General features: G+C 33.9%; 1 protein-coding gene across 1 annotated transcript; it reads right to left on the bottom strand.

Moving 5' to 3' along the window:
- Window positions 1-28,731: 28,731 nt before the first annotated feature.
- On the bottom strand, window positions 28,732-107,276 carry LOC128205394 (uncharacterized). Its single transcript, XM_052906977.1, has 2 exons — window positions 107,093-107,276; window positions 28,732-30,747 (listed from the first exon to the last, which is right to left on the bottom strand). The coding sequence occupies exon 2, from the start codon at window positions 30,734-30,736 to the stop codon at window positions 30,014-30,016; it is 723 nt and encodes a 240-aa protein (XP_052762937.1). The 5' UTR covers window positions 30,737-30,747; window positions 107,093-107,276; the 3' UTR covers window positions 28,732-30,013.
- Between the last annotated feature and the right edge of the window lie 36,903 nt (window positions 107,277-144,179).

Consider the following 144,179-nt stretch of genomic DNA (forward strand, 5'->3'; position numbering starts at 1 on the left):
CTTCAAAATATGATATTATCCGCCATTAACGTGTCAATCCCAATTTCACATTTCATTCATAATTAGTGTCTTAATTTCAGGTTTGTTCATGGAAATTGCACACCCCTATTTAGAGGTAGCAATTCACATCTGGACATTTCCGTACATAATTATGAGTTTTTTCAACTCTTTGCTTGATATATGTAGTTCAGCCTATGCCTAAGGTGTGTTATTGGTTCAATTTTATGGTTTTTGTTCCATTTTCCTATTAGGCTAACGTCTAATAGCCTTCGGGAATTTGGTATTGGACAAACCAACCACACTTATCATATTCTTTGCCCATGTGTTGGTGCGGTTTTGTATTTAAGAATAAGCCATAGCTTTTCAATAATACCATGAAAACTACAGAGACAAGCCCAGTAGTCGAACATTCACAAATTAGCCTTGCTTAGAGGCACAAGGCAAGGGGTCCAATCGACAATGGACAAAAGACACAAACATATAAACACCACATACACAAAAACAAACATCACAGACAGACAACTAACTCATTAAAATAAATTTACCAATAAATGATGGGATAACCGCCTTGGATCGTCAAGGAAACACGAGCTCACTGGAATGCAAGTCTACTGGGACCTTAAACAAGATTCTAAGGCCATATTCATACATTTGTACCAACAGTTATTACCCTAACCCTGACCCAAGCCAAGTAACAAGTTCTTTACAGCAGTCTCGCTATTAATGATACGTATTACAAAAGGCGAGGAACATGGACAACCATAAAATGTTAAACGACATAAATATAAACAAACATGACATAAACAAAACGCAAACAAACAGCATAAATGCATGCAAAACACTAAAGTACATCAATAAATCAAAACCATCGAAATCGACATGCACGATTGGAAATAGGGTCTGTTTTAAATAAAATGGTTTAAAACTATATAGACACTGAACGTGAAACATACATATAAATTTAAAAAGTAGCAAATGACATACATATACACATATATTGTTATTTTCAAATGTTTATGTAACCGCCTTGATATGGTCAATGTGCTGGTAACTACCTTTTTAGGGTTAACGTTGAGGTGACTGCTTAGGTAGGGTCAGTTGTGGTAAACGCTTTGGAACGGTTTATGTGAGGGTAACCGCCAATGTACAGTCCGAAGGGGTAACCACATTGGTACGGTCAATTGGAGTTAAGCGCATTTGTTTGGTCAACGTTGGAATTGCCTCCTTGGTACAGACCATTTTGGGGTAGCCTCGTACGTATGGTGAGTTAGGGTAACCGACTAGGTACGGTCAGTGTTTGGTAAACATCATTCGTACGGTCAATGGTGTGGTAGCCGCCTCAGCACAGTCATTGTTTGAGTTACCGCCTTGGTATTGTCGATGCTTAGTTAATCACTTTGGCTCGGTCAAACAAGTTTTTGTTGCCTGTATACGTTCGATGTTGGGTTATCCCCCTCGGTGCGGTCAATGTTTAGGAGGCCGCATCGGTACGGTCAACCTTGGTGTAACAGTAAGTGAAAACGTGGTAATAAATCAATGATGATTTTAAACGATTGAACATTGCTTTCACTTGTTCGCCATGTATCCCCAGTAGCAAAATTAAACAAAAAGAGCCACATAAATTTCGAAAAGACCAGCACTCGTTCATTAATAACATAATTAATGTTTGGGTTTAAACCTAAGAACAAAATCAAAGGTCATCCTTCCATATTCACCATAATTTCTCCTACCACTAGTTTCAGACCTTTTCATTGAATCAGAGAAGTCACATGGTTACCCACTATTTTTCTATAGTGGGTCAGTAAAGTCAATAGTCGAAAAAAAGACCGCCATTCATCGTTTTTTCCTTCAAACCCACTTTTTGTATCACGAAAATTACTACAAATATAATAACTATAAAATTTGTAAGTTGCCCTGACTGCATTGACACGACCGGTTTCGAAAAGACGAATTAGTCAAGTACAACGCGAGACGAGTGCATTCCCCTGCCGACCTTGACCTGTCAAATATTGTCGTCAGGCAAAAACCGATAAAATGGCTTCCGGGTTAAGATTTGGAGAAACATCAGCATTAGAACAAGAAGAGAGACGTTTGAATTTAAACGCGGGGAAGACTTTAAAGGCAACTTTGCGGCTAAACTTCTGAAGGATTATTTGTCAGAGAAGTTGGGGGGGGGGGGTTAGGGTAAGGATCAAGATTTTGAAAAATTACCTGAGGTCGAGTGGGACGAAAATTTGGGGGTCGATTTTGGATGGGCCTTCATCATATTTATTGACTGCGATAAATATATGTGATCCAATGAGACAAGTTTGCAATGGTTAAAGTTGTAATGATTGACAGTTAAGTTTACATTGGTTTAAGCTGTGTTGATTGACTGTTACATTGAATAAGTTAAAACTGTGATACTGTGTAATTTAATGTCATTTCTTTCTTTCTTTATTTATTTTTTGTTTATTTTATATTTATATTACGTTAAGTTTTCATTGATATTTTGTTTAGTTTAAATTTTTTAAACGTTAGAATTGTTAAAAATTGTGAGTTACGCTTATTTTGAAATGAGACAATATCTTTAAAAAAAGATATTTTAAAAATAATTATTTATTACAACTATATTACATTAATTAAACATTTTTGTTCATGAGAAGTGGTCAATGAAATAAATCAGTTATTTGGTCTGTGACTGAAGCCTATAGGGAGACTCGGCTAACGCCTCGCTCCCTTTAAATTTTACAGACCCCCCATTGTTCCGTAGTGGGTCAATAACAGACCAAATAACTAATATTAGATCGCTCATTTGCACGAATCGTTGGCCAGAAAGATCTACACGCTGACAGTTACCACATAAATTCATTCATTTGTTCATTCATTTTTTATCCGTTATTTCATGGGAAATTTAAATAAGGTCATGCTTTAAAAAGCAATCACTTGTGTATAAAGGTACTTTCGGTTCTCAACCTCACACTTCATCTAAATGTACATAAATGACTCTTTCGACCCATGAAATTTGTTGTCATATCGTTGTGTTAAATATCAGCAGGATAAGCGATACTCAGCGAAACACGGACAGCTGTCATCTTGTAAGGTAACGCGATGACTTATAGAGTTTGGATTTTACACAGACGATCGCAGGAGACCTCTAAAATCTTAACAGTCCCGTTGTATAAATAATTTATGTATAACCGTGTGTTGCTCGAATGAGATAACAATAAAATCTTGATCCAGACAGCAATCGAAGAATAAGAAAGCATAATGCACAAATTAAGAAAGCAGATGTCGATTGATTAAATAACGCAGTTTAATCATGGTAATGGCAAAATAATAACATTAAAAATATCTATCATTGCGGTGCATTCGTACGGTTTGATAACTGGTCTGCGAATTTAATTACCACAAAGGGACACGTGTTGGCAATGTGTTGCGATTCACTAAGAAACATGTAGAATAGCAAAATGTTTGCATTCTTCATTGTTTACTTAGTAATGATGCATTTTTTTCTGCCTTTATAAATAACATTATTTCGACCTGCTGTCGAATAGCCATCAAGAAACATTTTAAAATGAATTATGATTTCATTTATAAATTTTGTTTTGGAATTAAATGCATTTTACAGCCAAACTATAACTATCTTGTCTCCTAATTGAAGCCTTCAAAAATTAGGTTTTCATAGTTATAATTTATTATCTCGAACGATTTCAATGGCTTTTCCGCAGTTCATTTTCTCTGTTTAAGTGTCTTGTGACTGAAAGCTAATCACTTTTAAGTGATTTAATCGTTTGTTTACTGTATGTTACTACAATTTATTGATGCAGCGAAATTGAAACATTGTGCATTTAAACGATTTGAACGGTTATTTGAATGGTTTTAAAGTGGAAACCCCGATTTATATAACTAAAACACCCACTAATGAGCAATAAAACGACAGTTATGGAAACACTAATCAATTAAATGGTCCAAATGAGTAGGATCTAATGTCTCAATATGGTGTTCAGGCATCAAAACACATTGACGCTTGGTCTCAAATAACAATAAGCTGTCCGCGTTCAGTTTGTCCGAAGGACAAGTGTAACGTTGTATTTAAGGCAAAACAAAGACATTGGAAATAAAATAGAAAGTTCTTTGTGTTATTGTGATTCTGACTCAAAGCTAGTAAAAAATCTTTATATATGTATATAAATTTAACTGTGTTCGGTATCATTATATAAATATTGCATGGCTTCGCCTCGGGTAACAGTATTTCCCTCATGTTGACAATATGTACTGTCACACTGGAAGCCATGCAATATTTATAAAATGTTTCCCTTATATTGATGACCCCAGAGGTCTGACAAATTTACTATCTAGTCTTTACACAACACTAGTCAACACTTCACTTTAAGCCATAAAACTGTCAAACAACGAACCCTTCTTAAAAGATTTATATTGCCATCCAATGAACGTTTTATGTCTTTATATCTGCGCTATTTTTCGTGGCACACTAAAGTAACTACTTAATCTATTTTGTTCCTGGATAATGAGAACCCGGCAGTGGTGAAATACAGACAGTGATCGACAACACATCGCAATTTGATCAGATGCTTTTTTAAATTTGACTTACCATTTGACTTAGCATTTTCGATGAAAATTAATCCTTCGTCTATATCTCAGACATTACTTCAGTCAAACAAAGATGCACTGTGCTGTTTGCAGAGTTTTGGGCTGTTTCTTGTATGTGATGTTTTGTGTTTGTGTTTTATGTCTTTGGCATTTACCCTGTGTAATTAAACGGGGTTTATATTTAAACGTTTGGCTACTGAGCTTGTTTCTGTAGTTTTTCACATAACTAAAGTATTCATTATAGAAACGATGAATGATGTTGATTTGTTCAAAGAGTATCTATCTCTACAATTAATTGACATGAAGCACCTCAACTTTAACAGTATTTGTTAATAATTTGCACTTTGCACGTGGTGCGTTTTCATTTACTGCATGCATAATAATAATAATAATAATAATAATAATAATAATAATAATAATAATAATAATAATAATAATAATAATAGCTCTAAGTTAGTCAATCACTAAAAAGTCTATTTCGCCCATTTTAAAAGTCTGTCAACTGACATTTATGGCTCATAAGCACGGGCATAAGAAAAGGGAATGAAAAGCAAACACATTTTATTCACATATGTCGCAAATCATTTCAGAATTTTATTTCTCTCTTAAGATTTGTCATTATTTCAAGATTGATTAGTTCGATATTTTATGTTTCAAAATATGTTTGCATTTCTCAGATTTCCTTTTTTAAAAATCACACAAATACCAGCCTTTATTGGATGTAGAATATATAATGAACCATGTCTAGATGTTCCGCCTTTTCGTTAAAATGTTCTATATAAAATTATGAGTGTAAGATGTCTGACTTAATTAACGTTAATTCAAATGTATACTCAGTATTCACACCTTATCACCACATAACCTTCAAAACCATGTTGAGGGATGTTCAATACATTACATTAAAAGTCATAATCTACATACTAGGCTGGTATTTCATCTTGATCGTAATTGGAATCAAGGACGTTAAAAACTAATAAGATTACTAGTTATAAATAGCTTACAAATAGAGGGAATGAAGTCAATGATATATGACTAAAAGATTGACATAAGTCGCATATATAATACTACCCCAGGGTCCATGAATCCTCAAAAATAAATGATGGCTTATGCACCCACATCTTGTCTGATCTTTAAGGAGGTCTTGACGTCATACTGTATTTGCTAAGATTAACACTGGGTTTATTAGGTTGTATTGGTCGTGTGAATCTTTTAGATATCTGTTAACAATATATAGAGATTGAAAAAGGCGAACGTTGATTTTGAATGTTTGCTGTTGGTGTAATAAGCTGAAATATACCCCTTTGTTATCCGTTTTCATGTGTATTCGATCCGCAATCGGGTTGTACGTGGTTAACAAACTCTCCGAATAGGCAGTACACGCAGCATTTAAGCTTCTTTTATTATATGTAACGCAAGATTCGGATAGGAAATATATAATATAGTACATGCATGGTAATTACTGAGTTTAGGTAATAACAGATGGTCATTAAAAGTCACTTCTGTGGTCCATTACTTTCTGTTGTCAAGCCACAATAGTTTTTTATTTCAAATTAAATTTGCATATATGCATATGAATACATTTTTAACATATGTATTGGTATATTTGAATATCACATTAACTGTTATATGTTATAAGGTTTGTATAATATACACTGGAATATAGTTAAACTAAACATTACATATTGGTTCGTCAGTAGAAAGCTTATTAAGTGTGTGCTGTTGCCATAATAGATGATGAACAGGAACAATAATTGTGCTTTACTCTCAGTAGTAAATAGACAGTATACATGTAATTAACCTATCTATCTTGAACAGAATTGACCCAAACTCATTGAAAAACACATACTCCCTTGCAATGTTCATATAGAACTTTAAAACCTGTCCTCTAATGTCCTCTAAGCCTGAGCTTCTGTTATCTCTATCACTGTATGGCTTCTGTTCCATTTCCCCTTAATAAGCTAACTTCCTTTTTGGTATATATGCATTGCGATAGCTTAAAGGTTTTGATCACAGTAATATAACTTAAATCGCATCGTTTTAAAACAGTCAAATACTATTATGATATCACTCATTTTTGTAAACTGAGTCGTTTTCTGTTGTCGAAATCTCGAGCGTCAGCTCGCACAAAGCTTGAACAAAATATAAATGACGTTATTTCCGGAGTGGCTTGACGTCATGAAGAATAAAGCGCGCACTTGCAGTTAAATACAATAGAACGTTATTTTTAGAGATTGTTATGTAAACAATAAAAAGGCAAACTGTTTACTTCAGTGAAATATCAATTTTATTTTATCTCGTCAATACCGAAAGTGGTTGCTCCAATTATACAAAATATCCGTATCACTGCTAAGCCGATGAAATAAAATGGACAGCCCACCGGAAAAAAAACATTTTGCCTCAACAACATATAACACCATTGATCAATTCATTATAGTTCCAATATTTTTATTGCATGACTCAGCGATTATTAGTTTTGCTGCCCGGGGCGATTATCCCTTATCGTTTTGTGGCCTGCCTGTGGAATGTTTGCACGTGAATTCAATTTTCTTTTTAAAATCAAATTTGGCTGCTTAGAAGTCATATATTATCTACGTAATCAAAAACAATTGATCTGTTTGAACATTAACAATATTAAAATCTTAAAGGAAGGCAAACGCGAAAGCAGTTTTGTAAATTATACTAACGATCGATAACCAGTGTAGACTCTTAAGTGTGGTGTGTTTTTATTCAGCGTTGATATTTAGAGAACAAAACAAACGAAGCGCCAAAAATGTATTAAATTTCTTTGAATAAAAATACGCTGTAGGCAAATATGCATGTTGAAATCAATCAATAATACGAGGAATTTGTTTATTTTAAAACAAAAATTTTTTTTTTTACTTCCTAAGAGCAGGAGTGGGAATTCTGGAGGGTAATTCCAAAACTCGGCGAAGCGTTACTGAGCCTTTCTAGCATTCCTGAACTTTGTAGATCGATGAAATTGATCTCACAAAAGGTGTAAGGCTCACATTCAATCTCGTCCGCCGGCTTGTGACATCATTTGAAGGCAACTTTCCTAACACGAACAATATATCCCACCTCGATCTTATTTTCACACTCAGGTCTTCTTGTTATCGTCTTACATCTTGGTAGCTTTCTAAACCTCAACAGGGGCAAGCGCTAAAAATATCAGCCTCACTTTTGCATGCCCTTCTAAGCCGTTCAACATAGTTTATGTTCATAATGTTCTCATCCAGGATGGGATCAGTACCAAGTTATACATCAATAGTGAATATAGGATTAGTGTGGAGATAAATAAGTAGAATCATGCCTAGCAGTGTTGAAGGCTGGGATAAGAGGATCAAGGCTTCCTCTTTGTTTTATGCGTGAACAACATCACTATGGACTCCAGTGAAACAAATACTCTGATAATCGATAGGCAGGACAGGTTGACGAATATGTTGATCATTATTTATGGTGGTCCGATAGAGAACTCAATTATCAATGTTCAAACCTTTGGGTGCCGATTTCTTTTGATTGTCTGTAAATGATTTTAAGCTCTACATCTTCGTCCACAATATAGGATACATTACTTCCCGAAAACATTTCCACAGAGAGTACAGATGCAGTTGCAATGGCACATATTGTGTTGATTGGGTCGGAGAAGAGTTGGGGACTGAGCTTACCTGCATATGTGTTGGCACCCGCTTTTTACCCAATAGAAAAGTTGTTCGTAGCAAAGTAAGTCACCCAACTGAGCTTCTGAAGCATTGAGCTTTGAATACTTATCACCTTTTAAGCGGTGGCAGTGTTGTAAGTTTTCACAACGAATTCACTCTCATATCAGAATTTTTAAAACTACTTTAATAGACCATCTGAAACAAAGACAAGCAAGCTTGTGAATAGTAATGTGCTTTCATCCATCACTCTACTGGCTTAGGTGATAACCATTTTATACACCATATTGAGTTTGAGTAAGAGCGGCAACGAGATATAGAGTACTTACATAAAACTCATGTCGAAAAGAGGAAATAAATCAGCACTTGCCAGGACAGGGGATTCAGTTATCTTCCAGAAAAGTAGAATAATTGTTTTTTGACTTACTGCCAGGAAACTGGATTTTTGAGCTTTGACATTTTGGATGTATGATGATCTTTGAGAAGACGATTCAAGGCTACAAATATACAGATACTACAAATATGGGATGATGACTCGACTTGCGTAATAAATATAAAGCAAACTTACAAATAAGTTACTCTTTATATTAGTAATATTGAATTGGTTGGACTTTACCATCATGTTTTCGATAAAGTTGCGAAAACCCGCGGAAGATTGCGAACAATATCGTGAAAATTTAAACAAAAAGTAGTAGGTCCAGAATGTTCAGCAAGTTTTTAAACTACCCACCATTCAGCTTCAAAACCTACAAAAGCAGCATATGGTCTGATATGGTGTGAACACATTTGTATCAATGTCGTTAGTTATTTAAAACAATACCTGTAACGCATATTAGTTTCTTCCAAATGGGTGTGATTTATGAGTTGATATGCGCGCTTTGCTTGTTGATTCTAAATAACGATTAAAAGGCACTCTGTAGATTTTGAGCTCTGCCGCTAGTAAAACACCTTACCTCATTATCAAGAAAATACTTGTGGTATTCTGTCCTAAATTTAAACCAATACAAAAACCTTAAAATTGTAACGATTAAATTGTAAAAAAAATGAACAGCTAAAGTGTGATAGAGTCTGGATTAATCCGAAATGTCAAAGTCCTCAAGTTTAATAAAGGCAATGAAATACTAGGATTACCTCCTAGAATCCACTAAGCCTGTATGCTTTATATTGTCAAAGAGTCAAATAGCTTCAAAAGAAAAACTCCACAATCTTTTTCGGCAAAAGGCTTAGAGATGTGCTGTTTTTTTGTATAGTTTGTCTCATGAGTGCAAATGTTCTGTCCTAGGCGAACAATATTCAATGATGTAAAAGAATAATAACGAACGAATATAACGAATATAGAAAATAGGGGAAAGCATACATTAATTTGTATACTTGTGGAATTATACTTTTAATACGTAACGAGAATATGTAGCTTCAAGAGCAATATATATTTTTAGCATATGTTGTCGACTTTTTTTAAACAGTTTCTCAAGTAGAGCCTTGATACAGTAAAAAAACGAATCAGTAGAAATGATATCTTCAAGTACAACTAAATTTCATCTAAATCATGTAATGAGAAGAAGGCTAAAATGATTATTAACTATAATAACCACATAAAACTTAATATAGTTCACTGTTATATAAATAACAGATTTATATAAAATCGATGATCATCCTAAAAACTGGCATCGGTGTTAAATAATAAACAGCCGCCGTAATTTATGTAACAAACCAATACACTAATTGGCTTTTAATGAAAACATGATCAAAATACCTTCGCCCTTAGCCAGATAAAGCACTTTAATCTATAATCTCCCTAATCCGTCCAAATGCAGATAAGGCTTCAATAACCTAGATAAATGTTGACAGTTGTCCCCAGGTTTATTGGGGAATAAAATACGGACCAATTTGTCACATTGTTTAAATCTTGTTTGACAACGATATTGACTTACACTATATAAGATTGATATGCATTTATTAATTATTCGTATTATACAACATGAATATACAGTATATGTTTTGTAACCAGGTTGATACAGATTGTCCTAGTTCGCCGATTCTGCAATATGACAAGGTTGAATAAGGTTGAATAATACGATCACAATTTGCATCAAGCACGTCATTTAATGAGACATGTACATGGTGAATAAGGAAATGTCTTAGACTGCCGTACTCAAAATGCAGCCGACTTGAAGCATAACAAAGGTTCTAACATCTTATTTTGATAATTTTCGGCAGATATAATTATATGTATACGAAAAAGTCAGGCAAAAAAATCTTAAAAAAATTAAGCCAATTTGAAGCAAAACCTAACTACGAAGACACTATTGTGACAAACTTTAATACAAATACAATTATAAACGCAGAAAATCCTTAGATACAACATGTACATAGTGTATACGAAAACATCAGGCAAAAAAAACCTAAAACCTGCAGCCGATTTGAAGTACTACAAATGTTCCAATATCTAATCATGAAGACATTATTAATTCATCCTGACTTGTCTCCAATCCTTACTGGAAAGATGATTTAATTGGAGGAATTTCATTGCTGGTACTCATAGGGACATGTAAGTGTTCCCAATGGAAAGCTGCAATGTTATGGCTGTGTTGACGTTCGGTCTTAATTCTCGTTTAATTGTGTTCCAACATATCATAATTTAGGAGGATTTACAAAATAACCAGTCTAAGTTGGCATAATTTCGCTACATTGCTTCATCAATTGCAACAATGTTATTACATTGTGTTATGATGGTTTTTATGACATGAACAATTTATCATTCAATTGTCTTGTGTATACAAGTCAATAACTCAAATTAGCATTTTTATTTAAAAACACACGCACTAACACCAATGACAATATGAGAAAATGACAAAGCTATTTTACTAAAGCCAATCAATAGATCCCACGTGCCTTTTGAGTATTTTGATAAAACCTTTGTTATCATAGTTTAGCAAAACGTTAAAAGGCTTTTTGAATACGCTATATAATTTATTTTAATGTCTAGGGGTTTATAATGCATGAACAGAATTTAGCATATTATTTTTTGTCTTTAATAATTAACCCTTTTATTTTTATCGCCCCCCGCATCGGTCCTCGATATTTAGAGTGCACTTGTTGGTCGTTTCGTGGCCACCTCAACCTGGATTACTGCTGTCATTGCCAGTAGACGGTCGCTGGTATTCAAACAGCAAGAGTCCATGTACATTCCTACATACCCGGAGTGTTCAGGCAAACTAATATTTGTTTAACATCATATATCGTCCGAGTCCTGAAGTCAGAGATACCCTTAATCCAAGTATAATCATCCATAATCGATTATAATGATTATTTGATAATGCGGTTTTAGATTATTGGGAAAGAATGAAAGTGAGATACATAAGATTCAGAAGTCATATTTCGTAAGTTGATGGACTATTGTTTCATTTAATTTCATATGTAACATTTCGTTACGAAAAGACGATAAAACACGCACAAAAAACATACACGCGAACAACACAACAACTTAAGGTTGCTTTGTTCTACTTCAGATATGATGAGAAAAGCTCGATTTGGAATGACAACCGCATTTTATGAGAATACATTTATTTCATTCCAAATATTCTATCTGTGACGATGCAATGAACACCGACGCCAAAGAATAAATTACTCAGCACCACAAATTCAGGATAGTCGTGTATTAGTTAAAACGAGTGTGTGTGTAGTTCCAAAATAGAAAATAATAACTAGACCGTATGCCACCAACGGTCGGGACAACAAACCGTCTCACAAGTGACTCCAAGGGCGATATGTCGGGGACAAACAAGGGTTTTGTTGACCTCATTGGTCATCAGAGCATGCTCATATACATTGTAGCAGCCATTGCGGGACTAATAGTGATTCTAGTTATTGTGTTTGCGGTCTGTAAAATAAAAAAGGAGCGACTAAGACGCCAACTGCAGGACAAGCGAAAGGCTCATCGGGGAAAGAGTCCTTCTAGAAACACCGTTACGCCGACCAAGCAATCAGTATCAGAGGCGCAGACAAAAGGTAAAGCTAACGAGCGAGCTAGAAAGAAATCTAGAGACATGAAGAATAATCCAAAGGAATCTGGATCAGCAGGTGGTGCCACGGGAAACGACATTATAATGGTTGATAGCAAAAAAGAGTGAACAAAACATAGGTTATCGATGTGAGTCTGTAAACTATAATTGTTACGTTGTTTACGCGTCCGTTAACGTCTTCAGACTGTTTCAAATAGTGTGTACATAGCAACGCTGGACGTTAATAAATGTGTCAATATGTATGCACGGTGAATTTTGTTTTTACGACAGTGGATTCACATAATGTTTTGTTCTATTTCGCATTGTTTAAAATGCCTTCTTTATTATCGTTGATATCAATATTAATATTTATTTAAACACGTATGTATATGTAGTTTGTGTCGCTGTAGATGTACTTGTTAGATATTTATATATTTGTTTCTTTTTTGTGTGACAATCTTTGTATATAATTTAATGTTTTGTTTGGCCAAAGGCATATATTTGCTGATATTGCCTACAATCTGAAGCTGAAACTGAGACTGATTATACTACAGTCGAACCCCGTTGGCTCGAACTAGATGTAAAGGACCGATATATTTAAAATGAAGGTAAACAATCCCGCTTGGCTCGAATTTTTCGAGGCTCGAGGTATTTTCGCCGGTCCCTCGAAGTTCGAGCCATCGGGGATCGACTGTACATGCTGGATGCAAGAAAAAATGTGCTTTTAAAAAGTGTATTGTCTTGTTTTGTGAAGCAAACGGAAAACCCAATGAATGTGCCAGAACTTTTACATCGGAATATGTGAATGCTATCGAGCATATTTGCACAGAATTCTTAAACAATGAATTATTTTAAAATTACCCACATAAATATTACCTTGGAATATTATTTGTTACTTCAACTGTACTTAGTAATTCATTTGCAAATGATGTCTGTATCTGGCCGTTGATAATTAAAGTTGATTTAAAATGTGATACACATGTGTAATTTGTGTCATTCTATATTTTTTTCTTTTATACTATATCGCTCTGTACTATGATATTGCATCATTCGGTGTTTTAATCAAACATGACCTTTAGGGAAGAATCATGGCTTACAGTTAAAAATTAATATCGCTTTTACATTCCTCTTGCAACTAGTTTCCAAACAATGGTATAGTTTGCGTAATGTCCTTTTGGATAACAATCAAACGGACTGAAGCGCTCATCAGTTACCATTTCAGGTCGCTCGGACCGTAGGGTGACAAGAAATCTGTAAGGCATACATGACATTAGATAGACTTACATCATTCACACAATGTATCGTGTATTCACTAATGAAGTACGACCTTACATGTTGATCTTATGTAGTTGTGTGTCTTTTCGGGTAATGACTTTGGAGTTAAACAAATACAAAAGTATCGTCATAGCCTTTGTTTCGTCGGTGTTGTCGTAGTTAAAACACCTTCCCTTTGGTTACAACAAAAACACGTTGAACTTATAAGAAGATATTCAAACACAATTTCGTACACACAATGTTGCCAGATACAATTCGTTCATGAATAGCAAGGATATAACTATGAATTTATAAATTGTCAATTTTTGCCTCATTTTAACGACAATAAAAGGCACGACGCTCATTTATAATGTTATTTTCGAGTACCAATTCGGTTATAGGTTATGACAGAGCAGTTTGTATACATCTTTGATTCTTCGGATTGCTTTTTGTTATATTTTGATTATTTTTATTCTCATCCGTACCCTTTGAATTGCTTCTTTTGCCAATATTGTTTGTTTTTGTATATATATATATCCTGTATTTCAATTATTGATTTTAACATGTTCTTTTTTGTTAAATAAAGAATCCTCTGATAAATGATATTTAACTCTGTGATAAATAAAGCATTACGTCGTATTTATTGTTCTCGTCAAATGTAACCTTAATAATGCAGAAAATAGCAAACAAGCTTTCTATATCCAAGATCATGGTCTTTTTATCACGAAGAAAAGAACAACTTAAAGGCCTTGTTTGACCAGTCTTAAAGAGATCCAGAACCCCTTACCCTAGACACAGCGAACCCCCTCACCCCAGAGTCCCCTCCCCAAGAGACCGCGAACCCCCTCACTTAGACACCAGGAACCTCAACTATCCTAGAGACCCCTATCCCCCAGACACCCCTCACCCCCTTATCCTAAGGAGAGTCCCCAAACATCCTCCCCCAAGAAGAGACCCCTCCCTCCGAACATCCGAACACCGACCCCCACCCCCTTTACCCTCCCCCTATAATATTGTGTATTGGTCCTTATCTTTATAGACCCCTGGTTTCTGTTATCATCGGTCAGATCTATGATCTCAGATCAGATCGCACTAAGAAATATTAATCAGTCAAACCATAACCGTTTCAGCCCTTTTTCCTTTAAACACAGCCTTAAATAGAAGTTAGCCAATAAACTATGCACAACTACTCTGGCATCCTTTTGTGCCACAAGGGTAATACACGGGGGTACTTAGCTTTGGGTTAGTTCACCAGACATTCCTTTAACCAGGGGCGGTCCAGCAATAAAACTTATAGGGGGCATGACTTTGGGGCGCAACCTTTCGACAAGCGCCCCTGCCACAGAACCGAAAGTTTATTGCAGAAACTATGTGCATGGGGGTTTAAAACAATTTGTAGTATTTTATTACTTTTTTACTTCCATATTGAAATAAAAAAGTAAACTTGGACGATTCTGGAGGGGTGCACTCTAAACCGCTAGTATTAACCAGGTTTGTATGCCGAATAAAACACTTGGGACGAAGTTAGAATCCATAATCCAGGCACAAACTTAGCAGATACGTTTCGGCCACCTTTTTGGAATGTTCTTTTATATGTCTGTATATAGGATTTCAGGCCACTGGTCCTGATTTAAAATACTAATGGCGCATAATTTCTACCCTTTATAGTGTTAGTTTCCAGTTATATATTCCCTCAAATACCTGGTTTGACCACAAATGTTATACAGTTAAAAATGCGTATTCAGAGGCACTCAATAATTTTAACGTATATAAATCAGAAATTAATAGATCAGGTGTGTGTGACAAAAGGCGTGCATTTAAAACTCTTGTTAAAAGAAAGAGAGCGCGTAGGACGCGTAAAGCAATAGAATTGTATGAGTTGCGATACAAAAAATCTCAAATTACTTTAAGGTATTGATGACTTCCTACAGCATTTCTGTAACAATAGCCGGGTTTAACGTTTTTCTTTTCAGTGAAAGATAAATTATGCATGGTGATTAAATCCCTGTTTAGGGTGTATATACATTTCTTCTCGACTTCAAGAAACCTTTGGAAACAGCATTACCTACTTCATTAACCGTCAAACAAAGAAAAATGTACTGCAGTATGTCTAATTCTTTAGAATGTTCCAATAATATTATTCGTACTTTCGTTCATATTTGATATTTGTTAGTATAATAAGGGTGGTTCAAAAAAGCATTGACGGTTAAATAAAAAAGTTTAGTATTTCTTAGTAAGTTTTGCAAAAACATTAAATTATTTACAGTAAACACTTCGCAATTTCCATATTCTGACGCCTGTGAAAACTGTTACGCGGTCAAGACTGCGTTTAAAGGAATCAATACGAGTTTGTACTTTTAAATGCTAAATGATTGTTATAGGTGATTAAGATAAAGGTTCAGAAACAAAACTGATTCCTTCTTTCAATCCATCTGACACGCCTATAAACAACCTTATGGTTAAACTGGTAATTATTTCATTATAAGTGAACATTTACCAGATATTATCAGGAACTGCTTATATTTCTGGTCTTCGTCAGGATGCCACACAACACCAATAATTAATCATCAGACCCAAGACTGCCGTGACAAACCATAAACAGCGCGGACATGGTAATTTTGTGCTTGGTGCGATATTGTACCTCTAGGTCAGTCCTAATAAACACTCTAACGGCGATATTATTAATCACCAATCATCGATAACTGGTTCGCGATGTTAATTTCAAAGCGAGAAATGCAAGACCGTCATTTATCGTAGTCATCAATGGAGCCCTTATGAATGGGTTTCATTTGGTGCCAGATCAGCGCTTATTTTACACACATGCGACTCGTCTTTACATCGTAACTATTTATTAGAACATTTATTTAGAAACAAGCATATCGGGCTTATGATTATCAAAACAAACATCATAGCATGCAGAGCAGGATAAATAAAATAACACGATTACAAACAAATAAAAACACGAAAAGAGCAATAACATCCAGTTGAAGTTGGACTGTAATGTTCACTAAATAGTCTCTGATCTGATTTGCCTTTATAATAAATAAATGTGGCCAGTTTGTGTAAAAACGATTTCTTTTTAGAGTTTAAAAGAGTAATAAATTTTAACATACTTGGTCAGGTTCGATAATATATAGGAATATACTGATCTCTTAAGTGTTTACATCTTATCGTGGCTGTAACTGAAGCCTGTGAGTAGGAACATGTTATACTGAACGAGTGTATTATATTCAGCATACAATGTATGATTATAGAACATTTCATTTAAAATTCTTCTTTTCTATTTGTTAGCAACCACACTTACTAGCACAAAACAATTTCACATCGTTGTGGCGTCATGGAATACAATGTTACTTATTGAAAGGTGCTGATATATATATGTGTTTAACCACATGTTTTATGTATTTTTTATTCTTTCATATTAATATTGATATTAATACCAGTTCGTAGTCATATAGGTCGTTCATAGTCATATAAATCGTTCCTATTCATATAGAACGACCGTAGTCGTACGGACCGACCGTAGTCATATATTTACACCTCAACTTCCATTCCTTAAATGAACTGTCTTTGGGCAATTGCGTTCATCAACCGATGAACGCATAATTTTCGGAAATGTTCGGATCGCAATTCATCGCATAACAATATACATGAAAACTATTGATCTTGTTATTGTTTGTATTGTGTCAGCAGGTCCCGTAAAATATAAATCAACATTTTAGAAATGGTTTATTAATCGTATTTTAAATGTATTGTTGCCAAAAGTGTTAATTTTTACATTTAAAAGTGATTTCAAGTGGTAGATTTTCCCGCGTTATTGTGACGTCATTTGAAAAGATGTTTCCGGTTACAGTCGCGTCTTTCTATTTACAGAATCGGTAAAAAAGGATTAAAGAATGGTTTTCTTAAATGAAATGATTCAGAAGTATTTTTTAACAATTCTTGAATGAAAAAAGGACCTATTGGTGTAAATATAAGTAATGAATTGCGGGGTTGATGTCGTATCGGGGATATCCCCGATGATGACATCAACCCCGCAATTCATTCCTTAAATATACCGACCATAGTCTTATAGACCGTTCAGAGACATATATACCATTCATAGTCGTACAGACCGACCGTAGTCATATAGACCGACCGTAGACATATAGACAGAACGTAGTCATATAGACCGACCGTCGTCACATAGCCCGTTCATAGTCATATAATATAGACCGTTCATAGTCATGTAGACCGCTCAGAGTCATTAAGACCGACCGTAGTCATACAGGCCACTCGTAGTCATATAGACCGACCATAGTCATATAGACCGACCATAGTCATATAGACCGACCATAGTCATATAGACCGACCGTAGTCATATAGACCGACCATAGTCATATAGACCGACCGTAGTCATACAGGCCACGCATAGTCATATAGACCGACCGTAGTCATATAGACCGACCATAGTCATATAGACCGACCGTAGTCATACAGGCCACGCATAGTCATATAGACCGACCATAGTCATATAGACCGACCATAGTCATATAGACCGACCGTAGTCATACAGGCCACGCATAGTCATATAGACCGACCGTAGTCATATAGACCGACCGTAGTCATACAGACCGACCGTAGTCATATAGACCGACCGTAGACATATAGACCGACCGTAGTCATACAGGCCACGCATAGTCATATAGACCGACCGTAGTCATACAGGCCACGCATAGTCATATAGACCGACCGTAGTCATATAGACCGACCGTAGTCATACAGGCCACGCATAGTCATATAGACCGACCGTAGTCATACAGGCCGCGCATAGTCATATAGACTGACCATAGTCATATAGACCGACCGTAATCATATAGACCGACTATTGTCATACAGGCCGCGTATAGTCATATATACCAACCATAGTCATACAGGCCGTGCATAGTCATATAGACCGACCATTGTCATACAGGCCGTGCATAGTCATATAGACCGACCATTGTCATACAGGCCGTGCATAGTCATATAGACCGACCATTGTCATACAGGCCGTGCATAGTCATATAGACCAACCATTGTCATATAGACCGACCATTGTCATACAGGCCGCGCATAGTCATATAGACAAAACTTAGTCATATAGACCGACCATTGTCATACAGGCCGTGCATAGTCATATATATCAACCATAGTCATATAGACCGACCGTTGTCATACAGGCCGTGCATAGTCATATAGACCAACCATAGTCATATAGACCGACCATTGTCATACAGGCCGCGCATAGTCATATAGACCGACTGTAGTCATACAGGCCGCGCATAGTCATATATACCGCTTATTGTAAAGACTGTTCAAAGTCATATGGATTGTTCATAGTCATATAGAATGCGCATAGTCATATAGACCGCTCATTCTCATATAGACCGACCGTAGTCATACAGACCGCGCATAGTCATATAGACTGACCGTAGACAAACAAGCCGCGCATAGTCATATAGACCGCTTATTGTAATGGCTGTTCAAAGTCATATGGATTGTTCATAGTCATATAGAATGCGCATAGTCATATAGACCGCTCATTCTCATATAGACCGACCGTAGTCATACAGACCGCGCATAGTCATATAGACTGACCGTAGACAAACAAGCCGCGCATAGTCATATAGACCGCTTATTGTAATGACTGTTCAAAGTCATATGGATTGTTCATAGTCATATAGAATGCGCATAGTCATATAGACCACTCATTCTCATATAGACCGACCGTAGTCATACAGACCGCGCATAGTCATATAGACCGCCCGTAGTCATTTAGACCGCTCATAGTCATCCAGACCGACCGTACTTATATAGACCGTTCATAGTCATATAGACCGTTTCAAAGTCATATAGACCTTTTATAGTCATATAGGCCGCTCATAGTGATAAAGAACGCTAATAGTCATATAGGCCGCTCATAGGCATATGGAACGGCCATAGTCATACAGGCCGCTCATAGTGATATAGAACGTTCATAGTCATATCGACCGCTCAAAGTCTAATAGGCCGTTCAAATTCATAAAGGCCGAGCTTACTCATATAGACCTAACGTAGTCATATAGACAGACCGTATTCATTTAGACCGACCGTATTCATATAGACCGACCGCATTCATTTAGACCGACCGTATTCATATAGACCGACCGCAGTCATATAGACCGACCATGGTCATTTAGACCGACCGTATTCATATAACCCGACCGTAGTCATTGAAACCGACCGTATTCATATAGACCGACCGTAGTCATATAGACCGACCGTATTCATTCAGACCGACCGTATTCATATAAACCGACCGTATTCATATAGACCGACAGTATTAATATAGACCGGCCATAGTCAGATAGACCGCATCCTGTCGCGATTTGTTCCTTTGTTTTTCTCATAACTTTGTTCGGTAAATTGTGGTTAAGCACTGCTCATGAAAAACGCTCAGGTGCTATAAAAAAGTTTAAAGGCCAGTAATTTTCGTTAAAGGAATCCGACCCATAACTAAGCTAGTTCTTTGATAGCTTCATTAGTCATTAAGTTACATATTCATGCCTAGTCACAATAAGTAAGTTTGGTATCATTTGAAAGAGTATAGTTTTAGCTCACTACTTTCTAATAATATGTAAAATATATCAGCAAAATAACAGTTTACATAAAGATACTGTAGTTTATATACTTTCCCTTAATTTTTATTTGAAATCAGAGGCATATGACACATTTTGCACTTTTTCGGGCTTTAACTGCTTGATTTTGGGCTTTAGGACATACATTTGATTTTCTTGTTTATCAATGTGTGTATACCACGTGATAAATTGCGTCATGAATGCTACGTCGGAAGGCAAAATTTTGCTTCGAATGAAGACTTTAAACAAAGATAACTTCACTATTTCATCACCATTTTAAATGAACCATAGTGCAGTCTACGCCGCTTACGGAGTCCCGCCTTCGATCATTTACCAGAGTTTGATTGAGAGTTTAGTTTCTTAAAACACTTCGAAAAACCTTTTCACGAAACGGCGGTCTAACGGAGCACTGTTAAAAAATCATTTTGAAAACACGTTTGTCGAAGTGTTTGATGACACTAATCACCTTATCAAACTCCAATAATAAAACGGGGCGGGCATCTTTAAGCGGCATAGACTGCCCTTTGTTTCATTTAAAATGGTGAAGTAAAAGAAAATTTATCTTTTGTTTTAAGTCGTTATTTTAAGCAAAATGTTGCCTTCCGACGTTATTTTTCGCGTGGTATACACACACTGTTTACTGGGCAGTTGCCTAATTCCGGATTTGCCTAAATATTCGGAAATCGTTTAAAAAGCGTTTCGGCGACCGTGATCATTATAGAATGATCACAGTCTACGCAACTGACCTCCATAGCAACAGAAACAACACAAAAGTGCAGCTATTCGAGTATAACCCCAACATAAATACCTCTAAACTTTCGCTTTCCTAAATGTCAATATTAAGTTACGTGGGGTATGACGTCACCCAGCGCGAGCTTTTATATTGAGGTTCGACAGGATTATCTTAGACCTACTATACGATGTTTATGACTTATCGTCAATCACGAAATACAATGCCAATTACATAAAAAGTAAATAAATTGACGATGTCAGTGTTTTGTGTTGTGCAGCATTTGATATGAAAATGAAGCAAAAATGAAGCAGATTCGTACTTTCAAAATTATGCAAATTCGGACAAATTAGTAGTTCGGATACGCCGAAAATACACATACAAATACTTCAGAGAAGTATAAAATTTATATACAGGTTAAACATTTAATACATGATGTTCATTTAAGTAGCATTTAAATATTTGTATTGACTTAATAATGTTTACTTTGTTCTTTGAAAAAATCCGAATATTTAGGCATTGAATGCAGGTTTTTGACGTCGTTTATAAATGCCCTTATTTCGTACTGAATATTATATTATAATTAATTGTTTTTTTCTTTTATTCTTTTTCCATTTTGGTTGATATAGTATTCTCTGTTAAAATTTCATGCACTTATGTTCAGTAATTATGACAATATTTTAAGAAAACTTCAAAATTGATCCGGAATTAGGCAACTGCCCAGTATATGGGGACGTTAAAAAACGTTATTCTAGGAATAATAAGCAATACTTAAAAAATCATAATGTTATGTTTAAAATTAAGTTCGACCATGCACTAGACAAGATTTGACGTCACACATATGACGTCATTACGACCGTACAGTTTTCCACGCATCATTAACGTATCAGTGTTCAAATAAGCTTATAGTTTTGCATGTTTTGGTTAGTATCCTAATACAGATTTTCTATGGAACATAAGTAAAGTAAAGCTTGAGGATTTTTTTTGTATCTCTAAACAATCGGGCCGCTTTAAACGGGTACTAAGAATGCAATAATAACAAGTCATGTGTAAATCAGTGGAATATGAGTACACACATTGCCTGGATTTGTTAAAAATGGCAATCATTTTAATGGAAAAAAAGAGATAAATTTAATTATTTAAACTTATTCATATAAATAATTATTGTAATAATTATGTCCGGAGACCACCAAAAGCACGATTCGGCTCAATATCTCTTCGTCAAATTTCTTATGATGATCTACCATTGTTACATCCACTTCGTCAATGCTAAAAACACTTGTAAGACTGTCAATTTCTGACCAAATAAAACGAAGGAGAATCCTTTCTAACACCTGTCAGGTGTCCAGTGCTCGTCGCTAGATGAATTACTCATTTGTAGTACCTTACTTTCTAGATGTTCTTTTTTTCATTCAGCTTGTCGACCTTTTGAAGTGTTTTAGAACGTTCAACTGTGACGTTCTCTTGTCACCGTTTGCGTGCCAACAAACACGGACATGTCTTGCTGAACTCGTTCATGCGGGATGTAGTAAGCACCATATTTGGTCATAAATCTGTTTTACCACTTTGGCCGTGTTGAAATGGGGAAATGAGTTTAGTTTATATGTTCATAAAACAAGATGTTAAGTCATGATATGCTCTGGGAAACGTTTTAAGAATATATCGGATATATACTGAACGTTTTACTGGACGCCTTCTACGAATGGAAAATCTCGATTTGATCGTAAGATTTCGGTGATTTGTTTATAGTGCATCGTTCCATTTAAAGTACTTTCTCATTTTAGAGCAAATATTAGTGGCACGCAACCTTGAAGAACTTGGTTATCGCTATTTTCAATACATGAATAATTATAAAACTGTAAAATACTTCTAAATAAGCCTTATAAAAATAAAGTCTAACTAGTATCTGCCATTACTTGAATATTGCAGAATATCAAAAAATGTATGTATCGCAATATGCATGTATATCGCGATACGATTCTCTTTTGGCGTTTCGTTACACAGCAGTCACGTGGTAATTATACCGATCAAAGAATATTTAAATAAAACTTTTTCTCTATTTCCTTACGAATTTGTTAACACTACAAACACATTCATGGCGCTATTTAATGCCTTTTTATCAATACTCTTTCATGTTAATGACTATAGTATTGGTCTTCTTACTGCTCAATGTAAATGTGTCGGTAGTATGACTTATGACGCATTCACAAAGTTATATGACTCAATTGTATGGCCTTTGTTGGGGAGTAAGATCGTCTTCATGCATCAACGCCGTTCAGAACAGAGCCATGTGTTTCTATTTCGGGGTCGGGAAATCAACTCCTAATGATGCTGTGTCAGGTGATATGGCATGAGTACCCCCAATTATTCGTTAGTGGAAATCTGTCGCGGGATTCTGGTCTTTGATGTGTATCGTACCTGATTTCTTGTACATAAATGAACAGCTGATGACGATATTTGACTTCCATTTCACCTGTATCGTGATAGATATATTGTTTCTCTTAAGCACACGTCTTGAATTTATGATGCAATACCGGGATAATGCATTTTAGTCTGGAAAATTTCGGTGAAATTTGCGGGTAGTTGGTTCGTCGAGTAACATGTTTAGGAAATTCGGGTTTGAAATTGCATTTGTTTTCGTTAAAACTGTACATTTTCTTAAAGATTGACACTAACTCTACAAGGAAAGTCCAAAAATGTAGAGTTTGGTCAAGATTTGATAAAGTTATGGCCTCTTAAACAGGGTCATGTCGGCAAATACATGGAAATTCAGGGTCAAGTCGTCACCCTTTACAAAGATAATAAAATAAAAAAAATATTTTTTTTGCCAATTTTCACAAGTTACAGTTACCACATCATATTCTTACTAAAATTTGAAAAATAAAAAAAAATAAAACAACAACAACAACAACAAAAATCGGACGGGGGCGTTTTGTGTCAAAACAACGCAACCTGCCCCTGTGGTCAGTGTATGTAAGTGATTGGCATTAAATAGATGTGAAGGAATAGGTAGAATGGGCAGAAATAAGCTAAGAAACTAACTATTGCAGATATAAAATGCACTTTCTGTTAAAAATAATTACAAACTAATAATGGCTCATAGACATAGGTCAGCGTTAAGTTTAGATGTGAAGTAGCTCCAATTCGAATTGAAGCGGGGCGATATGAAAATGTTGTATTGAACGATCGTCTTTGCCCTTTTGTGATAATGTTGAGCCAGAAACTCACGTGTTCTTATATTGTAGACTATACAATACATTTACATGACCACTACACGACAGCTCCATCACTTAACGGTGGTGCAAAGAAAAACTGGTTGTCGACACTTCCGGTGTGCGGCTGTGCCTTGTGTTTACTTCAACAAACGTGAATATGATTCAAATTTGTATTTGATAATTTTATCAAACAGACATATTTCGAAAATCAGAGAATGTGGTACCTTGTAAGAACCATTTTACTGCATGCTGGCTACGAGTTCGTTTTAATAGTGTGCAACCTGTGGTGTGAGGCACTTTTCTCCCGAATCGGACTTGTGCATATTTCGAGATCTGCTAGCATTTCAAGTATACTTCGTTGCTTACAAACACCGTAATACAATTATGACACACGCAAATATAATTTAGTACTTACGCCGGAACACAACAAAACTAATAAGCACTCCTTAAAAAGAAAAATGCACATAATAATAAAGTGATGGAGCTGTTGCTTTGGTGGTGGCGCTGTCGAGTAGTGGTGTCGGTGTCGAGTATGTTTTTTGCCCGAAGTAACATTAAGATTCTGACTGGTAACATGTATCTATTGTGAAAATAGTGTTCATTGGAGCTTTATGTCTTAGTAAAAGCCATTCACCGATAAATGCCCGTAGCATTTAGACCTGCCTCCAAATTCATTAAGAGAAACCATGTTCATTTAAAACAGTTTTGACTAAAGCGGCCCAATGCTGATTAGACTATTGTCTTTAGAAGTTATATTTTCCATAAACTAATTAGATTAATTTTTCAAAGATTGTGTTGACATTGGTACTCTCCCAAGTTCGCCATACAGAGCATTTAGGTTTGTCGATTTTTGTACGCTAAGTTATTTAACACAGAAAGTTTACATGACTCATTTCTATGTCACTGGTTGGATGCATACCCCAAATATCTGAGCAGAAATATAGCACTGAGCTCGCTAAGACGTCAAAACGTTTTATCTTCCGATGAATGGGAAGTTCAGTGTTGTTTAATATATGGTTTAGTTTATTTAATGAGAAGGATGCATGTTGATCGATACGTTTTTGTGATCTATTATAGTTACCTTTCTTGAACAAATTAATTTCCAAACATCTAAACGAGTTTACAACTTCTACTGCCTTGTGGTAAATTGTAACTTTCTTTGATCTTTACTACATTATTTTTAGATCCCATATATTACAATAACTGTCCACGTCTTTTAGCATAAAACTTAATGATTAGGGCGATTTTGCAAAACGTACCATATCATCAGCATAATACAGGAACATATTTGTATCATCTCTAATGATATCATCCCCGGTAAATTTGAATTGATATTATTTATTAAGTCGTTGATACAGAACATCTCCAACATAGGTGAATGAGGTCTGCTGTTTCACCTCAGTGGAAGAAGCGTCGAAAACGTGGACATAGAGGACATGTATCTCGCATACGACTTAACACAGTCATACATCGTTTGAAGCGCATTGACAATCTGGCTACTTCCATAACTTGTGCCATAAATACGAGTGATCAATGCGATCAAAAAATGTTGATAATCTATGAACGAACAGGACAACTTTTCTTTTATACAAAGAGTTTTTTTTTGAAATCGATGATTGTAAAATAAAACAAAAACAGTCCAATATAGATTTCCCTTTTTGAAAACCGATTTGATTTTAAGTAAGCTTCTTATTCTCAGCAGATCACGTTGTCAATCTCTTAATGAGAATTTGTGAATAAACTTGGGCTAGGATGTTAATAAAAGTGATTCCCCTATAATTGTTTGCATCATTCACATTACCCTTCTTAAATATTGGTGCGACATTATGTCTGTTCCCCATTCCTGGGTATACTCGTGGTTAAGCATATTCGATTATAAAGTACTTATACAAATGGAAACATTATTTCCCCTGAGGCTTTAAAATATTCCGCCTGTAATTGATCGATGCCTTGACTTTTGTTAATATTTACAGACGAAATTGCCTGTTTTATTTCCGCTTCATTTATTTCTGAATGGAGTAAATCAACGTTAATTTTCCGGCTTGGTCATAATTTTTTGTGGAATGGCAAAACATATCTTTGAAATGTAAATCATCATTAGTTATAGAATCAGCATATACGTTGTTTTAACGTGATTTAGTTTTATTGAATTCCAAAATTGTCGAGGGTTTGTCTAGGCTAGATTATTTATTCTTATTGCTTCTTGTCTGCGGTATTTAATATAAGTCTTTTTTTTGTTTTATTATATTTAGACCGGGCCCTAATAAAATCATTTCTGTTTTCGAAGGTTTTATCTTTATTGTTTTTATTGCGCAGACGTTTGAATTCTATTTTGTCTTCGTAATATGCTCCAAAATCAAGGCTAACACGAAAAATTTCAAAAGCGTTTCATTGACATCATGTTACAGCAAATGACCACCATAGCATAACCAATACTACATAATAAAATGCAGGATCTTTGTAAAGAAAAAACGGTTACAATAACCTATGGAAGAGGAAACATTTCTAAAGAAGAACAGACATAAGCAATCTTGACTTGAGACTAAACACTTTATTGTATGCCTTGATTTCCTACAGGTTGGGTCATACAAACGGTACATATGGTTTCCAACCTGCCATTAGTTAGTTGTGTAAGATCTTATTACTGTTGACATTTGTGCAACACTTGCTCTGGGAATCGAACTCTCAGCGGTTACACATCTAAACTGATACCCCCACAAAAAAAGAAAAGGAAAAAAAAGAAAAAGAAAATAAAGCGTTTGTAAGGCAAAATATATGTATGATGTATGTAGGTTTTGTATACGTTCCGTTCAGTTGCCTTAATCCAGGTACAGAGATGGTTGCGGGCTGATTAAGAAAATGCTGGCGGGGTGAAATATATTTTCATGACAGGGAAGACGGGAATAGACTACTTTCAGGCTGGGAGAATTGACAACTTAACTAATTTAACGAATGTAGCGGTACCAGTACCATTATATGGCTCACGGGGTAATTGAAATACGGCGAAGTTTTTTTTCTGTACCACACATTAACCTTTCTACATAGAACTTATTAAGAATGCGTGCGTTATTAAATTCTAAGTCAAGTTTCATGAATGCATGTCGATGAAGAGTCTTCCAATGAGTCATTCATTTAGAAAGTACTTTCAACACTTGATGCAAAAGTTAGTAAAGTTTAATAGTAGATCAATGGTGAAAACAGCAACACTGGTATTATATGTGAGATCACATGCTACACGGAATATACAAATACCCTAACAACTAAAGTTACCAAGATGCAATAGCTTGACAGCTTTACGTGCGGACGGGAACCCGGAAAATTAAAAAAAATCAAACCGCTATGTAATCAACGTGACTGGTTCCCGTCCGTGTGTAACGCTGAAGAGCCTTTGTGAATTCACACTGGTTCCCGTCCGTGCGTAACGCTGAAGTCAACGTAACTGGTTTCCGTCCGTGCGTAACGCTGAAGTCAACGTGACTGGTTCCCGTCCGTGCGTAACGCTGAAGAGCCTTTGTGAATTCACACTGGTTCCCGTCCGTGCGTAACGCTGAAGTCAACGTTACTGGTTCCCGTCCGCGCGTAACGCTGAAGAGCCTGTGTGTATTCACAACAGTTCCACCGAAGATCTGTCGGTAAATAAACAGTACCATTGTCAGTGTTGTTGAAGAAACTGCAAAAAATACCACCAGTATTTGCTTGTTGAGCTATTTAATTTTAGAGATACTTTCTTTCTGCACATGGTGTTCGAACATATTTGTGGGCTTATGACAATCGATGATTTACCCTACTTAATGTAGCTCCATAGAATGTAGAGCAGATTCGACGGTGAAAACAAACATTTATTTCGTGGAGAGCATTTGGTCGATCTACATGATTTGGTAAAGTCGTATAATTTTCATAGTTCCCTCTGCCCTCTGCGCATGCGTCATGTAACTATGATTCACAATTAATTAGAGAATTGATACCAAAGAAACAACTTCTACCGTTGTTTTGTCGATATTTAGCTTTAAAGTAAACGCTTCTGTTATAATACAAATCACGAATCACTTTTTTTCAAATCAGTTTCAGTTTCGTTTAGTAGCGCTGTATCGACAGCGTAGAGTAGCGCTATTATTTTTAGGTAGGTGGGCAAGTTTTGTCGATGCGTTCAAATTTTTCGACTCCTGTATTATTCAGATTGGGAAGAAAAATTTCCGGTGACAAGTCTTTCCCATTTTACTACATGAATATTGTTTTCACCAGAAACACAGCAGTTAATATCGCCATACAAATAAATTGTTTATCATGCGTAAATTGTTTTCTTTCAAGCCGGTATTAGATCTATCAGTTAATAAAACACAAAATTATAATCAGTCGTTGCGTTATTTGCCCGTAATCCAGCTTCATTTTCTTGAAGTATAGTATTTCTGTATTCTTAAATGTAGACATATACACAGGACAAAACAGACACGTTTTAACTTTCGTTCTCGCGTGTCAGAACGACATTTTTAATGATTATTGACGAGGTCGACAATTTATACACGTTTCAATAAGGAGGATACCGCATTGTTAATATCTCTTTTTGACAATACGACCAACACGATATTCCAATAGAATATCCAAAACTTGCAATTATTACATAAAATGAAAATCTAAAGGCTCGATTCCGACATATCCGACAATATTGCAAATCCACTTAAGCAACAAAGTGAAATAAATGACAAGAGCACTCAATGCTGTACACTACCTCTTATATTTTAATTTTCAACGAAGCATTCAATGTCAATGTGATAAACACGTCTGTAAGAATGTATTGTCGTTATATTTTTTATTGCTTGTAAGTATCGTCCTTCATGAATATTTGCCATAGAATTTCACCAGCTACTAAGTGGACTGATTTGTGTTGGCATTAACCGTATATATCTACGAAGTTTCAAATCAAGTACTAGTATATTGAACAGAAATCATAAATATATACGACGCTATTCAAAGAAACATTCCTATATTACTTATCTATGGTCCTTAACAAAAGCACTTTTTCAGGGTCCCAAACAAGATTCACCAAAAATAATACAAAATGTTTTATCATACCAAACAGGATGAATAAATGTTGAAAACAATGGTTCTTTTAAGGATAACGAGTTAAATTTGAAATAAAGGTGCAAGAAACACTGTAAAGATGCACTCTTACTACCGCGTAAGATTAACCACAATTATTACTTTTGTTTTAATATTCCAAAAAGGATAAATAAATGTCGAAAACAATGGTTCTTATGAAGGATACCGAGTTTAATTTGAAAGAAATGTGCATAAAACACGGCATTTCAACCTTATGAGACGATAAAAAGACCACAGTAAATATTTTAGCATTCACCAATCATTTAATACTTTTGCGTGTTCAGTTTTTAACTACACGATTAAGATCGTGTTATCAGAAATGAATGTTTTCCAAATACACATTATTTAGTAAGCACTTAAAGGTAAATCACTCGAGATAATTTTTTACACAAGTGTATGTATTGATTTTGAATAAGAGTGCGGCTTTAACAAAAGACACCTAATTGAATCCTGCTTTTTATAAGTTTTAAAACACTTCAATATCAATCATGGGATATTAGTAGAAACTTTCCAAGTTTTACTTGTAACATATATCATTGCTATGTCATTTTGTACCCTTTCATAGATTCAACAGTTTTTGTAGGCTAGATCATTCCATTTCGCTGAAGACTAATTTCACATTGCTCTTTAACTTCATTTTGTTATCGTTTGGTGTAACATGAAGCATTCTAAGCTGTTTAAAGAATAACTTTTTCAAATTGCTTGATAAATGTGTATGCCCTCTTTTACTAATTAAAATAACACCTTTCCTAGCAAAATGTTAAAGGAGGAATGTAACACTTAAAAATCATAGACACAACTTGGTACTTCATTTTCGATTCAGGATAAATCATTTTCCCATCTTCAACAAGTCCGAATGGAATGCATATTGTGGTTTTCTATGGCGACCAGATTCGTGACGTAACATGTCGGCCAGCGATGACAGCGCTCCATTTATAGACAGCCTCGCGCGCTTGTCGTCTATGGGTTTAAAGTTCGCATTAGGGAAGTCCACTTTAACTGTCCCGTCTCCCATATTTTGAAGAATGCGTTTCAATAGCCGTCCAGAATAAGATACTGGTGTACCTTGCAAATTCAATTTTGGTTTGGACTCTCTTTCGTCTTGGGATGGTGCCCCGCCCATCTCACTAAGCCGATCATTTTCCTCTTTCAAATTACGCAGTTGATTCAGTTTGCTTAAACCTTGTAACTGCTCTCTCATGGAATCATCTGGTTGCTCATACCTTGTGCTGTTTAACAAAGCCGGTCTTATGCAAGGTGTCAGGTATTCTTTTTCCCTAGTCATAAAGAACATAATCACATTTCGACGGGGGCACTGTTCGCTCAATCCATTTATCTTTTGGTTAAAGATGTCAATGACAGATATATCGTCAATAGGATCAGTTTTCGGCTCAGGATTTGCACTGTATAATTGTGGGAGCGACGGGGGGTCAAACGCCTGGTAGGGTTGGTGAAGATCGGCCCCAAACGCTGAACTCTGTTCTGCAGCCAGTAACGCCAAGCGAACAATAAGAACGCAGCAGCAGAAAATGTTGTTCCTTGCTGATATCATATTGAGCAAAACTGGAAAATAGAAATGAAAATAAAGGATTGAATATTTGAAAATATTTATATATCAGTTAGGTAATTCACATAGAGTATGCCAAGGCCAATGACACGTTTGTATTAAACAAAACACGCCGCATCCAAAGAAGGCAGGTTTTCGAAATTTGTGCAAAGAGAAGTTCTGGGGATAGTTAATTAGTAATGTACACGAATACAGACGGAAAAGGAAACTGTATAAGGTTAACATGCGAGAATATCTATTTTGGACAAAGGCCCTTATAGTGTGATCTTGACCTTTACATATGGACATGAGTGTTGTTGGAAAAACATAGACTTGTCACGCGTTCGCCATCTAAATTTTGACAAAAAACCCCAAGGAATTTGAGCTTAGGACTTGACGTTTAACTTTCGGACAGGAGTGCATTTATATAAGGAGTATTTGTTTAAGGCATTCTTAAATGTCCCAATAATTTGCCAAGTTTCAAATTTGACAATCAAACATATAAGGATGTCAACTTAACGTTTAATTAACAAATAATGGCTCTTGCTTGCAGGCAACACTTTGCCTAGTCATGGTGAAAATTTAAGCCAGTACAAGAAGCCCTAAGTGAAACATTTTCTAGTCATGGTGAACATTTGTGTAACTTAATTTAAACTCCTCAAAAGCAGGCCGAAGTAACAACCTAGACAAGCCAAAGTCGGTATGTGACACACCGTCTTACAATGGAACATGCTTGTGCCTAAGTATTTTAAAATCCCTCTATTCGTGTCAAAGTTACAGCCCGAATTTGCCAGATAAGAATGAATGCCAAATGACCTTAAAGGATGCACTCTTACTCCCAAATTATTTTTACCACAATTAATATAATTGTTCAAATATATCAAAACGGATGAATAAATGCCGAAAACAATGTTTTATATGAAAGATACCGAGTTAAATTCGAAAGAATGGTGACGAAAACACGGTATGTCTACCTAATGACACTATAGTAGATTATAGTTAATATTTAAGCACTCACCAATCATTCTTTATGAAATATCATTTTGCGTTTTCAGCTATTAAATACATGGTTACAATCTTGATATCTGTTATTAATATTTACCAGAAGTTTATTAGTAAGTAAGTAGTTAAAGGTTTATCACTTAAAATTTATGCTTGTTATACATGCGTATGTATTGATTTTGAATAAGAGTGTCACTTTGTCAGCGACACACTGTCTGGTCATGAACAAAATTTGTGCTGAGTTATTTTAAGGTCCCACTATGCATAGCAAACTTACAGCCTGAACACGAACTGTTGACACCTAACCTGCCCACAAATCACAATCTAATAAACTTATTAAAACCTGGTAAACCTCCCAAAATTATTGTGCATAAGTTTATTATGTTTCATGACACGCAATTAAGTTTAATGATTGTCTGACACGCATGTTTGCAAGTATATATATATATATATATATATATATATATATATATATATATATTTAGACCAATCCAACCTTTGGGTAACTTTGATGCAACCTTTGGGAGACTCGTGTCGCCCATAGGATATATGTTGTGTCGCCCAAAAGTAATTGTGTTTTTTTCTATCAATTTATTTTTTAAAATAATAAAACAATTTTGCAAACGATTTTGAACGCTTTAAAAAAGGTTCAGTCATTAAGCACTAATCAGCAGGAATAGCATTTAAGGAAAAATCATGATTTTCAAAAAAGTGTGTATATTTTGAAAACAACCTTTGGGATACATTTAAATTTTTATCAATAATTTTCTTGTCATAGGTATATGTTTTAGATAAGAATTCATAAATGTAAAGAACATAATATTTTTTAACAGAAAAGTTAATTGTGTTCAACTTTAAAGATTCCGAAATTCCCTCAAAAAAATATTTTCGCAATAAGCGTACTTTCCGTGTTTTCGTGTCGCCCAAAGGTTGATGTATATTCAATGCTTTGCAGACTATAAGAACAACATGTTCTTTTTAGTTGTATTAGTTATTTTATTAAAAAATTAATAAACACAAATGACAAAAGTGCTAATATATAATTTATAATAGTTGTATTTTAAAATGTTTAATTGGACATTCGAACCAAACGTCGAGGAAGTTTCAATTTGGCCTACAGTCACTACCAAGGGTGACGGACCTGACGCAACTATTTGCGAATAACGAATGGCAAATATGGTCGCATGTGCTTCGTCTCTATATTACAGAAAACCGTGTTCTATATTCATATACTGATATAAATGGGAACAGTTCATTTCAAAACCATTTAAGGTACATATACTTACAAATATGTTCGGATATAATACTTCAGATAAAATGAATATGCTCGGAGTTGCAAGCTAAATAAAGCACATATTATATCTTAGTTAGTAATTGAACAATTGTGACTCACAACAGTTATCTGATATTTTTTTTATAATGTGCTATAATAAATGATTTTCACTGCAGTTTTATAGTTTATTCATGTATCATATGTACACAACATGACAAAACATAAACTACAAATATTTAAGAGTTCAGTGCACATCCATTCATAAAATTGAATTACAGGAGACTCAAAATACAACAACATATCTTGACATTGTTAATAAAGGATAAAAAACAATAAAGTTTATTCTAAAAAAGATAATCACTCTTATTTACATGACTCTTTTAAGCTAAGAAACTATGATACATCTAAAAGGATTATCACTTAACAACTTGTACAAAGCATTGAATCGGAATTCAAGTATATTAAAACAGGTTTTGGTGGTTAATTTAACAATATCTGTATTTGAGAGTAAAAATATACACTTATGTACCTGCACGTATTATTTTATCATGCAAACTGATATGCTTGTCTTGAAGCCAACGAAATCTGTGATTTTATATATACAAAAGCTGTCATCTTTTAATGCTACTTAACTGGTCTGGATCTACATAAACATTAATCAAAGGTAAAAGATTTTCTTTATGGAATGCGTAAGGAGTGAATGCTGCTGATATTCATTCCATAAATTGTGTTCAAATCATACAGGCCATTAATAGCCTTTTCTATTTCCGTTGTCAACAAATGTTGCCGAAATCATTAGAAATAAAACAAGTGTAATAGGTTATTTATTTTCAATTTATACTTCTTGTTTATTGGTACAGGTTCAGTTCATATATGCATATTACTTTAGAAAAATAACGGTTTAAAAAAGTAAAACATAAGTTTAATTCTGTTACATTACTGTTTAACGCGTAATGATGCGTTATTAGTGAATAATTAGATGACTGGCTGTTTCCGTGTATTTATATGTGTTAACTATTATCGGCGAAACGAACTGCGAAATTATGCATTTATGGAAAATATTTCTTACTTATAACAAGATTATAAACATGTATTCAGTAGCTAAAACCGTACAAAACATAAATGACTGGTGGGTCCTAAGATAATAATAGTCATCAAGTATTGTCTCATAAAAGAAATACCGTTTTATGTTCCTTTGTTTCATATTAAAGACGGTGTCCTTCATTATATTTTTTAATTATATTTCTTAATTTTGATAAATTGAAACACTTCTTTCAATTGAGGTTACTCTAATTTGGGCATGAGAGTGAATCTAAAATATGATTTTTGCGAACATTCAACAGTCAATCGCTTGAATCCTTAACTGAACGACGTAGAGACAACACTAGTATCCCGTCTGACAATGACTGGCCGCTGACACTTAAACCGAGGAATTCGGACGTCATTGAGTTGTTCCATTGTGTTGTTTGCATTACCACTTCACAAGTAATGCATGAAATATGTCTACCATATGCAAATGAATAGTCTGTAAATGCCAGACCCTTGACTCATATCATGTATGTTTTAGTCGCTGTAAATAACTCATGGATACTTAATTGCCTTTATATAAGCGTAAGTAAGAGTTAACATTTTCAAGAATAGCATAATACTTGTGTCTTAGAGATACTTGTTTTTAAATGTTGACAATTAAATGTGTTGTAGCATGACTTTAAAACCGAGTATATAAGGATATATGTTCATGCAAGTCGTGTTTTATTACTTTGGAATACACAGTAGTTAACTTTTAAATTGAAATGTGAAAAACACCATAAATATCTTGAAATGTCGATAGAATCTCTTAAAATAAAGCAGTGGGCGTGATTGCCGGTCAAGGGGGGTTTGTGCATTGTACAAGTATGTGCTTCTAGCTTCTATACCGATATAATGATATTTTTTTCATAACCTTGATATATGCATTTTCTCAACATTTAGGTTCTCAACTATGTGTAATCTTTATAAGAAAAATAATTTGGGTTTTCTTAATTATTACAGTATAGAATATCGGTCACTTAGTGTGAGGACCTAGACGCGAACGCAAGCAATGACCTTTTTAAGCTTTATTTAACAGCTGAAAGTGATAAGATTAACTTAGTTGCAACCTTCAGACAATATAAGTCAGAAATCGAAAACTGTTAACTCAAAATGGCCCCTAAACGGTGCCAATATTAAGTATCCAGTATACTATGTTTCCTAGATAAGCAATAGTTCCACTCGGGATTAGGATTCGAAGCAGGGTCTCTTGCGAAACAACTATGCCGCACAACCGCATGGTGATAATGACTCATTTTTATATTTTTATGGTAATTGCCCCATTTGCATTATCGTCACTTTCAAGTGTCGTGGCACCAACCTCGCACTCACATCTATGAGTCAATGTCAAAGTTTGTGAACAGATACATTTTCAATACTTATCCTTCCGGCCAGCTCTTCAGTGTAAAGCTTGTTTTAAACCTTTGTGGTACTTCTGTGGGACTGATCAAAACATTTCTTAAGAGCAGAAGGTGATGCGCCGAAATCTCATTCGTTATGATTACATGTAGTTTTGAGCAGACTGCAGAAGCCGCACAATTCATCTCAGGATTTCTCATTTCGACGCAAATAGGTCTAAAACCCATGAGGCAGTGGACATAAATTATGGTTGATCTTCCTATTTTTATCGGTAATGTTTTCTATGAAAACTTATTGAATGAACTTTTTTATTTTATTTTTTACAATTTCAATGCAATAGTTATGATGTTCAAATTGAAATGAATATTTCAAACCACGTTTTTATGAAAGATGAATCCGCCCGAAAAAGAATTTCAAAAGTATACACTGTCGAAGAATTCACTTTTCAAACGTTATTCGTGATATGATTTTCGAATTTTAAACAATACGACGAATAAACAGTTATTGTTGCTAAGACTAAAATGCACATGGGCGATATATAAGTTTCAAAAATAATCAGATCGCGTTGTCAGCCGATTAAATCTTCGATAATAAAAAAGGGTCCAAGATTACTGTGACGTCAGCTTTATCATGTACCATTTACAGACCTCCGGCCCCAATTGCTCAATACATCTTAAGTCCCTTAAAACAGTATTAAGTTCAGCCGATTTTTTTGCTTTGGTTTAATTTGTGCCATTTTACCCTTTTAAGCGTTTTGGGAATTCGAAAGGGAATTATCTGTATGCTTATCACAATGAGCTATTTTTCGTTTAGATAATTGTATAAAAGTTTGCTAAAATAATATCTTCAAAGACCAAAATAATAGTAAAAAAATCCAAATGTTGCGCTTCTTCAAAAGTTGTATTGAAATCCATATATTTCAGTTCCAATGTGACACGCCTTCACTGTTTACTTATTATATTAGCTGCGAAATATCTTAATTAACTAATCAGTAAATTTCACTTTCTTCAATATGGTCATTTTAACACTGGTTCAGCCACACGTCAGAGACTTTCTGAATACATGCAATTGCGTTAATATATCAATGCACAACTTTCGTCAATTTGAATTGAACTTATCAGATGTATTTAACAGGGTATTTATTTTTATTAAATCCATGGCGCGATCATGACTCTAAAAAGCGGCCGTATAAATAACTTTCATGTTGTTTTTTTTAGTTTAGGGTTAAGGTCATCATTGTTCATGTCAAATAGGCACTCAAAAAACACTGGCCCGTTTTAGTAGGGCATGCACATTAGATATAACATTTAAAGTATAAAAAAATATGATTTTTAATGCAACAGTAAACACATCCTCATAAAATTCTGATGAATAAGTGTCCAAAGTGCAATAACGGGGTTATAGCAGGTACAACCCATTATAGTTGTGACCTGCAGAATGTCTTTGTCTCACGAGCTAATTCAAATTTCTCGCATTTTTCAACTTTATTTAGTAGTGGCGAGTTTGAATCAATGCTGAAACAGGACCCAGACTACTACGTTCAGGAATGGGCTGTGAAAATGTGGTGACAAAATTCGCCGTCTGTGATATTGTGCAAACAATGCATTTTGCACTTCTTGTTTTAACAATCAACCCAATAACAACCATTCTTTGCAAAAGTGTATATCGAAACATTGAAGATGACACTTATTATCTGCTTGAATTGGATTCTTACAACCCCGGACCAAGCAATTGGTGTGCATCATAATATTACCTTGTACATACGTTCAAATCCCCATTACACTGCAATGTTCACAGTAGTACTGCAGGTCTATTTGGGCCGTTATACACATATATTTGTCTTCCAGCACCTTGTTCTCGGATACAAGTGTCGGTCGATATCCGTCACAGGTTAGTAAAATTCAGAGTTAAATGGACTATCAGGCGCGTAAATATAGATATACGAGTACTCGGCTGAATCCATATGATATTGACACAAAACAGACAACGTTGCAATACGCATACTTGACTACCTGATGTTTATTTCAAAATACTTAATAAAGCACCTCAGAACGACCAGAATGAACCAGATTGCACCGTGGTTTACAAATGTTCCGAAGGGGGTGCAAGCACATTCATCAATAGAGGGCTAGCTACGCGCCTGACTATGGCTGTAAACCAAACACTAAGATATTCGTATTGACATGCTTTTGAACGTGTGTTTGGTTTAACCTAAGATCAAGGCCTTCCCCTAGAAGACACGTGCAAGTATTGGTGGATGAGTGCGGGAGGCGGTGTTCACTCTTCCGTGCGTCAATTTTTTTTTCAATGCCAATTTAACAACAACATAAAATGATTGCTTTGTTGCCAAAAATTGGCCTGCCCAAGATGTATCTCAATCACAAGGACAAGAATTTTGATAAGTTGTATGTAGCCTCATATTTTTGCTGTTAACTAACAAAAATCAAATAATATTCCTTTGGCCAAAGCATGCCTTGGCCTTAGTAAATAGCGTCTGAAGTAAAAAAAGAAAATAAAGAAAATTTCCTGAAACCGCAAGTCGCAAACCCTTGAAATAAAGTTTTTGAGCATGGTGTAATGGTGCTTTACACAGTTTGTTCAAATTAAGGTTTTTTGCTCTCTAGACTGGCCCTGTGTGGTACAAGGATTTCCATGTTCTTTTTTAGTCTTATTTTAAAAATCTTCTTTAAAATTAGGGCCGAATGAACATGCACTCTCACTCACACTCCAACCACTATCCCGTTAGGGACACTCAAGTGATCACTTGAGTTGAATGAATGGAGTGACACTCAAAAGATCTTTCTGTTTTCAAACGCCTCGCTTACACTCCATCTCATCAAATGACCAATTCAGTACAAATACATGTATGTTTTCATGATCATATCGGATTATCTGTTTCACTATGGTGGTGTTTACAGTATTTAATGTTAACATATGTTTTGGATTGTGAATATTTAAAATAACAGTTCCAAAATTCGTTAAAATTCGTTTTCTGTTGTTGTTGTTGTTGTTGTTTTTAAATAGGTCTTAGAGTTTGAAAATAAATTAAGACTTTATTAAAAAGCACATTATATGGAAATAATAAACGAATGAATCTACTTTTTAATGAAAATTACATCTCGGACTGAAAGCAAATCAAGAAATGTAGGGAGCCTATGATCGGATGATGATGACGGTAACAACAACAACAATAATAATAATAATAATAATAATAATAATAATAATAATAATAATAATAATAATAATAATAATATCATTATATGATGATAATAATAATAATAGAATAAATCCAACTGAATGTAGGCTGGAAAATACATATTATTTCTCTGACCAAGGTCTGAAATGAACATGTTGCGTAAAACCATGTACGCGAAGTTAGCGGCCTAACAGCATGAAGTTTGAGGCCTGGCGGCCCCGCTTCCTAGCGGCCTAACAACGTTCAGTATTTCAAAACTTTTAATATGCGTTCTTTTCAACAATGATAAATTAGATGTTTCTATTCAAAGGTCAATGTTCTTACGAACATATAAGCATTTTTCCTTATTTTTTAGGCTGCTGGATTGAGTGGTATCGGAATTTTAGACCGCTAGGCCATCAGGCCGTTAGGCCCCAAGATTTACGCTGCTATGGCGCCTGGATTGCTCGATCAAGTTTTTGAAAACAAATGTTAATAATCGCTCCAGAGTATTGCATTTCGCATAAAAAAACCAATGGTTTCAGCATTGTTTTAGAAAAAACTAATATAAAAATGTTTTGAATAAGAAATGATATAAGGCCGCAATTATACTATAATTGTGAATAAAACATTGATTTATCATTAGTTTCCAATTAAACACATGCACAATTTCTTTGAGATAGAGAACAAATTGAGGACTTTAGGATGCCAACTTCACGCCGCTTAGGACGCAAGGCCGCTAATTTACGTCGCTTGGCCGCTTACCTCACGCCGCTATGCCGCTTAATTCACGTACATGAAGCTGCCTTTTATTGCAGCCATCGATGAATTGCATCCATCAAGTTTGCTGAGCGTTTGAGATCAGCACAAAAAAAAACAAATATGTGATTTTTGCATCCTTTTGAAAAATTGAATTTTTTTGAAGTCCACGTTATTGAAGTAAAATGTACTTCAATGTATTATCCCGGTCTCTTGAATATTATCTGGGAACGAGCGGCCTTGCGGAGTGAAGTTGGTGGCCTAGCGTCCTACTTCTCTACTTCAATGCAATTGAACATTCGTTTCATTTTATGAAAACAATGATTAATCAAAGCATATGTATTCATAGATTAACACAAATCATTTTTATATGTGTTTGCTTCTTAAACAATACTTGTTTACGAAATAATCAACACTCTAAAGCGAGTATAAAACAAATTTGATCACCAATCCATTTAGGGAAAATGCCGGTATTCGCTTAAGGATATTGATTTGTGAATAGGAACATAAGATTAATTATTGTTTTAGAAGAAAGCGCATATATAATGTTTTGAATTAGGAAGCAATTTTAGGTGGCCGCTAACTTCACGCCGCTTGGCCGACATGCCGATAGGCCGCTAACATCACGTACATTGCAGCTTTGAGGTTTTACGCAAGATTTTTATTACAGAGCGTGGTCAGGGCATTAATATGTCTTTCCCAAAAACCAGTCAGTTGGATTATTATTAGTAGTATTAGTATTAGTAGTAGTAGTAAGTAGTATTGTTATTATTATTATTATTAATATCGCTCTTTTTCTTCTTCTTCTTTTCTCCTTCTTCTTCTTCTTCTTCTTCTTCTTCTTCTTCTTCTTCTTCTTGTTATTATTATTATTATCATTTTTATTATTATAAAAAATATCCTACATCGCTTGAGTTGTTATTCACTATGATGTATTATTTTCACACCCGAAGCCGATTCATTTGCTTATTCTTTCCATGTGTTTTCGACTTAACATTTAGTATTTTTAAACGCTAAAAAACAGTTTTTGCAAACAAACAAAAAATAAATTTATACACGAAAACACATTAATTAACGTGATACATTGCATAACGGCTGCATATTAAAACACACACACACACGTGCATTTCAATGCGTTTTGCATCATTTTGTTTATTTCCAAAATGTTTATTCAAGCGATTGTTTTAAAATATTAATTTCAAATTATAATAGTAATTGTCTTTTATTTGACACCATTTCTAACAATAAGGTACCCAAATCTTATATAAACATATTTTTTATGTTTACTGAAAACACCACCATAATCCGAAATGATCATGAACAAGTACATGTATTTGTTATTGTATTGGTGACTTGATGAAGTGGAGTGTTAGTGAGGCGTGTGATTACGAACATATCTCTTGAGTGTCATCCCCCTTGTACCACTAAAGTTACTTCAGTGTCCCTTGCGGGAATGTGGTTGGAGTGTTAGTGCGAGCGGCTGTTCTGAATGTGTCCCTTAGTTCCCGAATAATGAACATAGCAATACATATAAGATAGTTTGACAAAATATATTTTAGTTTTCCATTGCAAAAAGACAGCAAACATTTGCACACTAAGATATTATAGTTTGTATTTCATTTTCTCAATAAATATTCATGTATTAAGATTGATTAATTTGACCTATGATTAAAGGCTATTCTTTCTGATCAATATACAACTGTCGTACCTGATTGACAATGCGTTTAATATCAGTTGAATTCTCAATTAACTATACTGTTATCATGACGTGATGCTACGTCATGCGTTATCATGTAGATAAACAGCTATTAACTTATTTTTGTGAAATAATATACAGTTGTTGTTAACCTCAAAATCAGTATTCTCTATTCTATCGTCTCGTTCAATAATTTATTTTGGGTCAATATGACCTCATATTTCCCAGCTTAAAAGTAAATAAGTATATTTATTTATTTATTTATTTATTTATTTATTTATTTATTTATTTATTTATTTATTTATTTATTTATTTATTTATTTATTTATTTATTTATTTATTTATATATTTATTTATTTATTTATTTATTTATTCATTTATTTATTTATTTATTTATTTATTTATTTTTTATTCACATGTTACTGTTTTTCCCAGTCGCTCCACTCCGACAATCTGTTTAAGTTTATTTTCTGCAAACATTCAAATTCTTGCTTGTTATACCATCCGCATACAGGATAATCATATTTTGTATTTCAAAGGAAATGCTATTTACATTCATGCATAAGAAACATGATGAGTCCTAGAATGGAGAAATACATAGTTTATTAATCTTCGTGAATATTCATTTCAAGCTTAATAATTTGATGTCTATCGTTCAAATACAAAATTAAATGTTTTAAGGACTTATAGCTAAAAATTCTATATTTTAATTGATGTTTAAGAATTTCGTGATTAACCTATTCAAATACTATGATATTTTCATCCGGATGGGGAAATCAATTGTCTGCATTCGAAAGGATTATTGGAGTTGTTTTGGTCATGTATTTAGACATTGGATTAGTATTCATTCTCATTCATCAGAGGTTTGATAACGGTATTTCTAACGCATAGCATCATCACTTGGGTAAAGAGATTAGGTTGTTTAAGCTGATTAAGTATGGTTCGTTCTCAAATGGTTTGACACGTTCTCAAAGGTAGATAAACAAACACTGTTATTGATATCTACTGTATAAACATACACTTCGCCATTTTCCCCCAATCCTTAAGATGCTGGTACAGATAAGTTGATACATTTAGCAGTTAGTTTCCTGCTTCGAGTTTCCAGCCTAGCTGTTTTACACATAAGCATTACAAATTAAAGTGAAGTCAGCCATCATTAGGGTGTTATTGCATATTAGATATAACAATCGAGAATATTATGTTGTATTTATATTGATTAACTATTATATTAGAAAAAAGTGGTCTAATTGAATGCATTAGAATATTGCTAAAACTAATCGGGTATTGTTTTAATTAAGTGCACAGATCTTTGTTCACAAATCGAATCGTAAAATCAATGTGTTCAAAAATTTTCAAGTTTTGCATGCATATTATATTTTATTTTTTACATACATATATAGTTCATTTATAATGATTTTTCTTGATTTAAGATGTAGAAATGCCCCCTAACAAGTCGTACAGTTGAACAACAAGATTTTCAAAATTACATGCATAGCTTAATTTTAAAGCTGACTTTTGTATCAGAAATTAAATAATCATGCAATTGATTCGATTACATTTTATAACTTAATAAGTTTCTGTTGTTTTTTTTAAAATTAAATTAAACATGCAGTTTAATTGGGCAGCAGCCCCTGCACCTTTTATTTCCCAAGCATAATTTATTGTCTAAAAGGAAGCCAACCGTCTGAATTAATCATTTTGTATTGATTTAACTTAATTATTTCAGGAAAAAACCTTTAAACCTCAAACTGAGCTGAAGGTTTAGGGGGTACAAGCGCCACATGAAACAATAGGCCCCATTTTGATCAAGTGATGATTACTGATACAAATGAAAAAGAGAATAACTACAACCAGAAGCCAATCACTAGATTGGATAAGCCGAAATAAAAAGTATAACCAAGTTATTAGCATATAATATCATCGTAGGAGCCAGTTAGACAAAAATGACTTAGACTGATTAATGGTGAATTGCTAAATAACATGTGAATATTAGATATATATACTAAACTTGTCTACGCCTATACCCTTTTTCAGAAATAGCGATATGGGCAACGGTGTAAATTTATCCTTTACATAATTAAGCGAAATAGGTATATATGCAAATTTTAAGATTGAAACTACTAGATGGAGGTGATGTGACGCACAAAGACCGGGTACTGGTACGTAGGGAACATATAGGGCTACCATCTGATACCAGCCAATAAGGGCCAGCTTTGAGTCAAGTTGACTAGTAATGAGTCTTAATGTCAGGAACCGAGGAATTTGCTATTATACGCGAGTATGTGGACTCTGGGCTGGGAGGATAATAAGTGCGCAATGTGACTTCCGGAAACTGGATACAGGCAGGTAGGTGACATTTAGTTTACCATCCGGACCCGAACCAATAAGGGAGGATCGGGTAGGTCTACTCAAAATGACTTTAAGTGTCAAGGACCACAGAGTTTTCCTTTATAAGCCAGGGTGTGGATTTTTGTTGGGGGTAAATACTACTAGATGGGGTGGTGTGACGCCTAAAGACTGGGTACCGGTACGTATGGGACATCTAGGGCTAATACTTGGTATAAGCGAAAAATTGGCACCCAAAGGCACCGTGTCCTGGCTTATTCGCTCAAAGTATTGGTTAAACATTTACCAGTTGAAACAATCGCATTTGTGCAAATGTGAAGAACTAGAAATGCCTCTTAAACTAGTTAGAAGATGGTTGTTATTAGTATGATAAAATATGGAGGAAACGCCATAATAGTAGTATATTATAACCTGGTGTGATTTTGACGTCCGTATAGGAAGTAATTATTAAACAGCGACCCCTTATGAGTACGCTCTGCTATATTTGGTTACCCACTTCGTTTTAGAAATGTAAACATTGTTATGCGGACGATATAATTTTATTTGATTTAAACAGCATTTTATAGCACCTATAGTGGGTTCAATCTAAATAAGCTTGAAACATTTAAATACAAATAAATAAGCATATATTTGAAGCGTTCATACATTGAAATTCTTATTATTAGGTTAATGATTAAGTCAAATGTATTAGACAAAGAATAGGGAAACCATATCTTTTATTCACAAGAAAAAGCAAAAAAAAAAAAAAAATAAGTTCAAGTTATATTTCAAAATACATATACATTTATAAAGATACATATAACAGCAAATTCACTTTTATTAGCAAAAGAAAAAAATGATTTCGAATGCCATAAAGCATAAAAAGTGAACTTGCATAATATAACTTTCATACTTATCTTCAGTGCATTTTTATGGGGTTGTATATTGATTTATCGGTTAAGACTTTATACCTCTCACGGTGTTTACATAGATTTCTTTATAAGAAGATGCATACCGCATTAGCGGATACGGTTGTTGATTAGTCAGTCCTGTTATCTCGACTCCACCTACCGTCTGGTGATCGGCATTTTCACAATCAGCTGGGTTTAATCGTTTATAACTCAAATATTCCACATTGTTTATAATTTGAAGCCTTGATGAAAGCATAACAGTTAGATGGCAGTATTTTATATTGGTTAATTCATTATTGATTGTGATCGTTTCTGACCGAAAAGGTTTGGGAAGTCAAATTTATATGATTTAAAAAAAAATGCACTGCCTCTTCCTAACAAGATGTCACAGAGAACACTGACTATTATCAAAAAGAACAGAAAACATGAATGTACCAACAACCAGCCATAAAGCATAAGTCTAAGACGGAAAATTACACAAACCTTCAAAGAATTGGCTGGCTCAAGTTGTTTTGCGCAGTCACATAAAATGTTCCTTAAAAAATGTCGGGCAGCAAAAACAAAATAATGGTGGGGAAGGTGTGTGTTTTCATGAATATCTCATAATGAAATAAGAAATTGTCAGTAATGTAATGAAATAAATAAGACTTATTTGTGATACAGGGCAGTATTATTACGTTACTAAACATGCAGATTTTGCCTTGATGTATTTTTAGGCAACATGCAGAAACCCTCCCAAAGCAGGGAATGTAGTTAGTGAGAAGTATGCCACAAAACATGTTTTGCATATTTCTTACTAAGACTTATTGCTATGTTTCTTAAATGTTGTATGAAAAATGATTTTAGCAAGAGATAAATCAGAAGTGATCGTAAAGCTTTAACGTCACTAAAAGCCAGAACACAAGAAGAGACGCCACAAAAAAGGTGGAAATATACGTTTTTTTGTACGCATTTATACTGGACTTACTTGTACTGCTGTAATAAATAACTTGTTGATTAAAGTGTAATTTATCATTTTTAAAAGAATCATATGACTATGGTGTTTAAGCTATTCAAGATCTTTGCATAAATAAACTTATTTCAGCACTTATGTACGTGATAAATAATGAAGACCTTTTATCTAATCGAGCTACTATTTTCTTTCTGTCTTATAATTATGTTAATGTGATGAGATATATATTTCTTGTTAAACCAAAATAATTATCAGTCTTCGCTATTTCCAGAAATGTTCATTATTATAAAGCTAAGACTATAATCTTGACACTCGTTATCCTCCTTGCATGTTCAACTTATAGTGTTAATAAGCCGAACGGACGCACTTACGCAAACACTGACGCACCCACGCACGTACGCATCTACACGGACCCGCCTGTTTGGTTTACTCATATCTTAGGCCAGATTTTTTTTTCGTTTTACGGGAGCGCCGTACCTAAATATTGCAAAACCCAAATAAGAAAAATATTCAAATTCCTAACTTTATTTTTATTTTTTCCGCCGCCCGTTTTTTTTATCTCCAATAGAAAATAAAATTTAGTGTTTTTTTTAACTTATTGCTATTTTCACAACAACAACAAATTATCGCGCACAATTTCCAAGATGGCGGAAGCCGGCGCTTCTTGCTTATGATGTTAACTGAAATGTGTTTCATTGTTTTGTGATATCACATGCATATTATATGTGATGATGAAAATAAAACTTGAAACTTGCTTATTATCATCATCTAAGCGATTGCAAGGAAAGTGGCCGCCTTTACGAAATATTAAAGTGGATTTAGTTTGAAGACTGTTGTTTATAAAAATCAGTGCGTTTGTCATTTTGTGATATTTATACCAAAGCATAAGATCTCTAAAATATTTCTGTGTGTAGACCTGTTTACACGGGGAAACATTGAGAATTGTAATTTGCTGTACATGTTCCGACTACAGAAAAAGACGAGAATGTGACATTGGATTTGGCTTATTTGTCTAAAGACAATTAAGTTATACCAACATATCGCATACCATTTTAATGGGCATTGGCTCCTCTTTTCATGTTACTTATTTTAAAATGGATTGTTTGTATGTTGATTAAGAAACTGAAATAAATGGACTCTACTGTGAAATCTGGTAAGTTTGAGTTACATACCTTGTTTCTTTTCTTGTATATCAAAGACATTAAATTTGTTCAGATGTGTTGTTTATCTCAATATATGTACCCACAATGATATTTATCAACATTTTAGACACAAACAATATGCCAGATGCCTTATGTTTTGCCGGTGCAGTTTCAGTGACTATAAAAAGCACGACAAAAGTATATATGCTCATATTAAAATCATGCATATATAATAATTTGTGTAATTTTACTAATTTTTATTTAAAAGTGCAGTGTTAAATACTGTGGAGTTGCAGTTGAAGAATATATTTACATGTGGTGTGAATCAGTTGACTTGTGGCGTTTAGGAAGTAAAATGAATATCCAAAATTAATGTTGAAATAAGTTCCTTAAACGTGCATTATGAACCAGGTTATGCACCAGTCAATTGTAACCACGGCCCTAGGTCCGGGGGTATAAAGGGGATAACGAGAGAAATGGGCGGTTATTTACCTTCCAGGTGGCCCCGCAGTGCTGAGAGAATGCGGTGGTTTTGATTTTGCGCCGAAAATAGTGGGAGAATGGGCCTTACCTCAGGGTGCAGGGGATTTGGCGTGGATTTGACCAGTAGATTGTCGCCTGTCTCTACGCAGGACAGGGTTTTACCAAGGATTAGCTGGACTGAAAGTCAAAGTCTCCGCAATTCTCAACACCTGGGTTGGGGGAGGGGCTGGTTAAAATTCAATGGTGCATGATTGAGGCTACTTGTGAAAACGACTCTTGTTTTGACATTATTATACAGATCTATTATACAACAGGCAGTATGGAGTGCGAAACAAGAGTGCACAACTTCAAAACATACATTCTTTAAATGTTTCCGAAAAAAAGAAAAAAAATACGAAAAATAAATCTTTTTTTTTATTTATTTTTTCTCGACGCTCATTTTTCGACATCTTTTTCTTAATTTTATTCCCTCCTCATGGCGCTTAACTTTGAAAACTTTCTTTGAATATTTTGAAAAAAAACCAAAAAACTCTGGCCTTATTGCGTATAAAAAGTTTACATAGCACATTTAAATACAAATATTTCAGCACATATTTCATAAAGTACGCATATTACACTTTGTGCACAGTCTTTCTGCTCAATCGATGCCTCTGTATATACCTTCTTTAATGATAAGTTTATGTTTAGAACACCTGAATCGTGGTAATGCTATTCTATACTTCATAATATTAATATAGTTAAGATTGGGTTCATATATATAACTTTTCCTCATAACTGCATACGATTTTAACTTTCTGCTATTATTAGCATCTTCAAACCAACATAATACGCATTGATCATGAGCACGTTGGATTAACATCTCCAATTCAGCTTTCGTGACATTTGCATTATGCTACATATATGTATGTCAAACTCATCTAATAAGCGTTTTACTTGTATGGACAGGTATAAATCTGAAGGTATTTTGATAAGGCGTATTGATGATCACATAAAAATAATGCGCTGAATGTTTCTCCAAATAAAAGAATTAATACAAATGTCAAATGGTGAGCAATCTCGAGAGTACTCGGTACAACCTAAGATATTCGTACTAAATTAGTATCAAGATTGCTTGTTTATTGTTTTCATCTGGATGGGTTTATATTTTTATTACGTGAATATTTTGCATGTATGAGAAACGAAATATCACCCACATGACACTTTCAATAACAGATGTAGAGCCACAGTAAGAAAATACTAAAAATGCTTGTAAATAGTGTCCAAAGTATTTGGTCAAATCCGACCTTTGGGTAACATCTTTGCGACCTTTGGGAGACATTGAAAATTTTCACCAGAAAGTCATATCTTCTTTCGACCAATAGTCATTGTGCGTTATGTGTATGCTTATTCAATATTACTTTACGTCGTAAGTTAATTATTGATTTGCAAAACATTTATTATCTGCACAGTTTCAAAGGTCAAGTGATAATTTCAAAAGTTATTTTTTTTATATAATTACGACTTAATGATTATCGGTAATTGTTAATATAACAAAACATAGCTCCCAATTTAGTAGTACTTGTAATTTGCAGTCGATCGTGAAATATAAATGGACTTTGTAGAAAACTTGGCGATACTAAATTTGTGAACATTATATGTGAATATGATATAGTAATTTTAACAGAGACATGCCTATCAGAAAAACATACTATAAATTTAGACATAGGAAATTTTCATTATGAGCCTTTCTTTGGTACTAAATATAAAAATACAAGAAAATATCGTTATAATGGGAGGTATCTCCAATTATTTTAAGGATAGTTTTAGAGAACATATTACAATTATTGAAATACATAAAAATGTTGTTTTGTAGACTAAAATATGTTTAGGTGTCCTTTCAGCATTCGAAGATTTATATATATGCAGTCTATATTTACCACCAAGTAATTCCACTATTTTAAAACAATTTTAAATATATTTATTCGATCTTATTGAACAGGGAATCGAAATATATAGCACTGCTGGCATAGTTGCATTAAATGGCTATTTTAACGGCCGCATGGCGTATAAAATTGACTTCTTAAATTTTGTTAATTATATAAACAACGAGCAATTTGAACAAATGTTGACAAATATTATTCTTACAACAATCGTGTATAACATGGAATAAACAAAATATTACATGCAATTAAATGAATACAGTTTCGTGAAGTCAAACGGCATTAATCTTAAAAATATATACGAATACTTATGCCTATGGTTTCTTACTAAATGAAGCCAAATGTATAATTACAGGCAATCGCACATTAAGATCAACATCGTATAGAGATATTGGTTTTATTTAACATAATTTCGTATCATGATAGTAAGCACATAATTATATTACATTCAGTAGTCAGTACATCATTTCAAAGTTTTGTAGAAACCATTGGTTACCTGTAAGAAATCTAGGATGAAACTAAATTACTTAATATATGTTTTATCGACAATGGTACCAAACATACTTTTGTGTTAAAGAGATGAGCAGCATTGAACGTTAACGCCTGATCGGATTTCATCAATCACTAGTTGATTGATAGTCAATTATTATTATTATTATTATTATTATTATTATTATTATTATTATTATTATTATTATTATTATACCTGATTTATATAGCACTCTTGTCATATGGCAATATATGTTCAAATGTGTTTTACAATACATATACACAAAATATCAAAACAAACAATTAGGCTACAAATTAAGTTAGCTAAGTCTAGCTAATGCAGAACTAGCTTTAAGACCGACCGCCTGGTAGTGTTCTTGATTTGTATATAAGTTGGCTGAAATTTTATCATCAAAGGAATCAAAATAATGGTAAACAACACAAAATGTTGCGTTTCTTAAAACATTGTTTTGAAATCCGTATATTTCAGTTCCAACGTCACACGCCTTCACTGTTTAATATATGAGTCTTACTTATTTTACAATGATTGCGAAAACTGTTAATTTACTTATCAGTAAACTTTAATTTCTTCACAATGGACCATTCAACACTGGTTCAGCAAAACGTCGAGGACTATATGTTTGGGTATTTCAAGCTCCTTGAATATATCCTAAATATTTCACCAATTAAAGATAGTTTGACAAAATATACTTTAGTTTTCCATTGCAAAAAGACTGCAAACAGTTGCACACAGTGTTTTATTATTCGTTTATCATTATCTCAATCAATATACATTTTTAAAGATTGATTTTTTGTAGTTTTACTATGATTTTAGGCTATTATTTCTGCTCAATATACAACATCCGTTCCTGAATGACAATACGTTTTGTATGAGGAACATTTTAATTAACTTATATTTAATTTTAAGCATCATCTGATACGAGTAGTATATATAAAATTGGTTCTGCCATAGTGAGCTCAACTTGTGCAGTTCTAAAAAATAGATATAACGTCACACTGGTACTTGGATTTGTTGCATATGCAGTCCATTGTGACCGCAAAATCAGAATTATCAATACTATCGGTCAATAACGCAGTTTTCCCGGCTACTTCAATTAAACAAATCAATCATTTATAAGAAATATGAATGCCCGCGTGTATCACACGCTCGCACACGCGCACATGCACACTCACAGATTACACCATTTTGTATCGATACCATCATGTTATCACATAAAATGTTTATAAGCTATTTACAGTAAATTAAGGAACACATACAATGTATTTAAGACAGTATATCGATCAATTAAAACAACTATAATATCGTAAATACAATTAAAGGTTATCTGTTAATATGTATCTAACAGAATTTACACAAAAAATACAATTTTTTATTTGCATCTGATGTTGTAAAGCAATTCTTACATGTTTTTAGATTTATGTTTATCTATTCGTAAAAGTTCTAAACGTTTATTCTACAAGCATGTGTTTCTTCTATCGTTCTGTATGCCTAAAATGAGCGATATCTTCTTCGTTTAGAGACGATGTCCTATGCTGCAGTATAAGATATAGTAATGATTTCTCAAAAATAGCTAGTGTGACGATTTAGTAAGGATTAATATTCAAATGCAGCTGTTTGATACTACCAATGGTTTATATATTGAATCCGTTTTATTTTTTCAAACAATTCTTATTCGCGTTTTAAAGCTGTTATTTCACAGATTGAACGTTGTGACAACTGTTTTAGAACGAGCCAAATTATGTGAAAATGCATGTAAACAAGGCATATAAGAATTCAGACAGAAATTGGTCCCAGATATTTTTTTTTATTTAAGTTCGAAATATGATGTTTTATGCATTTGTTGTAAACAGTTAGTAACACTTTTAGCTTTAAATATAAATTTAAGAACGGAACTATGAAAATCTGCGGTCTTTTATCTGCAGTCTTTTATCGCTGGTTTGCAGATATTTAGTACTACGAAAAATTCTGCTCATTTCTGTACAAAAAATAAAAAAAGGTTGTAAAAAACGTTAAATCTGTGCTGCTAAGCAATATACTTGTTTGGACCTGTTAGTTAAAGTCTAGTTATTTTCTTCACACGTGATAGCTTTTATTTCCGATACGCACTCTGAAATGCTGTGCAAGAATAGTTTCTACGTACATTTATTTTTTGTGCATTTACGTTAATTATTATGATAAGGTAAGACACAATCCATATACAAGACAATCAGATTTTGCATTTCAAAGGGAATGCCTATGATGTATATATATTTATATATATAAAACATGAGGTGTCCCAGAATGGACCCTTGGTCAACTAAAGAGTTTATAAATTTTCCTGAATATGAAATATCAATTTGATGAATGTCGTTCAAAAACAAAATCAATGTTTAAAGGGATTATAGCAAAAATTCTATAATTTTAATTGATGTTTAAGAGTTTCGTGATTAAGAGTTTCAAGAGTTTATTGGCGAATCGGCATGTTTGCCTTTGACCATTTACAAACTATCTAATGATGGCTAAGACACAAAAGTATATTGATTTATAAAGCAATTATGTGATAACAGTACATATATACATGTATTCAGTGTTCAACAAAATCAATTTCTTGGCGTATGATATTTTTTCTGCGATAATTTGAATGGATTATCGGATTTGTTTTGGTCATGTAATTAGAAATATGGGTTGCATTTATTCTCATCCATCAAAGGTTTAACAATTAAAATCTAACGCATAAAACCATCACTCTGTTCTTATAGATAAGGTTGTTTTAAGCTTATTAAGAATAATTCGTTCTCAAGGGGATACACATGTTCTGCAAAGTAGATAAACAAAATCTGCTATCTATATATGCAGTGTAAACAGTAACTTCGCCATATCTCCTCAATCCTTAGATGCTGGTACAAATAGGTTTACATATACCATGTCGTTTCCTGCTTCAAGTTTCCTGCCTATTTATAACTGACCAACATTTAGAATTTAAGAGAAGTCATCTATCATTAGTTGATAGTGAATATCAGATAATGATATAGAATTGTTTTAATGTTTTATTTGTATTGATTAACATTTATATTGATGCATTGATTACATTTTAGAATAACATGAAAATGACGAAGCCACTATGAGTTCATATATTAAAGTAAGGTACATGTTTTCGATAACTACAAGACGTTTTCTTCATGTCTAGATAAAAATGCTCTGGGTTACTACTAGATAATAATTTCAGACGAAACACTTTAAATAAAACATAACCCGAACAAACGTCTTGTAATCAATTATTCCGACATAAAAGCGGAAATCTGTTGAGCAAATATAATCTATTTTTCAAATGGACGGCAAAAATCATAAAATACGTCGAAATGTGTTATCATGTACAGTTTTACTGATAAACCAAAATCAGTTCAGGGTTAAACCTCCTCACCAAAAACAAACATTTTAATCTGATGGTGTATGGTTTACAAGCGGCATATCTAAGTAGTTTTCCCCAAATCCTCAAGATCAAATATTGTATCCCAAAATAATATTTTAACATGTAAATGTTCATTCGAAGACTATAAACGTAGTTACTCATACTTAATACGTAATACACGTACATCTGCAATAACCTGAGTCGACTATACTTAAAAAACAGTTATAATTAATATCTTCTTTCCATCAACTTGAGTGCTTAGTTGCTAAATTCAAATTCATTCTTCGATATCAGTTATGACTAATGTGTATCGCATGACAGTGAGCATCTACAGAAACTTTTAAAAATGCAGTCAACTTATAAATCACTGTAACTGAGGTTCACTCCATGTGTGAGTGACATGAACCTTATATAGGCCCTATTTTAATCAACGAAGGATAACGGATAAAAATGAAAACAATATATAACGCAGCTTAAAACAAATAACTAAGCGGGTTACGTCGAAATATAACATATATCCAAGGTATTAATAAATAATATTACCGTAACAGCAAATTAGGAAATATTTCATGAAGGCTGATGAATGGTGAATTACTTAACATTCGTTATTAATATAATATAATAGTATATGTTATGAATAATATGGTTCATAATACTAGAACGATGTGATTTGACTTTTTAAGACCGGATACTGGTACGAAGGGGACAACTTGAACTACCATCTTATATCAGCAAACAAGGGCCAGCTTAGAGAACCACGTATTTTTCTATTATAAGCCAGTTTGTTGACTCTGGATGGGTTTCATGCTATTATAAAGACGCGATGTGGCACCCGAAGACCGGACAAAGGCACGTAGCGGAAATCTAGTGCTCAAACCTGATCCCAACCAATGAATAAAAATACATAAATGGTCTTGTACCGCAGATGTTTCTATACCAGTGTGGGGAATTTTGTTGGGAGCTTAAACTACTAGATAGAGGTGATGTTGACGCCCGTAAAACGTTAGCTGGTAGTAACATTCGACGGGTAATCAGCTGTCAGATTGTGCTTATATTCCACCACGTGATTCAAAAGATTATGTGCTAGTTACACAAGGTAAACGCTTCATCGAGTGATGTCATTCCAAATTTGATATTTTTGTTATATGTCGACTGCACACCGATCAGGTATGGGCAAATATACATTTTATTTAAAAAGAATCAATCAGGCGTATTGGATTATTAAATACTTCAGCTTCAAAATATATTTTCTGTTTCAGACTTTCAAATACAAGATCCAACCGAATTTTCGAATCAATCATGGATCGTTTTCGCTTGTAACAAGCAGCTGGGGAAAAATAATGCGAAAAATAATAGTAAGAGTAATAATATCAATAAAGATAATACAATTTAATGGAATCCATCCAAAATTGAAGAACTTAAAAGTAGTTTGTCATTCAAATGTAACCAATTGTCTTGATTTGTAGAACAATTAGATTCTAATTAAACATTGAGGGTTCAACAAATTCGTTCATACAGATAATTCAAATTCGTCTTTGTGTCGGTTTGCCAAAAAACAAAATGATACAACTTCTAGAAAATCGCTTTCAAAAGAAGCCGTGAGAGCCTGAGCAAAATAAACCTTAACGAATTTTAGAAAAAAAATAAAAACGAATATAAAAAAGTCAACCAAAATCTGAGAATCAAAATGCGTCGGATTTATAGGATAATTTCAAAACACTATATAGTACTTAAGATTATACTAACAACTCAAAATTAAGAGCAAACAATTGCGATGACAATCTTGATAAAAAAGTCATTTTGGCAGATTAAGGAAGCTGTAATCTATAAAACCATATTTACAGATATATCATCGTTTCTATTGAAACTATTAAATCGCATCTTTACCACAGGAGAATATCCCAGATACATTTAGGGAAGATTATTAGTACCTGCATTTAAAGGGAGCAATGAAGACGACCCAAAGAACTATAGAGAAATAACCCTCATTGTTATTTTTCGAACTTTAATTCTCAAATATTTCTTAAAAGATTGACTTGGAGCAGTCTTGATAAAACTATTTAAAATCAATTTCAAAAAGGCAAGTCTACGATTTGTTGATATTTTACTAGGGATGGCAACGAGTACCCGAGGACTTGATCGAACGTCCGAGTACTCGAGTACCAAATCACTACTCGAGTACTCGGGAACAAATCTATAAAAATCACCAAATTCACGATTTACAGACAAAATATCAGATCTGGTTATTTGCCAAGAGGACAATTTACGGTCCCTCTAATCCCCGCTGTGTACACCATTGACCTCAGTCAATAATTTGACAATTGTTGTGATAGTTTTAAACTGTCAACAAAGGACCTCTATTTCAAATTAGCACTGATGTCAATTAGCGAAGTTTTGATAGAGGTACTTTCACCTACACAATTCTATTGTATACCAATTAGAGACCTTTCACCAAACAATGGACGCTAACGAGCGAAAGAGTATCGAATGTTACGGGAATTGATTTCTTAATGGGCGTATTTTAACTATTTTTGCAATGATTATCACAATTGATTGGTTGATATTTTAAATCAAGAATTATGAATATTAATGAGGTAAACAACAATGACACAGTACAAAAAACTATCATTTAAAAAAAAATGTAGAGTGAACAACTAAACAACTGAACTTCGTATTGAATTTCGTTCACTATTTTTATGTATGCTATTAATTTTCGTTCATTGTAATTCTGATTGTTGTTCATTTCTGCGGTGCATACTTGTATAAAATGAAACGAATAAGACAAATTAAAAGCCTGAAACAACATTTGTTTTCTTTTTATATCATTTTTTGTTAAAATACGTAATGAAAGTTTACTTTAAAGGTGAAAATGACAAATAATACGACCAACGCGCAATATACGTCATTAACGATAATTGTATACACAATCTTGTCTTTGCGAACACATATTTAATTTTTCCGAGTACTCGAGTACCCGGGTACTAGATCGAACGATCGTCCGAGTACTCGAGTATTAACTTTACTACTCGTTGCCATTCCTATATTTTACATTCAATTATGATTTTGATCGAAATAATACGACAAAGAATAATTGACATATATGGAATGCAGATATTAATGAATCGAACAGACTAGAAACATATCGCTGGTATAAAAATGAACTCAAGCATGAAAATATCTAAATAGTATGCACATGAATAAATATAGAACGGTCGTTACAACATTTCCTCACATGACCTTTTAATCGAAACAGGAAGACAGCATCACTTTCCAAGAAAATATAGAATATGTAGCATTTGTAATATGAATGTCATCGAGATGAATATCATTTTGTATGTCAAAAACATCATAATCTACGAAATCATTGCTGTAAACCATATTTTTGCTTTTGGCCAACAAAACAAAATGTATTACCCTTTTCCCCCAGACAACGGAAAAAAATATGCCAAGTTAGTAAATATTTATAGTATGCATCTTTGTTACGATCGAGAACATTATTATGTTAAGAATTTGATACTATGATGTATAGTATACTTCTCTATTGATAGAAAAGATCAGAACAGAAAGTTTATTTTTTACTTAAACATAAAAAGCTCATCGTTATATTATATGAATATAAAACAGAAATATAGAATACACACACATAAACAATCAAACTATATATAGTTTAATGTATAACACGTTTTAAATGATTTTTTATCATTGACATAATTTTTAGAAATTACTCAAAAATCGAAAGAATAAAAGAGTAAAAGGAAAATATCAACCAAGTTAATCACACAATTCAGCGTGCATGATGGTTATAATGATATCACGATTATTTGTTTCATATGTTTTTGCATTTTGTCTTTGAACGTTATATATCATTGACCAGAACAGAACATTTATTGTTAACTTTAACATTTACAGTTCATTGTTGTTACAATAATATAACACATTGCATGGCAATAGCTGATAGATGCGTGAGTGCATTATACATATATAAACTATCAATGATTTCAACATGTTAAAAATTAAGCATTATTATTCAAAGCAGTATATCGTAGCTTAAAAGTATGTTTGGAATACAAAGCTAGTTTTCGTAGACATGCAGCGTTTTCCGAGTTTAATAATTGAATGAATTTAAACATGCTTGGTCTTGCATAGTAAAATTTAGTAATATTTGTTTTTCCTTATGCCATTATATTTCGGACAAATCAAAACAAAGTGATATTCATCTTCGATATCATTATGAACACATAAAATACATTTACGTTGATTTCGTTCAATATTAACATATCTGCCTTTTTCAATATTTAACATATGAGAAGACAATCTAAATCTAGCAATAATATTTCTAAGTCTATAGCTATACAATTTATCTATATACGATGACATATGAATAGTGAATTGTAGTTCTCTGTATAGCACTAATGAACTTAATGAGTTTATATAAGTTTTCCAATGTCCAATAAATGAGTCGATTAATCTTCTTCAAAAAAAGGAATAAATTAATCAATATAAATCGACTCCGGATATGTGTGCGTACATTAGAACACCACTTGTTTGAATTTGCGTTATTTTCCGCATCGTATCGAAGGCTTTGCAATGTTTTGTATAAAAAGGAACTGTCTGTTTTAAATTAATCAGTTTATGAAAATATTTTACAATTCTTACATGTCTAGTAAAATACAGAGGGTACCGTCCTAGTTCACCATATATTGCAGAGTTACTAGTGCTTATTTTTACACCATTTGATGCTGAATAAATGTTATGTTAAAATAGGGAACACAAGACAATTGAAATAAAGATCAATACCGAGAAGTTATTCACACGAGTTTCGGGTCGGGGATCAATTGTCACTTACAGAAGGCTTGACATAGGCCTTGGGACATTACAATGATATTAAATAAAACATAATTGTTTTGTAGCGTTATCTAAATGAATGCCTCATTGTAATATTTTATGTTTAAGTCAAATGTATTAGACCTACATTAACGGAAACCATATCAATTTTTAGAATCAAAAACAAAAACGTGTGCAGAAATGACATTAACAACGTTTAAGGATTTTATTTTGAATTATGTCTATATTTATAAATATACCAAATGTCCTAAATATCTTAAATATAACATCAAATTCACTTTAGCAATTGAAAAAAAATCATACTAATATCTTGCTTATAATTCCTCTCCAAACGTAAACGCAAATGCATTTGTAGCATGTGGTTGAGTATTGATTTATCGGATAAGACCATTAAACCCCGTTGGTGTTTACAGAAGCCACGCGTCCAGTACATTTTTCAATAGAGGGTGCTTATCTCTGTAGCGGATTCGGATCGTTGATTGGTCGGTCTTGTTATTTCGAATCCGCCTATCGTCTTGTGATGGGTATTTTCACAAGCGGTCTATTTTAAGTCAGCTTGGTTTAAGCGTTTATTACTCAAATCTCTCGCATTGTTTATAATTAAAGAAGTTATAATGACACAAATTGCCCGGCTTCGTTAAAAAAAAACTAATGGAAAGTTTGCAGTTTTTCAAGATTGTTTTGATGTCTTTGTTAATCAATAATTGATTGTTTTCTGACCGAACAAGCTTAGAAGTCTTATTCAAATAATTAATTGAAAAACGCACTGCAAGTTATATGATTAAAACAAACAACATACAATCAGTCTTATATTCCATTTTTACATGTTTATCTGTTGCTATTTTATCACAAATGGTGTACCTCCAATAAAAATACAAACAAAAATCGTTATAGTGGATGTTTCTCCATTTATTTTAAGGATAGTGTTAAAGATAATATTACGATTATTGAAAGGCATACAAATTGTAAAACTTAACAGGAAATCGAAATATATAGCACTGATTATATACTTGCATTAAATTGCAATTTAAACGGCCGCATGGCGGATGAAATTGGCTTCATAAGTTTTGATTACATACAGTAGCATTTTTGATTTTTGATTGTATTAATATATGTATGTATTTTATATGTGTGAATGTGAGCATGTGTGAGTAACCATGTGTAGCCTAAAATTATAGTTATCAAATACTCATATATTTGTATGTTGATAATTTTCTCATTTCTTTTTTTTTGTGGCCATCTATGTGATATTTGATGTTAATTTGGGCCAAAAGCATGTATTTGCTGATATTGCCAATAAACTGAAACTGAAACTGATAATAATATAGACAAAGAGCAATTCGAACAAATGTTGACAAATGTTCCTACATAAAGATAAATGTTCAGACAACCACGTAAAAACGTTACTAGTAAGGATAGTAAAATAAGCGACTTTATTTTCAATAAAACTAAAGCAAATAACCCGGTAGATTATTTTTTCATTAACTATCGATATTTCTCTCTTTTGAGCAACTTTGAAATACTTCCTTCCACACAATTCTATGACCACTCGGCAATAACAATATGTTTATAAGGTATTTGTTTACAAACAGGAATTCAAGTACTTGATCAATTGGATATCCCCAGTATACACATTGCGTGTGATAACGATAAACGTAATTCATTCTTAAATTTACTTCAGTCGCACAGTAACGATTAACCGCGTTTAATAATAATAATAATAATAATAATAATAATAATAATAATAATAATAATAATAATAATAATAATAATAATAACAACATAAATTGAGGGTGTAGAATTGCTAACATGGCAATAACAAAAACAAAACAGTTTGGGGAAAAAAATGAAAACTCAGTACAAGAAAAGTATACTCAGCTCAGAAGGCTTATCTATAGATGAGTTGTATAAGCATTTTTGACACCTTTTGGTGCTGCGAAAAATTAAAACAAAAAGTGCCTTTTAAGGCGTATGAGTCGCTAGATGGGATAATCTCGGAAACAGAACTTAAGAATTTTATATCTTCTATATCGAAAGAGCCCCGGCATCAATATGTTAATGGCGTTTTATTTTAAGAATTCATTTGAAATTAGTTCCGCCAAATTTGCTCAAATTGTAAAACATAGTGTTAGATAACGCAGAATACCCGGAGTCATTAGGAGAGGGTAATAATAACACCAATATATAACATAACAGAACGCGTGGTAACGCGAGTGCATATAAAAATTATAGAGGCATAGCGTTAAGCAATATATTAAGTAAGGTGTAAAAATTGCGACTCAAACTTAAGTGCAATCGGAAGTGACAAAATGATAAATATGATAGGTTTTCATCTCGGCAGATCGGCCACTGATGCCAATGAATTCATATTCGATTACAGTCGAAACTCGGTGTCTCGGTATCGCAAGGCTCGATATCCTCGTTGGCTCGAACACGATTTAAAGTGTTTGTTTTTTTCAATATGTTCATGCGAAATTCGATCGGTTAGCTTGATATTTTGAGGTTAAATATTTCTCAACGCTCGATGTCATTTTGCGGTCTCTAGTTAACATTTAACATTTTGTTTTGTTTGTATTACTCGATGTCAGTTTTCACACCTTGATTTGTTTGCTTGGCTAAGCCGAGGCGCTGATCGATTAAATTTGCTTGATTGGTATTATAATCATTATCATATTTAAATGGTTTAACAGTTTGAGCAAACATGCTTTCACTTTGATTTCTGTCTTTAGCTGGTACGGATACAGACGTTTAATGTATGTCAGAGTCAAGTTTAAGTTTTATTAGCATAAACATAAAAATATCATTGACTTACAGTCATGTGTTAAACTATGCTCTGCTGGCGAGTTGGAATTTTCCCAATTTTTCGACGTAACAATCGGTCTGAAACAAGGAGAACCTCTTTCTCCTCTTTTATTTATATTGTTTATAAATGATATCTTTGAGAATTTAAATTTTCAAGCATTTATTACTAAGGATTTAGAACTTTTATCAATGTATATGATTTTATTCGCTGATGATATTGTATTATTTACCACAGATCCAGCAAGTTTACAAGCCCAGATGGATGCTATTTATCATTATTCTGTTAAATGAGGTTTAAAAATCAATGTAAATAAAACTAAAACTTGTGTTTTTTGAAAAACGGAAGCAAGCTAGAAATGTACAATTCTATATTAACAATGAATTGGTAAATATAGTAGATAACTTTACTTATTAAGGTGTTAACTTTCATTATACAGGCAATATGTCACATGCAATAAAAATTCTAAATGATCAAGCTCTAAAGGCCTGCCATAGTCTCTTGTCATTGTTTGACAAAGTTCATCTCGATGTTAAAACCAAATTGTCTTTGTTTGACGCTATGGTTGTTTCAATTTTACTGTACGGTTCAGAGGTATGGGGGGTATATAACTTTAAGGAAGTTGACAAGCTACCCATTACATTTCTTAAGTATATTTCAGGTGTAAAGCAACAAACCCCTAACACTGCTGTATATGGTGAGCTTGGCAGATTTCCTTTATCCATTTTATGCAAGGAACGATCGGTTAAATTTTGGTTAAAAAAATGTAAATTCACCAATACATATGGTATATAATGATTTGAATGCTAATATAAATAATTATTCTTGGGCAAAGAGAATAAATTCCATTATTGATCATCTTGGTTTTATGGATATAAGACTAAACTTCGATGTAAACATAAATTATCTTCCTTTACTTAAATGTAGAATTCGTGATCAGTTTATTCAAGAATGGAATGCTTCTATAAATAGTATGCCAAAACTCATTAAATTGTAAACTTAACGAAAAAAATTCTTTTGGAAATTATCTTGTACAAATTCAACATGATAGGCTAGGACAATATATGACTTGTTTTAGGTTATCAGCACATAATCTTGAAATTGAAACTGGTAGATATATTGGTACTGCCAGAGTTGACAAAAATGTAAATGTTGTTCTTCAAATATGATAGAAGACGAGTATCATTTTATGTTGTGTTCTAAACTATACAATAGATTGAGACAAACTTACCTAGGCAACACCTCCTGGCCTTCTATAAATATGTTAAAATCTGTTTTACCAAACAAATCAACTTGTAAGTTACTTAATACTGTAAGATTTATCAAATTTTCAATGGAATTAAGAAAATCTACCCTGGAACCTTAACTGTTTCTAAAATTTAATGAAATAATTAAGTATAAACCAATTGGCTTATTATTATGTTGTTTTTTTTTGCTTTATGTTTTTGTGTCTTTTTTGTATTATGATATGTACTGTATTACTGAATCTTTGTGTGTTTCTATTTGTGTATATTATCACCATGACTATGTGTTTAATGGCAATAGGCAATATTATGCCGATCTTTGCCAATAAACTTTGAATATTTGAATATTGCTATTATATATAATACAAGTTATCATTAACTTTTCCATTTACACAATAATAATTTAAGTTTGTAAATAACATGCCTGATGAAAAATATAGGGGTTGAATATTGTTGAATACATGTATAAGAACAAATTTGACATAAATATCTCATTGATAAGAACGTGCACGAGGATTTCGTGTTTAACAAATCGCCCACTGTGTAAGTTTAATAGAATGATACATGCTATTATATGTTTGATTATATTAATATAGTTAAGAATGGGTTCACATACAACACTTATTTTCATAAGTACATACGTTTCTAGCTTTTTACTATTGTTAACATCTTGAAACCAACCAAGTATGCATTGATCATAAACACGTTGGATTAACATCTCCAATTCAACTTTCGTAACATTTGCATTATGTCACATTTATGTATGTCCAAACTCATCTATTGTGCGTTTTAATGGTAATGCCAGTACAGGTATAAATGTGATTGTGTTTTGATCAGGCGTCTTCAGATAAAATTATTGCGCTGAAGGTTTCTCCAAATGGAAGAATTAATACAACTGTCAAATGTTGAGCAATCTTGAGAGGACTCGGTACAACCTAAACTAATCACACGTATTCCTACTAACTTAATATCAAGATTAGTTGTTTATGTTTTCTATGGATGGGTTTATATAATTTTATTGCGTAAATAAATTTAAAAAAAAATCAAATTATTTCATATGATCAAATTTGTCATATTGTGAACTGTACGATATGCACACGGTAATAATTAGTCTTTAGAAAATAACGTAGCAAACAACAAACAAGGTTAACAAGTCTTTCATTAACGTATAAATATACACATACAATACGCAATATCGCTTGGCTCAATATTCGCGAGGCTCGAAGTATTATGGCCAGTCCCTGATATATCGAGACAACGGATTTCGATTGAATATGTATTTGAAAACGTCTTATTTGGTACGCGTCAAAGAAATTTAATTTGAACAGAACAGAACAGACATTTTATTAAGACTTATACTAACGTACATTGTCTCATTACATATAATAATTCACTTAAATATGTCATGTGTTTGTACAAGGTAAGTTTAAAAGTTGAACAAATATTTGTGTTACAGGAGCGTTATGCAATTATTATTAACTACTATAAGGTATAAATATGTAAACGCAGTAGTGTAACAGCTTCATAAACAGGCTATAAAAGAGGATGAACAGAATTATGTATCATTGTTTAGAATAGAGTTACGGATACATAGTGATTCCTTAACGTACTTACAGAGCTTAATAAGCTCAAATCTATTAACAGAGTTTAATAGTTGGTGATATTTAAACACGGAGGGGCGAACATAATAATGACGTTTAATGTATTTCTGTCTTATAACTAAATAACATGGGCATATACATACAAAATGGTATTCATCTTCAATATCAAGATGGTTACAACACATACAGTAGCGTTCATTACGCGGTGTATTATTTCTGGCATATCGTCCAGTTTGTATCCTTAATGGATGTACAGATAATCGTAATCTACAAATATAAAGTCGGTATTTCCTTGGTAGTATATTCAGATATTCTTCATACTGGAATGCATTTTTAAATACCTTATACATATAAAGAACAGAGCTATTAGATAATGAACCATGCCATTCCTGCTTAAATGTTTCTATAACTCTACATTTAAATTCGTGAACAAATGTATTTACGATTACATTTTGTACATTATCAAATATATGTGTAAAACCATAATCATTGAAGTACCATGCTATTCATATTTGTTTGTAACAATAAACAATGCCTTATTTAAAAGTCCTAAGTAAAGAATTAATAAGGAGTGATATCTAGCAAATTAAAAAAAGCAAAAATCAATTCTCCGTCCGAATCAAAACGCGTGTAGCCACTTCATCAGAACGTTGGTTCAAAAACAAAACAAAACTCAAATATATTTATCAAATAACAACTGGGATAATAAAACATGTTACATAAAAATACGTTAACAATAATATATTATTATTAAACGCGCATTGACTATTAGCGAGAAGAAGAAATGACCTTCTGGTGAAAATTTTCAATGTCTCCCAAAGGTCGCAACGATGTTACCCAAAGGTTGTATTTGTCAGTTCATGTCTAGTATTTCCCTTATATGTGTAAACTAGGACAACAGCCAGTAGGTGGCGGTCACCATTTGTTCAGATTAAGCTTAGTATAAGCTCATTCGGAACTCCTCGGCCATTTTTATTGAAAACAACCTCGGATGTTTGTCGGTACATCAGTTAAAGTAGTTCGTATTTTTTTAATTAAATCATTTTAGAAATGTAGTGTTTTAGAATTGTGTTTACTGATCTAAGTTTAAACTGATTGTCATTGAAGTATATTATTGCAAACATAATTAAGATTTCCAAGAGTAAAGTCATAAAGTTTAACTACTAAATAAAATCACTACGCGATCTACTTGCAGCGGACGTAAACGTACCTCTTTTTTAGTATGTAAACCGTCCAAATACATCCGAGGTTGTTTTTAAAAAAAATGGCCGAGGAGCTCCGAATGAGTATAAGCTATGGTCCAAGGTCATGCCGGAAGTCACTATACATTCAGTTTAGGACTAGTAAGTCTCTTTTATGCATATGCAAGGGCGTCAGGCATAACCAGGATGACACTGTATGATCAGTTCAACCTAGTATGTTCCAACTATATTTCTTCTCAACAATTTGTTTAGTTCAAGCCAAGTATATCCATATACTGTGTCTTCTAGAACGGTAAAAATTAGGCGGATATCATTCTTTGTTCAGTTCAGGACTCATAATATGTCCTTATTGAATCCCTACCTGGGCGACAACCAGTAGGCGGCGGTCAATATTTATGCGATCAAATCAGGTCTGGTATGTCTTTATTTGTGCCGAACAGAGAGACTACCAGTAGGCTGATTCACTAAATGTGCACATGAGGGCGACAATCGGTACGTGCAAGCTATTATACGTTTACTCAGGCCCAGTATGTTCCAATAATAAAGATGGCCTGCGACATTTGAGCCTGGTTGATGACCTTATTAGTGCCCGCTAGGCCACTAGGTCATGCGGAGGTCACTGCTCAATCACTTTAGGTCAAGGACGTCTCAATTATGTTTCTACTAGTGCGAAAACAAGTAGTCTGAGGTCACTTTATGCCCAGTTCACGTCTAGTTACTCCCTATAATGAGTAAACTATGGCAATACTCAGAAGTATGAGGTCATTATATTCTCTGCTCAGACTCAGGGTGTTTTAGTACGGCGCCGTGACATGGTGAAGAACACTGTTTATCAAGGTTTTTTAAGGTAAAGACTCGTACAAGTTTTGTTCAAGACTGAAAATGTCTTTTTATGATTCCAAAATTTCGACAACCAGTTGGCTGAGGTCTCCCTGTCTTCTATTCAGGCATAGAATGTCGCTATTATGTTCCTACTCTGGCGACAACCAATATGCTATGGTTTAAGATACTTGCCTTTTTGGCGCGTGGTAACGCGAGTGAATATAAAAATTCTAGACGCATAGCGTTAAACAATATATTAAGTAAGGTGTAAAAATTGCGACCCAAACTTAAGTGCAATTTGAAGTGACAAAATGATAAATATGATAGGTTTTCATCTCGGCCGATCGGCCAGTGATGCCAATGAATTCATATTTGATTACAGTCGAAACTCGGTGTCTTCGTATCGCAAGGTTCGATATCCTCGTTGGCTCGAACAAGGTTTAAAGTGGGTTTTTTTTGTTTTTTTTCAATATGTTCATATAAAATTCGATCGGTTAGCTTGGTATTTTGAGGTTAAATATTTCTCAACGCTCGATGTCATTTTGCGGTCTCTAGTAAACAGTAAACATTTTGTTTTGTATGTATTACTCGATGTCAGTTTTCACACCTTGATTTGTTCGCTTGGCTAAGCCGAGGCGCTGATAGATTAATTTTGCTTGATTGGTATTATAATCATTATCATATTTAAATGGTTTAACAGTTTGAGCAAACATGCTTTCACTTTAATTTCTGTCTTTAGCTGGTACGAATACAGACGTTAAAAGTATGTCAGAGTCAAGTTTAAGTTTTATTAGCATAAACATCAAAATGTCATTGCTATTAAACATAATATAATTTAAAGACGGTGAACAAGTAATGTATATACAAACACAAATGTAAATATTAATCATAAGAAAATTATGTTGTTAAATATCTAAAAAATGAACCAGACAAATCTAAGTTATCATTAACTTTTCCATTTACACAATTATCTAAGTTTGTAAATAACATGCCTGATGAAAATATAGGGTTTGAACATTGTTGAATACATGTATAAGAACAAATTTGACATAAATATCTCATTGATAAGAACGTGCACGGGGATTTCGTGTTTAACAAATCGCCCACTGTGTTAGTTTAATAGATTGATACATGCTATTCTATGTTTGATTATATTAATATAGTTAAGATTGGGCTCACATACACCACTTATTTTCATAAGTACATACGTTTCTAGCTTTTTACTATTATTAACATTTTGAAACCAACAAAGTACGCATTGATCATAAACATGTTGGATTAACATCTCCAATACAACTTTCGTAACATTTGCATTATGTCACATTTATGTATGTCCAAACTCATCTTATGTGCGTTTTAATAGTAATGTCAGTACAGGTATAAATCTGATTGTGTTTTAATCAGGCGTCTTCAGATAAAATAATTGCGCTGAAGGTTTCTCCCAATGGAAGAATTAATACAACTGTCAAATGTTGAGCAATCTTGAGAGGACTCGGTACAACCTAAGCTATTCACACGTATTCCTGCTAACTTGGTATCAAGATTAGTTGTTTACGTTTTCTATGGATGGGTTTATATAATTTTATTGCGTAAATAAATTTTAAAAAAATCAAATTATTTCATATGATCAAATTTGTCATATTGTGAACTGTACGATATGCACACGGTAATAATTAGTCTTTAGGAGATAACGTAGCAAACAACAAACAAGGTTAACAAGTCTTTCTTTAACGTATGAATATACACATACAATACGCAATATCGCTTGGCTCAATATTCGCGAGGCTCGAAGTATTATGGCCAGTCCCTGATATATCGATATACTGTCCATATACTGTGTCTTCTAGAACGGTAAAAATTAGGCGGATATCATTCTTTGTTCAGTTCAGGACTCATAATATGTCCTTATTGAATCCCTACCTGGGCGACAACCAGTAGGCGGCGGTCAATATTTATGCGATCAAATCAGGTCTGGTATGTCTTTATTTGTGCCGAACAGAGAGACTACCAGTAGGCTGATTCACTAAATGTGCACATGAGGGCGACAATCGGTACGTGCAAGCTATTATACGTTTACTCAGGCCCAGTATGTTCCAATAATAAAGATGGCCTGCGACATTTGAGCCTGGTTGATGACCTTATTAGTGCCCGCTAGGCCACTAGGTCATGCGGAGGTCACTGCTCAATCACTTTAGGTCAAGGACGTCTCAATTATGTTTCTACTAGTGCGAAAACAAGTAGTCTGAGGTCACTTTATGCCCAGTTCACGTCTAGTTACTCCCTATAATGAGTAAACTATGGCAATACTCAGAAGTATGAGGTCATTATATTCTCTGCTCAGACTCAGGGTGTTTTAGTACGGCGCCGTGACATGGTGAAGAACACTGTTTATCAAGGTTTTTTAAGGTAAAGACTCGTACAAGTTTTGTTCAAGACTGAAAATGTCTTTTTATGATTCCAAAATTTCGACAACCAGTTGGCTGAGGTCTCCCTGTCTTCTATTCAGGCATAGAATGTCGCTATTATGTTCCTACTCTGGCGACAACCAATATGCTATGGTTTAAGATACTTGCCTTCTTGGCGCGTGGTAACGCGAGTGAATATAAAAATTCTAGACGCATAGCGTTAAACAATATATTAAGTAAGGTGTAAAAATTGCGACCCAAACTTAAGTGCAATTTGAAGTGACAAAATGATAAATATGATAGGTTTTCATCTCGGCAGATCGGCCAGTGATGCCAATGAATTCATATTCGATTACAGTCGAAACTCGGTGTCTCGGTATCGCAAGGTTCGATATCCTCGTTGGCTCGAACAAGGTTTAAAGTGGGTTTTTTTTGGTTTTTTTCAATATGTTCATATAAAATTCGATCGGTTAGCTTGGTATTTTGAGGTTAAATATTTCTCAACGCTCGATGTCATTTTGCGGTCTCTAGTAAACAGTAAACATTTTGTTTTGTATGTATTACTCGATGTCAGTTTTCACACCTTGATTTGTTCGCTTGGCTAAGCCGAGGCGCTGATAGATTAATTTTGCTTGATTGGTATTATAATCATTATCATATTTAAATGGTTTAACATTTTGAGCAAACATGCTTTCACTTTAATTTCTGTCTTTAGCTGGTACGAATACAGACGTTAAAAGTATGTCAGAGTCAAGTTTAAGTTTTATTAGCATAAACATCAAAATGTCATTGCTATTAAACATAATATAATTTAAAGACGGTGAACAAGTAATGTATATACAAACACAAATGTAAATATTAATCATAAGAAAATTATGTTGTTAAATATCTAAAAAATGAACCAGACAAATCTAAGTTATCATTAACTTTTCCATTTACACAATTATCTAAGTTTGTAAATAACATGCCTGATGAAAATATAGGGTTTGAATATTGTTGAATACATGTATAAGAACAAATTTGACATAAATATCTCATTGATAAGAACGTGCACGGGGATTTCGTGTTTAACAAATCGCCCACTGTGTTAGTTTAATAGATTGATACATGCTATTCTATGTTTGATTATATTAATATAGTTAAGATTGGGCTCACATACAACACTTATTTTCATAAGTACATACGTTTCTAGCTTTTTACTATTATTAACATTTTGAAACCAACAAAGTACGCATTGATCATAAACATGTTGGATTAACATCTCCAATACAACTTTCGTAACATTTGCATTATGTCACATTTATGTATGTCCAAACTCATCTTATGTGCGTTTTAATAGTAATGTCAGTACAGGTATAAATCTGATTGTGTTTTAATCAGGCGTCTTCAGATAAAATAATTGCGCTGAAGGTTTCTCCAAATGGAAGAATTAATACAACTGTCAAATGTTGAGCAATCTTGAGAGGACTCGGTACAACCTAAGCTATTCACACGTATTCCTGCTAACTTAGTATCAAGATTAGTTGTTTACGTTTTCTATGGATGGGTTTATATAATTTTATTGCGTAAATAAATTTTTAAAAAAATCAAATTATTTCATATGATCAAATTTGTCATATTGTGAACTGTACGATATGCACACGGTAATAATTAGTCTTTAGGAGATAACGTAGCAAACAACAAACAAGGTTAACAAGTCTTTCTTTAACGTATGAATATACACATACAATACGCAATATCGCTTGGCTCAATATTCGCGAGGCTCGAAGTATTATGGCCAGTCCCTGATATATCGAGACAACGGATTTCGATTGTATATGTATTTGAAAACGTCTTATTTGGTACGCGTCAAAGAAATTTAATTTGAAGTACCATGCTATTCATATTTGTTTGTAACAATAAATGATGCCTTATTTAAAAGTCCTAAGTAAATAATTAATAAGGTGTGATATCTAGCAAATTAAAAAAAGCAAAAATCAATTCTCCGTCCGAATCAAAACGCGTGTAGCCACTTCATCAGAACGTTGGTTCAAAAACAAAACAAAACTCAAATATATTTATCAAATAACAACTGGGATAATAAAACATGTTACATAAAAATACGTTAACAATAATATATTATTATTAAACGCGCATTGACTATAAGCGAGAAGAAGAAATGACCTTCTGGTGAAAATTTTCAATGTCTCCCAAAGGTCGCAACGATGTTACCCAAAGGTTGTATTTGTCAGTTCATGTCTAGTATTTCCCTTATATGTGTAAACTAGGACAACAGCCAGTAGGTGGCGGTCACCATTTGTTCAGATTAAGCTTAGTATAAGCTCATTCGGAACTCCTCGGCCATTTTTATTGAAAACAACCTCGGATGTTTGTCGGTACATCAGTTAAAGTAGTTCGTATTTTTTTAATTAAATCATTTTAGAAATGTAATGTTTTAGAGTTGTGTTTACTGATCTAAGTTTAAACTGATTGTCATTGAAGTATATTATTGCAAACATAATTAAGATTTCCAAGAGTAAAGTCATAAAGTTTAACTACTAAATAAAATCACTACGCGATCTACTTGCAGCGGACGTAAACGTACCTCTTTTTTAGTATGTAAACCGTCCAAATACATCCGAGGTTGTTTTTGAAAAAAAAAATGGCCGAGGAGCTCCGAATGAGTATAAGCTATGGTCCAAGGTCATGCCGGAAGTCACTATACATTCAGTTTAGGACTAGTAAGTCTCTTTTATGCATATGCAAGGGCGTCAGGCATAACCAGGATGACACTGTATGATCAGTTCAACCTAGTATGTTCCAACTATATTTCTTCTCAACAATTTGTTTAGTTCAAGCCAAGTATATCCATATACTGTGTCTTCTAGAACGGTAAAATTAGGCGGATATCATTCTTTGTTCAGTTCAGGACTCATAATATGTCCTTATTGAATCCCTACCTGGGCGACAACCAGTAGGCGGCGGTCAATATTTATGCGATCAAATCAGGTCTGGTATGTCTTTATTTGTGCCGAACAGAGAGACTACCAGTAGGCTGATTCACTAAATGTGCACATGAGGGCGACAATCGGTACGTGCAAGCTATTATACGTTTACTCAGGCCCAGTATGTTCCAATAATAAAGATGGCCTGCGACATTTGAGCCTGGTTGATGACCTTATTAATGCCCGCTAGGGCACTAGGTCATGCGGAGGTCACTGCTCAATCACTTTAGGTCAAGGACGTCTCAATTATGTTTCTACTAGTGCGAAAACAAGTAGTCTGAGGTCACTTTATGCCCAGTTCACGTCTAGTTACTCCCTATAATGAGTAAACTATGGCAATACTCAGAAGTATGAGGTCATTATATTCTCTGCTCAGACTCAGGGTGTTTTAGTACGGCGCCGTGACATGGTGAAGAACACTGTTTATCAAGGTTTTTTAAGGTAAAGACTCGTACAAGTTTTGTTCAAGACTGAAAATGTCTTTTTATGATTCCAAAATTTCGACAACCAGTTGGCTGAGGTCTCCCTGTCTTCTATTCAGGCATAGAATGTCGCTATTATGTTCCTACTCTGGCGACAACCAATATGCTATGGTTTAAGATACTTGCCTTCTTGGCGCGTGGTAACGCGAGTGAATATAAAAATTCTAGACGCATAGCGTTAAACAATATATTAAGTAAGGTGTAAAAATTGCGACCCAAACTTAAGTGCAATTTGAAGTGACAAAATGATAAATATGATAGGTTTTCATCTCGGCAGATCGGCCAGTGATGCCAATGAATTCATATTCGATTACAGTCGAAACTCGGTGTCTCGGTATCGCAAGGTTCGATATCCTCGTTGGCTCGAACAAGGTTTAAAGTGGGTTTTTTTTGTTTTTTTTCAATATGTTCATATAAAATTCGATCGGTTAGCTTGGTATTTTGAGGTTAAATATTTCTCAACGCTCGATGTCATTTTGCGGTCTCTAGTAAACAGTAAACATTTTGTTTTGTATGTATTACTCGATGTCAGTTTTCACACCTTGATTTGTTCGCTTGGCTAAGCCGAGGCGCTGATAGATTAATTTTGCTTGATTGGTATTATAATCATTATCATATTTAAATGGTTTAACATTTTGAGCAAACATGCTTTCACTTTAATTTCTGTCTTTAGCTGGTACGAATACAGACGTTAAAAGTATGTCAGAGTCAAGTTTAAGTTTTATTAGCATAAACATCAAAATGTCATTGCTATTAAACATAATATAATTTAAAGACGGTGAACAAGTAATGTATATACAAACACAAATGTAAATATTAATCATAAGAAAATTATGTTGTTAAATATCTAAAAAATGTACCAGACAAATCTAAGTTATCATTAACTTTTCCATTTACACAATTATCTAAGTTTGTAAATAACATGCCTGATGAAAATATAGGGTTTGAATATTGTTGAATACATGTATAAGAACAAATTTGACATAAATATCTCATTGATAAGAACGTGCACGGGGATTTCGTGTTTAACAAATCGCCCACTGTGTTAGTTTAATAGATTGATACATGCTATTCTATGTTTGATTATATTAATATAGTTAAGATTGGGCTCACATACAACACTTATTTTCATAAGTACATACGTTTCTAGCTTTTTACTATTATTAACATTTTGAAACCAACAAAGTACGCATTGATCATAAACATGTTGGATTAACATCTCCAATACAACTTTCGTAACATTTGCATTATGTCACATTTATGTATGTCCAAACTCATCTTATGTGCGTTTTAATAGTAATGTCAGTACAGGTATAAATCTGATTGTGTTTTAATCAGGCGTCTTCAGATAAAATAATTGCGCTGAAGGTTTCTCCAAATGGAAGAATTAATACAACTGTCAAATGTTGAGCAATCTTGAGAGGACTCGGTACAACCTAAGCTATTCACACGTATTCCTGCTAACTTAGTATCAAGATTAGTTGTTTACGTTTTCTATGGATGGGTTTATATAATTTTATTGCGTAAATAAATTTTTAAAAAAATCAAATTATTTCATATGATCAAATTTGTCATATTGTGAACTGTACGATATGCACACGGTAATAATTAGTCTTTAGGAGATAACGTAGCAAACAACAAACAAGGTTAACAAGTCTTTCTTTAACGTATGAATATACACATACAATACGCAATATCGCTTGGCTCAATATTCGCGAGGCTCGAAGTATTATGGCCATTCCCTGATATATCGAGACAACGGATTTCGATTGTATATGTATTTGAAAACGTCTTATTTGGTACGCGTCAAAGAAATTTAATTTGAAGTACCATGCTATTCATATTTGTTTGTAACAATAAATGATGCCTTATTTAAAAGTCCTAAGTAAATAATTAATAAGGTGTGATATCTAGCAAATTAAAAAAAGCAAAAATCAATTCTCCGTCCGAATCAAAACGCGTGTAGCCACTTCATCAGAACGTTGGTTCAAAAACAAAACAAAACTCAAATATATTTATCAAATAACAACTGGGATAATAAAACATGTTACATAAAAATACGTTAACAATAATATATTATTATTAAACGCGCATTGACTATAAGCGAGAAGAAGAAATGACCTTCTGGTGAAAATTTTCAATGTCTCCCAAAGGTCGCAACGATGTTACCCAAAGGTTGTATTTGTCAGTTCATGTCTAGTATTTCCCTTATATGTGTAAACTAGGACAACAGCCAGTAGGTGGCGGTCACCATTTGTTCAGATTAAGCTTAGTATAAGCTCATTCGGAACTCCTCGGCCATTTTTATTGAAAACAACCTCGGATGTTTGTCGGTACATCAGTTAAAGTAGTTCGTATTTTTTTAATTAAATCATTTTAGAAATGTAATGTTTTAGAATTGTGTTTACTGATCTAAGTTTAAACTGATTGTCATTGAAGTATATTATTGCAAACATAATTAAGATTTCCAAGAGTAAAGTCATAAAGTTTAACTACTAAATAAAATCACTACGCGATCTACTTGCAGCGGACGTAAACGTACCTCTTTTTTAGTATGTAAACCGTCCAAATACATCCGAGGTTGTTTTTGAAAAAAAAAATGGCCGAGGAGCTCCGAATGAGTATAAGCTATGGTCCAAGGTCATGCCGGAAGTCACTATACATTCAGTTTAGGACTAGTAAGTCTCTTTTATGCATATGCAAGGGCGTCAGGCATAACCAGGATGACACTGTATGATCAGTTCAACCTAGTATGTTCCAACTATATTTCTTCTCAACAATTTGTTTAGTTCAAGCCAAGTATATCCATATACTGTGTCTTCTAGAACGGTAAAATTAGGCGGATATCATTCTTTGTTCAGTTCAGGACTCATAATATGTCCTTATTGAATCCCTACCTGGGCGACAACCAGTAGGCGGCGGTCAATATTTATGCGATCAAATCAGGTCTGGTATGTCTTTATTTGTGCCGAACAGAGAGACTACCAGTAGGCTGATTCACTAAATGTGCACATGAGGGCGACAATCGGTACGTGCAAGCTATTATACGTTTACTCAGGCCCAGTATGTTCCAATAATAAAGATGGCCTGCGACATTTGAGCCTGGTTGATGACCTTATTAATGCCCGCTAGGGCACTAGGTCATGCGGAGGTCACTGCTCAATCACTTTAGGTCAAGGACGTCTCAATTATGTTTCTACTAGTGCGAAAACAAGTAGTCTGAGGTCACTTTATGCCCAGTTCACGTCTAGTTACTCCCTATAATGAGTAAACTATGGCAATACTCAGAAGTATGAGGTCATTATATTCTCTGCTCAGACTCAGGGTGTTTTAGTACGGCGCCGTGACATGGTGAATAACACTGTTTATCAAGGTTTTTTTAAGGTAAAGACTCGTACAAGTTTTGTTCAAGACTGAAAATGTCTTTTTATGATTCCAAAATTTCGACAACCAGTTGGCTGAGGTCTCCCTGTCTTCTATTCAGGCATAGAATGTCGCTATTATGTTCCTACTCTGGCGACAACCAATATGCTATGGTTTAAGATACTTGCCTTCTTGGCGCGTGGTAACGCGAGTGAATATAAAAATTCTAGACGCATAGCGTTAAACAATATATTAAGTAAGGTGTAAAAATTGCGACCCAAACTTAAGTGCAATTTGAAGTGACAAAATGATAAATATGATAGGTTTTCATCTCGGCAGATCGGCCAGTGATGCCAATGAATTCATATTCGATTACAGTCGAAACTCGGTGTCTCGGTATCGCAAGGTTCGATATCCTCGTTGGCTCGAACAAGGTTTAAAGTGGGGTTTTTTTTGTTTTTTTCAATATGTTCATATAAAATTCGATCGGTTAGCTTGGTATTTTGAGGTTAAATATTTCTCAACGCTCGATGTCATTTTGCGGTCTCTAGTAAACAGTAAACATTTTGTTTTGTATGTATTACTCGATGTCAGTTTTCACACCTTGATTTGTTCGCTTGGCTAAGCCGAGGCGCTGATAGATTAATTTTGCTTGATTGGTATTATAATCATTATCATATTTAAATGGTTTAACAGTTTGAGCAAACATGCTTTCACTTTAATTTCTGTCTTTAGCTGGTACGAATACAGACGTTAAAAGTATGTCAGAGTCAAGTTTAAGTTTTATTAGCATAAACATCAAAATGTCATTGCTATTATACATGATACAATTTAAAGACGGTGAACAAGTAATGTATATACAAACACAAATGTAAATATTAATCATAAGAAAATTATGTTGTTAAATATCTAAAAAATGAACCAGACAAATCTAAGTTATCATTAACTTTTCCATTTACACAATTATCTAAGTTTGTAAATAACATGCATGATGAAAATATAGGGTTTGAACATTGTTGAATACATGTATAAGAACAAATTTGACATAAATATCTCATTGATAAGAACGTGCACGAGGATTTCGTGTTTAACAAATCGCCCACTGTGTTAGTTTAATAGATTGATACATGCTATTCTATGTTTGATTATATTAATATAGTTAAGATTGGGCTCACATACAACACTTATTTTCATAAGTACATACGTTTCTAGCTTTTTACTATTATTAACATTTTGAAACCAACAAAGTACGCATTGATCATAAACATGTTGGATTAACATCTCCAATACAACTTTCGTAACATTTGCATTATGTCACATTTATGTATGTCCAAACTCATCTTATGTGCGTTTTAATAGTAATGTCAGTACAGGTATAAATCTGATTGTGTTTTAATCAGGCGTCTTCAGATAAAATAATTGCGCTGAAGGTTTCTCCAAATGGAAGAATTAATACAACTGTCAAATGTTGAGCAATCTTGAGAGGACTCGGTACAACCTAAGCTATTCACACGTATTCCTGCTAACTTAGTATCAAGATTAGTTGTTTACGTTTTCTATGGATGGGTTTATATAATTTTATTGCGTAAATAAATTTTAAAAAAAATCAAATTATTTCATATGATCAAATTTGTCATATTGTGAACTGTACGATATGCACACGGTAATAATTAGTCTTTAGGAGATAACGTAGCAAACAACAAACAAGGTTAACAAGTCTTTCTTTAACGTATGAATATACACATACAATACGCAATATCGCTTGGCTCAATATTCGCGAGGCTCGAAGTATTATGGCCAGTCCCTGATATATCGAGACAACGGATTTCGATTGTATATGTATTTGAAAACGTCTTATTTGGTACGCGTCAAAGAAATTTAATTTGAAGTACCATGCTATTCATATTTGTTTGTAACAATAAACGATGCCTTATTTAAAAGTCCTAAGTAAATAATTAATAAGGTGTGATATCTAGCAAATTAAAAAAAGCAAAAATCAATTCTCCGTCCGAATCAAAACGCGTGTAGCCACTTCATCAGAACGTTGGTTCAAAAACAAAACAAAACTCAAATATATTTATCAAATAATAACTGGGATAATAAAACATGTTACATAAAAATACGTTAACAATAATATATTATTATTAAACGCGCATTGACTATTAGCGAGAAGAAGAAATGACCTTCTGGTGAAAATTTTCAATGTCTCCCAAAGGTCGCAACGATGTTACCCAAAGGTTGTATTTGTCAGTTCATGTCTAGTATTTCCCTTATATGTGTAAACTAGGACAACAGCCAGTAGGTGGCGGTCACCATTTGTTCAGATTAAGCTTAGTATAAGCTCATTCGGAACTCCTCGGCCATTTTTATTGAAAACAACCTCGGATGTTTGTCGGTACATCAGTTAAAGTAGTTCGTATTTTTTTAATTAAATCATTTTAGAAATGTAGTGTTTTAGAATTGTGTTTACTGATCTAAGTTTAAACGGATTGTCATTAAAGTATATTATTGCAAACATAATTAAGATTTCCAAGAGTAAAGTCATACTAAATAAAATCACTACGCGATCTACTTGCAGCGGACGTAAACGTACCTCTTTTTAGTATGTAAACCGTCCAAATACATCCGAGGTTGTTTTTGAAAAAAAATGGCCGAGGAGCTCCGAATGAGTATAAGCTATGGTCCAAGGTCATGCCGGAAGTCACTATACATTCAGTTTAGGACTAGTAAGTCTCTTTTATGCATATGCAAGGGCGTCAGGCATAACCAGGATGACACTGTATGATCAGTTCAACCTAGTATGTTCCAACTATATTTCTTCTCAACAATTTGTTTAGTTCAAGCCAAGTATATCCATATACTGTGTCTTCTAGAACGGTAAAATTAGCCGGATATCATTCTTTGTTCAGTTCAGGACTCATAATATGTCCTTATTGAATCCCTACCTGGGCGACAACCAGTAGGCGGCGGTCAATATTTATGCGATCAAATCAGGTCTGGTATGTCTTTATTTGTGCCGAACAGAGAGACTACCAGTAGGCTGATTCACTAAATGTGCACATGAGGGCGACAATCGGTACGTGCAAGCTATTATACGTTTACCCAGGCCCAGTATGTTCCAATAATAAAGATGGCCTGCGACATTTGAGCCTGGTTGATGACCTTATTAATGCCCGCTAGGGCACTAGGTCATGCGGAGGTCACTGCTCAATCACTTTAGGTCAAGGACGTCTCAATTATGTTTCTACTAGTGCGAAAACAAGTAGTCTGAGGTCACTTTATGCCCAGTTCACGTCTAGTTACTCCCTATAATGAGTAAACTATGGCAATACTCAGAAGTATGAGGTCATTATATTCTCTGCTCAGACTCAGGGTGTTTTAGTACGGCGCCGTGACATGGTGAAGAACACTGTTTATCAAGGTTTTTTAAGGTAAAGACTCGTACAAGTTTTGTTCAAGACTGAAAATGTCTTTTTATGATTCCAAAATTTCGACAACCAGTTGGCTGAGGTCTCCCTGTCTTCTATTCAGGCATAGAATGTCGCTATTATGTTCCTACTCTGGCGACAACCAATATGCTATGGTTTAAGATACTTGCCTTCTTGGCGCGTGGTAACGCGAGTGAATATAAAAATTCTAGACGCATAGCGTTAAACAATATATTAAGTAAGGTGTAAAAATTGCGACCCAAACTTAAGTGCAATTTGAAGTGACAAAATGATAAATATGATAGGTTTTCATCTCGGCAGATCGGCCAGTGATGCCAATGAATTCATATTTGATTACAGTCGAAACTCGGTGTCTTCGTATCGCAAGGTTCGATATCCTCGTTGGCTCGAACAAGGTTTAAAGTGGGTTTTTTTTTTTTTTTTCAATATGTTCATATAAAATTCGATCGGTTAGCTTGGTATTTTGAGATTAAATATTTCTCAACGCTCGATGTCATTTTGCGGTCTCTAGTAAACAGTAAACATTTTGTTTTGTATGTATTACTCGATGTCAGTTTTCACACCTTGATTTGTTCGCTTGGCTAAGCCGAGGCGCTGATAGATTAATTTTGCTTGATTGGTATTATAATCATTATCATATTTAAATGGTTTAACAGTTTGAGCAAACATGCTTTCACTTTAATTTCTGTCTTTAGCTGGTACGAATACAGACGTTAAAAGTATGTCAGAGTCAAGTTTAAGTTTTATTAGCATAAACATCAAAATGTCATTGCTATTAAACATAATATAATTTAAAGACGGTGAACAAGTAATGTATATACAAACACAAATGTAAATATTAATCATAAGAAAATTATGTTGTTAAATATCTAAAAAATGAACCAGACAAATCTAAGTTATCATTAACTTTTCCATTTACACAATTATCTAAGTTTGTAAATAACATGCCTGATGAAAATATAGGGTTTGAACATTGTTGAATACATGTATAAGAACAAATTTGACATAAATATCTCATTGATAAGAACGTGCACGAGGATTTCGTGTTTAACAAATCGCCCACTGTGTTAGTTTAATAGATTGATACATGCTATTCTATGTTTGATTATATTAATATAGTTAAGATTGGGCTCACATACAACACTTATTTTCATAAGTACATACGTTTCTAGCTTTTTACTATTATTAACATTTTGAAACCAACAAAGTACGCATTGATCATAAACATGTTGGATTAACATCTCCAATACAACTTTCGTAACATTTGCATTATGTCACATTTATGTATGTCCAAACTCATCTTATGTGCGTTTTAATAGTAATGTCAGTACAGGTATAAATCTGATTGTGTTTTAATCAGGCGTCTTCAGATAAAATAATTGCGCTGAAGGTTTCTCCCAATGGAAGAATTAATACAACTGTCAAATGTTAAGCAATCTTGAGAGGACTCGGTACAACCTAAGCTATTCACACGTATTCCTGCTAACTTAGTATCAAGATTAGTTGTTTACGTTTTCTATGGATGGGTTTATATAATTTTATTGCGTAAATAAATTTTAAAAAAAATCAAATTATTTCATATGATCAAATTTGTCATATTGTGAACTGTACGATATGCACACGGTAATAATTAGTCTTTAGGAGATAACGTAGCAAACAACAAACAAGGTTAACAAGTCTTTCTTTAACGTATGAATATACACATACAATACGCAATATCGCTTGGCTCAATATTCGCGAGGCTCGAAGTATTATGGCCAGTCCCTGATATATCGAGACAACGGATTTCGATTGTATATGTATTTGAAAACGTCTTATTTGGTACGCGTCAAAGAAATTTAATTTGAAGTACCATGCTATTCATATTTGTTTGTAACAATAAACGATGCCTTATTTAAAAGTCCTAAGTAAATAATTAATAAGGTGTGATATCTAGCAAATTAAAAAAAGCAAAAATCAATTCTCCGTCCGAATCAAAACGCGTGTAGCCACTTCATCAGAACGTTGGTTCAAAAACAAAACAAAACTCAAATATATTTATCAAATAACAACTGGGATAATAAAACATGTTACATAAAAATACGTTAACAATAATATATTATTATTAAACGCGCATTGACTATTAGCGAGAAGAAGAAATGACCTTCTGGTGAAAATTTTCAATGTCTCCCAAAGGTCGCAACGATGTTACCCAAAGGTTGTATTTGTCAGTTCATGTCTAGTATTTCCCTTATATGTGTAAACTAGGACAACAGCCAGTAGGTGGCGGTCACCATTTGTTCAGATTAAGCTTAGTATAAGCTCATTCGGAACTCCTCGGCCATTTTTATTGAAAACAACCTCGGATGTTTGTCGGTACATCAGTTAAAGTAGTTCGTATTTTTTTAATTAAATCATTTTAGAAATGTAGTGTTTTAGAATTGTGTTTACTGATCTAAGTTTAAACTGATTGTCATTGAAGTATATTATTGCAAACATAATTAAGATTTCCAAGAGTAAAGTCATACTAAATAAAATCACTACGCGATCTACTTGCAGCGGACGTAAACGTACCTCTTTTTTAGTATGTAAACCGTCCAAATACATCCGAGGTTGTTTTTGAAAAAAAATGGCCGAGGAGCTCCGAATGAGTATAAGCTATGGTCCAAGGTCATGCCGGAAGTCACTATACATTCAGTTTAGGACTAGTAAGTCTCTTTTATGCATATGCAAGGGCGTCAGGCATAACCAGGATGACACTGTATGATCAGTTCAACCTAGTATGTTCCAACTATATTTCTTCTCAACAATTTGTTTAGTTCAAGCCAAGTATATCCATATACTGTGTCTTCTAGAACGGTAAAATTAGGCGGATATCATTCTTTGTTCAGTTCAGGACTCATAATATGTCCTTATTGAATCCCTACCTGGGCGACAACCAGTAGGCGGCGGTCAATATTTATGCGATCAAATCAGGTCTGGTATGTCTTTATTTGTGCCGAACAGAGAGACTACCAGTAGGCTGATTCACTAAATGTGCACATGAGGGCGACAATCGGTACGTGCAAGCTATTATACGTTTACTCAGGCCCAGTATGTTCCAATAATAAAGATGGCCTGCGACATTTGAGCCTGGTTGATGACCTTATTAGTGCCCGCTAGGCCACTAGGTCATGCGGAGGTCACTGCTCAATCACTTTAGGTCAAGGACGTCTCAATTATGTTTCTACTAGTGCGAAAACAAGTAGTCTGAGGTCACTTTATGCCCAGTTCACGTCTAGTTACTCCCTATAATGAGTAAACTATGGCAATACTCAGAAGTATGAGGTCATTATATTCTCTGCTCAGACTCAGGGTGTTTTAGTACGGCGCCGTGACATGGTGAAGAACACTGTTTATCAAGGTTTTTTAAGGTAAAGACTCGTACAAGTTTTGTTCAAGACTGAAAATGTCTTTTTATGATTCCAAAATTTCGACAACCAGTTGGCTGAGGTCTCCCTGTCTTCTATTCAGGCATAGAATGTCGCTATTATGTTCCTACTCTGGCGACAACCAATATGCTATGGTTTAAGATACTTGCCTTCTTGGCGCGTGGTAACGCGAGTGAATATAAAAATTCTAGACGCATAGCGTTAAACAATATATTAAGTAAGGTGTAAAAATTGCGACCCAAACTTAAGTGCAATTTGAAGTGACAAAATGATAAGTATGATAGGTTTTCATCTCGGCAGATCGGCCAGTGATGCCAATGAATTCATATTCGATTACAGTCGAAACTCGGTGTCTCGGTATCGCAAGGTTCGATATCCTCGTTGGCTCGAACAAGGTTTAAAGTGTTTTTTTTTTTTTTTTTTTTCAATATGTTCATATAAAATTCGATCGGTTAGCTTGGTATTTTGAGGTTAAATATTTCTCAACGCTTGATGTCATTTTGCGGTCTCTAGTAAACAGTAAACATTTTGTTTTGTTTGTATTACTCGATGTCAGTTTTCACACCTTGATTTGTTCGCTTGGCTAAGCCGAGGCGCTGATAGATTAATTTTGCTTGATTGGTATTATAATCATTATCATATTTAAATGGTTTAACAGTTTGAGCAAACTTGCTTTCACTTTAATTTCTGTCTTTAGCTGGTACGAATACAGACGTTAAAAGTATGTCAGAGTCAAGTTTAAGTTTTATTAGCATAAACATCAAAATGTCATTGCTAATATACATAATACAATTTAAAGACGGTGAACAAGTAATGTATATACAAACACAAATGTAAATATTAATCATAAGAAAAGTATGTTGTTAAATATCTAAAAAATGAACCAGACAAATCTAAGTTATCATTAACTTTTCCATTTACACAATTATCTAAGTTTGTAAATAACATGCCTGATGAAAATATAGGGTTTGAACATTGTTGAATACATGTATAAGAACAAATTTGACATAAATATCTCATTGATAAGAACGTGCACGAGGATTTCGTGTTTAACAAATCGCCCACTGTGTTAGTTTAATAGATTGATACATGCTATTCTATGTTTGATTATATTAATATAGTTAGGATTGGGCTCACATACAACACTTATTTTCATAAGTACATACGTTTCTAGCTTTTTACTATTATTAACATTTTGAAACCAACAAAGTACGCATTGATCATAAACACGTTGGATTAACATATACAATACAACTTTCGTAACATTTGCATTATGGCTCGAAGTATTATGGCCAGTCCCTGATATATCGAGACAACGGAATTCGATTGTATATGTATTGGAAAACGTCTTATTTGGTACGCGTCAAAGAAATTTAATTTGAAGTACCATGCTATTCATATTTGTTTGTAACAATAAATGATGCCTTACTTAAAAGTCCTAAGTAAATAATTAATAAGGTGTGATATCTAGCAAATTAAAAAAAGCAAAAATCAATTCTCCGTCCGAATCAAAACGCGTGTAGCCACTTCATCAGAACGTTGGTTCAAAAACAAAACAAAACTCAAATATATTTATCAAATAACAACTGGGATAATAAAACATGTTACATAAAAATACGTTAACAATAATATATTATTATTAAACGCGCATTGACTATTAGCGAGAAGAAGAAATGACCTTCTGGTGAAAATTTTCAATGTCTCCCAAAGGTCGCAACGATGTTACCCAAAGGTTGTATTTGTCAGTTCATGTCTAGTATTTCCCTTATATGTGTAAACTAGGACAACAGCCAGTAGGCGGCGGTCACCATTTGTTCAGATTATGCTTTGTATAAGCTCATTCGGAACTCCTCGGCCATTTTTATTGAAAACAACCTCGGATGTTTGTCGGTACATCAGTTAAAGTAGTTCGTATTTTTTTAATTAAATCATTTTAGAAATGTAGTGTTTTAGAATTGTGTTTACTGATCTAAGTTTAAACTGATTGTCATTGAAGTATATTATTGCAAACATAATTAAGATTTCCAAGAGTAAAGTCATAAAGTTTAACTACTAAATAAAATCACTACGCGATCTACTTGCAGCGGACGTAAACGTACCTCTTTTTTAGTATGTAAACCGTCCAAATACATCCGAGGTTGTTTTTGAAAAAAAATGGCCGAGGAGCTCCGAATGAGTATAAGCTATGGTCCAAGGTCATGCCGGAAGTCACTATACATTCAGTTTAGGACTAGTAAGTCTCTTTTATGCATATGCAAAGGCGTCAGGCATAACCAGGATGACACTGTATGATCAGTTTAACCTAGTATGTTCCAACTATATTTCTTCTCAACAATTTGTTTAGTTCAAGCCAAGTATATCCATATACTGTGTCTTCTAGAACGGTAAAATTAGGCGGATATCATTCTTTGTTCAGTTCAGGACTCATAATATGTCCTTATTGAATCCTTGGCGACAACCAGTAGGCGGCGGTCAATATTTATGCGATCAAATCAGGTCTGGTATGTCTTTATTTGTGCCGAACAGAGAGACTACCAGTAGGCTGATTCATTAAATGTGCACATGAGGGCGACAATCGGTACGTGCAAGCTATTATACGTTTACTCAGGCCCAGTATATTCCAATGATAAAGATACTTGCGTATTAAGCAGTATGGCCTGCTAATGTTTGAGCTTAAATGATGACCTTATTTATGCCCACTAGGGCACTAGGACATGCGGAGGTTACTGCATATTCACTTTAGGTCAAGTACGTCACAATTATGTGTCTATTAGTGCGATAACCAGTAGTTTGATGTCACTTTATGCCCAGTTCACGTCTAGTAACTCTCTATAATGAGTAAAATATGGCATCAATCAGAAGTATGAGGTCATTATATACTCTCCTCAGGCTCAGGGAATGTTTTTTCAGGTAAAGACTCCTACATGTTTTGTCCCAAGACTGAAATGTCCCTTTTATGATCCCAAAATTTCGACAACTAGTTGGCTGAGGTCTTCTGGTCTTCTATTCAGGGATAGAATGCCGCTATTATGTTCCTACTCGGGCGACATGTAGTATGCTGCGGTTTAAGATATATGCCATCTCGGGTATCAACCAGTAGGGAGATCATTTTGTGTTCAGCATAGGCTGGTTATTTATGTGATTTTTGTATAATGTCTAAAATATATTATAAACAAATCCGATCTTTTGGTAATATTGTTGCAACCTTTGAAAGACATGAAATGATGTTACCAGATGGTCAAATCTTCTGTTTTCCAAAAGTAAGTTTTGTGTTCAAAAAGAATATAGTTTTGCATACGAGTTTTTACATGTAATGTTATCGCATTTCTTATTTTTATTGTGTTTTATATTTTTGTCGTAAATTCATTGTTCTAATGCTGTGTAAATGGATTTTTATATAACTGGACATAAAGGTTTATCTGATATTTAAATTCCTAGACATGACATGAATATTTAGCCTAAAAATATTGTTAAGGTCTCAGAAAATCTGTGGTCAGTAACAGTAGTACGTGTCATGCTATACTAAACCAAAGAAGTTATGTTGAAATGTTTTATGCAGAAGTATGTGTGCAGCTCGTATATCGTTTTTAGTGCTTACTAGTGCAACGAAATGTAGGCAAAACTAACTATGTCCAGTTCGGTTCAGGGCGTGTATGTCGCTCTTTCGTGCCTTCAAGTGTGGCAGCCAATAGACAGAGATCGCCTTATGTTAAGTTCAGCTCCGATATGTCCCTGTTTTGTTCGTCCTAGGGAAATAACAAGTTGGCAAATGTCACTGTGTGTTTAGTTCAAACTAATAATGTCCCTAAAATATCCCTTCTATGGCAAGAGCGATAACCAGTAGCAGGAGGTCATTCTTGTTCCGCTTAGCCCTTTTGGGTGCCTATTAGTGCAAGAACCACAAGCAGGTCATAATGAACATTTCACGTCTATGATGTTTCTATAATTTGCCTTATAGTCTCGAAATAGTCCGTCCCCATTATTTGCTTTCTATTGAAAAAACAGTAGGGGCGATCACTATCATGTCTATTCGGTCGCTATTTTGCGTCTACGAAGATGAAAACCGGTTGGCGAAAGTCTCAGCGTTTTGGTTTCTTTAATCGAAGTATTTTCCTATTTTGTGCCAGTTAGTGCAACAACCAGTAGACGGAGGTCACTTATTTTAGACAGGACTAGTATGTCGTTTTCTTTCGCCTACTATGGCGACAAGCAGTAGGCGCAGTTCACTATATGATTACAGTATGTCTAGTTTGTCCCTACAATGCAGCTGGTAGGATTACAACCAGTTGGTGGAGGTCACCATGTGTTCCGATATGGCTCAGTAGATCCCTATTATGTGCCGACAAGGCAGATAAATAGTAGGCGATGTCAGTAGGCTGATATCACTCTGTTTTTGGCTCATACTTAGTATGTCGGTATCATGAGACTACCAGGGCCAAAACCAATAGCAAATGGATATCATTTGTTTAATAGGACAAAAACCAGTACGTGTGGTCATAACTTGAATTCATGACTGTTATATCCTTATATGTGTTATATGTGTTAACTTGGACAACAGCCGGAGGTCAATAAAATTAAGTTTATGTACGGTAGGTTCTTATTATGTGCTTACTTTGATGACAACCAGTTGACAGATTGTCAATATATGTTACCGTTTGACTCAATTATGTGCATAATAGTGCGACGAGGAATGGCGGACGTCACAATAAACCCATTTTGAAACAAATTTGTCTCTATCAGTTGTCTGCCCATCAACCAGTACCTGGATGTCAATGTATGTCCGGCCTTAGACCAGTTGGTTCATATTAATTCTTATTGCATTTAACGCTAGCATGTGCGTAACAGGGTGATGCCCAGTAGGCGGAGGTCATAAACAATCAGTTCACGAATATCATGTTCATATTTTGTGCGTACTAGGGTGACAATTTGTATGCGGATGGCACTATATGAACAGCTGAATTTGCTCTGTTTGTTCCTTTACTGAACCCACTAGGGCATAAAGTCATCGTGGATGTCACATTATGTTCAATTCAGGACAGGTACGTCTCATGCGTCTACTAGGGCATCGCCCAGTGGGTGCTAGTACTATTTTGTGGATACGCGGACCACAATTAGTAGGAGGAGGTCACTATTTTGTAAGTTCAGGCAACTGTAAAAGGAAACTAGAGTGTCGACCCCCCCATCAACTTTCAACATGGTATATGTGAAATTGTCGTGTGTAGAGCAGTAGAGCAACCGTGACCTTTCTAGAAAAAGATTGTAAATCGTCTACGGAATATTTAAACAAATCCGACCTTTGGATTACATGGGTGCAACCTTTGGGAAACGTGTACTTGTTATTAGATGGTTAAATAGCATGTTGCCCAAAAGGTATGGTGTTTGATAAAACATAATTTGGCATATGGTTCATTACATTTTGTGTAATCCAATATACATACATTATAACATAATATATTTTATGTAGATGCACTGTTCTGATGAAATGTGGATACACTAATGGTATTAAAGGATGGAGATGATAATCACCTAAAAAATAAATGAATATTAACCTCAGCCTAATAGGTTAGTAAAAGTAGTATTTGCCATGCTAGAATATATATCAAATAAGTAATGGTAATTAGAATTTTGTCATAAGTTATGGTGCTACAAGAAATACATATTTATTTGGATAATTTGGAACGATTCCAAACGTATCACTTTTTTGAGGCGTATTGTAATAATTATTAAGATTACTTGTTTGCTCATAGGCATACTTTACAAGTCGGTGGCAAGATATCACTGTTTTTGCAGAATTTGGTATCAACTTGCTGAGATCTTCAGACATATATTGCTAGTTTCTAACTGACGCGTTTCTTTTGACCAAAATCGCATAGCAGTTAGATTTCTACACTTTTTCATAATCATTGACTTGTTTCCTCCTCGCCAGTATACTCGATAGTTTTTAATAACTTTATGACAATATATTTCCAATATTTTTATTTTCCACATGTACTATATATCCCCATTATCCTCATTTTCTTGTATTTTTCCCAAACATAGTTCTTAAAACTCGAATGATATAGATCGCCTACAACACTTAATGTTTAATGGATGTTTACTATGTCCGTTTTATGAGAATTCTTTGCTGCCAGTCATGTCGTATATCCATTTATGTTCAGTTCAGTTCAGATTTGTACTAGCATGTCTCGGGTTTGTTTCTACTAGGGCAATAATCCGTAAGCCGATGTCAATATACACATTAAACACCGTTAATCCTAAGTCGGGATAAGGATTAACGGTATGTCGAACAAACAATTTATAGACAAAACAGCATGCGCGATTTATTGGTGACATAAAACATAAAATCGTGAAAATGTGCAACACCTTAACACCGTTATGAATGTTAGTTGAGTGATAGTTCAGTATATAATTATGTCAAAACAGTGTTTAATTAATAACAAATAACTTGTGATTATACTTGTTTTATTTAAAATTTATGTAAATAAATTTTAAAGCACATGCATGCATTCATAATGTAAATCAAGTCCCTGTAAAAATATAACAAAGACATATAAATCCTGAAATGAACATAAAGCGATCTTTGCTTTCTTGTTTCCGTCCTAGAATGCACTTAAACGTGACACTGAAGTCCTGAACAGGAAATAGTGGCCTTCGCCTACTGGTTGTCGCACAGGTAGGCATTATTGTTTAATGAACATTCTAACGAAAGAGGAATATTTTGCATACATAAAAAATAAATATTTACCGCTCCCCAACTTTGAACATCACATAAATAGCCTAAGGTCATATCTCGTATGTTTCTAGTATGTGCCTATTGGGCAATGACACTTTGTGTGCAGCTGAGTACCAGTTTGTCCCCATATTTTGACTACTTTGCCGCGTTGTCATGGCAAAGTACATTAAATGTACTGTTCGGGACATTATTTTCCCTATTAGGTATATATTATGGCATCAACCAGAAACCGGAGTGACTTAATGCACAACTTAGGACTTGATTTGACCTGTTAGGTGCCAACTTGGACCACAAACTGTAGGATGAGGTCGCATTCTTGTCACATAACATTATAAATAATATCGACTATACGCTTTAGGCTGTCATGTATTGTTATACACGGGTATTTTTATCACTATATAATAAACATTCTAACAAAAAAATGAATAAATTGCATGTTTGAAATTGAAGTAGTTGCCCTTTCCCCACGTTGAACCTGACACTTGCGACATTTATTCCTCATAACATATGAAGAGCAACAGTGACCTTTCAAGAAAATGACTTTATATAGTGTCCGAAATGTTTAACACAATCCGACCTTTGGGTAACATCGCTGCGACCTTTGGGAGACATGTAATTATTTTACCAGATTACAAAATTTTCTTTTGCCCGAAATTTACTGTGTTTGAAAAGAATACAGTTCTGCATACGGGTTTTTATATTTACTGTTATCGCATTTGTTATTATTAAAGGACATAGAAGTAAATTGCCTTTTTAATTGCCTACCCATGACATGAATATTTTACCTCTGCCTAAAAGTAAAGTATTGTTCAGGATCAGAAAATGCATTGTCAGTAACAGTAGAATGTACCATGCTATTATATGCCAATGAAGTTATGTTCATTAAACCTCTACCATCCGTTATAATGCTATTATATTTACATAATTAAGTGTATAACTAGAAGCGAATTCAAATATCTCACTCGTCATTGAAGCGCAGTATTGATTACTAAATTTTATCGCTGAAATAAGCAAAACATACTAGTCGGTTGCATAATATCACGTTCATCGCAGAATCCCATCTCCGAGGGCATCTATCACAGGATAGAAAAATCAGGACAATACATACATACATACAGCATAAATGAACAACAATTTAAATCATTCTTTAAACAACATTAAAACCGAAATAACCTTAATATATTTTGTTTCAAGAAACAATCTTAAATATAAATGTGATTAAAGGCATATCATGCCTGGTTAAAAGGGTATCTTCTGGAGTGACAACAAGAAGGAAGAGGCCACTGTGTGAGGCTTAGGTCCGATTTGACCCTTATATGTGCTTATTTTGACGACAACCAGTCGGCAAATGTCACCTGATGCTCCTTACATGACTTATTTATCGCTTAAGTATGTATATCAGAGCGACCAAATGTAGGATGAGGTCAATATAGTTTCAGTTCATGCCTGGTATGTTCATATTGTGTGCTTACTAAGGCGATGACACGTAATGAACAATTGCGTATAAGTGTAGCCCCCTTATGCCTACTAGCCCGCCACGGCATGCCGATAGACACTATATGTTTAATTCAGAACAAGCACGTCTATATCATGATTTTTAAAACCGTAATGCGGATGTCACTTGAAGTTCAGGACTAGTGTGTCCCTATTCTGGGTACTTGTACCACAAACAGTTGGATGAGGTCACTCTGTTGTCACTTTAGATAAAATCGAGTTACCGACTATTATGTATTAGTATACAATGTGAATTCTATAACTGAATAATGAACATTCTAACAAGAAAGGCATATATCACATGTACAAAATCGCCCTTCCCTTCTACTCCCTCCCCAACAAGCACTTTGAGCATGATATACGCGACATTTTTGGTCAGAAATATGTGAAGAACAACAACTATCTTTCTAGAAAATGCTTTAAAAAAGTGTCCGAAATGGTTTGGCAATCCGACCTTTGGGTTACATCGTTGCAACAATTTGAAGACATAAAAGTATGTTACCAGACGATTTAATCGATTGTAATCCAAACGGTATTAGATTTAATAATAATTTGTTTTTCCAAATGTTTGATTTTGAATTTCATGTTATCCAATTTATTATTTTTGTAGATCCAATGTTCTGATGAGTGTAAACACAATTTTTATATAAAAGGACATAGATGCATATTTATTTTTTTGCTGCATAGAAATGACATAAACATTTTACCTAGGCCTCAAGGACAAGTATTATTTAGGGTTTAGAAAAGTTATGGTCAGTAAGAGTAGTATGTGTCATGCTAGAATATGGCATACATGAACTATTTTCAGTAAAATGTTATTATCAGTAATGGTGCCACAACACATACTTATGCTTATAATTTTAAACGTTTTTAAATGTCTCTCTCGTCTTTTAAGCGCGCTGTAGAGGCAAAACATACTAGTCAGTTGCATAATATCACGGTCATCGCCGAATCTCATATTTGGCGGGTTCGTCTGAGAGTTCAATAGTGATTTGATAATAACGATGATCGTAGAATAGCGGATATGAAGAACTGTTGCTTTTGAATGGTCTAATTAATACAGATAGGTTTTATTACGCAACAATTTCTTAGTGATAATGTATGTACCTTTTTTCTGTCGGTTTATGCAGTTTGAAAAATCGGGCGCGCGCCTACATACGAACCTACATACCGTATGAACGCACAGCAATAGTTCTTCTTCCTAAAAGTGACAGTCTCATTCAAATTCAATCCATACACATGTATAACAAAGATGAATATTGAGAGAATAATATTTAACAACTCACTAATTAATGCATTTACGGAAAATATTAATGACTGATAACAGGATTGTAACCGTATATCCAAAGGCTTGAAACGCATACATATTGAATGACTGGTACCTCAGCGTTTGTGTTATGTTAAATAATGATATTGAAAAAGATCACTGAGTGGGTAAAAGTTTGTAAGTGCTTCCACCCGAACTGTATCTTAACCAAGTATAAAGGATCACCATAAAGCCCAGTGCATAAACACAGATGTGTTCGTCAAATGTCTAGGACACCCTTGCAGGTTAAATATCAAAACTAACACTGTTGATAGAACTTATTTAGACTGAAGCTAGTCCGGGATGAACAATGCATTCTATGAGTTTCAACAAAACGTGAGTACATCCATCCATCCTGACCGACCATTGTCCTGGCTGTATTTTGATATTTCATAATAGGATTTTCAAAACGGCTTTGCCATGAAGGTTCATCATTATGAGGGGACGTGGTGCACACATCAGCCAGGTCCTAAGGTAACACTCAGAGGTCAACAGTTAAATAGTACTGTTGATACATTCATTAACTAAGTACACAATAAATTAAGAGGTTCGATTTGTTTGCTTTTCAAAGTTGTTCGTAATCAAATGATATATTATTATAAACATAAAGGTTTTCGTCTAGGACTGGAAATTTCCTCTGATGTGCCTATTAGGGTGACAACCAGTGGGCGGAAGCAGTAAATGTTCAGCTCGGACTGGAATTTCCCTCTCATGTGCCTTTTAGGACAATAACCAGTAGGCGGAGATAGCTATTAATGCAGCTAAGGACTAGCAATTCTAGCTTATACGTTTACTAGGGCGACAAATTATGCAACATCCTTATCTGTTCACTTCGTGCATATTATGTCCCTAATATGTATTTATAAGGGCATCAAGCAGAAACCGGGGTCACTTTGTGCACAATTCAGGACTTGTTTTGACCTGTTATAAGCCTACTTGGACTACAAACTGTAGGGTGAGGTCATATTCTTGTAACTTCGTATAACATTACAAAAATGCAAATTGCATTTTTGAACCTGACACATGCGACATTGGTTACCCGTAGCATATGTCGAGCAAGAAAATGATTTAATATAGTGTCCGAAACGTTTAACACAATCCGACCTTTGGGTAATATCGCAAAAACCTTTGGGAGACATGAAATTATTTTACCAGATTACAAAATTTACTGTGTTTGAAAAGAATACAGTTCTGCATACGGGTTTTTATATTTACTGTTATCGCATTTGTTATTATTAAAGGACATAGAAGTAAATTGCCTTTTTAATTGCCTACGCATGACATGAATATTTTACCTCTGCCTAAAAGTAAAGTTTTGTTTAGGGTCAGAAAATTTTACCGAAAAGTCACTGTGTTAAAAAAAGAATATAGTTTTGCAAACAGGTTTTTACATTTAATGTTATCGCATTTGTTATTTTTTTTTGCTTTTTATTTACTTTTGGTTGTTTTTGTTTTTGTGGGTTCATTATTCCTCTGAGGTGTAAACACATTTTAACATAAAAGGACATAGAAGTAAATTGCCTTTTTAATTGCCTATGCATGACATTTATATTTTATCTCTGCCTAACAGTAAAGTTTAGGGATCGAAAAATATATTGTCAGTAAGGGTAGTATGTGTCATGTTAGAATATGGCATAGATGAATTATTTTCAGTAAAATGTTATCATCAGTAATGGTGCTATAACATATATATATATGTTTATAATTTTAAACGTTTCTAAATGTCTCTTTTATCTTTTAAGCACGCTGTAGATATTAGATTACTGTTTTCGGTTAATAGGCAAAACATACCAGTCAGTTGCATACTATCACGGTCATCGCAGTATCTCATATTTGGCGGGATTTGTCCATGGGTTCAATAGTGATTTGATAATTATGATGATCGTAGAAAAGCGGATTTTAAGAAAAACTGTTGTTTCGGAATGGTCTATTCTGTTCTGTTAATAAAGATTGATTTTATTAAGCCACGATTTCGTAGTGATAATGTATGAACCTTTTTTCTGTCTGTTTATGAGGACTGAACGATCGGAATCCCTCCTAAGTACGAGCCTACAAGCGGTATGAACGCACAGCAATGATTTGTACGTCAAATGTCAAGGACACAATACAAGTTAAATATCAAAATGAATACTGTTGATATAACTTATTTTGACTGAACTTAGTCCGGGTTGAAACTTTACCATGTATACAAGGATTTTCAACAAAACGTAAGTACATCAATCGATCCTGAGAAAACATTGTCCTTGCTGTATTGATCATACATAGTAGGATTTTCAAAACGGTTTCACAATTATAAGGCGACGTAGCACACACATCAGCCAGGCCTGAAGGTAACACTGAGAGGTCAACATTTGAAACAGTACTATTGAAACATTAATTAATTAAGTACACAATAATTTGAGATGTTCGATTTTTTTTTTAATTTTCCAAGTTGAACGATACCAAATAATATATCATACTAAATATAAATAGTTTTCGTCTTACTGTTGAACTCCATGTATGTCTGTGTTGCAATAACATGGAAAATATTCTGACTTTGTCTGAAGCTTATTTAGCGGGCTTGACATGTCGCCACTTGGCGTGTATTATTGCCGTTGTTGAGTTTATAAAGGTCTCCCCGCACCCCATAGAGGCTGCGTTATTGCTTGACTCCGTCACAGCCCCAAGTGTGACTGAAACATATTTCTGAGGCCAAGGGGGTGGGTTAATCCCATTTGTTTGTGGGAAATTTGCCAAATAAGTTTTTTTTCACTGGTATTGACTTGTTGTAATTTAGAAATTGGATAGCATGCGTGTCTTAAAAATGTAAAAGCTAGAGTACGGTAACTTTGATATTTTTAAAGGATGAGTAAGACTTGCGGACAGTTCATTGGCAAGAGAGTGTTCTGAGATCAGGACGTTTCGTCCAGTGTGCATACATATATAACAATGTGAACTGACCTCTTTGTTGTTGAATTCCCAGTTGCCTCACTACTATCTGAATTCTAAAACTTCTTCAATACCAAAGAATATGTTGACATTTTGTATTAATTTATTTTTCTAGTTGTTTTTTCAAATGTTTATCTACATATTTATGTTGTTTTTGTTTTTTTGTTTTTTTTTGTTTTTCAAACGGCCCGCGTTCGATTGTTTTCTAATTAAGTATTCAAGTACGAGGTAATTATTACCCATACTTGACTATCTAGACATAAACATGTCGCCCCTAGTTCAATGTATGCTCTTTTTCACTGGATATAATTGATTTTCTTGATGCGTTTGTTCATTTGACGTTATGTTTTTGTGGTGACATGTATTTAATTGTTTATGGTTAGACCGATTTGTAAAATCATACTCTGAAATACCTCATCCTTTCATGTAAAAACGAAAACAGAAAACAGAAAAGAAATATTATTTTTTTTGTCACCACAACGTGGATAATAGATCATCAAAATAATTGTAATAATAAGTGTTTGTTTACCGGGCTCGGTAGTGTTAAAAGCTGATTAATATATCGTTCTTTATGCCATGCATAAGTCCATAAAGTCCTTTTCGTTTTATTTCATAATTTAAAACAGTAAAATATATGTGAACCACTGAATATTTTATAAGTTGTTCGATTTAGAAAAAATGGCATCTAGTACACTATATGAATTTATTATAGACTTAAGGACAACATACCTGCCAATGAATGAAACGGTTGTGTTTTAAATACAGAATCCTTCACGTTCTTACGTCAAGTTATGCGAAATCAAAGATTGAAGTAAATACATAAAAGTTGATGATATGCTTGTCACAAGATTTTCAGGACATTCGTACTTAAGGACCTATGCAAATTTATATGTCCCAAAAGTACAAATTGTTTTGAATTTTCAACCGATATACTTCAAATATCTTGACGAAGTAGTTGGCCTTCCATGTTGTCTTGTCTTCCTTGACCATCTTGGTGAATCAGCTTCAAATGTCACCATAAAACAGTTTTCAAGCACCATTCAAGAAAAATGCTTCATTCTCCTTAGAACTATTTAAAAAGACCGATTTGACTATTTACATTAACTGGATCATTGCGCGCATATCCATGACAACCACGTGCTATCGCATATTCATACGCAATTATTTTCACTAAGCACAAAAGAGTTCCAGCAAAAAATACATTGTTACTTAATTTTGTTTAACTGAGGTGGGAGAAAAAGCATCTACCATAGCCGCTCGTGTAAGATAGGTTCATCCCGACACTCTACGCTCGGGTCGGAATGAATCTATCTTACACTCTCGGCCATGGGAGATACTTATAATCTTATATTGTGCATTTTCTCGCCTGCTGTAACCGCTTTTATTCCGTATCAAATATTTAAGAATAATTGTCAAGTGCACCTTTAAATATTTTTTTTACAGATTTACTGCACTACATTCATTAAAACAAATCATATTTCTTAGTGTAATTTTACTGTATGGTTTCTGGTGGTTGTTTCTCAAGTGAAATAATACGTTACTGATTTGTTTTGCAGTCATTATTTTCTTGGAAAAAAAACCTCACATAATTATTTCGATTGGTTTAACAATCAAACAGATACAAGTGAAACTTACATATATTCATAGCATTTCAGTTTTTTTTTCAAATTGAAAACATAATAAATTAACAATGTATATAGATTTCACTCTTTTTTCAGTTCTGAAATGATTTTGAAAAACGCACGTGCACTAGGTGTTTTAAGGAATGCCATAACGGTAGATATTAGCAAAGAGTGGTTTCTATTTGTTATTTAAAATATAGGAACAGTGGGTTTGCAACGACACGTCTGTTTAAGTCTGAGAAGAAAACGTATGCAATCGCAGACAACATTACACCATAGACATATTTAAAATCCAATCGTCAATTCTTCCTCCAAGTATAGGGCCGTCGATGTCTGACCCTCAATCAGACAATCGTTTTGGCATTGGCATAACAGGATGTGAACATCATACACAACAATTTCAACTTTTCGTATTAAACTATTATTAAATGAGTCATTCATGCTGCATTTTGCATATAGTCATAATAACTTGTAATTTTTATACCCGTTTCATAAGTATTGATGTTCTTCCAGCTCACGAAAATGAAATAGGCTAGCTGCTAACTACGCGTTTGGATACCAGGGCACGTTTTTGGCATACATAATCCCGCCGGAGGATTTATTCCGACAACCATCGCATTGCTCATCGGTATCGCCATATATAGGGAGAAAATACCGAAATACACGGTTAATAGATTGTCAACGTTTTCCGGGTGGTTTCGTGGTCATGTGTCACACTAGTCAATCCAGGGACAGCAGTTTCTATTCCCAACCGCAACACTTATATACTAATCATCTTCCGGGATGGACGTTAATCGGGGTCCCGTGTGACAGTTCTATATTTTGCGGCACGTCAAAGAATTGGATTGGCTCAAACCAGGGTTTTATTGTGTCTGTGCACCATTCTTGAATTATTTTAGATAACTAACACTCTTACCAGAGCACTCGTCGAATGGGCAAGGCCCGAGTGCGAGTTTAAAGAAGCTTACACACCAACTGGTGGTTGAAGCAATTTAGCAACCCAGTCATAAGTGCAAACAATGCTGCTTTTTTACAAGAGTAATGCAATGATGAAAACGGCAATAGAGCATGTCATTGGACAAACAACATGTATGTGGTTTATTAATAATGGCATATATTTTGTTGTATTGTTTATTAAGGTTCATAAATCTTCGTCTTAGTGTGAGAGTAAGATCACAACCTAGCCCGACTTTAAATTAAAATTAGCTTCATATATTGTTATGAACACAGCAAATAAAATGCAAGAAATAATAATTTGACAATATAATGAAAAGATTGAGGAGATGGCTACATAAATCATGGTTACCGAACTGGCATCTTAACGTTGTCAGTAGGACTAAAACATTCGAACGGGGTCTGCCGCGAAACATTCAGACCACTCTACCGGCTGAGTTAAGTAGTCAAATTACATTATATATAATATTGAACCTTTCGGCGACATATACAGTACAACATTTGGGGTACTTCTCCCAAAGGTTGTACTTTTTCATGAACATCCGGCGCTTTACCTTTAGGCGACAGTCAAAAATTGTATATTCTCGATGGCTAGTATTTTGGGAAAAAAACATCATTAATTATGCTTTACTACATTTAATTATGCATATTTTATGAAGGAATATGCAAAGGATATATTATTATAGGATATATAGCATGTAATGATAATGTCTTCCAAAGGTTGTTCAAATAGGCAAAATGTCCCAAAGGTTGAATTTGTATATATATATATATATATATATATATATATATATATATATATATATATATATATCCCTAGTAATGTTATAAAACAAAAGTTATATATATGTAGAATAAGCATACTTTCAATGCATATTAAAGGAGCTGTCTCACGTATGATAAAATAGCGAGAGAAAAAAAGAAAATTGTCTAAAACTGACATAAACTTTGCATCGATGTGTCAGCGCATTGAAACTTACTAACTGAAGTACCATATAGTTTACAATGTATTTAAGTTCAGCAGTTATTTCGTATTTTTCCATTAAAACAGATTACTGGGTATGTCTACCAGGTAGAAATCATTCCTTATGCGTGATTGGCTAGTCGGTGTTATCACGTGATATTACCGAGGTAGGTGTATAGCTTAATTATGTCACCCAATTAGAATGAATTTTTGTAGCGCAGTGAGTAAGATGCTGGCCTACAATTTTGGCGACGCGGGTTCGAACCTGGTCTCCGACACATTTTTTTTTTTACATTTTGGTACTTGTTTTACAATTATGATATCAAAGCGTAACAAATTCTATTAGATAATTTCCCTGAGAATCGTTACAGAAAAAAAAAATTTTTGGTGCCAATCTGTGACACAGTCTCTTTAAAGCTGCACTCTCAGAGTTTTACCATTTTGACGACTTTTTATTTTTTGTCTTGGAACGAGCCAATTTATGCAAAAATGCATGTGAACCATACAATACTGCTGACAAAAAGAAAGATAGCAGATTTTTGTATTTCAGAAATTGATGTTTTATGCATTTCTCTTAAGCCGTTAGTAACGCTTTAGGCCATAAAAACATTAATTTTCGAATGGAAATATGAACATCTGCGATTTGATCTTTTGTCAGCAGTCTTTCATCACTGGTTTGCAGATATATACGCAAAATTAGGCTCATTCCAAGACAACACATTAAAAAGATGTCACAGCGATACATCTGTGGGATTGCAGCTTTAACGGCAAAGTGCATTTTCTTTAAACAAACCAAACAACAACACCCCCACATATTTCAATTTTATTTCGGAATTATGGTAAAATAATTTGATTTATGAGGAAAGCTGCCTTAAAATATTTTTATTACGTTGAGACTACTCTAAGATCACGTATATTACTCTTAAATGACTTGGTGTTATATCTTACAATATTTTATTAGACAATACATAACACTCTTAATTGAACTTTTATTGAGAAAATATGGAACAAATTAATAAATGATGTTAAAAAAGATCCCGTGCACCATCCTTAGTGGTTCAAGTGCACAAGAAAATAAAGATTCTAAATAAAAGCCTTCTTAAAAAGGCAGTCGAAACATCGTCACCTCAATGCAAGAACTCATTATCTGCTTCTACTTCTATATGCAGTTATTAATTTATTGCACTAAGGTGCTGACATACTGTTTTCCCGATGTTTGACACTGTCGTATTGTAATGAGGACAAAATATACATTCGCATTACTTTTCAAACTTATCTGATTTTGCTGTGTTTTCTTTTTTTTACCGTTCAATGGCCATTTTTTATTCAACATTTTCTGATAAAAAATAGTTCAATGTAAGCTGTGTTTGGTGTTCTGCGTATGTATTACTACACAATCCATTTAAAGCAAATATAAATATATATATATATATATATATATATATATATATATATATATATATATATATATATATATATATATATATATATATATATATATATATATATATATATATATATAGTTAAAGTTACACATAGTTCTTGATATATAGTAATGAGTATAACTTTTTTGTATCGGTTTTCCATAACTTGTTAATGTTATCACTGATTTCAATGCTCTTATCCATCTTACTTTAAGTAATTGTATGCAATGTGTGTATTAATAGTGAAAGGCTGCTGTAAATACCTGTTCCGATATTTGTACATTTTTTAAACTATACATGTATGCTTTTATTTCCAGGTCACCAGCTCATTGTTATGTTTTGATATGTTATGCATGTTTGTCATTCATGTCGGAAAATAGCTCATTGTTTTACATATACCCGACCGTATTTACGCATACGTTTATTGTATACACGCCTTACTATACGCTTAACTGTACTGTAAGCGTTGTGTTTTTGTACGCCTTGTTGTTCGCTATGTTATAAGCTTGTTGTATGCCCTACAATACGCTTTTATTGAACGCACCTCCTCTATTTTTTATGTTTCGAGCGCATTCGGTTTTCTGCAAAAAGCCGGTCTTTGTTTGTTAAAATGTTAAATATAAATGTTAAGGTTAAAAGATGTAAAATGAAAACTATGCTTTTATATAACGTCGTATAAGGTTTCAATGCTTTTATCTCGACTGGGTTTCGGTAATTATTGACTGATTCGAATGACAAAAGAACTGTGATGCGTACGAGTTACGCCAACTCTTGATTAATTTATACCGAAGGAAGCCAAGTTTATAACACGTTGCTTTAAAACTCACTATCAACAGTTGCCCGTGGGTGTAGAACTTGTCTTTAACAGGATTTGAATTTGTTTGACTCTAGACTCTGACTTATCTTGGGCACTCGATGGCAGTGCATTTCTTATAAATATAAATAACATTTATACTATAACTTTAATATCAATGCATATGTTAGACTACCTATTGAAATGTGATTGCATTGCGTAACTACAGTGAAATACTTCTAGTTGTGCAAACCAGACGAATTAGATCTTATGAACATCAAATGTTGAATCTTTGTTATTCGATTGTGTAATGCAGTAGACATGGGCAAATACACATATCAAACCCATTTCAAAGAGAACAAAATGCTTGTGTCGATTCCGCACGCAAAACTACATAACAAGATAAACAAAAAAGACATACCACTGCTATTACATATTTGTATGAAATTGAGCTATAAGGAGATATATTATAGAAGTATATAAGATATCATCATTTCCTAAAATGCACCTACTAGTAATTCTGTTCGACCGGGCTCTCTCTTAATATGCACGTAATATGTAAATCCGTGCATTGGAATTGCTTGTTAGGGACGATAGAAACCCCTCTATCGTAATGAGAGAGATTGAAACACGTTCACGTACTATTGGTCCAGAGTCAATGTTCAGAATGGTTGAGTGTAACAATACAGCCACGAGTAACATATTTAAAAAAAACGTGACAGGTTTGCTCGTTGGCGTTTTTTGAATAAGAAAGCAAATCAAAAATTTCATACTACAGTCGAACCCCGTTGGCTCGAAATTGCTTGGTTCGAATTCTTCCTTGGCTCGAAATGTAAGTAAAGAACCGATTCCTTTAAGCTTAATGTAAGAGTTCCCGCTTGGCTCGAACTTTCCGAGGCTCGAGGTATTTTTGCTAGTCCCTGGGAGTTCGAGCCAACGGGGTTCGACTGTAAATGTCAACGAAAATATCAAACTAAATGATCGATGTTGCCGTTGTTGTTTTATAAATCACAACCTTGTCCGTCGGTGTTGATGTCGCTGTTTAAAATCATTACCTCTTTTCTGAGATATTGTCGTCACTGTTATGAAGCATTGCCTTCTCCGTCGATGTTGTCGTCGCTGTTTTAAGTCATTGCGTTGTCCGACGTCATTGTTTTTGTATCATTGCCTTCTCCGTCGATGTTGTCGTCGCTGTTTTAAGTCATTGCGTTGTCCGACGTCACTGTTTTTGTATCATTGCCTTCTCCGTCGATGTTGTCGTCGCTGTTTTAAGTCATTGCCTTGTCCGACGTCACTACTTTTATATCATTGACTTGTCCGTTGATACTGTCGTCGCGGTTTTAAGTCATTGCCTTGTCCGACGTCACTGTCATTTGTATCATTGCCTCTTTCGTCGATATTGTCGTCGCTGTCTTGAATCTTTGCCTTTAACGTCTTTGTTGTCATCACCGTTTCTATATTATTGCCTTGTCCGTCAATGTTGACATCGATGTTTTGAATAATTTCATAACCCGTCGATATTGCTGCCACTGTTTTTATACCATTGACTTGTCTGTCGATGCTGTCGTTGGTGTTTTATATCATTGCAGTGTTTTTCTCCGCTGTTTTGATATCATTGCAATGTCCTTCAGCGCTGTTTTGATATCATTGCAGTGTCCTTCATCGCTATTTTGATATTATTGCAGTGTCCTTCGGCGCTGTTTTGATATCATTGTCTGGTCGGTCGACGCTGCCGTAGTTGTTATCGTTTAACTACTGTGTCATTCCGCTCCGTCATGTATTAACCTTTTAGTAATAACGCTCTATTACATAAAATAATGAGCAAAACATGATATACGTAATAGTAATGTATTAATTTTCTCTAATGTGGAATGTTATATGAATGTTATATTATTAAGCGTCATTATCTCTAAAAAGCATCTTATTACGTAAGATCGGTCAGCCGTTATTCTGGCACAATATATGCAAATGTGGGCACCGAAATCGTCTACTATGATCGTGGGAGCCTTTAACCACTTAGTGTTATTGTTGGCCCAGACCCGGACCGATATTCAAGAGTCAATGTTCGGAAGAGTGAGGAATAATGCAACAAAAACTGAAATAAGAGAAGAGGAATTATTTACAACATTTGCTATATTTCATTCGCTAACGTTATTGAATGAAAACCTTGGTGGTTTCTACCGCCAATGAAATATCAGTTTTTTGTGAACCGTTTTTACTTTATTTATTTTGAAGCATCACTTTCGATGCAAATTTACAGATTTAACTCATATCATGATATATTGTATTCAGCATTTTATTCAGCCAGAATATCAAATATCTAATTGCGCAAGGTACTGTTTTTATATAGGCACAAAAAACGAAAGCATGCTTTAAAATATATTGTCTATCACAAAAAATACAAGCTTGCTTTGCAACGTCTTGTCTATCACAAAAAATACAAGCTTGCTTTGCAACGTCTTGTCTATCACAAAAAATACAAGCTTGCTTTGCAACGTCTTGTCTATCACAAAAAATGAAAACGTGCTAGGCAACGTCTTGTCTATCACAAAAAATGCCAGCGTGCTAGGCAACGTCTTGTCTATCACAAAAAATGCAAGCGTGCTAGGCAACGTCTTGTCTATTACAAAAAATGCCAGTGTGCTATGCAACGTCTTGAATATCACAAAAAAATGCAAGCGTGCTAGGCAACGATTTGTCTATCACATAAAATGCCAGCGTGCTAGGCAACGTCTTGAATATCACAAAAAATGCAAGCATGCTGGGCAACGATTTGTCTATCACAAAAAATGCCAGCGTGCTGTGCAACTTCTTGAATATCACAAAAAATGCAAGCGTGCTAAGCAACGTCTTGAATATCACAAAAAATACAAGCGTGCTGGGCAACGATTTGTCTTTCACAAAAAATGCCAGCGTGCTAGGCAACGTCTTGAATATCACAAAAAATGCAAGCGCGCTAGGCAACGTCTTGAATATCACAAAAAATACAAGCGTGCTGGGCAACGATTTGTCTTTCACAAAAAATGCCAGCGTGCTAGGCAACGTCTTGAATATCACAAAAAATGCAAGCGTGCTAGGCAACGTCTTGTCTATCACAAATCATGCAAGCTTGCTTTGCAACATATTGTCTATCACATTATATGCAAGCGTTCTTAGAAAGTATTTTAACATATTCACCGTTTTGATAAATATGTGTGTTGAATTATTTCGAAACTTGAAGGATTTGTTAACTGATAAACGTTTTTTTTTTCTGCCAGTTATTAAAAGTTATTGCAATAAAAATAGATAGGATAATTCACTTATTGAAAAATATTGAACAATGTTTTGAATGTATTCTAAGATAGATTCGACCGGGCGTATCCCTATAGATTCGACTGGGCGTATCCCTATAGATTCGACTGGGCGTATCCCTATAGATTCGACTGGGCGTATCCCTATAGATTCGACTGGGCGTATCCCTATAAATTCGACTGGGCGTATCCCTATAGATTCGACTGGACGTATCCCTATAGATTCTACTGGGCGTATCCTTATAGATTCGACCTGGCGTATCCCTATAGATTCGACAGGGCGTATCCCTATAGATTCGACCGGGCGTATCCCTATAGATTTGGCTAGGCGTATCCCTATAGACTTGGCTAAGCGTATCCCTATAGATTCGGCTAGGCGTATCCCTAAAGATTCGGCTCCCTATATATTCGTCTGGTTATATCATTTTTTATTCGACAGGGGGGATTCCTATTGATTCGACATGAGAACAATTAATATTAATAAATTGTCTGTGTTGTGTATTCGTGATGGACGTAGCCTTGAAACGGTCGGCGAAACAGTAGTTTATTTGTGGTAAAAGCAGTATCGAGATACAATTACACCTAGGAGTGCAAAGATACTTTCTATCATGCCAAATTCTTAGCTTAAACAACATATTCATACTGATGCTTTCATGATAATATGTAATCAAACGCTATCCTGTCTTTGTAAGCCTCCAAAACGTTTCTCAAGGTTTTATGCGTCTGCATCATATATCTCGATCTATCAATTTAACGTTTATTGGTCTGTTGTTGGCATTTTGCGCTGTACAGTGAGTCACTTTGATCCATGCATCGAACGCTTACATGATCATTTTACTTATCTAATCATTACAAGAGCAATCTTATGTAATTAATTTCATTTTGTCACGAACCTTTTATACAATTCGGAGTGAATATATCGTGAAATTAAAAAGCTTACCGTAAAAATGCAATAATATTGTCTTAACTCACAGTTCGGTAATTTCTAAAGTACAAATAATTTGTCAACGATATCTTTGTTATTTTGGTGTATGTTCGAATAGAGTTTAAAACAACTCATACATAGCTATTTTTAGAGGCCACGATAACAAACATGTGCTTTATAAAGTTTCACATTCTTTTCTTCGGCAGTATAAATTAAAGATGCACTCTTACTCCCTCAATTTTTTTTATATTAATACAAATGTTTTAATATACCAATAAGTATATATAAATGTCGAAAACAGTTATTCTTATGAAGGATACCGAGTTTAATTTGAAAAAAGGTGCAGAAGTTCTACCATGTGCGACGGTAGTAGATCACAAGTAATTCTTACAGCACTCACCGATCATTTAGTAACTTTGATTGTATAGCTATTAAATACACGGGTACAATCTTGTTATCAGTAATTAAAATTCTATACCATAATACAGTTTTACTTTACACGGTTCACAACATGGATCCACCTCGGTGACTTCGTTCTAATGTTCTACGAAGTCATTATTTTGATGTTTCATTATGTTACTTAAACGTCCTTTGAATTTAAAATTTAAGAATCATTCCACTCCTTTTCCACCAACAACACCGAAATACTTTACAACGTTAACAGTTAACAAAGGGAACAACACTGATTGTTATGCCTAAATGGATCGTGTCCTTCCCCATGATTGCTTTGATGTCGTTAAAACTGCGTCAATTAAACTGATTCATATTCAAATTCGATATAACATTGTGAGATTTTTGTCAAATGCCGTTTTATTCACTCACGAATAATTTGAGCACAGGGTGAAGGAAATGGGCTATCATGTTGAATAGTTGATTATCATGAAAGCAGTTTTAAAAATATTTAAAAGGAATTATAGAATTATTTCAATGTTGATTTTCTAAATATTCGTTTTTTACGATGTTAAACGCCATAACGCGATTTTACATAATTTATTTTGAGACATTATGCTAGGAAGAGGAATACACATCTCATGGTTTGATTATTCAAATATTTAAAGGAATTATTGCTTGGTTTCCATAGTAGTTTTTTTTGAGAAATTGATAGTTTTTTTTTTATTTTGCTGGATAGTTTTGGATTTGATAGACATTACACCCTTGATTATTCACGGGTATATTATGTATGCTTACAGACACGTGTACGCTTACAGAATACAATTCAACAACTGATTTGGATTCAACTCGTAGTTTTATCATCATTGGCGTTTCTTATACATCATAGCATTGTGTTTAAAGATGCACTCTTACTCCCAAATAAGATTTACCACAATTATTACAATTGTTTAAGTATATCAAAAAGGATGAATAAATGTCAAAAACTAAGGTTCTTATTAAGGATACCGAGTTTAATTTGAAATAAAGGTGCAGAACACACGGCATTCTACTTTATTAGACGCTTGAAGATCACAGTAAATATTTTAGCACTCACCAGTCATTTAATATTTTTGTATGTTCAGCTTTCAAATTTCAAACTGCGGTTACAGTCATGTTATGAATAATTAATTAAATACATTATTTAGTAAGCGGTTCAAGTTTTATCACTTAAAATGTATGTTTGTTATACACGTCTATGATTTGATTTTGAATAAGAATGTCACTTAAATAAAGTACGTTTGTCCGGTTAGCGCAGTGGTAAGCGCACTCGCTTCTCAACAAGGCGACCCGGGTTCGGTTCCCGGCCTGGGCGCATGTGAGTTTGGTTAGTGGTCACCAAGCCGGACAAGTGGGTTTTCTCCGCCGGGTACTCCGGTTTCCCCCACAACCCAAGACCACACTCTCGCGCAACATCGTGCCAACGAGAGGGACTTAGTATAAGCTCTCATAGCTTTCTTCACAATCGTTGTAAAATATATAATGTTTAAAACTAAATAAAGTACGGGAATTCGTTAAAATTACGTACAAGAGTCAATATTTCTATTCTAGTTACATCATAAGGTGTTTCGTGTTTTTATATGTATATTTTCACAAAAAGCAGTTGAATTCACTTTACAGTGCCTCTGCATTAAACTGATTTTAAATACAATTGGGTTTCATGACGAAACATTAACTTGTACAAATACGGATTCTTAAGGCTTTAAACTTTTAACTAGGGGCGTTACCAACTGAGCTATACCTTTCCATTTCAATCCTCAAAATCAAACGAAGCATAATTAACTTTGTTTCAACGATTTTAATAGGTATGAAAATATCTAGCGATTTTTGATTGGCGAATGACCATAAAGAATGACTGATCTTATCACTCCCTATATACAGGTTTTGGTAGTGGGTTTATAAATGTGATGTCGCATTTTCGACAATTTTTGCATACACTTAGTACATGGCAGAAATAGTATAACACATTTACAGCACTTTAGATAACGATATTGCAGTGTTTAAATGTAGTTTACGTTTATCGTCGTGTGACGGTGTGGTGCGTGTCTTCCGTTAAGAATTTCTTACTCCTACATGTAGTTAGCGTATATGTTTGGCTGCATCTTGACCGCCGATGTAATTGTTTAGAAAACCAAATCTGAATGCTAAAATTCTTAGTCTTGAGCGAAAAATGCTTATATATGATAGCCAGCGTGCACGCGCAGGCTTCCTTATATTGATAAAACCAGATAACTAAATGTACATTTGGCGATTGAAATGGGCTGAGTAGTATTTCTGGTTGTCAGAGTGTGTTAATGGTGTAAATGTATACTCAAATGCTTATACCTATATTTTACTTCTTCACAGAATAGAGACACATAAGTCAAAACTAACACATCTAAACTGACTCACGAAATGAAATGATAGTATTTTACAGCTAATACTATTTTGATATGGTAAGAAATCATATGTTTTAGATTATGAAAGTTTCCAAGGTATCCTCTCGTATCGATATTGCACGAGTTGACCAATAGTACAAAGACATTTGGTAACGTCACAGTGATTTAATTTTTCTTATATTTATTTTTATTATTACCATTATAGATGTAACTAGATGTTAATCATATGTTGTTTTTGAAGTGCATTTTTCAATCCGCCATTTTTATAAGATATCCTCGTAAAGCTATAATAAACTAGTTCAGTAATTTCATTATATAATCAAATAAATTAATCCATCATGTCAAGCAATCTTTCATGAAAACAAACACTCTCATTTTCTACGAGAGAAAATAAAACTCATTTCAGGTTTGAAGTGATGCTTAAACTGAAATTAGAATGACTTTGTATATATCATATACTAATGTTGATCAGACTAAATAAAGGAACTGTCAACAAAATCAACGAAAAAATACTAATTTCCATAACCAATTGAATATTCAATGATTACAAACCTGTTAAAATATTATTAAATTGTCGGCCGTGTTCCTGTTGTCAGATATATCACTGTGTCAAACGTCTAATCATTAACACTCCGACGCCAAATTCATAACCATCTATAACTATTGGAAACGTCATATACCTCCCCAAGTCATGCCTTAGCTGGTCCAATAGCACGGAGCGTCTAGATATTGGTAGTTCCTTATATCCGTTTGCCGATCCTGTTCTATTTTCCTCCATTTATAGGCCCGGCTGGTCAGCACATTTGCCCAATAATTTGAATTCCATTCCTGCTGACATAGGCAGAGTAATCTACAATTGTGAAGCTTGCATGTCCAATTGGAAAAATCATCAAAAATAAGCCTAACCAGTCTTATTAATAATGCGCAATAAGTTTGATTTTGATGCTGTGCAGACTGCCCGTCCTTTTGTTTGTAAAGTTGTTTGATTATCGTCCACTGTCTGTAAGGCATAAACCCTTTGCAAATATATAAGGTCTCCTTTACTGTTCCGTATTCATAAAGGTTCTTTGTAAAAAAATTAACTAAATGAAAATTTTCAAATTTTAATACTGGATATTTTGAATACGCTCTGTTTTTAATCGATTTATTTATATACCTTCATTATTATTAATATTTTCCAGCTTATTTTCATATTTTGTATATAAAAACATTTTCTTTTTCTTTACATTTAGCAGTGATCAGTACGGGATACATAAAACTGCAACAAACAGTTTCCGTATCTGAATGTATTCTTTTCCCTATATATGTTAAAATAAGGTGGTCGACTTTTGATACACCAAACTATTTTTTATCAATTTGCGTTGATCTGCAACATATTTTTTATCCGTATATTCCATATCGACTGGTTAACATTCATTTTGAGCAGTGTTATGAAGTAAGCACCCAGGTCAATGAATTATACAACATTATTTGTTATCGTCAATTCATTAAAACACGTCAATGACTGGTGACTTATTTAAATGGAGCTTCATTTATAATGTGTTTGAACATTGGTAGATATATCAAGACATTCAAAGATGGTATTTCAAGGATACGAAATTACCACCATTATATACGGTAAAATATATCTGACCGTAAAGCATGTTGCTTCTGTGAGCACAGCAAAGCGATTGCGTGTATCTGTGGTGTTTTGTTTTTGAATTTTGGACTACTGGGCTTGTCCCTGTAGGTTTTATTGTATTTGAAATTCACAACATTTAGTTGATAGTTGTGTGGAGGTCATTATATAGCATGTCGCCCCTGATAGTTGTGTGGAGGTCATTATATAACATGTCGCCCCTGATAGTTGTGTGGAGGTCATTATATAACATGTCGCCTAGTAATCACATTTTATGTTATAACTCCCAGTTTTACAGAAACTGAATCCGTTAGTCCTTAATTTAAAGCTACATACTCATGATGTCGTTGTTTGTGGTCTCTTCGATGTCTTTGTTCATGTGACAAGAATTAAGAAAGCTTTCAAAACGGTTAATATGTGAGTGGCCCGCTTTAATGCAAAATTTGTTACGGTTGTCACTGTTAGTTGATACATGCTTTCCCATACACATTTGTCGGCGAAAAACACGCAGTAAGTTATCCTTCGGAATATCCTTTTCCTTAAGATTAAGCCTATTCGGGGTTACAGAGTGCAGACATGCACATACTCAAAACAAACCACTCCAATATTTCACCCAAACGTCGATAAGATTAACAAGAATTTGAGTGCATCCGATTTGGTACTTAAAATCAATGGCATTTTTCGCATACGTTCCAGTAAATTGGATTTATTACACGCAAAACACAGCCTTTTTGTGCGTAGGTGTGTTGTTTGCGTTTAATTGGGAGCTAGATTTTTAAAGTAATTACAAGCTCGAGGTTTCTTTTTCTTGTCAGCACATTGAGAGGCTTAGCCGCCGTTTTTCTGATGACATGTCGCAATAGTAGGGTTATACATTTTCAGATTGATGTTTAATCATTCATCAATACTATAATCAGACATTATTTATCAGTATTTATGCCAATGGCAATTTATTAGTATCTTTAATGTGTTTCCGGTGCAGATGGATAAATCCGACCCGAGGCACGGCATGGGTACACCCGGCATTACGGCTTGCCGTGGATAGGAAATTCCCATCCGTACCGGAAAAAAAAAAATTGATACCTTTGAGTTCAATACCTTAGGTTATTTCGTCTTAATTCATTGGTTTTTATTTTGACCCGTTTTCTGTGAAATTTCATAATTCAAATTCAATATATTATTATTTAAAACTTGTTCAAATCTTTTTCTATTGGGGAGGTTGTACGGGGATTTCTGACCAGAATTTGGCAGAAACACTGCTCCAGTATACAATAAATTAACGGAATTACTTTAAACCGGTTCGTAAACAATCGGAGTAACACCGAACATCAAGTAAACAACCTCATAATTTTACCATCTTTAGAATATGAGAACATAAAAATCTTATCAACGAAACTCACTCATTTCACGGTTGAAGGGCAAGTTTTCATTTGACGACGCTACAAAATGGACCAAAATGTCTAATGATATTTTTACTGAAATGTTACCGAAATTTCGTTTAAGGCGGACAGTACAGGTTGATGCCAAGATACTTGATGTATTATCATGTTTAACTCATTTGTTTTTTTATAATCAAAACAAAAACAGTTACAGAATACAATATTAACAATATTTTGACGCTTTTTTAATTAGTGGCCATGTAGCAATTACTTCTAAAACCATTATTAAAAGTTAATATGTTTTATCTTTACCAAAGTCATCTACTTTGTCTTGTTTTATCACTTGAGTCAAATATAGTAAACATGATACTGCATTAAAATTAAAAACAAATAAATATTTGAGCATCAAGCTACTTTGTGCCCCTTTTATGGCTGACATGAGAACATCACTGTGGCCTATCTTGTGATATTTTGTTTCAATTGAGACTACTAGATCATTATTTAAGTATGTTTACAATTATATGCAGTATCACTGCTGCTGTTGCTGTTGTTGCTTGTGTTAGTGGTGTAAGTGTTTATAAAACGCATGCGTATTATGAAGGAATTGGCGTCGACTTTGAGAAAACCCCCAAACACTTTAACAAAGAACATTACTCGATAACTGTTCAAGATATTTAAAATATATCATAATAAAACATTGAACCCACGTTCCCAAGACAAACACACATGCAAGTGAATCAAAGCACACAAAAACATTTGTTGTATAAATCCCGTCCCTTGAGCAGTGAAATTTGCCAAAATCTCTGCAGTTAAATGAAACATTTGGCACTGGTGGCAGTCCCAACAGGTCTGTGAAACTCCCGACGGTCTGGATCAATCACTTTCTAATGTACATTTTATGATTGATTCCACTATCAGGCACTTTTGACGTAATTAGTAATAGAGATCGCGACACATGTCAAACACACCAGCCAAGTTTGGTATAATTTGATGTTGATTTGTTAAAACCATAGCCTTAAATGCATCTTTAAGTTTCCAAGCTCTTGCTCCTGTCCTTCAAAGAAATATAAAAACGGATTACTAACTACACCTGTTTAGACAGTTTGCAATGGCAAATAAAGTAATTGTCCGCATCTGGCACACTCACTATTTATATGAAAAACTACAGAAAAAAGCACAGTAGTCAAAAGTTTAAACATTAACCCGGTTTAGTGGCAAAGGGTCAACGCCAAAGACATACAACACAAACACATACAATCACAAACCTTAAACATGTAACAACAACACAGAACTCCACAAACAACACAGTGCATATTTACTATATAACGAGTATAAGGAGTGTTTATCAAGCCATCCCCATTGTTGATGATTAAAAACTTAATTGTTGGAACAGCATTCACTTGTCTCGGAAGCGATTGGTTTTAGCGTTGTTATTGATTATTTTTCTTCTGAGCGTATACAAAAATATATATTAGTTAAAGACATTGAATGTATTTTAACTACAGTTGATATAAGGATGAAAGTATTTGGACATCACAAACCATGACTTAGTTACACGTATATACTCCGATGTGCTGCGACTCAGTTTTTATTTCTTTATTTAATTCTAAAAGGATAATCGTTTTTCAATTATTTTACAAACTATATGTAAATAATAGAGACACTTTTAACTAGTAATATTTTCAGCAAAGTTCACCATTATTACTCAGCTAGAAAGAACGTTACAAGATATGATATTTTGTTTTTAAATAATACGAGTTATATGTTTAATGATGTGTCTTTAATACCAAATCTTTTGGAAATCAATGCTGCATTTTCCCCGCAAAGTGAGTAGTGTCCAACAGTTTATGCTTTGCTAAATAGTTGCCATCAGCACCAGGGCTGGAGCCAGTATGAGGTGAAGCACGCTAGGCAAATAGTAGCTTTACGAAATTGTCTGCAACTATTTCCAGACGAAACGGAAAAAACTGAGCTTATAAGAAAGAATATAATCATAGTACCATATATACTATATCTATTCAACTAGTGCAGGAGTTATTATAACATGAACAAATGTATTTGATGATGCTGAACACATTTTCAACTTATTTTCTTTTTATTTGTCTGACAATCGATCAAACAGCAATGTACTGAAGTCGTGATTTGAGGCTCAAAACAACTTTCTGAAGCGTTTTGTAAACTGTTGTTAGGCATAGGTTGACACAAAAGTACTTATTATTGTACAGATTACACTGACGTATCAGATCAAATAATATTAATTTGAACTCAGCAGACATTGCAGATCTATAAATGTTTTCTCACCGCTCCAAAAAGCTGTTAAGATAATAAAAGCATTTTAGTACGTATGATACTCGTCCTTGCAAAATGGCAAATCAAATAATGTAATGGTTCTGGGATGAAGCCTTTAACGCTGCTCTATTGATAATATTGGTATACTGTCTTGTCTCATGCTCGTACATTGATCCTATTAGACAAATGTCGATGTAAGATAATCTTGAAATCCATTATGTCACCATTCTAAGTAACGCATAAGCATATATGGACACCGTTGTCTCCGCAAACACATGGTGGAACTTCCTGTAAGCTTAATACGCAAAAAGGTTAACCATTCTCGTTGAGACAAAAACTCTCTTAATTAGCTATGATTTATTCTCATGTTCTTGTTATCCTTGTAATAATTCGTATATCGCACAGAGACAAGTGATTTTGTTTCCAATGGAGAGCTATTGAAATTTTAGTTAGTGCTAGGGAGTGCTGTACCTACAATCACTGTGAAGGACAAATTTGAATCAAATGCTTCATGGGAGAAAAACAATGTTTTTTAAAACAGAGTCTTCTATTTTGTTACTTTCTATGCTTATGATCTTCCAAAATGTAAACAAACTGTCAACGCTTATGCGGATCATTTTCGGACTTGTTGTGGCAGGCCTATCTACTACGTAACGCAAATCGAAATCCGGTTTCGTCAAACATGATATGTTAAAACAATAAATGAACCAGCGTTACAAAACATAATAGTTGGTGTTACGCGGTTTAAAACGTGTTTCAATTATATAAGTCCATATAATTATATGTATAACGTATATGTGAATTTGAAAGCTAGCCGAAGAATCCTAAATACATATTGGTGATGGACCGAGGGTAATAGATAATATAGATAATTATGATAATGGAAATGTGTTGACTCCTGCCCTACTTTGTTTTTACTTTAAATAGCCCAAACATCCTCAGCCATTATCGGGTTTCAGGTTTATCAGTTACAGATATAAAACTATCTTATTTTTTTTTTTTTAAATCATCAATTTACATTACCCAAGGTCTTAACAGGCAATTATCGTTTGCAGTTTAGGCCGTTGTTTTTGTATTCGATTTTCATTGCTCTTTGGACACCACTGTAAAACAGTAAAATCACGTTTATCGCATAGACATTCTACGCATCCAGCGCTTTCATTTTTAATACTAGATGCCATTCTTGCTAAACAATTTAGCAAGTTATATTTTTATGAAGAATGCATACCAAAGGAATATCAAACCAGTTTATGAGGTGTTTGTAAGGAGTTACATAAGTCGTTTACAAGAGCACATACCCATGCAGAACAAACATTTTCCAAATATGCGTATTCGGAAATCGTCCCTGTTATCGCATTCTCATTGGGCCTATCTGATATAACTAGGTGATGACATTCAAAATCCCTTTGCTCACACCCAAAATTTATCAATCAAAACTCTTTCATCTGGGAGTTGAATTGAGAATATTTAGTAAAAACGGAAATGCATCAGATTTGGTTTATCGAGAAATTAATGACTATTTCCATACGCAATCAATTTAATGGAAAGAAGGCATGCAACAGGACGCGGCACATTTGAATTTATTTTAGAAGTTTCAAAGCAAACTTTCCCGAAGATGCAAGAGTTTTATTTTATTGGGTATCCGAGATTTGAATTAATGACAAACTTCAGGTTATTATTATTTGTCAGCACCTGGGGGGGGGGGGGGGGGTTAGCTGTAATATTCCTGAAGAATGTTGAACTACGGTTTTTAATGGTGCTATATAGCAGATGGTCCCCAAATCGGCAAATGCATTATTTCCACAAAACAAACATATAATTGTTGTATGAGACCGTTAACTAACCTTTTAACGTTTAAAAGCATCGCATAATGAGGTTTATAATATAAATATTTAGAATGTGAAAGTCACGTGATTGGTACAGATAAATATACCGACGCTATTTTTAAAATCAACTGGGATGTAAGTGGTAGAAAAACCCACCCAGTAAATTTCGAAATGAAAAAAGTACGCAAAAACTGCGAAAGATGTGTCGTAATCGATGTGATACATCAGTATGTAAGATTCAATACGTTGTACACAACGATATTAATTCTATGTAACTTTTTGGCAATTTTCTTTTTTTTCTTGCAAATGTATCATCAGGTGTCTAGTCCCTTTAAGGCATACCGGTCGGTGTGGACAGTTGCACTGTTTGTTCAACAATCAATTATTTTATTTAGGTTCTTGTTGCACCATTTACCAATGCCATATCAGACATAACATTTGAGCAGTTGTGTGAATAGAAATTATTAAAGCTCTTAACTTAATAGACAACTGTGAAGGAATATTTCTTCACCTTAAACCAAGTGTACCTTGATAAACATACCTAGTTTTTTTTATAAAGTATATATGTACTGTGCTTTTTATGTTGTCTTGTGCTGTTGTTCCATATTTCTTGTTTGTGATTTTTTGTTTTTGTGTTCTATGCCTTTGGCGTTTACCCAGTACCGGGGTTAAAGTTTAAACGTTTGGCTACTGAGCTTGTTCCTGTAGTTGTTCACATAAATATTAAATAAATTGTTTATATGCGCACACAGAAGCGATCATCTGATAACTTATTCAACCCAGACGTTTATAAGACACATTGCGGGAGGGACTTTTTCTCGTGTTGTTTATAACCTTTTGTCTAACCCAATTGCATGTCAATACATTATTTTATGTTGCAATGATAACCATATATTTTCAATATACAATAATATATGAATTAACCAAGCTTACCAACGAAGGAACTCACTAAAAGTCGAACTAATGTTACATTTAATCAGTACATCAGAGAAATGAAGATCTGACTTATTATATTCGTTACTGGAATCATTTTTATCATATTCATCATACAAAACTCATGCACTGATATACTATAATCAGGTTATAATATTTGTTACTGGAATCATTTCCATAATATTTATTATACAAAACTCATGCACAATATACAAATATCGTTTATTACTTTAAATGTCTATATATCGATAGAGATCAGGAGGACAAGGGCAAATAAGGAAAGCTGTGCTTAATCACCAGGCCTGATGGTGATGATATATAAAAAACAACTTTAAACAAAAATAACTGTCATTACCCTGTAGACCAACAATACCACTCAAACATAAACACGAATGCAGCCGTTTTCTATAAATATATAATTGCGTTACTACCATAAACTGGTTTTTAAACGATCGAAACCGGACTTCGAAACAACCTCATATTTATACAAACATTGGAAACTGAAGGAAACTCAATCGGGTTAAGATCGTCCTGAATATATAGCTCGTTGTTAGGATTTACGCACAGTCGTTTGATGGAAAAAATGAACTTCTGCTTAAGTGTTTTTTGACCTGTAAAAATCTAGTGACATAAAAGCATGTTTTATATTTCTTCAGATTTATGATATGGTGTCATTCCTACCAACAAATTAGAACAACAGACTATGAACTACAGCAATTTAACATTGTCAGAAAATTTCGAAAGGTTTAAATAGCCTAAAGTAAAAAAAAAAACGCCGGTATTGGTAAAACTTGATGGTACAAAACACATGCCAAGAAAAGTACTGTAACGAACAGATGGAACAAAATCAGCATACATGCAGATGACGATAAAATCTTACAATGAATTCAATAATTCTCACCTGAACATGCGTTTAGTTGACGAAAGATGATTTTCTTTTCAATCTCAATACAGCGATCAAGTCCACGAATATGCATTATGTACAGTTAAAAGGAATAAACTCATGATTTGGAGTTCATTCCTTTCAAATGAGGGTGGTGTTTTAAGCCTTTCGAGACTTTCTGACATCGTTACACTGCATTCGTTCATAGTACTGAATGTTATTAAAAAAAAAAATCAAAGTTGTTTTAACTACAATTCAAATTTATAAACAACTATTTGGACTTTACTATCCAGGGACTGACCAAAAGTTTATACACAGTTGGCCGCAATACCCTTAAAAGTAGGTGTTTCAATTAAAGCCGATATGCTTTCAAAAAATAATATTTGTTCCATATTGGTATCATATTGTTGTATATATTTTTCTATGGACGAGACATTTTTATCGTTAGTGTCCATATTTGGCCACCAGCACAGTCGGAGTCTAATAGTGTTGAAGCAGTCTGGTCCAATAAAATAGCTCTCCAAAACTATATATGGCTATTTTCAGACGAAAAGGAAATCATTAAGCCTAAAAAATGAGAAAAGACCTAAAGTTCAAAGGCAGGTTCTCATCTTGTTATTTTAAATCCTGCCCCGAATAGTCACATACTTAATTTTGTATGAGCACTCCAATATAAGCTAGACATGTGCAAAGAAGATACACTGTCTAATGTATGATAATAACATGAGTTGGTAAGTTGATTTTGCGCTTATTTATGTTGCGTATGTTTCACTTCATTTTTGAAAATTCATAGAAGTAATATTGAGTGAGATAACTAATAAAATATGGATTAAGGAACCAAGATGTTTGATCGGCAAGAAATTCTTTTTTACATCCACAACAGTAGATGATTGACCAGGACTCTTGCCATCATCGACTAGTGTTCAACCGTTCATTAATACAAAGACAAACGTCCTCCCACGTAATAACATTTTCAGCGAATAAAAGCAAGACGTCACACTTACTTAACACATTTTAGCACCAAATTATCCTGTCAAAATATGTTGCAATCATGTTATTAAAAAATTACCTGTTTCGAAAATATGGAGATAGATTTGCCCTAATCGTCATATGTGTGTTATCATGAATACCAAATCACTAGAAATAGCGTAAGATGAAAAGCATAATGTTTCTATAATGCATGTTCATTGCATTTTTCTTCTTTTTTATCAATATCCATTAAACACATATGTTGTTATTGTGTCAATAATAGCTTTTTACTTACCAATACAGTTTCAAAAGCAGGATAATTCAATATGAGTTAGTGTCGTATCTCATACACCATGTGCGCTCTCGGTAAGTCACAGTTATAAATGATGTTCTAAATTCCTTAAAAGAAATCATATAGGGTTATTACATAATTTTATATTATATAACAACAGCAGTATCAATATGAGTTACATATATAGTTCATGTATCACCAATAGCGGTTGGTAAATATTTCATATCATTGAACCTAATGCATACATCGTATATATTAGCTTTAGAAATATTCTTGTCAGCAGCATTTGTACAACGTTTGATACACCTTTCATAACGGCTACGATTTGGAATGGAGAATGCGTCAGTAATATTCTTTGTAATATCCGTCTCACTTTTCTCACATCGTGATAATCGCGATACATTTTGTCTATATTTATACTAATAAACTATAATATTTTAGGATTTATAATACATTTAATGCTTATTTTCCACACAACGTTCGAATTTATATATATATATATAATTCGGTTTATGTTTAACCTTTTGCTTCTGAGCATGTTTCTGTAGCTTTTTGCATAAATATAATAAGAAAAAGTCGTTTTACTATTGTTAATTCTATCTGACAATTGTATCAAACGCATGAGTTTCCATTCCGCTTCTTAAAGCATTGCGTTAAATGTATTCCATTTATTCGAAATGGCATAATCGTTTGGCAACAACATTAAACTCGTACTTAAATGGTACATAACAATGAACGTTGTTCATACCCAGGGTAATTCATTCCCTTCAATGAACTGTAGTGTTTAGGCCTTCCGAGATTTTTTGACATTTTTAAACTGCAGTAATGCATAGAGCTGAGTGTAAATAAAACAACTTGATTTTACTACGATTTATATTAGTACAAAACCATATGTACGTGAAATGACCAAAATAGTTATACACCGATACCGCAATACCCTTTCAAGTAGTTTATTTTCAATGAGAGCCGAAATGTTCTCCAAAAGGTTTCTTCCCACGTATCGCTGTAGTGTCCTTTTGGAAATGCATGCGATGTATATTTTTCCAAGGACGAGACATTCTAGTGGCTAGTGACCATAATTGGCCATCAGCACTGTCGGAGCCTGATAGTTGTAAAGCAGGGTTGGCCAATAAAATGGCTCTTCAAAACTATACATATCTATTTCCTGACATAAAGAAAATCACTAAGCTTAAAATTAAGGAGAAAAGGCCCTAAATCGTAAGGCAGGTTCTTATCTTGTTATATTTAATCATGCCCCGACCGGTCACATACTCATTGCTGGTATGATTACTCCATTGGCTGAATATTTATATATATATATTAATATGAATATTTAAACGTTATAGCGACTTTGCGAAATCGGCATTTTATTTTAATTCCCATCCACATCCTTTATCATATCCGATAGTGAAAATACAGTGCATGAATGTGACCGTACTTATAAGACAACGTGATGTAAAAAACAGTACTGCCAAGATACAGAATCAGGTCATGGAACATTTTGTTAATTCGTAGAAAATCGTGTTTTTTGTTAGCCCTATGTATGGAGATTTGGTTTCCATGGCACCACGCATTTTCGAACACGTCATGTACGGAAACGACAAAATGTCTACAGCATAATAGCAACATTAGTTGTTAGGTTGATTTAGTGCTTACTATGAGGATTAAGTGTCTTGATATAATTTTCTAAAGTTTTGAATACGTTGTCTTAAGCAAAATAACTAGCAAAAGGCAGGTTTCATGAACAATTTTGTTCGGCTGGGTGTCTTGTTTCCAGCCCAAACGGCACATGTGTTGTCATCTTCAAGTTGTATTTCCGCAGTTCCCGAATACTTTCTCCCCATTGTAGACAAACGTCTTTTGGCTCATTTAAATTGTACAGAAGTTGTCAAGACGAGACATGAATGTCACTTATGTTAGCTCAAAATATTATGTACATATATTTTAGAATCCTTTTACTTACAAATGTTTGCTAAAGTTCAGCATGTACAGACCCATTTAATGTTGATGGTCCACATGACATGTATATAAAGTTGTAATCGTCGACGATAATTTCAAATGTTATTTCTGTCTGCCAATTGATGTGCCATAAGCACGAGTTTCCATACCACTTCTTCAAGCATTCCACTAGCAGTATACCTATCAACTGGAACTACATAATCGTTTAGCAACTACAATAAAATACGTTTGGAGTCAGCTGAAAACAAACGTTCACTCAGGCTTGTATGACTGTACGCAAACTTTTAACATGTTCGCGATTCATTGATATTGATTTTGAATGCTAGATCCGTTTTGAATGTTAAATGGAGAATGCAGGTATGCCAGATTGGAAACAGTTATGAGTTATGTGAAAGGATTTTAATTCCTAAATAGCATGTATGTATGCAAAGTGCACCAATTATCCATTTGATGTAGATTTAGATTTTTTTTGTTATCGTTTATTAATTGAGCTTTACTATGATAACTAAGTGGAGACATTCAAAATGTCTTTGTTTACACAGAAAGTTAGTCAATTAAAAGTTTCAATCCTAAATCTGGTAATCTTATCGATGATTTCAAGTTATGTAGAAGTTCATCAGATTTGGTTTTTCTAGAAATTAAAGACATCTTTCAATAGGCAATTAATTTAACGAAATCATGGCACGGAATAGGACGTAACACATTTTCAATTATTTCAGAACTTAACAAAAAAATGTGCTACAAAGGTGTAGAATATGCGTTTAATTAAGAGACCAAGATTTAAATTAGTTACAAACCTCGGTTGCCTGTTGCTTGCCAGCCCCTTGGGAGGATAAGCCGTCGTTTTCCTGAAGACATGTCGCAATATATTCGTTTACAAGGCACCATCGCGTGTGTTGACAGTTGCACTGTTTATTGACAATAGCAAGCAATAATCTAAACTTGTTGTTTCGCCCTCAATGTCAATATCAGGCAAAGGATATCAGCAGTTGTGTGAATAGCATTAAATTAATCATTGTATTTTTTTACATTATTCTGCGATTATAAATTCAGTAATTGTGAGGGGAAACTTCACATTATCTCGATGCACTCTCGGATAAAATATTTCTCATAGTCAAGTTTTTAATAATGCTAAAACGTTATTGAACCTGTTCACTAAGGATTGTTTTGTTTTGTTCTGTTGCCGTCTTTCATTCAATTTCATATTAACGGTATTGTCATCCTACTTTACAATATGATAATGAGAAATCGCTAAAGTTATAAAAAAAGTTTTGTTTTATCATTGTTGCCATCAATACGTAGTTTTTAAGTTTATAAGATATTGAATATAGAAAACACCATGGATGCCAAGCATATACTAGTGTTCAATTTTGGCGACCTACAGAAAATAGTACAGGCGAAGCGATGTCGTAGATATAGCATACTTACTAGGTATTGTCTTGTTTCAGGAGTGTGGTAGAATGCGTTTGTTGTCATAGGATGCATTTGAGCTTTATGATATTCCGTTGGATGTCATTTAAGGCTTGAGTTTTGACAATTCCGAAATGTATATGATCCATGTTTAACTAAATTCAGGTTACTTGTGCACACTAACATGTTTGGGTGGCAAAATTATAAAACAGAGTTTAGAAAAACGTATAAAACCTCGCGATGTTGCGCTCGCTTTAACTGTCATGTGTAGAAATTTAAATAACTAAGTTGAGGAGCTACTAATATCACAAAAGGGTATATTTGGCTCCACTAACACATTACTTAATACACGGATAAAGTCCTAATGTTAAACATTAACTAGGAATGTTAATATGGCACGACAATTGATCGTAACAGAACAAAAACATTTTATTAATTGCCAATTGTCTTTCATCTTGAACAGCACCGTTAGGTAATATTAACATCGTAAACAGGAAATAATATTAAAACAAATACATACTGCTCAAAACTATACACCGACAAACTAAAGAACCCACTGTGAAACGTAACATAAATTCGCACGAAGTATTCCGTTATAGACGTATGATGTAATTGCCACTACGCACTTAAGGTTACATATGCATAATACAATGAACACTACAGTGACAGCTTTACTGCCATCATCTTCCAAAATAAACCGTTTCCAGACAGACAGTCTTATTTTTGTCGAGAAGATGTAAAGATGGATAACCACTTTCCACTTCCTAATGAGCTATAAGAAAGATAATCCCCTTTTACACATTGTTCAACTTATTACTTTTGCGGTTTTTGGTAAAAGCCCTTTGGCTGCGATTTATTTTTCAGCATTAGATTGTTTTGTCGTCTCATAAGCCAGTACATCTATCTTATTACACTAATAAGAAAGAAAATGTTGAAGTCCATGGTATCACTTTCCAAACTTTGCTTATATTTGAAACATTATCTCATCGAAATTCACACATGGTACATACCCATTAAATAACCATGCTGTTTAAGATTAATCATATCATGAACTAGCCCTGGTTTTATGTTATGTTTTTTTTCTTGTGTCCAAGCTATTCATGTTATGAATCGGACAAAATACAGTGCCTTTTACCTTACTTAGTATATTTAAAAAACAACAATCAAGGTGCTTCTGTAATACGGCCCCTGGGTTAATATTCAATATTGATCCTATTTGGATGTAAGAACAATTAAGCTATTCGGACTACGCGATATAATAACGGATTTATTCTCTAAATGGAGTCAATGATGTGGCTTCCAAAGATATCTTTGTATGGAAACGTATTACACGTATGTAGTTCCTCTTATTTTTTTATATGCTAGTGATCCTTTTTCGTTAAGCTTTATAAATATAAAAAAATGCATTCAAAAGGGGTTGAACATTGCTAACACACAAAATATATCAATCAAAATCAAAAGATTTCACGTATGGCAGTTAAAGCGGGAAAATTCAGTTCATTCGAAGAGCATCTGAATTGGTTACTCGTAAAAACCGAAACACTTTCGTTATGTCGATGCGTTTTATTGGGAGTCCTACACTTGAATCAATCACAAAGATAGATTTTCGTTACTTTTCAGCACCTTGGGATTACCTTGGGACGTCGTTTTCTGAAGGCAAGAGATACAAGGTAAAATAAGATAACTCTGTATTCATAGTCGGGAAATATGATTACAAAAGAACATTATCTTAATGAGCTATAATCCGACATGAATAACGAACATACATTTCTTAACAATGCATAACAATGTCGCAATAGCATGGTTGAATGCATAATCGTGTGCAGTGAAAGTTGCCCTTGTTATTGAAGATAAGAGAGAATAGAAACTAAGATTATTATTACACCATTCATCAAAGTCATGACCAGACATATCACCAGTTTTATGAATAGCAGTTATTAAATAATCATTAATACTCAATTTATTGACATTAATCTGCGATAACCAGTTTCACATTCGTAAACAAATGAAACGTCGTAGTATCCCCATGCATTATCCCCAACATTTCTCATTGTTATAATAGCTATCACGTTAATGAACACTTAAATGTTTGTTTTGTTGCTGTTTTGTTACCGTGTTTCGCCGATTTCATTTGGCAATCTAGCAATTTAACATCACAGTGGTTAGTTTTTGAATCCGATATCAGAATTAGTTTTACTGACGGTATAACATGGTTATAACAATACGTGCTCGTGGGAAAACGCTGTTTGCAGAATATATATAAAATGTGTTTGTGCATCCTGATATATTCTATCCGAATAATGTTTTAGCGGATATAACAGAATGTAACTGTAGCATGTGCCCATACAAACCGTAACAATTATGAAAGTTGTATCTTTCACAACTTTGACTTAATTGTGTACTCATATGGCTTACGAGAAACGGACAAGAAAACCCAATATTTTTTAAAACGTTCTACTTTTGAAACTGTATTGGTTAGTGAAAATGCTATTGTTGACGCAAAGAGGACCCATGTGTTTGCTGAATATTGGCATATGTAAATTTTCTACAAAATAATTGCACCATACTATGACAGAAAATAATGTGGTAAACCGTGTGTCGTTAGTGTGACGTTTTGACTTTATTCGCTGAAAATGTTAATGTATTGGGAGGTCGTATGTGGTAAAATGTTCATGAACGGTGGAATACCAGTCGACGATGACGAGAAGCCAGGTCAACCATATACTGTTGTGGCTTGAAACATGAGTCCGAGCGGACCAAAACAAACTTTGTTTCTGAAACCAAAAGTTTATAAGTGATTTTTTCTCAAGCATAAGTCTTTGAAACTAGACGTGTTTTCTTCTCCTCACATGTCGAGCTAATTTTAAGTGGCACCAAACTGTGTGCCATACCAATTATCAAGGACAATGATATTTCCAACAGAATGTACACTAGTTAGGTCAATCAGGTCACCAGTTATTATGGAAATTGGGTCTACCACAATACAATAGCACGTTACAGGTCTATGTTATCTGTCTAGTAATCGCGGTGATACCAGTTGGTCAAAACCTCCATTTCATTCGAATATTTAGGTGAAAAACTAAAAGGGGGTTACAATGAAAGACAACCAAAGACAAAATTATTCCCTGAATGGACTTCGCCTTTAGATGTGTCTTTACTCGTAAAGTACCCATTTGAATCTTTCTCAAAAACAAGTTTGAAGTTCACAACTTACAAAACTGATTTTCCTACAGACATCACTACGTTTTGGAAGGTATGGGACCCCAAGGTGGGAGGAAAGGCGAGGAAGCGGTATCAGTTCAGGCGAAAAGAGTGACATGCCTTGGACAATGTTAAAGTAAACGAGACGTCTAGTAATATTTCTGAAAAAAAAATTGTGCATGCATTTAAGAAAAACAAACTCATGTACTCAAAACAGGCTTTGTATTGGTATCTGAAAGAAAGGCTGATCAATATAGAAGATGTATTGGGAAGTCTGAAAATAGGTGTTACATAGCAATAAGCTGGCAACATAGAAAAGTGTTAATGCAGACATTTAGTAAAGCCAATGATGACATATCTAACAAAGTGAAAACACAATCGACAAGGTCATTGAGACCTTCTTGGGCCGTTTACAAAGGCTAATCTATGTTCCCTGTGTTGGAAGCTGCAGATTGGCCAAAAAACACTAAATTTGTCATATGTTATCTGAGGAATATTGAACACCCAGTATTGACATAAATATGAAATTTTACAATGTGTATAAGACTCTCTGATTAGTGAAGGTTTTTAATTCCCGACAGATTCCTTTTGGTATTTCAAGCGGGATTTTTTGCATGTGATATTAAGACTATAGTTTAAGTCTTAAAGATATAAGAACATTGGTACAGAATGTGCGAGGAAAAAATACTTGTGTTGTACAGTATTGAACAGCGGGATGTAAAGAACAAAGAAAAACATCTTCAACCATATGGTAATACTACTTGGTAATACTCCTTATACACATTTCATCAGGCAAGTATAAATCATGATTGAAATTCATAAACATTTAAGAAAATTAAGATTTGATGAATGACTTTATACTTGCCTGATGAGGTTCCTCCACCTCCCCTTTTTCTCCAAAATAAAATTGACGATACGGAATTAGCTGGAGGTTATATAATGCGCTTTAATGACATGGCCATGTTTAGTCACGTGATCTTTGTGTATAGCGGATAGTTTAAAGTTAAAAGGAGATATTATCCTTATGCACCAAGCAAGTTTAAATCCATTTATAAAATATATATGTTGCTTAAATTTCATGAAATGTATTTTGGAAAAAGGAGTTATATTGCATATATGGGACTGTAAATATGTTCATTGACTTCTGGAGATAAATATTAGAGAATGCATTTGCAGATACCTTCACAACCTTACAATACGAATACTAGCTAAAGGTGTATGGTACGTGTATTGCATATACACAGGAAAAATATAGTTTTCAAGAGCACTAACGAATCGTATGGATATAATATTTGTGGAGACAGTTCAGCAGTAAATCCACCAACTTAGATCCTGTCTGGCTAAAAACTGTCAAATCTTTTCCTAAGTCACACATCGCCAGTTTTTTTAGAGTATTTGTTAGAAGGATGTGCTCTCATAATATGTTTTTTTTCTTGTTTTCTTTATCCTATGAGATCATTTTTGAGATTGTATTACATTACTTATATCAGTTTTACACTTATATTTGTATCCATGATTCTTGTTTGTGATTTTCTGTGTTTGTGTTCTTTGTCTTTCACCTTTACTCTGTCCTTTAAACGGGGTTTATGTTTAACTCTTGGCTAGTGAGCTTGTTTCTGTATTTTTTCATATAAAAATTTATACTGCCTCTTATCTTATAGTTATATATTTATTGTTACATTTATTCTATATGTTTTATAGCATATACATGCTTAATAACTTAATTTATTTTGTTGCTGTATATACTAAATCAATTTTATCCTTCCCTTTTTTGAACACTCAATTTTGAAATTGGTATATTAATCAAATCATCTGCAAACACAATTTGGTTTATATATATATATATCGACATGGGCAATGTCTTGCTAGATATATTTGTTTATAACACCATTAATCTTTGCCCTGTTATCTCAAAATAAAACATGGAAAACGTCTTTCCAATACTTATCTTCAAAATAATTGGTGGAATACTTAATATTTTAGTGTTTGCATTAATATTAAACAAAATGCAAAGTGTAGTCGTTCCCAATGATAGCGACACATATTTAACATCAAAGAGTGCCATATTGTCATGAGGCAATAAAGGAGGATTTACCCCTTAACTCCTCTGTTGCAATAAATCGGACAGCATCAAACCTAATATTTCATAATTAAGTTACGTTTTTCTCTTTGCTATTTGCGGATTCATCAACATTCTGTATGTGTAGAGTGAATTTTCACGTGCACTATTAAGCACGTGCAAATTGTGAGTACTCCTCTATCGAAAACAGCTTTATCGTTTTCGCAATAATACATAATGTACATGAATAGACGATGATTTATTTTAAGAACAAAGTATGATCTAGTTTTTTTCGGGTGAGTATAAATAAGTGTATGTGTAGACGGCTTGTTCTAAACATTTGAGTCGAAGTATGAAACCAGGAACACAAAGATGTTATAAACCAACGTTTTACTATTTCATTTTATTGACACACCGTGCTAAAATATCGAGCCTGCTTGTAACTGTTTATAAATTGTAATGTCGTTTTACTTTATTAACATAGAAGTTGCCTACTCCGCTACGTGGGTATATGATGAAAAAAATGTTCTTGTTTTGTATAATCTGTTCTACTTATAATACCCTTTGTTTCATTTAAAATGGTGAAGAAAAAGAAAAAAAATATCTATTTAAAGTCGTCATTTTTAGCAAAATATTGCCTCCCGACGTAACATTTATGACGTAATTTACCACGCCGTATACACAAACGGATTTCACGAAGTGTTTCAACGTGTATTTTAAAAAATTTCTAAGTTCAAATTTATTGTCAATAGAATTATATTGCATGAAAACATAAGATTACCGAGAGTAAAGTCCTTTGGTTTAGCTGCAATATTAATATTTCACACGATGTACTTGCAGCGTTGTTAAATATTGAAAATCTTGACATTATAAACCGTTCATATACATCCGAGGTTGTTTCGATTGAAAATGGCCGATTTGTACCGAATGCTCTAAATTACCTCTGCGTTTGTAAGGTACTACCTGATCTCCTTGTCAATAAGTCATATCAGCGAAACATTTATGAAACAAATCATGCCATTTATCAATCCAACCTATTTTTCTCCCATCTATCCGTCTCCAGTTGTTGTGAGGTCTGTAATGCACCAGTCAATTGTAACCACGGCCCCCAGGTCCGGGGAATAGCTGGGACTTTGACTTTCTGTCCAGCCAACCCCTGGTAAAATCCCCGCACTGCGGAGACGAACTGATGGTTAAATCCGCGCCAAATGCCCCCGCACCCACGGTACCAAAGGTAAGGCCCATTCCATGCTATAGTTTACGCGAAGACAAAACCACCGCATTCACTCGGCACTGCGGGCCACCTGAAAGGTAAACTGGGGTTACAATTGACTGGTGCATAACTTTTGTGTCGTGATAACATAATTCTTTGTTCTAGTTTCTCCTTCAGTGTTGCGTCAATGTAATCACGATAACTCACAATTATATTACACTATTATGCTTGATGTAATTATGTTACGACAATTGAACACTGTGCACATACTTAAAATACGATTTCAAATGGAACCTCCGATATATTTAACTTGCAAAGCATTAAAGAACAACAAATTGACAGCGAAGGTAACACTGATCAATTAAACATTTGTATCAGCAGGATTTTGTGACATCAAATACTGTTGAGGCAGTTAGTATAAGCCCTGTATCCTGTATAGAAATAAACGCTCCGTGTTTAGATTTTTCGGAGAACAATTGTCATCTTTGTATTGACAAATAATTAAACAGTACGCGTAAATAAAAAAAAATAATTAGAATTAGTGTTGCTTAATTAGGTAGCCTATTTTCCGTTGATAATTGAAAAGCTATTTTGCAAACAGACAATTATGTAAAAGTCATTAAAATAAAGTCATTTTTTCTTAACATAGCCTTTTACATTTTTGTTGTATAAGATAACAAATCCATTGGTTACTAAAATCGAATTATATTCACTCATGTACGTCCATGGTTCTCTAGAAAACACCAAGTTGTATAAACATCTGCTTTCGTTTTACAATTCTGTTGCTTTGGACTACAATCACTTTATATGTTTGGATTTCAAACAATGATAAGTGATACGAAGTTGCCTTGCTGTAAAACGTCTAATGATTATCATTTTCACATCATTTTCAAAGAAAACTAGGTGGTCATGGCTTCATTGATTACATAAATGGAAACCTCATTTCAAAATAAAATGTACACAGCTTCTTCAATTGACATCACTTGAAGAAATGAATTTATCAAACTCTGAGATATTCATCTTTTTTTTTACTTTCAAATTGCAGGGATTGGACTTAATTCAAAATATATAATACCGCTAATAATTTGCATAAGACTTGATTGTCATAATTACAAGTTGCAAGTTGTGTTTGGTATAAAAATCAATTTCTATGCCATTTCTAGCTTTGCCACCCAAACATATGAGTTTGCACAAATAATCTGATATTAGATATAAATGGATTTGATACATTTCGGAATTGCCAAAAAAGTATTCCCCCATATATTACTTTCGTATCATTAATGGCTAGTGTCCATATTTAGCGATACGCACAGTCAGGGCCAGATAATAGTGAAGCAGGCTGGGCCAACAAATGGCTCTCCAAAAAGATACATTTCCAGACGTAAAGGAAACCATCAAGTTCATAAAATGACTCAATAAAGAAGAAGGCCCTCATTTTTCGATAAAAATATATCTTAGTTTAGCAACTTATTTTTCGATCCCGTATAAGCGCAGCTCGGTGTTTAGAGTTATGTCCTTTTAACTGTGATTTTTTATTACGTTTTTACAATATTTACATATAAACTTATAACATGTCATTTTATAAAAACATCTGGAATTCGTTTAATGCTTGAATGTGACCATAATTATGAGACGACATGGCTTAAAACAGCGCTACTCAGATACAGTATCAGCTTTTGGAACCTTTTGTAAATTGGGATAAAATCAGGTACTTTTTAACCCCAATGTATGGAGTTGTGCTATCCTTAGCACCACGAATTTGACGTGCATTATGCATTATGTACAGTTAGAAGGAATAAACTCATGATTTGGAGTTCATTCCTTTCAAATGAGGGTGGTGTTTTAAGCCTTTCGAGACTTTCTGACATCGTTACACTGCATTCGTTCATAGTAATGAATGTTATTTAAAAAAATCAAAGTTGTTTTAACTACAGTTCAAATTTATATACAACTATTTGGACTTTACTATCCAGGGACTGACCAAAATGTTTATACACAGTTGGCCGCAATACCCTTAAAAGTAGGTGTTTCAATTAAAGCCGATATGCTTTCAAAAAATAATATTTGTTCCATTTTTGTATCATATTGTTGTATATATTTTTCTATGGACGAGACATTTTAATCGTTAGTGTCCATATTTGGCCACCAGCACAGTCGGAGTCTAATAGTGTTGAAGCAGTCTGGTCCAATAAAATAGCTCTCCAAAACTATATATGGCTATTTTCAGACGAAAAGGAAATCATTAAGCCTAAAAAATGAGAAAAGACCTAAAGTCCAAAGGCAGGTTCTCATCTTGTTATTTTAAATCCTGCCCCGAATAGTCACATACTTAATTTTGTATGAGCACTCCAATATAAGCTAGACATGTGCAAAGAAGATACACTGTCTAATGTATGATAATAACATGAGTTGGTAAGTTGATTTTGCGCTTATTTATGTTGCGTATGTTTCCCTTCATTTTTGAAAATTCATAGAAGTAATATTGAGTGAGATAACTAATAAAATATGGATTAAGGAACCAAGATGTTTGACCGGCAAGAAATTCTTTTTTACATTCACAACAGTAGATGATTGACCAGGACTCTTGCCATCATCGACTAGTGTTCAACCGTTCATAAATACAAAGACAAACGTCCTCCCACGTAATAACATTTTCAGCGAATAAAAGCAAGACGTCACACTTACTTAACACATTTTAGCACCAAATTATCCTGTCAAAATATGTTGCAATCATGTTATTAAAAAATTACCTGTTTCGAAAATATGGAGATAGATTTGCCCTAATCGTTATATGTGTGTTATCAAGTATACCAAATCACTAGTAATAGCGTAAGATGAAAAGCATAATGTTTCTATAATGCATGTTCATTGCATTTTTCTTTTTTTGTATCAATATTCATTAAACACATATGTTGTTATTGTGTCAATAATAGCTTTTTACTTACCAATACAGTTTCAAAAGCAGGATAATTCAATATGAGTTAGTGTCGTATCTCATACACCATGTGAGCTCTCGGTAAGTCACAGTTATGAATGATGTTCTAAATTCTTTAAAAGAAATCATATAGGGTTATTACATAATTTTATATTATATAACAACAGCAGTATCAATATGAGTTACATATATAGTTCATGTATCACCAATAGCGGTTGGTTAATATTTCATATCATTTAACCTAATGCATACATCGTATATATTAGCTTTAGAAATATTCTTGTCAGCAGCGTTTGTACAAAGTTTGATACACCTTTCATAACGGCTACGATTTGGAATGGAGAATGCGTCAGTAACATTCTTTGTAATATCCGTCTAACTTTACTGACATCATGATAATCGCGATACATTTTGTCTATATTTATACTAATAAACTATAATATTTGAGGATGTATAATACATTTAATGCTTATTTTCCACACAACGTTCGAATATATATATATATATATATATATAATTCGGTTTATGTTTAAACCTTTTGCTTCTGAGCATGTTTCTGTAGCTTTTTGCATAAATATAATACGAAAAAGTCGTTTTACTATTGTTAATTCTATCTGACAATTGTATCAAACGCATGAGTTTCCATTCCGCTTCATAAAGCATTGCGTTAAATGTATTCCATTTATTCGAAATGGCATAATCGTTTGGCAACAACATTAAACTCGTACTTAAATGGTACATTACAATGAACGTTGTTCATACCCAGGGTAATTCATTCCCTTCAATGAACTGTAGTGTTTAGGCCTTCCGAGATTTTCTGACATTGTTAAACTGCAGTAATGCATAGAGCTGAGTGTAAATAAAACATCAACTTGATTTTACTACGATTTATATTAGTACAAAACCATATGTACATGAAATGACCAAAATAGTTATACACCGATACCGCAATACCCTTTCAAGTAGTTTATTTTCAATGAGAGCCGAAATGTTCTCCAAAAGGTTTCTTCCCACGTATCGCTTTAGTGTCCTTTTGGAAATGCATGCGATGTATATTTTTCCAAGGACGAGACATTCTAGTGGCTAGTGACCATAATTGGCCATCAGCACTGTCGGAGCCTGATAGTTGTAAAGCAGGGTTGGCCAATAAAATGGCTTTTCAAAATTATACATATCTATTTCCAGACATAAAGAAAATCACTAAGCTTAAAATTAAGGAGAAAAGGCCCTAAATCGTAAGGCAGGTTCTTATCTTGTTATATTTAATCATGCCCCGACCGGTCACATACTCATTGCTGGTATGATTACTCCATTGGATGAATACATTAATATTTAAACGTTATAGCGACTTTGCGAAATCGGCATTTTATTTTAATTCCCATCCACATCCTTTATCATATCCGATAGTGAAAATACAGTGCATGAATGTGACCGTACTTATAAGACAACGTGATGTAAAAAACAGTACTGCCAAGATACAGAATCAGGTCATGGAACATTTTGTTAATTGGTAGAAAATCGTGTTTTTTGTTAACCATATGTATGGAGATTTGGTTTCCATGGCACCACGCATTTTCGAACACGTCATGTACGGAAACGACAAAATGGCTACAGCATAATAGCAACATTAGTTGTTAGGTTGATTTAGTGCTTACTTTGAGGATTAAGTGTCTTGATATAATTTTCTAAAGTTTTGAAAACGTTGTCTTAAGCAAAATAACTAGCAAAAGGCAGGTTTCATGAACAATTTTGTTCGGCTGGGTGTCTTGTTTCCAGCCCAAACGGCACATGTGTTGTCATTTTCAAGTTGTATTTCCGCAGTTCCCGAATACTTTCTCCCCATTGTAGACAAACGTCTTTTGGCTCATTTAAATTGTACAGAAGTTGTCAAGACGAGACATGAATGTCACTTATGTTAGCTCAAAATATTATGTACATATATTTTAGAATCTTTTTACTTACAAATGTTTGCTATAGTTCAGCATGTACAGACCCATTTAATGTTGATGGTCCACATGACATGTATATAAAGTTGTAATCGTCGACGATAATTTCCAATGTTATTTCTGTCTGCCAATTGATGTGCAATAAGCACGAGTTTCCATACCACTTCTTCAAGCATTCCACTAGCAGTATACCTATCAACTGGAACTACATAATCGTTTAGCAACTACAATAAAATACGTTTGGAATCAGCTGAAAACAAACGTTCACTCAGGCTTGTATGACTGTACGCAAACTTTTAACATGTTCGCGATTCATTGATATTGATTTTGAATGCTAGATCCGTTTTGAATGTTAAATGGAGAATGCAGGTATGCCAGATTGGAAACAGATTATGAGTTATATGAAAGGATTTTAATTCCTAAATAGCATGTATGTATGCAAAGTGCACCAATTATCCATTTGATGTAGATTTAGATTTCTTTGTTGTTATCGTTTATTCATTGAGCCTTACTATGATAACTAAGTGGAGACATTCAAAATGTCTTTGTTTACACAGAAAGTTAGTCAATTAAAAGTTTCAATCCTAAATCTGGTAATCTTATCGAGGATTTCAAGTTATGTAGAAGTTCATCAGATTTGGTTTTTCTAGAAATTAAAGACATCTTTCAATAGGCAATTAATTTAACGAAATCATGGCACGGAATAGGACGTAACACATTTTCAATTATTTCAGAACTTAACAAAAAAATGTGCTACAAAGGTGTAGAATATTCGTTTAATTAAGAGACCAAGATTTAAATTAGTTACAAACCTCGGTTGCCTGTTGCTTGCCAGCCCCTTGGGAGGATAAGCCGTCGTTTTCATGAAGACATGTTGCAATATATTGGTTTACAAGGCACCATCGCGTGTGTTGACAGTTGCACTGTTTATTGACAATAGCAACCAATAATCTAAACTTGTTGTTTTGCCCTCAATGTCATAATCAGGCAAAGGATATCAGCAGTTGTGTGAATAGCATTAAATTAATCATTTTTTTTTTTTACATTATTCTGCGATTATAAATTCAGTAACTGTGAGGGGAAACTTCACATTATCTCGATGCACTCTCGGATAAACTATTTCTCATAGTCAAGGTGTTAAGAATGCTAAAACGTTATTGAACCTGTTCACTAACTTTAGGATTGTTTTGTTGTTGTTTTGTTGCCGTCTTTCATTCGATTTCATATTGACGCTATTGTCATCCTACTTTACAATATGATAATGAGAAATCGCTAAAGTTATAAAAAAAGTTTTGTTTTATCATTGTTGCCATCAATACGTAGTTTTTAAGTTTATAAGATATTGAATATAGAAAACACCATGGATGCCAAGCATATACTAGTGTTCAATTTTGGCGACCTACATAAAATAGTACAGGCGAAGTGATGTCGTAGATATAGCATACTTACTAGGTATTGTCTTGTTTCAGGAGTGTGGTAGAATGCGTTTGTTGTCATAGGATGCATTTGAGCTTTATGATATTCCGTTGGATGTCATTTAAGGCTTGAGTTTTGACAATTCCGAAATGTATATGATCCATGTTTAACTAAATTCAGGTTACTTGTGCACACTACCATGTTTGGGTGGCAAAATTATAAACAGAGTTTAGAAAAACGTATAAAACCTCGCGATGTTGCGCTCGCTTTAACTGTCATGTGTAGAAATTTAAATAACTAAGTTGAGGAGCTACTCATATCACAAAAGGGTATATTTGGCTCCACTAACACATTACTTAATACACGGATAAATTCCTTATGTTAAACATTAACTAGGAATGTTAATATGGCACGACAATTGATCGTAACAGAACAAAAACATTTTATTAATTGCCAATTGTCTTTCATCTTGAACAGCACCGTTAGGTAATATTAACATCGTAAACAGGAAATAATATTAAAACAAATACATACTGCTCAAAACTATACACCGACAAACTAAAGAACCCACTGTGAAACGTAACATAAATTCGCACGAAGTATTCCGTTATAGACGTATGATGTAATTGCCACTACGCACGTAAGGTTACATATGCATAATACAATGAACACTACAGTGACAGCTTTACTGCCATCATCTTCCAAAATAAACCGTTTCCAGACAGACAGTCTTATTTTTGTCGAGAAGATGTAAAGATGGATAACCACTTTCCACTTCCTAATGAGCTATAAGAAAGATAATCCCCTTTTACACATTGTTCAACTTATTACTTTTGCGGTTTTTGGTAAAAGCCCTTTGGCTGCGATTTATTTTTCAGCATTAGATTGTTTTGTCGTCTCTTAAGCCAGTACATCTATCTTATTACACTAATAAGAAAGAAAATGTTGAAGTCCATGGTATCACTTTCCAAACTTTGCTTATATTTGAAACATTATCTCATCGAAATTCACACATGGTACATACCCATTAAATAACCATGCTGTTTAAGATTAATCATATCATGAACTAGCCCTGGTTTTATGTTATGTTTTTTTTCTTGTGTCCAAGCTATTCATGTTATGAATCGGACAAAATACAGTGCCTTTTACCTTACTTAGTATATTTAAAAAACAACAATCAAGGTGCTTCTGTAATACGGCCCCTGGGTTAATATTCAATATTGATCCTATTTGGATGTAAGAACAATTAAGCTATTCGGACTACGCGATATAATAACGGATTTATTCTCTAAATGGAGTCAATGATGTGGCTTCCAAAGATATCTTTGTATGGAAACGTATTACACGTATGTAGTTCCTCTTATTTTTTTATATGCTAGTGATCCTTTTTCGTTAAGCTTTATAAATATAAAAAAATGCATTCAAAAGGGGTTGAACATTGCTAACACACAAAATATATCAATCAAAATCAAAAGATTTCACGTATGGCAGTTAAAGCGGGAAAATTCAGTTCATTCGAAGAGCATCTGAATTGGTTACTCGTAAAAACCGAAACACTTTCGTTATGTCGATGCGTTTTATTGGGAGTCCTACACTTGAATCAATCACAAAGATAGATTTTCGTTACTTTTCAGCACCTTGGGATTACCTTGGGACGTCGTTTTCTGAAGGCAAGAGATACAAGGTAAAATAAGATAACTCTGTATTCATAGTCGGGAAATATGATTACAAAAGAACATTATCTTAATGAGCTATAATCCGACATGAATAACGAACATACATTTCTTAACAATGCATAACAATGTCGCAATAGCATGGTTGAATGCATAATCGTGTGCAGTGAAAGTTGCCCTTGTTATTGAAGATAAGAGAGAATAGAAACTTAGATTATTATTACACCATTCATCAAAGTCATGACCAGACATATCACCAGTTTTATGAATAGCAGTTATTAAATAATCATTAATACTCAATTTATTGACATTAATCTGCGATAACCAGTTTCACATTCGTAAACAAATGAAACGTCGTAGTATCCCCATGCATTATCCCCAACATTTCTCATTGTTATAATAGCTATCACGTTAATGAACACTTAAATGTTTGTTTTGTTGCTGTTTTGTTACCGTGTTTCGCCGATTTCATTTGGCAATCTAGCAATTTAACATCACAGTGGTTAGTTTTTGAATCCGATATCAGAATTAGTTTTACTGACGGTATAACATGGTTATAACAATACGTGCTCGTGGGAAAACGCTGTTTGCAGAATATATATAAAATGTGTTTGTGCATCCTGATATATTCTATCCGAATAATGTTTTAGCGGATATAACAGAATGTAACTGTAGCATGTGCCCATACAAACCGTAACAATTATGAAAGTTGTATCTTTCACAACTTTGACTTAATTGTGTACTCATATGGCTTACGAGAAACGGACAAGAAAACCCAATATTTTTTAAAACGTTCTACTTTTGAAACTGTATTGGTTAGTGAAAATGCTATTGTTGACGCAAAGAGGACCCATGTGTTTGCTGAATATTGGCATATGTAAATTTTCTACAAAATAATTGCACCATACTATGACAGAAAATAATGTGGTAAACCGTGTGTCGTTAGTGTGACGTTTTGACTTTATTCGCTGAAAATGTTAATGTATTGGGAGGTCGTATGTGGTAAAATGTTCATGAACGGTGGAATACCAGTCGACGATGACGAGAAGCCAGGTCAACCATATACTGTTGTGGCTTGAAACATGAGTCCGAGCGGACCAAAACAAACTTTGTTTCTGAAACCAAAAGTTTATAAGTGATTTTTTCTCAAGCATAAGTCTTTGAAACTAGACGTGTTTTCTTCTCCTCACATGTCGAGCTAATTTTAAGTGGCACCAAACTGTGTGCCATACCAATTATCAAGGACAATGATATTTCCAACAGAATGTACACTAGTTAGGTCAATCAGGTCACCAGTTATTATGGAAATTGGGTCTACCACAATACAATAGCACGTTACAGGTCTATGTTATCTGTCTAGTAATCGCGGTGATACCAGTTGGTCAAAACCTCCATTTCATTCGAATATTTAGGTGAAAAACTAAAAGGGGGTTACAATGAAAGACAACCAAAGACAAAATTATTCCCTGAATGGACTTCGCCTTTAGATGTGTCTTTACTCGTAAAGTACCCATTTGAATCTTTCTCAAAAACAAGTTTGAAGTTCACAACTTACAAAACTGATTTTCCTACAGACATCACTACGTTTTGGAAGGTATGGGACCCCAAGGTGGGAGGAAAGGCGAGGAAGCGGTATCAGTTCAGGCGAAAAGAGTGACATGCCTTAGACAATGTTAAAGTAAACGAGACGTCTAGTAATATTTCTGGAAAAAAAATTGTGCATGCATTTAAGAAAAACAAACTCATGTACTCAAAACAGGCTTTGTATTGGTATCTGAAAGAAAGGCTGATCAATATAGAAGATGTATTGGGAAGTCTGAAAATAGGTGTTACATAGCAATAAGCTGGCAACATAGAAAAGTGTTAATGCAGACATTTAGTAAAGCCAATGATGACATATCTAACAAAGTGAAAACACAATCGACAAGGTCATTGAGACCTTCTTGGGCCGTTTACAAAGGCTAATCTATGTTCCCTGTGTTGGAAGCTGCAGATTGGCCAAAAAACACTAAATTTGTCATATGTTATCTGAGGAATATTGAACACCCAGTATTGACATAAATATGAAATTTTACAATGTGTATAAGACTCTCTGATTAGTGAAGGTTTTTAATTCCCGACAGATTCCTTTTGGTATTTCAAGCGGGATTTTTTGCATGTGATATTAAGACTATAGTTTAAGTCTTAAAGATATAAGAACATTGGTACAGAATGTGCGAGGAAAAAATACTTGTGTTGTACAGTATTGAACAGCGGGATGTAAAGAACAAAGAAAAACATCTTCAACCATATGGTAATACTACTTGGTAATACTCCTTATACACATTTCATCAGGCAAGTATAAATCATGATTGAAATTCATAAACATTTAAGAAAATTAAGATTTGATGAATGACTTTATACTTGCCTGATGAGGTTCCTCCACCTCCCCTTTTTCTCCAAAATAAAATTGACGATACGGAATTAGCTGGAGGTTATATAATGCGCTTTAATGACATGGCCATGTTTAGTCACGTGATCTTTGTGTATAGCGGATAGTTTAAAGTTAAAAGGAGATATTATCCTTATGCACCAAGCAAGTTTAAATCCATTTATAAAATATATATGTTGCTTAAATTTCATGAAATGTATTTTGGAAAAAGGAGTTATATTGCATATATGGGACTGTAAATATGTTCATTGACTTCTGGAGATAAATATTAGAGAATGCATTTGCAGATACCTTCACAACCTTACAATACGAATACTAGCTAAAGGTGTATGGTATGTGTATTGCATATACACAGGAAAAATATAGTTTTCAAGAGCACTAACGAATCGTATGGATATAATATTTGTGGAGACAGTTCAGCAGTAAATCCACCAACATAGATCCTGTCTGGCTAAAAACTGTCAAATCTTTTCCTAAGTCACACATCGCCAGTTTTTTTAGAGTATTTGTTAGAAGGATGTGCTCTCATAATATGTTTTTTTTCTTGTTTTCTTTATCCTATGAGATCATTTTTGAGATTGTATTACATTACTTATATCAGTTTTACACTTATATTTGTATCCATGATTCTTGTTTGTGATTTTCTGTGTTTGTGTTCTTTGTCTTTCACCTTTACTCTGTCCTTTAAACGGGGTTTATGTTTAACTCTTGGCTAGTGAGCTTGTTTCTGTATTTTTTCATATAAAAATTTATACTGCCTCTTATCTTATAGTTATATATTTATTGTTACATTTATTCTATATGTTTTATAGCATATACATGCTTAATAACTTAATTTATTTTGTTGCTGTATATGCTAAATCAATTTTATCCTTCCCTTTTTTTGAACACTCAATTTTGAAATTGGTATATTAATCAAATCATCTGCAAACACAATTTGGTTTATATATATATATCGACATGGGCAATGTCTTGCTAGATATATTTGTTTATAACACCATTAATCTTTGCCCTGTTTTCTCAAAATAAAACATGGAAAACGTCTTTCCAATACTTATCTTCAAAATAATTGGTGGAATACTTAATATTTTAGTGTTTGCATTAATATTAAACAAAATGCAAAGTGTAGTCGTTCCCAATGATAGCGACACATATTTAACATCAAAGAGTGCCATATTGTCATGAGGCAATAAAGGAGGATTTACCCATTAACTCCTCTGTTGCAATAAATCGGACAGCATCAAACCTAATATTTCATAATTAAGTTACGTTTTTCTCTTTGCTATTTGCGGATTCATCAACATTCTGTATGTGTAGAGTGAATTTTCACGTGCACTATTAAGCACGTGCAAATTGTGAGTACTCCTCTATCGAAAACAGCTTTATCGTTTTCGCAATAATACATAATGTACATGAATAGACGATGATTTATTTTAAGAACAAAGTATGATCTAGTTTTTTTCGGGTGAGTATAAATAAGTGTATGTGTAGACGGCTTGTTCTAAACATTTGAGTCGAAGTATGAAACCAGGAACACAAAGATGTTATAAACCAACGTTTTACTATTTCATTTTATTGACACACCGTGCTAAAATATCGAGCCTGCTTGTAACTGTTTATAAATTGTAATGTCGTTTTACTTTATTAACATAGAAGTTGCCTACTCCGCTACGTGGGTATATGATGAAAAAAATGTTCTTGTTTTGTATAATCTGTTCTACTTATAATACCCTTTGTTTCATTTAAAATGGTGAAGAAAAAGAAAAAAAATCTCTATTTAAAGTCGTCATTTTTAGCAAAATATTGCCTCCCGACGTAACATTTATGACGTAATTTACCACGCCGTATACACAAACGGATTTCACGAAGTGTTTCAACGTGTATTTTAAAAAATTTCTAAGTTCAAATTTATTGTCAATAGAATTATATTGCATGAAAACATAAGATTACCGAGAGTAAAGTCCTTTGGTTTAGCTGCAATATTAATATTTCACACGATGTACTTGCAGCGTTGTTAAATATTGAAAATCTTGACATTATAAACCGTTCATATACATCCGAGGTTGTTTCGATTGAAAATGGCCGATTTGTACCGAATGCTCTAAATTACCTCTGCGTTTGTAAGGTACTACCTGATCTCCTTGTTAATAAGTCATATCAGCGAAACATTTATGAAACAAATCATGCCATTTATCAATCCAACCTATTTTTCTCCCATCTATCCGTCTCCAGTTGTTGTGAGGTCTGTAATGCACCAGTCAATTGTAACCACGGCCCCCAGGTCCGGGGAATAGCTGGGACTTTGACTTTCTGTCCAGCCAACCCCTGGTAAAATCCCCGCACTGCGGAGACGAACTGATGGTTAAATCCGCGCCAAATGCCCCCGCACCCACGGTACCAAAGGTAAGGCCCATTCCATGCTATAGTTTACGCGAAGACAAAACCACCGCATTCACTCGGCACTGCGGGCCACCTGAAAGGTAAACTGGGGTTACAATTGACTGGTGCATAACTTTTGTGTCGTGATAACATAATTCTTTGTTCTAGTTTCTCCTTCAGTGTTGCGTCAATGTAATCACGATAACTCACAATTATATTACACTATTATGCTTGATGTAATTATGTTACGACAATTGAACACTGTGCACATACTTAAAATACGATTTCAAATGGAACCTCCGATATATTTAACTTGCAAAGCATTAAAGAACAACAAATTGACAGCGAAGGTAACACTGATCAATTAAACATTTGTATCAGCAGGATTTTGTGACATCAAATACTGTTGAGGCAGTTAGTATAAGCCCTGTATCCTGTATAGAAATAAACGCTCCGTGTTTAGATTTTTCGGAGAACAATTGTCATCTTTGTATTGACAAATAATTAAACAGTACGCGTAAATAAAAAAAATAATTAGAATTAGTGTTGCTTAATTAGGTAGCCTATTTTCCGTTGATAATTGAAAAGCTATTTTGCAAACAGACAATTATGTAAAAGTCATTAAAATAAAGTCATTTTTTCTTAACATAGCCTTTTACATTTTTGTTGTATAAGATAACAAATCCATTGGTTACTAAAATCGAATTATATTCACTCATGTACGTCCATGGTTCTCTAGAAAACACCAAGTTGTATAAACATCTGCTTTCGTTTTACAATTCTGTTGCTTTGGACTACAATCACTTTATATGTTTGGATTTCAAACAATGATAAGTGATACGAAGTTGCCTTGCTGTAAAACGTCTAATGATTATCATTTTCACATCATTTTCAAAGAAAACTAGGTGGTCATGGCTTCATTGATTACATAAATGGAAACCTCATTTCAAAATAAAATGTACACAGCTTCTTCAATTGACATCACTTGAAGAAATGAATTTATCAAACTCTGAGATATTCATCTTTTTTTTTACTTTCAAATTGCAGGGATTGGACTTAATTCAAAATATATAATACCGCTAATAATTTGCATAAGACTTGATTGTCATAATTACAAGTTGCAAGTTGTGTTTGGTATAAAAATCAATTTCTATGCCATTTCTAGCTTTGCCACCCAAACATATGAGTTTGCACAAATAATCTGATATTAGATATAAATGGATTTGATACATTTCGGAATTGCCAAAAAAGTATTCCCCCATATATTACTTTCGTATCATTAATGGCTAGTGTCCATATTTAGCGATACGCACAGTCAGGGCCAGATAATAGTGAAGCAGGCTGGGCCAACAAATGGCTCTCCAAAAAGATACATTTCCAGACGAAAAGGAAACCATCAAGTTCATAAAATGACTCAATAAAGAAGAAGGCCCTCATTTTTCGATAAAAATATATCTTAGTTTAGCAACTTATTTTTCGATCCCGTATAAGCGCAGCTCGGTGTTTAGAGTTATGTCCTTTTTACTGTGATTTTTTATTACGTTTTTACAATATTTACATATAAACTTATAACATGTCATTTTATAAAAACATCTGGAATTCGTTTAATGCTTGAATGTGACCATAATTATGAGACGACATGGCTTAAAACAGCGCTACTCAGATACAGTATCAGCTTTTGGAACCTTTTGTAAATTGGGATAAAATCAGGTACTTTTTAACCCCAATGTATGGAGTTGTGCTATCCTTAGCACCACGAATTTGACGTGCATTATGCATTATGTACAGTTAGAAGGAATAAACTCATGATTTGGAGTTCATTCCTTTCAAATGAGGGTGGTGTTTTAAGCCTTTCGAGACTTTCTGACATCGTTACACTGCATTCGTTCATAGTAATGAATGTTATTTAAAAAAATCAAAGTTGTTTTAACTACAGTTCAAATTTATATACAACTATTTGGACTTTACTATCCAGGGACTGACCAAAATGTTTATACACAGTTGGCCGCAATACCCTTAAAAGTAGGTGTTTCAATTAAAGCCGATATGCTTTCAAAAAATAATATTTGTTCCATTTTTGTATCATATTGTTGTATATATTTTTCTATGGACGAGACATTTTAATCGTTAGTGTCCATATTTGGCCACCAGCACAGTCGGAGTCTAATAGTGTTGAAGCAGTCTGGTCCAATAAAATAGCTCTCCAAAACTATATATGGCTATTTTCAGACGAAAAGGAAATCATTAAGCCTAAAAAATGAGAAAAGACCTAAAGTCCAAAGGCAGGTTCTCATCTTCTTATTTTAAATCCTGCCCCGAATAGTCACATACTTAATTTTGTATGAGCACTCCAATATAAGCTAGACATGTGCAAAGAAGATACACTGTCTAATGTATGATAATAACATGAGTTGGTAAGTTGATTTTGCGCTTATTTATGTTGCGTATGTTTCCCTTCATTTTTGAAAATTCATAGAAGTAATATTGAGTGAGATAACTAATAAAATATGGATTAAGGAACCAAGATGTTTGACCGGCAAGAAATTCTTTTTTACATTCACAACAGTAGATGATTGACCAGGACTCTTGCCATCATCGACTAGTGTTCAACCGTTCATAAATACAAAGACAAACGTCCTCCCACGTAATAACATTTTCAGCGAATAAAAGCAAGACGTCACACTTACTTAACACATTTTAGCACCAAATTATCCTGTCAAAATATGTTGCAATCATGTTATTAAAAAATTACCTGTTTCGAAAATATGGAGATAGATTTGCCCTAATCGTTATATGTGTGTTATCAAGTATACCAAATCACTAGTAATAGCGTAAGATGAAAAGCATAATGTTTCTATAATGCATGTTCATTGCATTTTTCTTTTTTTGTATCAATATTCATTAAACACATATGTTGTTATTGTGTCAATAATAGCTTTTTACTTACCAATACAGTTTCAAAAGCAGGATAATTCAATATGAGTTAGGGTCGTATCTCATACACCATGTGAGCTCTCGGTAAGTCACAGTTATGAATGATGTTCTAAATTCTTTAAAAGAAATCATATAGGGTTATTACATAATTTTATATTATATAACAACAGCAGTATCAATATGAGTTACATATATAGTTCATGTATCACCAATAGCGGTTGGTAAATATTTCATATCATTTAACCTAATGCATACATCGTATATATTAGCTTTAGAAATATTCTTGTCAGCAGCGTTTGTACAAAGTTTGATACACCTTTCATAACGGCTACGATTTGGAATGGAGAATGCGTCAGTAACATTCTTTGTAATATCCGTCTAACTTTACTGACATCATGATAATCGCGATACATTTTGTCTATATTTATACTAACAAACTATAATATTTGAGGATGTATAATACATTTAATGCTTATTTTCCACACAACGTTCGAATATATATATATATATATAATTCGGTTTATGTTTAAACCTTTTGCTTCTGAGCATGTTTCTGTAGCTTTTTGCATAAATATAATACGAAAAAGTCGTTTTACTATTGTTAATTCTATCTGACAATTGTATCAAACGCATGAGTTTCCATTCCGCTTCATAAAGCATTGCGTTAAATGTATTCCATTTATTCGAAATGGCATAATCGTTTGGCAACAACATTAAACTCGTACTTAAATGGTACATTACAATGAACGTTGTTCATACCCAGGGTAATTCATTCCCTTCAATGAACTGTAGTGTTTAGGCCTTCCGAGATTTTCTGACATTGTTAAACTGCAGTAATGCATAGAGCTGAGTGTAAATAAAACATCAACTTGATTTTACTACGATTTATATTAGTACAAAACCATATGTACTTGAAATGACCAAAATAGTTATACACCGATACCGCAATACCCTTTCAAGTAGTTTATTTTCAATGAGAGCCGAAATGTTCTCCAAAAGGTTTCTTCCCACGTATCGCTTTAGTGTCCTTTTGGAAATGCATGCGATGTATATTTTTCCAAGGACGAGACATTCTAGTGGCTAGTGACCATAATTGGCCATCAGCACTGTCGGAGCCTGATAGTTGTAAAGCAGGGTTGGCCAATAAAATGGCTTTTCAAAACTATACATATCTATTTCCAGACATAAAGAAAATCACTAAGCTTAAAATTAAGGAGAAAAGGCCCTAAATCGTAAGGCAGGTTCTTATCTTGTTATATTTAATCATGCCCCGACCGGTCACATACTCATTGCTGGTATGATTACTCCATTGGATGAATACATTAATATTTAAACGTTATAGCGACTTTGCGAAATCGGCATTTTATTTTAATTCCCATCCACATCCTTTGTCATATCCGATAGTGAAAATACAGTGCATGAATGTGACCGTACTTATAAGACAACGTGATGTAAAAAACAGTACTGCCAAGATACAGAATCAGGTCATGGAACATTTTGTTAATTGGTAGAAAATCGTGTTTTTTGTTAACCATATGTATGGAGATTTGGTTTCCATGGCACCACGCATTTTCGAACACGTCATGTACGGAAACGACAAAATGGCTACAGCATAATAGCAACATTAGTTGTTAGGTTGATTTAGTGCTTACTATGAGGATTAAGTGTCTTGATATAATTTTCTAAAGTTTTGAAAACGTTGTCTTAAGCAAAATAACTAGCAAAAGGCAGGTTTCATGAACAATTTTGTTCGGCTGGGTGTCTTGTTTCCAGCCCAAACGGCACATGTGTTGTCATTTTCAAGTTGTATTTCCGCAGTTCCCGAATACTTTCTCCCCATTGTAGACAAACGTCTTTTGGCTCATTTAAATTGTACAGAAGTTGTCAAGACGAG

This window comes from Mya arenaria, chromosome 10, assembly GCF_026914265.1.
Source record: "Mya arenaria isolate MELC-2E11 chromosome 10, ASM2691426v1".
Classification (NCBI taxonomy): domain Eukaryota; kingdom Metazoa; phylum Mollusca; class Bivalvia; order Myida; family Myidae; genus Mya; species Mya arenaria.

Coding starts and splice junctions, on each gene's coding strand:
- LOC128205394 (XM_052906977.1), bottom strand. CDS start 30,736: ATGATATCAGCAAGGAACAACATTTTCTGCTGCTGCGTTCTTATTGTT.